General features: G+C 42.5%; 1 protein-coding gene across 1 annotated transcript; it reads right to left on the bottom strand.

Annotated features, from left to right (window-relative positions):
* Window positions 1–20,707: 20,707 nt before the first annotated feature.
* On the bottom strand, window positions 20,708–119,646 carry ablim1b (actin binding LIM protein 1b). Its single transcript, XM_064952776.1, has 9 exons — window positions 119,394–119,646; window positions 91,376–91,501; window positions 86,788–86,971; window positions 86,560–86,669; window positions 71,949–72,075; window positions 58,634–58,727; window positions 30,084–30,171; window positions 29,557–29,615; window positions 20,708–20,818 (listed from the first exon to the last, which is right to left on the bottom strand). The coding sequence occupies exons 1-9, from the start codon at window positions 119,644–119,646 to the stop codon at window positions 20,708–20,710; spliced, it is 1,152 nt and encodes a 383-aa protein (XP_064808848.1).
* Between the last annotated feature and the right edge of the window lie 4,886 nt (window positions 119,647–124,532).

Genomic DNA, 124,532 nt, shown 5'->3' with positions numbered 1-124,532 from the left:
AAGGCTGGTAACTCTAATGAAGTCATCCTCTTCAGCAGAGGTAACTCTGGGTCTTCCTTTCCTGTGGCGGTCCTTATGAGAGCCAGTTTCATCATAGTGCTTGATAGTTTTTGCAACTGCACTTTCAAACTTCTTGAAATTTTCTGGATTGACTGACCTTCATGTCTTAATGTAATGATGGACTGTTGTTTCTCTTTGCTTATTTGAGCTATTCTTGCCATAATATAGACTTATCCATATTTGGTAAAAGACCATCTTCTGTATACCACCCCTATCTTCTCACCACACAACTGATTGGCTCAAACGCATGAAGAAGAAAATGAATTCCACAAATGAGCTTTTAACAAGGCACACCTGTTAATTGAAATGAATTCCAGATGACTATCTTATGAAGCTGGTTGAGAGAATGTCAAGAGTGTGCAAAGCTGCCGTCAAAGCAAAGGGTGGATTTGTTTAACACTTTTTTGGTTACTACATTATTCCTAATGTGTTATTTCATAGTTTTCATGTCTTCACTATTATTCTACAATGTGGAAAATAGTCAAATAAAGAAAGACCGTTGTACACACCTACTCATTCAAACTTTTGACTGGTACTGACTGTAGAACAGTCTTTTCCCCTTTTTAAAATGCACCCTTCCTTGGATATTTTTGATTGGTGTCTGGTAACACTTAGGCCCCAGATAAAGATAAAGGAACCACACTGCAGGTTCTCATACTTTACTCAGTATTGGAGGTTAATATTCTGATTTTAGCCAACCGGATGGGGAGTTCCCCTGGGCATCCCACTGTACAGTGAGTTCCACATTTTGTTGAACCTGCCAAATCATCCAAACAAATTATTTGTTGAAAGGGTGTCACAAAATAGAAGTACTCTGCACTTAAGGAAGCAGTTCTAGTTACTGACACCCTTGAAACTTTTCACAGACACTTATTTGAAGCATATTGATCTGTTTAACAAATTAGTAACTTAACAATTAAAGAACAAACGTTACATTTGAAAGGCTTTAAATAGGTACAGTTCTTTCAGAAGGTATTCACACCCCTTGACATTGTTTTAATGATTAAATGGTGATGTGTCACTGGCCTACATACAAGACTCCATAATGTCAAAGTGCAATACTGTTTTGATAATTTTCTACAAATTAATTAAAAATGAAAAGCTGAAATGTCTTGAGTCAATAATTATTCAACCACTTTGTTATGGCAAGCATATCGAACCTTTATTTTGACAGGGAAGACATAGAGACCTTGGTCTCTTTTATAAATAAGCCCCGTATAATACAATATAAAGTACACATTGAACACTACATACTGTATATTATGTGCAGTATGTAGTGTGATGTCAGGAAAATAACCTCACACTCAAAGTCAACAAAACAAAGGACATGATTGTGGACTTCAGAAAACAGCAAAGGGAGCACCCCCCCCTATCCACATCGACGGGACAGTAGTGGAGAGGGTAGTAAGTTCCTCGGTGTACACATCACAGACAAGCTGAATTGGTCCACCCACACAGACAGCGTTGTGAAGAAGGCGCAGCAGCGACGGCAACTGCTCCGCCCACAACCGTAAGGCTCTCCAGAGGGTAGTGAGGTCTGCACAACACATCACCGTGGGCAAACTACCTGCCCTCCAGGACACCTACACCACCCGATGTCACAGGAAGGCCATAAAGGTAATCAAGGACAACCACCCGAGCCACTGCCTGTTCACCCCGCTATCATCCAGAAAGCGAGGTCAGTACAGGCGCATCAAAGCAGGGACCGAGAGACTGAAAAATCAGCTTCTATCTCAAGGCCATCAGACTGTTAAACAGCCACCACTAACATTGAGTGGCTGCTGCCAACACACTGACTCAACTCCAGCCACTTTAATGATGTAAATTGATGTAAAAATGTATCACTAGCCACTTTAAACAATGCCACTTAATATAATGTTTACATACCCTACATTACTCATCTCATATGTATATACTGTACTCGATACCATCTACTGCATCTTGCCTATGCCGCACTGTACTATCACTCATTCATATATCTTTATGTACATATTCTTCATCCCTTTACACTTTACATCCCTTTACACTGTGTATAAGGTAGTAGTTGTGGAATTGTTAGGTTAGATTAATCGTTGGTTAATACTGCATTGTCGGAACTAGAAGCACAACCATTTCGCTACACTCGCATTAACATCTGCTAACCATGTGTATGTGACAAATTATTTGATTTGATTCAAATACAAACACAAAGCACAAATAAAACATCACAAATCATTCCTCCACAGATAAATTCCCAATCAATACTTTAAATTGGCCAAACGGCACCAGAACATCAATATTAGATAAACATTACACAACAAGTTGGAAATCGCAAAATCAACCATGAGTGGTTTGGAAGGAATCAGTGGCTAACTGCAAGTGTTGCAAATCAATCACTAACCTGCTATTCAGTGGAGTGGGTATGTGGTCCAAGTCTGGGTTTAAGGGTCTCTTTTCCAAGCTTAAAAGGATAAACATTCACATACAACACCATGGGCCAGAAAAGGTTGAATACATTGGCCATGTTGTCAATCGAGCATGACTTCTGACGCCTTCAAAACCACAGCAAACTCACAACTGGGAAATCTGAAAAAAACAAGCTCCGACTGGGAAAATACGTTTTGAACGGTCACTCAACTCGGAATTCCAAGTCGGGAACTCTGGCATGTTTCTAGAGCTCCGACCTGATGATCATTAACGTCATGATTCAACCTTGTTTTTTTCAGAGTTCCCAGTTGTCTTGAAAGCATCATGAATCCAGAAAATGAGTTTGAAAGTAAGTTTGATGACAAAATTTGCCCACAAGATGGACCGCCACACCACCTTTCTGTTCAAGTGAGCACAGAACAACAAAGTGAGTCCAAAAATGTCTTGCATTATGCTGCATAAATTATGTAATATGCCGGGGAGATATGTATACTGTAGCTAAGAAAGTAATACTTAGTGTATGTTGTGTGGTAAGCTGTTAGTAGCCCATGTTCCTCACACAAATAATTTGGTCCCTTTTCCTTTCTTAACTTAGCCTACTGTCCTGACTTGGTGGTGCACATGTAGCCTATAGCCTGTTTTAGAGACATGTAATCATTGAATATTGTAAGAGGTTTCATTGTCTGCTTATATGCCCCCTTAACTTATCCTACAGTCCTGACTTGGTGTTCTGGGAAAATACTGTAAGAACAGCCTGTGTTTTGAATTCTGTCGCTGTACATTTCTAAAGTGCTAAATAAATAGTTATATTGACTACGTTCGTCCTAGCTCGCTCATGACCTTGTACCTAGCTGGTGGGGATTCCGGTGGTGTGTCTCCACCCAGGGAGTGGCGGTGCTGGAAACACTAGCTGGAGTAACCCATGGGGAGGGGGTCACACTCAGACAATCATTGTGGCCCTGGTGGCACAAAATAATCAAAAGGTCTGACTGCACAGAGATGCTTGGGAAAATAGTCACAACGGGGGACCAGTGTGTCTGTGTCTCCAGGTAGGGGTGTATCTAAGCGCCATCAGCTAGGACTTGACATTGGTTAATGAAATCTCCCCATTCTTGCTCAATTTTGCATGCCTTCTCAAACAGCTACAACTGTGTGCATTTGCACATCAAGTCTTCTGTTGAGTTAGGCTCAGGTGGAACAACTGGTGGTTGTTTGTGTGTGTGTGTGTGTGTGTCTGTGTGTGTGTCTGTGTGTGTGTCTGTGTCTGTGTCTGTGTGTGTGTGTGTGTGTGTGTGTGTGTGTGTGTGTGTGTGTGTGTGTGTGTGTGTGTGTGTGTGTGTGTGTGTGTCCCACATCTGTTACTATGGGGTAAGGATGTTTGGGACAATACAGGATGAACCACAATAATTGTTTGCAAAAATAATAATTGCTGGCCGAAAATGTAAATTTTGTAATGTCATTCCTGGTTATAGGTAACATACAATACAATCTACGTTGGAAATTCTTTGGCAGTTGATATACTTCTGTTGTGTAGATGGCACTGTGTGTTATTTTTAAAGGATGGGTCCCAATCTCTCAAAGGCCCTAGGATACAGGTGAACAGGGGTGGTCTGCCAGTCACTAGGAAGACAACCCAACATGGGATGGGGGGAGGTTTTAGCAGGTGGAATAGGGGAGAACAATTGAAGGTTTACTCAGTAGCAGTACAAATAACATGGTACAGCTATATGGACACTCACACACCACGGTACTTTTTAATGGTAAGTTTACAAACACATTATGGTAAATATAATTGAAACGTAAATATTTTGCATTACCGTGTAGTTTACCAATGATGGTGAAGTGGACATGCTTGGTATTCATGTCCCGAAATAAATAAATGATCTAATTAGAGGTTAGATAAGATCTATCAAGAATGCCTAGTTCATCTCAGACTATGCTGCCCTTCAGTCCCTTGACTGTTGGCCCTGACTGAGACATGGATCACCCCAGAGAACACTGCCACTCCAGCTGCTTTTTCTTCAGCTGACTACATTTTCTCTCATAGTCTGAGAGCATCTAGTCGTCGCGGAGGTGGTACGTCTACTCATTTCTCCCTCTCTCACCTGTCCATCTCCTCATTTGAATTCCATGCTGTCACTGTCACTTCTACACTTAAGATTAACATTATTGTTACCCTCTTGACTGACTTTATTGTCCCCTTGGGGACATTTTGTTGCACCGTCATGTACACGTTTAAAGTGGAGTTTAAATAAAACAAATTGACAATACAACTTTCATAACAGTTACATACCGATAAAAAAAGACTAGCCAAAAAAAAAGACCCGAGCTATTTCGGAGGGATATCACACCTGGCATCAACGATTGTCCAGTTCTGTGGACAATCACCAGTTCCTGCTGAGGGGTGCCCTATACCTTCGCCCAGAGGGGAGTAGTTCAAAGTCCAGGTACATGGGGTGGCTTGGGTCTAAAATGATTTTGTGAGCCTTGTGGAGGGCCCTGACCTTAAAGATCTCATCCAGGCCTGTCTGTTTGACTACAAGTGCCTTGCTTGCTGTGGTAATAATCCTTCTCAGCATGTTTCTCTGGCTGACAATGGCATTGCCAAACCAATAAACAATAAAAAAATATATAAAATACTCTCAAAAAAGGATTTGTAAAACAGAGTCAGTATAGTACAGTCTATATTAAAAGAACCCAACTGTTTTAGAAAGTACAGTCTCTGTTGGCTCTTTTTGTAGATCAGGTCTGTACATTTACTGCACTGAAGCTTATTGTCCAAGACGACAACCAGGTATTTATATTCCTCTACAATTTCTATATTCTGGCCTCTGATAGATGTTGCAGAGGCAGGTGTTGTACGCTTCTTGAAGTCTATTCACATCTCTTTGGTCTTGTTGGTATTGAGGACCAAGTGTGATTCGTAACACCACTCTACAAAGTAATCTAGGACCGGGCCATGATGTTCCTCGTCATCATGCAACAGGCTGATCAAGGCAGTGTCATCAGCGAACTTAACGAGGTGTCTGTCAGGATGGGAACTAGTACAACTATTAGTGTACAAGACGTACAGGAGTGGGGTCACAACACATCTCTGAGGAGTTTCGTGGAAATTTCCTCTTCTTACCAAATCATGGGAGCAAACCACACACACAAGTCAGAGTTAGTTATCAAAGTCCATCTTTAATTATATAAGCTCTATCACAACCCTGTGACTCTCAGATAAATTCAGTGTCTATCAGTGAATTCTCTGAGAGTCCCTTCCACATTGCAATAGCATTTTGACTTTCAACAGTTCAGTATCTCTAATGAAAAGTTGAGAGTCCCAACATAATGGCAAATGGGATTATTTATAGCGAAGATCCACAGGATAAGACAGCATCCTTTCTCAAACTCAGAACCATAAACCAATCCTCCATATCAACAGGCATATATCAAATCCATCCTATCTTGACAAGATCACGGAGACATACTGACTGGCACACAGACATTGTGGAGCCAAGAGATACACACTTGACCTCTCTCCGGCCCAAACAACTTAGTATTGACATAGAACAGATACTGCAACCCCGCCACAGTATTATACAAAAATAACATTCTGATGAGAAGTAACTTAGAAACATATGATGAATATAATACATCCTATCTGTGTTACCCAACTAATTCTGATTATTCCCCAACAGGAGAGCCTGTGTTGGTGTTGCGTATGTCCGACACGTGGGGACCTACTTTGATCCGCTGCGACCGTTGGCTCAGGAAGTCCAACAGCCACAAAACCAGCCCACCATCTAAGGAGAAGTCCTGAATGTGTCTCTGTGCCAGAATGTAAGGCTGGATTGTGTTGAAGGCAGAAGAAAAGTCAACAAACAATACGCTGACATGGGATTTGGCACCCTCTAGATGTCTGTAGACCATGTTGAGGAGAGTAAGAATGGCATTGTCATTGTTTTACAAGTCACAAGTAAGTCTCAAGTCTTAGCACTCAAGTCGTCCCAAGTCAAGTCCCAAGTCAAGACAGGCAAGTCCAAGTCAAGTCGCAAGTCAAGACCGTCAAGTCTCAAGCCCCTAACTTGAGTTTCGAGTCCTAAACAAGTCATAATGTGCTCTTCACCAGATGTAATACCATTTCATATTTTTAACAAGAGTAATAGTTAGTATATTACATTTATACAAATCATGGATGCTTTTAAAAATATTTATATATTTATTACTTTCCAAATAAATGTTATATTTCCATGGAAATTTCCATGGAAATACATGGGTAGCCATGAGAAAGATCCCCCTCTCGCTCTGTGACAGCGGGAGATGCGTGGTCGGCTGGGTTGGGTCATGTGGGGTATGTTGCTCTCCTGTAGATGAATTAAGCAGTCGTTCTTCATTCATTATCAATGGAGAAAGCTCAAAACTGCGGAGGACAGCAGAGAGGGGGATGGTGGGATTTGTGTGAAGCATAAATACAGAGGTTGAAGCACTTGCCGTAATCAGCAGGTTAGGAAGAGTACACAACCATTCTAGTAGGCACTCTACCACAAATGTGCTCATTTGATCTTTTCCAGCTCCAAACAGCGTGGTGGCGTGTCAATCTGCAAGTCTAATCTAGGCAAGCAGTGAGGAGGGCACATAACAATAGTCCTTGTTTTTGAAAGAAAAACACATTTTTTGTTCATTAAAATAACATCATTGATCAGAAATACAGTGTAGACATTACTAATGTTGTAAATGGCTATTGTAGCTGTAAACGGCAGATTTTTAATGGAACTTCTATACAGGCATACAGAGGCGCATTATCAGCAACCATCACTCCTGTGTTCCAATGGCACTTTGTGAGCTAGTTTGCGCTGTTCTGTGAAGGGAGTAGTACACAGCGTTGTACGAGATCTTCAATTTCTTGGCAATTTCTCACATGGAATAGCCTCCATTTCTCAGAACAAGAATAGACTGACGAGTTTCAACAGAAAGTTCTTTATTTCTGGCCATTTTGAGCCTGTAATCGAACTCACAAACGCTGATGCTCCAGATACTCAACTAGTCTAAAGAAGGCCAGTTTTATTGCTTCTTTAATCAGGACAAGTTTTCAGCTGTGCTAAAAAAATTCAAAATGGTTTTCTAACGATCAATTAGCCTTTTAAAATTATAAACTTGGATTAGCTAACACAACAGGTTGCTAATAATGGGTCCACACCTTCTTCATACGACGACCGTTGCACGCTGTTGTCGATGGCTCGCTCACTCTGGGCAGAAATGAACCAAACTGATCTCGGAAATCTCAGACCTAGGATAAGAGCAATAGGTTTGTGTATTTTTTTGGCCACTTCGAAAGGGAAGGACATGTTATGGGGGGATAGTGCTCATCAGATGGTGGGATAGTGCTCTTCAGAAAGACAACTCTCCCAACAAATTACAAACTTGGGTAGGCGGGGCCCAAAAATGATCCCCACGGAAACATGACAGAGGTGGACACAATGCAGTCACAGACAGCTAGGCTATGCCAGAACTGGTTTTAAGCTTGTAACACTAACGTCATGGAGCATGCAAACTACTCACTTGCAAAATACTGGGTGTCTCAGGGGGAGTTGGTATATGCAAAAAAACAAATTTCCAATTTAAACTTGTATAATATACACTTGTACATGTGTGAAATAGGACAAATACATGCACCCACCAAATTATTATTATCAGGGGTTCAAGCAGCGGAGCTGGTGAAACCCTTTTTATTTGGGGGAGTTCATTATTAGGAGGCCAAGACACGACGCTGGAATAATTGCTGGGATTTTTATTAGGGGTTTAATTCCTCGAAGGTGCTTGAACCCTATTGTTATTGTAGGGATTATTATTTATTTTTTCCAATCTTTGGAAGGTTTAGCTCTTAAATGGTAAGACATTTACATTTACATTTAAGTCATTTAGCAGACGCTCTTATCCAGAGCGACAAGACCTACAGAGACCACACTTGGTGGGATGGTGTAAGTTGGTGGAATAATACATCTGATAATACATGGTGCAACTTGGCCAAATGGTGGCCCTATAAACAGCATTTGACTTCAAAAGGTCAGCCCCGCCTCCTCGTGTGACCGAGTAGGAATTTGGAACGCAGGTTCCTCTCTAGCCAAGGAACAAATGTACCTCTAGGACTGATGACGTCACCATGATGGATCAACTGCCATTTTGAAAATGGTGTACATTTTCCAACATTTTCCAACAAACATCTCCTCAGAGACTAAACCAATTTCATTGTGTACAGCATCTATAGACCAAGATCATTTCATGTATTGAAGTTGATATCTTAAATGATGTGACTGATGTGCGCTTATGAAGTTGAGTGAGTTCGGACATGACAACTTGTCGTTCTTGGAAGGAATGGAGACCCCTGCTGGCCATGAATCTCAATACTAATCTTATCGGCAGACTCAATAACCTTGGTTTCTCAAATGACTGCCTTGCCTGGTTCACCAACTACTTCTCAGATAAAGTTCAGTGAGTCAAATCAGAGGGCCTGTTGTCCGGACCTCTGGCAGTCTCTATGGGGGTGCCACAGGGTTCAATTCTTGTGCCGACTCTTTTCTCTGTATATATCAATGATGTCGCTCTTGCTGCGGGTGGTTTTCTGATCCACCTCTACGCAGACGACGCCATTCTGCATACATCTGGCCCTTCTTTGGACACTGTGTTAACTAACCTCCAGACGAGCTTCAATGCCATACACAACTCTCCTTCCGTGGCCTCCAACTGTTCTTAAATGCAAGTAAAACTAAATGCATGCTCTTCAACCGATCGCTGCCCACACCTGACTGCCCTTCTAGCATCACCACTCTGGACAGTTCTGACTTAGTATATGTGGACAACTACAAATACCTAGGTGTCTGGTTAGACTGACATTAAGCATCTCCAATCCAAAATGAGATCTAGAATCGGCTTCCTATTTCGCAACATAGCATCATGATGCCAAACATACCTTCATAAAACTGACTATCCTACCGATCCTCGACTTCAGCGATGTCATTTACAAAATAGCCTCCAACAGCAATTTGGATGCAGTCTATCACAGTGCCATCCGTTTTGTCAACAAATCCCCATATACTACCCACCACTCTTGTTGGCTGCCCTTCGCTTCATATTCGTTGCCAAACCCACTGGCTCCAGGTCATCTATAAGTCCTTGCTAGGTAAAGCCCCGCCTTATCTCAGCTCACTGGTCACCATAGCAGCACCCACCTGTAGCACATGCTTCAGCAGGTATATTTCACTGGTCACCCCCAAAGCCAATTCCTACTTTGGCTGCCTTTCCTTACAGTTCTCTGCTGCCAATGACTGGAACAAACTACAAAAATCACTAAAGCTGGAGACAAATATCTCCCTCACTTTAAGCACCAGCTGTCAGAGTAGCTCACAGATCACTGCACCTGTACATAGCCCATCTGTAAATAGCCCATCCAACTACCTCATCCCCATACTGTTATTTATTTCATTTATTTTGCTCCTTTGCACCTCAGTATCTCTACTTGCACACTCATCTTCTGCACATCTATCACTCCAGTGTTTAATTGCTATATTGTAATTATCTTGCCACTATGACCTATTTATTGCCTTACCTCCCTCATCCTACCTCATTTGCACACACTGTATATAGACTTTTTCTATTTTATTATTGACTGTATGTTTTGTTTATTCCATGTGTATCTCTGTGTTGTTGTTTGTGTTGCACTGCTTTGCTTTATCTTGGCCAGGTCGCAGTTGGTCACAGTTGTAAAACTAGCCTACCTGGTTAAATAAAGGTTAAATAATTAAAAAATCTGCTGTGTCAACAGTTTTCATTGTGTAGGGACCAGTACCTTGTCCACCAACTCCATACTGGAGCCATGTCTCCCTGGGCACGGTATAGAACAGAAGCATTAACTCATGCTCTGGAATGCTCTTTAGGTTTTATCACCCAAAAGACATCGTACATCTCCTTTGTCAGTGTTATCTCCCAGAGGCCCATCCTCAGTAGAACATACACACAATAGTTATAAGAATCCTCTATTATGTTGCATAAAACAACCATTTGATGCAATAAAAGTATTATAACATAATCTTGCAATTTTCCACCATAAACCCAATTGGCGTTTCTTCACATGCAATGTCATACCGGAACTCGCAGTAACATAAAAAATACTCGCCATGATCTACTCAAGCTACTGAAACGCGAGAGATAATTACTTCACTTCGATCAAACGAACATATCTTCTCAAATTTCTTTAGTTGGCTGGCCCATATGTCCTCGCTCATTAATTGAATACCGACCGAGTCTGCTCGCTCGTTAAACACGAGAAACAGAAATAATACTTTGCTTTGACCCAACAGCTCTATTTCTCAGAATTCCTAAATTGGCTGGCCCATATGTCCTGGCTCGTAGGCATTCAGTAACTCACCCTACACACGGACCCTTTGTCAGATATACAACACCAGATTCAAACTCTCCGTAGTATCTGGATGAAAAGGATCCACACACCTCACTCTCAACAATAATGCTGCCGACAACACTATTGGTGTATAACGGAATTTGCTACACAATTCATAAAGACAGAAGTCAACAGTAAGGCCTAGTTTTATCTTAGATTCCTCGCACTGGGGCTCCAATATGTTGTATTGAAATCAAAACTAATTTCACACATATATTATTTAGTATATGTAAAGACACCATTAAATTAATTAAGAATAGTCTGATGGGTGACAATATTAGCCTATTACTTGTGAATGATGTATTATCACTTGTGAATGATGCCCAGCGTGTGCAGTAAGGCAAGACCTTTTCAAATCATAGTCACACACATCATGTAGCCTAGTCCATAGGCCAATGTGTTTTGATAAGGTTTGTATCACAACTAAAGTGGCCAAATACCTTCTAAAAATTAAGCACACTAATCAGCTTTACAACCGGTGAAGAGCCTAAGTGGTATAAATAGGTGACACTTGAGTTTCCAGTGTGGGGAAAATCATTTTTCATAATTAATTGGTATGTCATTGAGATAACAGGTCAGAGTGCAGGCACAGCTAGGATTCAAATCCATAGTCTTCTGTATCACCAGCTATGCCTGACACGTCAGCAATGCAGGGTGGCAAGCCTGCTAGAAAGTCCAGGTGAATGGCTGTTTGCAAAGTGAGTTGGTGCTTCGGCTCAGACAAGAATCACCCCATTTGTGGTATCAACCCTACAATTCTGGGATTAAGAGGCTCATGCTCAAACGTCTGAACTTGCCAGGCAGGTCAATTGTAGTACTGACTTGGACCGATTATCGTACCGATATGTTGGTGCAAAAATATGGTGATCAGCAAGACTGCTTTGCATAGCTGCTGTGGTGCAGTCGGTTAGCGCATGGTACTTATACAGCAGTATGCAGTGAAGCAATGCCGAGGTTGTGATTTCGAGCCTCACCAGGAGCAAGTGCTTTTCTTGAACCCTCTGCCTGTCTATTTCTTGTCCAGATAAAGAGCATTTATTCAATCTATTTCATAAGTAATTGGTATGTCATTTAGATAACAGGTCAAAGTGCAGGGACAGCTCTGATTCAAATTTATAGTCTTCTGCATTTACCAACAATGCCTGACACATCAGCAATGCAGGGTGGCAAGCCTGCTCGAAAATCCACGGCTGTTCGCGAACTGAGGCAGAGAAAAATATCACCCAATGTGGGGCTCGAACCCACGACCCTGAGATTAAGAGTCTCATGCTCTACCGACTGAGCTATTCAGGTACCTCAATGGTAATATTGTATTGGTCCGAATATCGTACAGCTTCGTTTGTGCAAAATATGGTGATCAGTGAGAGTGTTGTTTTTTTTGTAACAGTATTTTTATTGTAATTTCACAATTTTCACCCATATTAAGAGATACAACAACAGAGACAAAGCACACACAAAAAAAACAAGAAAAACAGCACCCACGTACACATATCTATGCGCACATATATACACATACATATACATACATATACCCATGCATATACACACATATACGCATACATACGCGCACGCACGCACACACACACATACACACCCATACATACGTACACCATTTTCCTCTTCCCGCTCGGTGCTTCTCTCACCCCATCACCATCATTGCGTCTCTCAATACATACATTTTAAACACACTTACAAACAGAAATTAAACAAAAAAGCTCAGTTTAAACCAAGAGGTTAGGTTCCACACATGGAACGTACAGTGTCGTTCTGAAATACATAGATCCCCGCCATTCTAAGAGAATCCTTGCAGCATAATAGCTGATACCTCAGGTTCTAGGTAATTTAGATAAGGTTCCCATACTTTGTAGAACTGGTCTGTTTTAGAATGCAATGTACGTCAGATATTCCAGAGGCACCCATTCAAATAGTATCTTATGCCAATCTTTAATAGAAGGAACCTTATCACTAATCCAGTGTAAAATAATGATTTTCCTCGCTGCGAAGGTAAGGATGTTGTAAAGCCTCCTTTTACCCACAGAAGTAACATGCCTACTAGGGAGACCTAACAGTAAAGAAACTGGGTCCAATTCTAGATCAACCCCTAGGATCTTTTCAATTTCTTGCAGAACACCCGACCAGTATCTTTGTATTTTGGTACATGACCATAAACAATGTGTTAGGGTGCCTGTATCAGTTTTGCATTTAAGACACTGAGGGGAAGAGGAAGTGGGGCTAAAAGCATGCCTGCGATTTGGGGATATATGCAATCTGTGTATTATTCTTAATTGGATTGCTCTAGTACGATTACATATAGATATTGTTTTTGCATATCTCCAAATGTCCTCCCACATCTCTTCGTCAATATTAACAGACAATTCTTTCTCCCACACTTGTTTCACCCTCTCTGTGATGACAGCAGAAAAGGACCTTAAAGAATCTTAAAACAGACTTACAGACATTTTAATTTGTGGGAAAAAAACATTCTTTCAATGACAGACACATCAGGGTTACCAATTAAGGTGGTGCTCTTCAGAATATAATATCTTACTTGTAGGAAGCGGAACAAGTCCTGCTTTGGGAGTCGATATTTCTCGACCATCTGCTCAAATGACAACAAAATCTTATCAGCAAATAAGTAATTTAGCCTGCGTATGCCCTTATTAAGCCATAAGTTAAAGCCAGCATCCAGCAATCCTGGACTGAAATCTGGGTTGTTAAGAATTGGGGTAAGAGCAGAGGTTAGTTTGGACCTTCCCATGAAGCGTTGAACTGACCTCCATACTTTGAGTGTGTTAAGTGTAACAGGATTATTGCAGTGATCTTCTACAGACTTGAAACTTCTGAAAAATAAAAGATCCTGTATGGGGTAGTTTGAAAGAGAAGTCTCAATGTCTAACCAAATAGAGTAGTCATCATTTGTGATCCAGTCAGAAATATAACAAAGGTGGGCACACCATTGAAAGAGCCTGATATTGGGCAGGTCCAAGCCGCCCATAGAACTTGGCAGCTGCAATATTGCCATCTTAAGTCTTGGCTTGCGTTTACTCCATATAAAGGAACTTAGCCATCCATTTACATCCTTTATTACCTTATTGGAGAGTAATACTGGGATCATTTGGATTGGGTAAAGTAGTCTAGGTAAAATGTTCATTTTCAAGAGGGATATTCTACCCAACCAAGAAATCGGGAGAGAGTTCCAGCGCTCCAGATCCTGTCTTATTGTATCAAACAAGGGAACAAAATTGGCTTTGTACATTTGCTGGAATTTAGGGGTTACAAATATACCCAGATACATGAAACCTGAGGGAGACCATTTAAAAGGGAAGGGGGGAGAAGTGTTAGGTACAGAGTGTAGGCTACCAAGTGGCATAGCCTCTGACTTAGTAAGGTTAATCTTGTAGCCTGAGAATTCACTGAATAATTCAATAATATTAATAAGAGATGTAATTGAAGTCTCGGGACTAGAGATGAATATCAGGACATCATCAGCATACAAGCTTATTTCATGGTGAACATCACCAATGAGCAGCCCCTGTATAGCAGGCGTTACCCTGATGGCCTCGGCCAGTGGTTCCATAACGAGTGCAAAGAGGAGGGGGGATAAAGGACAGCCCTGTCTGGTACCTCTGTGTATAGAGAAGCTATTTGACCTTAGCCCATTAGTAAGGACAGCAGCCTGAGGATCATCATATAAAACTTTCACCCATTTTATAAAGTTGTCCCCCAGACCAAATTTATTGAGAGCAAATAATAGGTAAGACCACTCCACACAATCAAATGCTTTCTCAGCATCTAGGGAGAGCGCAAGACCATCAACAGCACTTTGTTAGTAGGCTTGAATTACATTAAGAAGCCGCCTGACATTGTTACATGACTTACGGCCCTTAATGAAGCCAGTTTGGTCTCCTTTCACAATTAGTGGCAGTGAGTCCTCTAATCTTGTGTCTAGAATTTTAGAAAGCAATTTTCTATCCACATTCAGAAGGGAAATTGGTCTGTACGAGGAACAAGACTCTGGACATTTTCCCTTTTTGAGAATAAGTGAAATGTTGGCTTCTCTCAGCGTTTGAGGGAGTTGGTCATTTGAAAATGAGTGGTTAAACATATCACGTAATGGCTCAAGGATCAGGCCATGGAACTCTTTATAGAACTCACTACAAAACCCGTCTGGTCCTGGGACCTTACCATTTTGCAGATTCTTAATTGCGAACATTATCTCTTCCTTGGTAATAGGGGCATTAACCTGTTACATCTATGGGGGCGCTATTTCATTTTTGGATAAAAAGACGTGCCCGTTTTAAGCGCAATATTTTGTCACAAAAAGATGCTTGACTATGCATATAATTGATGGCTTTAGAAAGAAAACACTCTGACGTTTCCAGAACTGCAAAGATATTGTCAGTGAGTGCCCCAGAACAGATGCTACAGGCAAAACCAAGATGAAACTTCAACCCGGAAATTAGTAGGATTTTTGAGGCTCTGTTTTTCATTGTCTCCTTATATGGCTGTGAATGCGCAAGGAATGAGCCTGCCCGATCTATCGTTTCCCCAAGGTGTCTGCAGCATTGTGACGTATTTGTAGGCATATCATTGGAAGATTGACCATAAGAGACTACATTTGCCAGGTGTCCGCCCGGTGTCCTCCGTCGAAATTGGTGCGTCATCTTCAACTGCACGTCTTTTTCCAAGCGATTCACCGGAGAAAGGAGACTACCACGAACGATATATCAATGAAGAGATATGTGAAAAACACCTTGAGGATTGATTCTAAACAGCGTTTGTCGTGTTTCAGTCGATATTATGGAGTTAATTTGGAAAACAGTTTGCCGTTTTGATGACTGAATTTTCGTGTTTTTTTGGTACCCAAACGTGATGTACAAAACGGAGCGATTTCTCCTACACAAAGAATTTTTCAGGAAAAACTGAACATTTGCTATGTAACTGAGAGTCTCCTCATTGAAAACATCTGAAGTTCTTCAAAGATAAATGATTTTATTTGAATCCTTTTCTGGTTTTTGTGCAAATGTTGCCCGCTAAATGCTACGCTAAATGCTACGCTAGCTATCACAAATGCTTGTTTTGCTATGGTTCAAAAGCATATTTTGAAAGTCTGAGATGACAGTGTTGGCTAAGCTTGAGAGCTAGCACATTCATTTAATTTCATTTGCGATTTTCATAAATAGTTAACGTTACGTTATGCTAATGAGCTTGAGGCTATAACTGGATACAGGTTTCATAGCCAAACGTGAACAAAACGGAGCGATTTGTCCTACACAAATAATATTTTTTTGAAAAACTGAACATTTGCTATCTAACTGAGAGTCTCCTCATTGAAAACATCTGAAGTTCTTCAAAGGTAAATGATTTTATTTGAATGATTTTCTTGTTTTTGTGAAAATGTTGCTGGCTGAATTCTAGGCTTATAGCTATGCTAGCTATCAACACTCTTACACAAATGCTTGTTTAGCTATGGTTGAAAAGCATATTTTGAAAATCTGAGATGACAGTGGTGTTAACAAAAGTCTAAGCTTGAGAGCAAATATATTTATTTAATTTCATTTGCGATTTTCATGAATAGTTAACGTTGCGTTATGCTAATGAGCTTGAGGCTATAAATAGAATCCCGGATCCGGGATTGCTCGACGCAAGAAGTTAAGAAGGGACCTCTGCTCTTCGGAGATAGTAGGGAGCTCAATCTTACCAAAGAAGTTCTCCATTACTTTGGGTGCATCCTTTGGCAGTTCTGAGGCATAAAGGTTTGTATAAAATTTCTTAAATGAGTCACTTATCAATTTATTTTCATATAATTGATTACCATCAGAATCAGTAATAGTAGCAATTGACTGAGAGTCAGCTCTCTTTTTAGCTAGGTATGCCAAGTACTTTCCTGGATTATCGCCATGTTCATATAGCTTTTGCCTGACAAATCTCATTTTCTTTTCAGCGTCCTGTGTAAGGAGAGAGTTAGTCCTTCTCTTTAGTTCATATTTCACCCTCTAACATTTTTTGCTTTTCACGCTTTTTCCGTCTCTTAGTAGCTTTGTATGACATAATCAGACCCCTGGCATACACTTTACAGGTCTCCCAAAGGAGTGAGGGGTTATCTGTTGATTGAGAGTTAATAGAGAAAAAATCTTTAAACTCTGTAATAAAATATGATGTGAATGTATGGTCTTTAAGAGTGGTTGTGTTCAACCTCCAATGTCTTGACCGATTGAATGCCCCGTTGAGTTTTATGTCCAGGATCACCTCAGCATGATCAGATATGACTATGCTTCCTATCCTAGCGGATAAAACAGACTGCAAAGACGTCCTGGGCATAAAAAAAAATCTATTCTAGTCTGACATCCATGAGGTGCAGAGAAAAAAGTGAACTCTGTTGGAAGGATGAAAAGCTCTCCAGACATCCGCATCCCCAGATCATCACAAATAGCTTTAAGTGACTTAGCTTGAGGAGAGAGTGAAGCTATACCGCTGGGAAACTTATCAAATAAGGGGGTTCAACAAGCAGTTAAAATCTCCTCCAACCACTGCAGTGTCCGAGTTCAATTCTGAAAAGTCTAGAAATACCTTAGTGAGGAAATCAGGGGGGTGAGCAGGGGGGAAGTAAATATTCATTATGGAGATGTTCTGCCCCTGTAAAGTACCATTAATTATAACAAAGCGACCAAATGTATCTTTCACACAATTCAAGACCTTAAGTGGAAGGTTATTTTTCACCAGAATTGCTACACCTCTACTTCTGGATGTAAATGATGAGAAAAACACTTGACCAAACCCCCCTTGTTGTAATTTCAGGTGCTCCTTATCATCCAAATGAGTTTCTTGCAACAGGGGTTATGGCTGCCTCTAATGTTCCCATGTACATACACGCAGTCCGTTACCTGCCATTGTATCTTGACCATTCAATATCCAGACTGGATCCTACTGTAAAAGTGGGGTGGTACCTTTTTCCATGTGTTGAACTCTCCTCTATCTCACCGAGCATAAACAAACGATATGAACCCTGAACTCGAACTATACTAAACCCAAAAATGAAACACGTAAAGATCCAAAAGGGGTTTTTCCCACTGGCTAACATGCAGGGGATTTCAACTCTCCAATGTAGACTCTTAAGTCCGCATTGCCGCTCAATAGCCTCATCCTTTATATGTATGGAAAAGAAAATCAATAAAATAATATTGAGGCTCTTCCACCTAAAACCAAGCCTGGGCACCAATATGGATTCACACATATCTCAGCCTGAGCTATAGCGGCTATTACTTTAGCAAGAAAAATAATAAAGATACAAATATTACTGAGCCTAAGTACATGACGACTCACACCACTGTTTCATGATCAGCTTCAACCAAAAATAAACAAAGTTATCCAATGCTGTGGAGGTGCAGCTTAAAGTTATTTACCATTTTCAAGCTAGGAGATTAATGTAAAAATATAAATTTACGAATGCCACGAGAGCTCGCTGAAACACCGTGTTCTCTCAACGATGCCATTTTGTCCCCCAGTGAGAGTGTTGTTAATGGATCCTGTGGTGCAATCGGTTAGTGTATTGTGCTTATACAGCAATATGCAGCAAATTGATGACAAGATTGTGCGTTCAAACTCCACCAGGAGCAAGTATTCTTCTTGAACCCTCTCCCTGTCTATTTCTTGTCCAGAAAAGGAGCATTAATTCAATAGAGTTAGGAGGATGTTTCATAATTAATTGGTATGTCATTGAGATAACAGGTCAGAGTGCAGGCACAGCTAGGATTCAAATCCATAGTCTTCTGTATCACCAGCTATGCCTGACACGTCAGCAATGCAGGGTGGCAAGCCTGCTCGAATGTCTAAGTGAATGGCTGTTTGCAAAGTGAGTTGGTGCTTCGTCGCAGACAAGAATCACCCCATTTGTGCTATCGACCCTACGATTCTGAGATTAAGAGGCTCATGCTCAAACGTCTGAGCTTGCCAGGTTGGTCAATTGTCGTACTGACTTGGACCGAATATCGTACAGCTATGTTTATTCAAAATATGGTGATCAGTGAGCGTGCTTTGCATAGCTGCTGTGGCGCAGGCGGTTAGCGCGTGGTATTTATACATCAGTATGCAGCGACGAAATGCCAAGGTTGTGCGTTCTAGCCTCACCATGAGCAAGTGCTTTTCTTGAAACCTCTGCCTGTCTATTTCTTGTCCAGAAAAGGAGCATTTATTCAGTCTATTTCATAAGTAATTGGTATGTCATTGAGATAACAGGTCAGATGACAGGCACAGCTACAATTCAAGTCCATAGTCTTCTGTATCATCAGCTATGCCTGACACATCAGCAATGCAGGGTGGCAAGTCCGCTCGAAAGTCCAAGCAGATGGCTGTTTGCGAAGTGAGTTGGTGCTTCGGCAAAGAAAATAATCAAACAACGTGGGGATCAACCCACAGCCCTGAGATTAAGAGTCTCATGCTCTACCGACTGAGCTAGCCAGGTACCTCAATGGTAATATTGGTCCGAATATCGTACAGTTCCATTTGTGCAAAATATGGTGATCAGTGAGATTGTTGTTAATGTATCCTGTGGTGCAATCTGTTGCCGTGCTGTACTTACAGCAGTATACAGCAATTAGATGACAAGGTTGTGAGTTTGAGCCTCACCAGGAGCAAGTATTCTTCTTGAAGACTCTCCCTGTCTATTTCTTGTACAGAAAAGGAGCATTTATTCAATACAGTTAGGAGGACGTTTCATAATTAGTAGGTATGTCATTGAGATAACAGGTCAGAGTACTGGCACAGCTACGATTCAAATGCATAGCCTTCTGTATCACCAGCTATGCCTTACACATCAGCAATGCAGGGTGGCAAGCCAGCTGGAAAATCCAAGCGGTTGGCGAAGTGAGTTTGTACTTCGACAGAGTAAATAATCATTCAACGTGGGGCTCGAACCCACAACCCTGAGCTTAAGAGTATCATGCTCTACCGACTGAGCTAGCCAGGTACCTCATCAGTAACATTGAATTGGTCTGAATATCGTACAGCTCCGTTTGTACAAAATATGGTGATCAGTGAGAGTGTTGTTAATGGATCTTGTGGTGCAATCGGTGAGTGTCTTGTGCTTATACAGCAATATGCAGCAAATTGATGAAAGGGTTGTGAGTTCCAGCCTCGCCACGAAGAAGTATTCTTCTTGAACCCTCTGCCTGTCTATTTCTTGTCCAGAAAAGGAGCACTTTTTCAATCCATTTCGGAGGACGATTCATAGGTAATAGGTATGTCATTGAGATAACAGGAATGAGTGCAGGCACAGCTGGGATTCAAATCCATAGTCTTCTGAATCACCAGCTATGCCTGACACGTCAGCAATGCAGTGTGGCAAGCCTGCTTCGAAAGTCCAAGCAGAGGGCTGTTTGCGAAGTGAGTTGGTACTTCGACAGAGAAAATAAGCACCTAACGTGGGGCTCAAACCCACGAACCTGAGATTAAGAGTCTGGTGCTCTTGAGTGTTGTTTTATGACTGAGGGTTCAACTAAAGAGCTACCAAGACTTCAAAAGCCCTACACTACCTAATAACGATATAATAGTATTTAGCCAGAATTGTGATGCTTTTAATACATTTTTTTAATTTACAAAATACATACAGGACAATGACAAGACAACCATAAATAACTCAGGACAGTGTACATGACAATACTCCCAACATAACAAACACATAGATGATACAGCACAATAAGTAGGGAACAACTTGGAGTGATATCAATCAATAATAAAGTAGAAGAATAACACTGTTGTTTCATTGGAGTTCCCAGTCAGTTGTGTAACCTTCAGTTGCATCTCCAGTTAGTAGTGTGCAGAGTTGCTGTAGGTACTCACATAGAATGTGTGACCAGGGGACCCTGAGATGCTGGAGCCAGGTCTTGAGCAGATACTCTCAGATGAGGACCTGGTAGGCTGCTGGCGAAAGAGAGACTGTGTCAGCCACTAACAACTAACTTCCCATAATGGCACAATGACATAGTTACTACATTTGCACACAGAAGGAGCGTCGATGGTGACGATGTCCAGTGCCTTCAGAAAGTATTCAGACCCCTTGACTTTATCCACATTTTGTTATGTTACAGCCCTATTCTAAAATGGTTTAAATAAATACATTTCCTCAGCAATCTACACACAATACCCCATAATGAAAAAGTGAAAACAGGTTTTTAGAAGTTTTTGCAAATGTATGTAATTTATTTTGATATGTATACACCTTATTTCCATAAGTATTCAGATCCTTAGCTATGAAATTGAGCTCAGGTTCATCTTGTTTCCATTGATCATCCTTCAGATGTGTCACGCCCTGACCGTAGAGAGCTGTTTATTCTCTATGTTGGTTAGGTCGGGTATGGTATGGTATGGTTCCCAATCAGAGGCAGCTGTTTATCATTGTCTCTGATTGGGGATCATATTTAGGTAGCCATTTCCCCATTGTGCTTTGTGGGATCTTGTCTATGTATAGTTGCCTGTGAGCATTATTAAAGCTTCACGTTTCGTTTGTTCTCTTTGTTGTTTTGTTCTTTGAAGTTTTCTATTCCAAAATAAAGGATGGAAACATAACACGCTGCATCTTGGTCCACTCCTTGTAACGATCGTGACAGAAGATCCCACCACAAACGGACCAAGCAGCGTGGCCAGGAGGAGCAGGTATCCTGGGCCTGGGACTATATCCAGGAGGTAAAGAGATCCTGGACTTGGGAGGAGATAATGGCAGGAGATGAAAGCCTTCCATGGAAGCAGACGCAAGCAGTGAAGGAAGGACAACGACGGCACTGGGGTTTGCGGCCATGACGGAAGCCCGAGAGGCAGCCTCAAAAAACATTTTTTGGGGGGCACACGAAGTGGTCGGCGAGGCCAAGGGGCGAGTCTGAGAGCGAAGAGGAATATTGGGATAGACTGAGCGAGGAGTATTGTGAGATAGTTGAGGGGAGTGATGAGGTAGAGTGGATGGTTTGGTGTCTGGAGCAAGACAGTCACCATGAGGAGTGTGGGATCAGTCAGGCACCATGTTTTGCGGAGCGCATCCTCAGCCAGTGGGCGTTCTGTGCCAGCTCCTCGCACTTGCCATGCGAAAGTGAGCATCCAGTGAGGACGGGTTGTGCCTGCTCAGCGCTCCTGGTCTCCAGTACGCCTCCTCGGTCCAGGATATCCTTCGCCGGCACTAAGCACTGTGTCGCTAGTGCACCTTCACAGCCCAGTGCGTCCTGTGCCAGCACTCCGCACTTGCCGGGCTAAAGTGAGCATCCATCCAGGACGGTTTGTGCCAGCTCTACGCTCTAGACCTCCAGTGCGCCTCCACAGTCCAGTATGTCCTTTGCCCCCTGCCCGCACTCGCCCTGAGATGCGTGTCATCAGCCTGGTGCCACCTGTATTGGTCCCATGCATCAGGCCTCCAGTCCGCCTCTACAGTCCAGAGATTTCGGCGACAGTTCCCAGTCCAGAGCTTCCGACGACAGTTCCCAGTCCAGAGCTTCCGGCGATGGTCCACAGTCCGGAACCTCCAACGATGGTCCACAGCTCTGCGTTCCAGTGCCTTGTGACGACCCTCCCACTCTGTCTGCCGTATTCTCTCTTTGTTCTTGTTTCCTTATTAGGATGCCGGTGGGCGGAGTTTGGAGGGTCGTCAGCTACACGGGAAACACCTGGGCCCGGTGTGTCCCAGGATAAATACACCACTTCCCCATTCATGGAGGAGACTGTCTCCATGCAGACACCTTTACAGATTTTGTTATGTATCTTGGTGGCCTTTTGGTTGTTTGCTTTGGCACCTTTCAACGCTCTGCATCATCACATTCATGCATACACAACACTCACTTACACTACTGATTACTGATTACACACACCATTGTATATTATACTTAGTTACTTTATTTATTAAATATACATTTTGTTACTTCTTATTTCCACCTCGTCTCCCTTTTGTTACGGGCTTTGAGCCGGTTCGTGACAACCTCCAACGACCGTCTGCAGTCAAGAGCCTCCAGCGACAGTCTGCGGTCCAGAGTCTCCAGCGGGGGTTCCCAGTCCAGAGCCTCCTGCGAGGGTTCCCAGTCCCAGCCTCCGGCGAAGATCTACGGCCCGGAGTCCCCGGCAACGATCTACAGCATGGAGTCTCCGGCGACAATCCATGGTCCGGTTCCTCCGATGACATATCCATGAGCGGAGTGGGTACTTCACCCCGCACCAGAGCCGCCCCCCTGACCATAGAGAGCTGTTTATTCTCTATGTTGGTTAGGTCAGGGTGTGATTATGGGTGGGTTATCTAGGGGAATTGTATATCTATGTTGGCCTAGTATGGTTCCCAATCAGAGGCAGCTGTTTATCGTTGTCTCTGATTGGGGATCATATTTAGGTAGCCATTTCCTCATTGTGCTTTGTGGGATCTTGTCTACTGTATATATAGTTGCCTGTGAGCATTATTATAGCTTTATGTTTCGTTTGTTCGCTTTGTTGTTTTGTTCTTTGAAGTTTTCTATTCCAAAATAAAGGATGGAAACATATCCACGCTGCATCTTGGTCTACTCCTTATGACGGACATGACAAGATGTTTCTTCAACTTGATTAAAGTCCACCTGTGGTAAATTCAATTGTTTTAACATGATTTGGAAAGGCACACACAGGTCTATATGAGGTTGAAAGTGCATGTCAGAGTAAAAACCATGCCGTGAGGTCAAAGGAATTGTCCGTAGGGCTCCGAGACAGGATTGGGTTGTGGCACAGATCTGGGGAAGGGTACCAAAACGTGCCTGCAGCATCTAAGGTCCCCAAGAACAAAGTGGACTCCAACATTCTTAAATGGAAGAAGTTTGGAACCACCAAGACTCTTCCTAGAGCTGACCGCCTGGCCAAACTGAGCAATCGGGGGAGAAGGGCTTTGGTCAGGGAGGTGACCAAGAACCCCATGGTCACTCTGATAGAGCTCTAGAGTTCCTCTGTGGAGATGGGTGAACCTTCCATAAGGACAACCTACTCTGCACTCCACCAATCAGGCCTTTATTGCAGAGTGGCCAGACAGAAGCCACCCCTCAAGAAAAAGAACATGACAGCCCGCATGGAGTTTGCCAAAAGGTACCTAAAGGACTCTCAGACCATGAGAAACAAGATTCTCTGGTCTGATGAAACCAAGATTGAAATATTTGGCCTGAATGCCAAGCATCACGTCTGGAGGAAGCCTGGCACCATCCCTACTGTGAAGCATGGTGGTGGCAGCATCATGCATTGGGTATGTTTTTCTGTGGCAGGGTATGGGAGACTAGTCAGGATCGAGGCAAAGGACCTCGAGTGCTCAGGACCTCAGACTGGGGTGAAGGTTCACCTTCCAACAGGACAATGACCCTAAGCACACAGCCAAGACAAGTGGCTCTAGGAGAAGTCTCTGAATGTCCTTGAGTACTGAATAAAAAAGTACGGAGTAAAGGGCCTGAATTCTTGTGTATATGTGATATTTCAGTTCTATAAACAATTGTTTGCTTTGTCATTATGATGTATTATGTGTAGATTGATGAGGGGCAAAAAACAATTGAATACATTTTTGAATAAAGCTGTAACCTAACAAAATGTGGAAAAAGGTCTGAATACTTTCCGATGACACTGAACAAAAATAGTTACAGTTCATACAGGAAATCAGTCAATTGAAAAAAATATTCGGCCCCAATCTATGGATTTCACATGACTGGGCAGGGGCGCAACCATGGGTGTGCCTGGCTCTCCAGTGGGTGGGCCTATGCCCTCCCAGGCTCACCCATGGTTGCGCCCATGCCCAGTCATGTGAAATCCTCTTCTTCTTTTTTTTCAGCCAATCAGAATTAGTTTTATTCCACACAAGGGCTTTATTTTTATTACAGTCAGAAGGTCCTGGGCTGGCTGGTTACATGTGGTTACACGTCACAACATATGGTTGTGACGTGGGTTGGACGTACTGCCACATTCTCTAAAACCACACATTTTAGAGGCCTTTTTATTGTCCCTAGCAGAAGGTGCACCTGTGTAATGATCATGCTTCTTGATATGCCACACCTGTTAGGTGGGTGGATTATCTTGGCAAAGGAGAAATGCTTACTAGCAGGGATTAAAACAAATTTGTGCACCAAATTTGAGAGAAATAAGCTTTTGTGCGTATGGAACATTTCTGGGATCTTTTATTTCAGCTCATGAAACATGGGACCAACACTTCACATGTTGCGCTTAATTTTAGTTTAGTTTAAATGAGTGTGACAGGAATTGGAGCGCATTCAAACATTTGTGCCCAACACACAAACAAACATTAGCCTTTCCCTTTCCCCAAATGCCCTCTTTCCCTTTAAGAAGGACACCTTAAAGATATATTCTGAAAAGTATCTGTTAACAGTTTGTAAATGCCTTTCAAATTAGGTCATTTTTCAGGTGCAACCAGACCTTTCAGAAATGTCCCTTTGACTTTGAATAGCTTGATCAGTAAGTCTAGCCTGATTACCACTCTCTTTAGCTAACATTCCACTCCTTGCCACTCCTTGTAATTGCTTGTCAGACTGGACTTTTGGAAATCTCAACGTTCAATATGCAGCCGGATTTACGGCACAGTTGTTGATTGGTAGTTGGAAACAACATTAATATTTTCCATGATAATGTCATGGAACATGCGGTGCGTGCAAATATGGTGCAATATTGAATTAGAATTTTAAGAACAACAGCAAACTGTCAGGGTCTAGGTGATGTGGATAAGGCGGAGGACACAGAGATGAGTAATAATAGTAACTTTACTCAGAAATAATCTTCCAACAAGGAGAACAAAAATCCAGAATCACATAAACGAAACAACTGACAACAATAAACACGCACAAAACCATGATGGCTCCAGAGGGTTAAATAGGGAAATAATTCAAACGTAATAGGAACCAGGTGTGTACAGTCAAGAAAAAAACAAATGGAAAAAGAAATGTAGATCGGTGTCGGCTAGAAATCCGGTAAAGTCAACAGCAGCCTGAACAAGGAGAGGCAGCAACTTTGGTGTAAGTCGTGACACAAACAATACCGTTACAATCTGTTGCAGTAATTTCCTTCTGAAAAGGCAGTGTCAATGCAAGATCATCACTTTTAAGAGGATAGCATTATGATGTCCAACACACAGCCGTATACAGAAGAAACTCAACCACTACACTTTTGCCCTAAGGGCAAAAACAGTGAGTCAGTCCTCCATGTTTCTATTTCTGTGTTGTGAATGAACCTGTCGGTGTAGGCTTTTATCTTGGGTACTCAAGCAAATACAAATTAACACTGCAAATCCTCTATTTGGTTTTTGTGTAAAGCAGTGCATAGCAGACTACTGCACATTTACTGTAGGAGCTAAAAAGCTGCAAACATCTGGCCTGCTTAGAGTCTTGCAGCTGTGTTTGGTATAAAAAAAATAATGAGGGGATGGCCTTAATCTGGGCCGCTGCAGCGTTTTAGGATGAGAACCCTAAAAGAGAGGACAATCTGTAACTAGTGCTGATTGTCTAGTGCTGAGTTTCTACTTTTGAGGTTTTGGTTCGATTATGAAAAAATTATTATGATTTTTGATTTTGGTTTCGAATTTAAATGCACTATGCATTATGTGGGTTGAATGCTGTAACAACACAGATTAAAACATAAAAGTTCCATTTACATTTACATTACATTTACATTTAAGTCATTTAGCAGACGCTCTTATCCAGAGCGACTTACAAATGGGTGAATTCACCTTCTGACATCAGTGGAACAGCCACTTTACAATAGTGCATCTAAATCATTTAAGGGGGGGGGGTGAGAAGGATTACTTTATCCTATCCTAGGTATTCCTTGAAGAGGTGGGGTTTCAGGTGTCTCCGGAAGGTGGTGATTGACTCCGCTGTCCTGGCGTCGTGAGGGAGTTTGTTCCACCATTGGGGGGGCAAACTCCCTCACGACGCCAGGACAGCGGCGCCATGATGGTAGTGACTCTGCTTATCACTTATTAACCATCATTTAATAAAATTACTTTACTTTAATAAAATATTTCAGTTGTGAATATTATATTTGTTTAATTTAACTTTATTATTTTATTCCAAGTCATCATCTCAATTCTATAGAGCTGCTGCCTATACTGTCTGACAAAATCACTATTTTAGTAGTTGTTCCAAGTAAATAAGGGATACTTTTAGGACTGCTGAACACAAATACCTAACGAAGCAACTGCTCTCTCATTTTTAACCACTAGATGCGGTTTTCCATTGTGCTCCTAGATTAATTACTGTTGACGGTCATAGAACTCATCATTGTGTTTTGTATCAAAAAGTTTGTTTGCGGGCCGCGTTGGTTTGCGGGCCGCGTTGGTGGCACTGTGTTATCCTCAAAGTGGGCAAAGAATGTGTTTAGCTTGTCTTGAAGCAAGTCGTCAGTGTCCGTGACGTGGCTGGTTTTCCTTTTGTAATCCGTGATCGTCTGTAGACCCTGCCACATACGTCTCATGTCTGAGCCATTGATTTGCGACTCCACTTTGTCTCGATACTGCCGTTTTGCCTGTTTGATTGCCTTGCGGAGGGAATGACTACTCTGTTTGTTTTCTGCCATATTCCCTATCACCTTGCCACGGTTAAATGCGGTGGTTCGTTGCTTTCAGTTTTGCGCGAATGCTGCCATCTATCCACTGTTTCTGGTTAGGGTAGGTTTTAATAGTCACAGTGGGTACAACATCTCCTATACACTTCTTGATAAGCTCGATAACCGTCTCAGTGTTCACGTCAGTATTATTCTCCGAAGCTTCCCGGAACATATCCCAGTCCGCGTGATCAAAACATTCCTGAAGCATGGCTTACGATTGGTCAGACCCGTGTTGAATAGTCCTTAGCATGGGTACTTCCTATAGGAAGGGAGGAGCAAAATGGAGTCATGCTAAGATTTGCCGAAAGGAGGGCGGGGGAAGGCCTTGTATGCATCCCGGAAGTTGGAGTAACAATGGTCCAGTGGTTTTCCAGCGCGAGTGCTACAGTTGATATGCTGATAACATTTAGGTAGCCTTTTTCTCAAATTTGCTTTCTTAAAATCCCCAGCTTCAAAGAATGTGGCCTCAGGATATATGGTTTCCAGTTTGCATAAAGTCCAGTGAAGTTCCTTGACGGCCGTCATGGTATCGGCTTGAGGGGGGATATACACGGCTGTGACAATAACCGAAGAGAATTCTCTTGGGAAGTAATACGGTCTGAATTTGATTGTGAGGTATTCTAGGTCAGGTGAACAAAAGGACTTCCTGTATATTATTACAATTACACAATGAGTTGTTAATCATGAAACATACACCCCCGCCCTTCTTCTTCCCGGAGAGATGTTTATTCCTGTCGGCAGGACCGACTCCGACAGTATATCCCGAGAGAGCCATATTTCCGTAAAACAGAGTACGTTACTATCCCTGATGTCTCTCTGGAAAGAAACCCTTGCCCTGATCTCATCAACTTTGTTATCTAGGGACTGAACATGAGCGAGTAATATACCTGGTAGCAGTGGGTGGTGTGCGCACCTCCTAAGTCTGACTAGAAGACTGCTCCAAATTGCTCTTCTCCGGCGGCATTGTTTTGGGTCTGCCTCTGGAATCAGTTCAAATGCCCTGGGTGATGCGAACAAAGGATCCGCTTCGTGAAAATCGTAGTGCTGGTCGTAGTGCTGGTAAGTTGACGCTGCTCTGATATCCAATAGTTCTTCCCGAGTGTATGTATGTATGTATTTATGTAATAACAGATAAGATCCTGAGCTAACAATGTAAGAAATAATGCATAAAAAACGAAATACTTCAGAGTTTACTAAGAGCCAGAAGCGAGGCAGCCCTCTCTGTCGGGGCCATCCTCTCAGACAGTATATCCTGAGTGAGCCATGTTTCCGTGAAACAGAGTATGTTACAATCCCTGATGTCTCCCTGGAAGGAAATCATCGCCCTGAGCTCGTCAACTTTATTATCTAGAGACTGAACATTAGTGAGTAATATACTTGGAAGCGGTGGGTAGTGTGCGCGCCTCCTGAGTTGGACTAAAAGTCCACTCTGAATACCTCTTCTCCGCCGGCAGTGTTTTGGATCAGCCTCTGGAATCAGTTCAATTGCCCTGCGGGTACAAACAAAAATCTGATTCGGGAAAGTCGTATTCCTGGTCGTAATGCTGGTAATGCTGGGGTGTTACCGCAGCTCTGATATCCAAAAGTTCTTCCCGGATGTTTGTAATAACACAAAAGAATTCTTGGCAAATAATGTACGAAATAATGCAAAATACTGCAAAGTTGCCTAGGAGCAAGAAGCACAGCCATGAAGTTCTATACATATGTCATGGCCATAGAAAACTCTCTATAACACCCATAATGTTCTCTGTCATAACCATTGCAAACTCTCTGCCACGCCCATGACATTCTCTGTCATACCCATAACACTCTCCATTTGATTCACCCTGACTACAGTTGTCATCCAAATGAACAGAGAACTAAATTGTAATTACCATAAGACTTTTACGATCACATTTACCAGAATATTTGCTTATAAATGATTTGTGAAACATGAAGGCCTTATGAACTTTTGTCGAACATCAACTTCACTATCATGAAACAAACTGTTGTCTTGATTCCAAACAGTCTTGACGTGATAAGTGAACAAGAGAATTCAAGCTGGCAGTGTGTTTGACGGAGTTGATCAATTTTACCCTGTATTTCTCTTCAGCTCTGCTATTGTTCTTACAGTCTGGATGCCATACTGTAGATCCTGTGGAGAGAGAAGAAGAGCTCATAAGAGCCTAAATGTGTAGCAGACTTGGGTTCAAATACTATTTGCTTTCGATTAAATACTTTTGCTGTGCTTGATTGAGCTTGCCTGACACAATTACACCAATGTGCAAACTCTGCCAATCAGGCACTCCAGGCAGGCTCAATCAAGAGCTCAAAGTTATAGAAAGAAAATAAATACTAGTTGAACCCAGGTCTGGATGCATAGTTACATATGAAGGGATGCATCTTTAAATCTTGACTTCCTTGAATGTTCATCCCTGATTTCCTCCTTTTCCAGTCATGCTTTTACAAAGTGCATACAACAACATTCTAAATAACCTTGACTCAGTGCATGACTAATTGAAACTTCCACTGAAGTGGAGGTTAGTATTCTCTCCTGTGTGAACATACACAAATGTTTACAGTACTTGATATTCCACTAGATGTACTTGCCCTGGAAACCCACCTTGCAGGTACATTTCCTCTCCTTCTGTGAACATGTGGTTGCATCTGCTGCACCTTGCACAACTGGGATGGTAATGCTTGTCACCTGCCTGGAGAAGGGAGTCAAATGTCACACAGTAGCATGCACTGTAAACCGCAATGTGCTGTCAATACTCAAAACTCTTGAGGAAACCCCTTTCACTTAACAGAGTATAGTTACTTAAAAGGATATTATAGGATATTATAGGATATCGTAGTTATTACACAAACCGATAAAGTCACGGTGACCCTGTAAAGGGTCCAGATTTGAGTTGTATCAGGTTAAAAAGGTTGAGTAATGCCCCCACTAAGCCACACCTCCAATGTAATTTCCCAGTGTGCCTTGCTTTTTCGAGTTAATTGTAGAGTTACCAACCCACGACTGTATTTGTTAATGACAGGTTGTTGAATTTGTTCATTTTCATTCCAGTGGCTTTTACCATGTAAGTTCCTAGGCAATGTTATCATTTTAATAATGAAATACATAGCTTGGTGCCATTCATTACCTGTTGTGTATTTAACCCTCTGTTTCCCCTCATGTCTTTGTCAGAGATTGTTTTATTGCCAGTGTAGTGTGATTGTTGTATAGGTGCGCGTCGGGTCCTCGTACCCATGTTTGTTTGTTTATTTACATTTAGTGTTATGGAGCATATTCCGTGGACTTTATTTAAATACTCCATTTTACACTCCATTTGACTCTCCTGCGCCTGACTTCCCTGCCACCTATTACACCTATGCATGACACTTGGAGACCTTCTGCTGAGGCCTAGCTTTATTCTAATAAAATGGTTTACAGATCACATCCACATCAGGCTTTGAAGTAGGCTTGCAGAATTTCCAGAAAGAAAAAAAATCATGATTAAAGGATTTCCAGAAAACCTAAGAAATTTACCAGAATTTTGCAACTCTACCTGCAACTCAGATTTTTCTGCCTAGCAAAGTAATGTCTGAGTTCTATTGGAATCCAGCCAGGGTTAGGATAGCCAACGTTTGAACATTTTATTCACCCACAACATACATTCATAATAACTACCAGGGTCTGAAACTGTATAGAGACTACCTAATCTAATTAAACCGGAACAACCATTTCAATGATGGGTTCAACCATTCTAACTAAATGATTGGATTAGTTTAAAAAAAGTAATTTATGATGAATCAATTAATTATTCAATGTACATGCAAAAAAACAGACATTAAATTAAAAACAATTCCCAAAAAATCTGCCTGCTAGTAGAGCATGTTGGGAAAAAAGTCAAAAGATCAAATCAACCTCTAGTGGCCTCATGGGTGGAATGTTATTAATATTTTTTTTATAATTTCTTAATTAATAAATATGAAAAATAAATCCGGTTTTGCTATATTTCAGTCTTCTGTGATGTACATAAAGTGTCATATTTGGATACAAACAACTCAAAATAGAATGCATTTGAACTCTATCTGACATGGTACAGGTGTTTCAGTTTTTAAAAGACATGAACCATGTGTGTGAGGTGTATACTGTTGTTTCAAATTAGATTGGTTTAAGACTATCAAGAATCATTCTCTGGGACCCTGATTTATCCCACTGCAGTAAAATTTTAAAGAGCCACTGCCCCTAAAAAGCAACTAATCCCTTTGAAGACAGCCTATGTGGCATTGATATGAGTCAGACACATTCATTATAGTGTCAAAATTGACTACATGGTGTAAATAGGATCATTTCGGTCGTAAATTCTAAAATAGAGCTTGAAACCTCAACAATGAGGGCTCATGAGGGGTGCAGCAGTCTATGGCACTGCATCTAAGTGCTAGAGGCATAACTACAGACTCTGGTTCGAATCCAGGCTGAATCACATCCGGCAGTGATTGGGAGTCCCGTAGGGCGGTGTACGTTTGGCTAGGGTAGGCCGTCATTGTAAATTACAATTTGTTCTTAACTGACTTGCCTAGTTAAATAAAAAATGAGTAAAAGAAGGTTGTGTTTGAATTACAATTATGTGAACAAATCATGCCCCCTTCTGCCAAGCAGTGGTGGTGAGTATAATGAGAGATACTGGAATATTATGACCTTTCTGGTATAATTTAGCTAACGATGTTAGATGACGTTATTGCTGGTTATGTAGGTAGCTATCTTTTGATCAAGCTAGGCAGGCTAGCTAACCGTTGGCTAGCTAATGTTAGCGTATCAAGGTAATTAGCTACCTCATTACAACTTAGTTAAGTCATAGGTCATACAAGTGTATTGTTTATTGTCTAAATAATGCTGGTTATGTAATGTTATCATTTGATAATGCTTGCGAGGAAGGCTAGCTAGGGACAGGCTACAAATCAGATTTCCAAGTAAGTTCGTAAGTCATACAATTGTATTCTGTATTGTCTAGTGAACAACTAAATGAGGAATGCAGCTGTGGTGGTAGCTACAGTGCCTTCCGAAGGTATTCACACAAAAATCCTGGTTGTTTCCTCTTGGTGAAGCGTTATTCTGTAACATGAAAGCTGGGAGTCGGGAAGCAAGTACAGGGAGTGAATAATTTTTATAAATAAACGAACATGGACCAAAACAATAAACACGAATAGCGTATAGACATGAAACAGTGTCAATAACGCCTGAGGAAAGAACCAAGGGGAGTGAGACGTAGGGGAGATAATCAGGAAGGTGATGGAGTACAGGTGAATCTCATGAGGCGCAGGTGCGCATTATGATGGTGGCAGGTGTGCTTAATAATGAGGACTGGCAACGTTGAGTGCTGGAGAGGGGGAGCGGGAGTAAACATGACTGTCATGGCTGGCTGAAGGACTGGACCAAGGTTCAGCATGGTAAGCATACATTTGAACTTTATTTAAAAATGACGCCGACACAACAAAGAAAAAAAAAACTGTGAAGCTTTGGGCTATGTGCCCTGAACAACTACAAAGTTAACTTCCCACAAAACAGGTGGGGGAAAAGCGTACCTAAGTATGGTTCTCATTCAGAGACAACGATAGACAGCTGTCCCTGATTGAGAACCATACCAGGCCAAGACAAAGAAATAAAAAACATAGAAAAAAGGACATAGAATGCCCACCCTAGTCACACCCTGGCCTAACCAAAATAGAGAATAAAAAGCCTCTCTATGGCCAGGGCGTGACAGTATCCCCCCCTCTAAAGGCGCGGACTCCGGCCGCAAAACCTGACTCTAAAGGGGAGGGTCCGGGTGGGCCTTCTTACGGCGGTGGTGTGGGACGTGGACCCAGCTCCACCTCAGTCTGGGCCCCTGCCTCTGCTCTCCTAGCTGCCTCCACCTGTTCCCATGGAAGGTGATCCCTTCCCGCCAGGATCTCCTCCCATGTGTAGACTCCCTTGCCGTCCAGAACGTCCTCCCATGTCCAGGAGTCCACCTTACCATGCTACTTGGTCCGTTGGTGGTGGGAAGTTCTGTCACAGCTGGCTGAAGGACTGGACCAAGGTGCAGCATGGTAAGCGTACATTTCAACTTTATTTAACAATGACTCCGACAAAACGAAGAACAAAAAAAACAACCGTGAAGCTTTGGGCTATGTGCCCTGAACAACTACAAAGTTAACTTCCCACAAAACAGGTGGGGGAAAAGGGTATCTAAGTATGGTTCTCAATCAGAGACAACGATAGACAGCTGTCTAAGTTCCCCCACTTAAAAAGATGAGAGGCCTGTAATTTTCATCATAGGTACACTTCAACTATGACAGACAAAATGAGAAAAAAAATCCAAAAAATCACATTGTAGGATTTATAATGAATTTATTTGCAAATTATGGTGGGAAATAAGTATTTGGTCAATAACAAAAGTTTATCTCAATACTTTGTTTATATAACCTTTGTTGGCAATGGCAGAGGTCAAATGTTTTCTGTAAGTCTTCACAAGGTTTTCACACACTGTTGCTGGTATTTTTGCCCATTACTCCATGCAGATCTCCTCTTGAGCAGTGGTGTTTTGGGGCTGTTGCTGGGCAACATGGACTTTCAACTCTCTCCAAAGATTTTCTATGGGGTTGAGATCTGGAGCCTGGCTAGGCCACTCCAGGACCTTGAAATGCTTCTTACGAAGCCACTCCTTCGTTGCCCGGGCGGTGTGTTTGGGATCATTGTCATGCTGAAAGACCCAGCCACGTTTCATCTTCAATGCCCTTGCTGATGGAAGGTTTTCACTCAAAATCTCACGATACATGGCCCCATTCATTCTTTCCTTTACACGGATCAGTCGTCCTGGTCCCTTTGCAGAAAAACAGCCCCAAAGCATGATGTTTCCACCCCCATGCATCACAGTAGGTATGGTGTTCTTTGGATGCAACTCAGAATTCTCCAAACACGACGAGTTGAGTTTTTACCAGAAAGTTATATTTTGGTTTCATCTGACCATATGACATTCTCCCAATCTTCTTCTGGATCATCCAAATGCTCTCCAGCAAACTTCAGACGGGCCTGAACATGTACTGGCTTAAGCAGGGGGACACATCTGGCACTGCAGAATTTGAGTCCCTGGCGGCATAGTGTGTTACTGATGGTAGGCTTTTTACTTTGGTCCCAGCTCTCTGCAGGTCATTCACTAGGTCCCCCCGTGTGGTTCTGGGATTTTTGCTCACCGTTCTTGTGATCATTTTGACCCCACGGGGTGAGATCTTGCGTGGAGCCCCAGATCAAGGGAGATTATCAGTGGTCTTGTATGTCTTCCATTTCCTAATAATTGCTCCCACAGTTGATTTCTTCAAACCAAGCTGCTTACCTATTGCAGATTCAGTCTTCCCAGCCTGGTGCATGTCTACAATTTTGTTTCTGGTGTCCTTTGACAGCTCTTTGGTCTTGGCCATAGTGTAGTTTGGAGTGTGACTGTTTGAGGTTGTGGACAGGTGTATTTTATACTGATAACAAGTTCAAACAGGTGCCATTAATACAGGTAACGAGTGGAGGACAGAGGAGCCTCTTAAAGAAGAAGTTACAGGTCTGTGAGAGCCAGAAATCTTGCTTGTTTGTAGGTGACCAAATACTTATTTTCCACCATAATTTGCAAATAAATTCATTAAAAATCCTACAATGTGATTTTCTGTAACGGTCAAGGCTGAGACGGTTTACTCTCTCCACCTGCCCATTACCTTCGGGGTGAACTGGGGGCCCGATCAGAAACGATGTCCTCCGGCACCCCGTAGTGCCGGAAGACGTGGGGGAATAATGCCTCCGCAGTCTGTAGGGCTGTTGGGATCCACAATCACCAGAACCGTGGTGTTGCCCTGAGACGGGGGAAGGTCGGTCAGGAAATCTACGGATAGATGTGACCATGGCCATTGTGGAACGGGAAGGGGTTGTAACTTCCCTCTAGGAAGGTGCCTAGGAGCCTTACTCTGGGCGCATACCAAACAGGAGGAGACATAAACATTACATTTACATTTACATTTAAGTCATTTAACAGACGCTCTTATCCAGAGCGACTTACAAATTGGTGAATTCACCTTCTGACATCAGTGGAACAGCCACTTTACAATAGTGCATCTAAATCATTTAAGGGGGGGGGTGAGAAGGATTGCTTTATCCTATCCTAGGTATTCCTTGAAGAGGTGGGGTTTCAGGTGTCTCCGGAAGGTGGTGATTGACTCCGCTGTCCTGGCGGAGTTTGTTCCACCATTGGGGGGCCAGAGCAGCGAACAGTTTTGACTGGGCTGAGCGGGAACTGTACTTCCTCAGTGGTAGGGAGGCGAGCAGGCCAGAGGTGGATGAACGCAGTGCCCTTGTTAACGTCCCTAGCCAAGGTAGGCCACCAATACCTCCCCCGAAGGCTCCCCACTGTCCTCCTCACCCCAGGGTGACCCAGGGTAGGACGTGAGCCCACCGAATCAGTTGGTCCCGAACACCAAGCGGTCCGTACCTCTGCCCCGCCGGACACTGAGGAGGCGCGGGTTCAGCCCGTAACGCCCGCTCGATGTCCGAGTCCACCTCCCATACCACCGGTGCCATCAGCTTTGAGGCCGGAAGGATGGGAGTAGGTTCGGTGGACATATCCTCCGTGTCGTAAAGGCGGGACAGTGCGTCCGCCTTCACGTTCTGGGAGCCCGGTCTATATGATAAAGTGAACCAGAATCGAGTGAAAAACATGGCCCACCTTGCCTGATGCAGGTTCAGTCTCCAAGCTGCCCGAATATACTCCAGATTTTGGTGGTCGGTCCAGATGAGAAAGGGGTGCTTAGCCCCCTCAAGCCAGTGTCTCCACACCTTCAGAGCCCTGACCACCACTAACAACTCCCGGTCCCCCACATAGTTACGCTCCGCTGGGCTGAGCTTACTCGAGAAGAAAGCGCAGGGGCGGAGTTTTGGTGGCGTACCCGAGCGCTGTGATAGCACGGCACCCACCCCAGCCTCGGACGCGTCCACCTCCACTATGAATGCTAGAGAGGGGTCCGGATACGCCAACACGGGTGCATCCGTGAACAGCGCCTTCAACTTGTTGAAAGCTCTGTCCGCTTCTGCTGACCACCGCAACAGCACTGGGTCCCCCTTCAGCAGTGAGGTAATTGGAGCCGCTACCTGGCCAAAACCCCGGATAAACCTCCGGTAGTAGTTGGCAAAACCCAAAAACCGCTGCACCTCTTTTACCGTGGTCGGAGTCGGCCAATTACGCACGGCCTTACTGCGGTCACCCTCCATCTCCACCCCCCAGGTGGATATGTGATAACCCAGAAAGGAGACGGCTCATTTGGAGAAAACACACTTCTCAGCCTTGACGTATAGGTCATGCTCCAGCAGTCTACCAAGCACCTTGCGTACCAGAGACACATGCGCAGTGTGAGTGGCTGAGTAGATCAGAATGTCATTGATATAAACAACCACTCCCTGCCCGTGCAAGTCCCTGAGAATATCGTCTACAAAGGATTGAAAAATGTCTGGAGCATTTTTTAACCCATACGGCATGACGCAGTACTCATAGTGGCCCGATGTGGTACTAAATGTGGTTTTCCACTCGTCTCCCTTCCGAATACGCACCAGGCTATACGCGCTCCTGAGATCCAATTTTGTGAAGAACTGCGCTCCCTGAAAGGATTCCACTGCCGTAGCAATGAGAGGTAGTGGGTAGCTGAACCCCACTGTGATGGCATTTAGACCTCTATAATCAATACACGGACGCAAACCTCCCTCCTTTTTCTTCACAAAAAAGAAACTCGAGGAGATGGGTGAAATGGAGGACCGAATGTACCCCTGTCCCAGAGACTCCGTGATATATGTCTCCATAGCCAACGTCTCCTCTTGGGACAATGGGTACACGTGACTCTTGGGAAGCGCAGCGTTTACCTGGAGATCTATCGCACAATCCCTTCCCGGTCGATGTGGTGGTAATTTAGTCGCCTTCTTTTTACTAAAAGCGATTGCCAAATCGGCATACTCGGGGGGAATGCAGACTGTGGGACCCTGGTCTGGACTTTCCACCGAGGTGGCACCGATGGAAACTCCCAGACACCTTCCAGAACACTCCTCTGACCACCCCTGGAGAACCCCCTGTCACAAAATTTTAGGATTGTGCCGGGCAGCCAGGGAATCCCTAACACCACTGGAAACGCAGGCGAATCAATAATATAGAGACTGATACGCTCCCTATGATTCCCCTGCATTACCATGTCCAGTGGGATCGTGGTCTCTCTGAACACCCCTGACCCTAATGGCCGGCTATCTAGGGAGTGCACGGGAAAGGGAGAATCTATCGGCACAAGCGGAACACCTAATTTAATAGCGAGTCCGCGATCCATAAAGTTCCCAGCTACGCCTGAATCGTCTAGCGCCCTATGCTGGGAAGAGGGGGAAAAAAATAAGGAAAAAAATCAAGACAAACATGTGACCAACAGGGGGTCCCGGTTGAGTTTGGTGCTGATTCACCTGGGGTGATCGAGAAATGTTCCGCCTGCCATCTCAACTCCCAGACGGACCCCCCCAGCACCGATCGGCCGTGTGTCCTCTCCGACCACAGTTGGTGCAGAGGGAGCCTCCTCCTCCGGTACCCCTCGGCAAAGCCCCTCCCAACTCCATCGGAACAGGAGTGGAGGTGCTGGGTGGTGGAACACACAGGACCCTCTCCGAACGCCCACGGGCAGCCAGCAGATTGTCCAGTCGGATGGACATGTCAATTAGCTCATCCAGGGAAAGAGCGGTGTCCCGACACGCTAGCTCCCTGCGGACGTCCTCCCGGAGACTACACCGGTAGTGGTCGATAAGGGCCCTGTCGTTCCACCCGGATCCTGCTGCCAAGGTACGGATCTCGAACGCGTAATCCTGGGCGCTCCTCTTCTCCTGCCGGAGATGGAATAGTCGTTCTCCCGCCGCTCGGCCATCTGGAGGGTGGTCAAACACGGCGCGGAAGCGGCGAGAAAACTCGGGGTAGTGCTCCTTAGCTGAGTCTGGGCCATTCCAAACTGCGTTTGCCCACTCCAGAGCACGACCCGTGAGGCAGGAGATGAGGACATTCACCATCTCCGCTCCAGAGGGAGTGGGTCTGACGGTGGCCAGGTACAGTTCTAGCTGGAGTAAGAACACGTGGCACCCTGCTGCCGCTCCATCATAGACCCTCGGGAGCGTAAGACGGAGGGTGCTGGAGTCGGGAGATGGGGAGTCCTGAGGAGGGGGGCCGAAGGTGGAGAGAGGAGACCGCTTCTCTCCCATCGGTCCATTCTCTCCATCACCAGATCCATCGCCGTTCCGATCCGATGGAGAAAGGTGGTGTGATGTAGAACCCTCTCTTCCATCGATGGGAGGGGAGTGGCTGTTGCTCCTGCTGACTCCATTCCTCAGTGGTGGGGGATTCTGTAACGGTCTGAGTGTAGTGGGTGAGGAGTCAGGCGCAGGAAGCAGAGAGTTTAGGGGAGTGCTATTTTAATGCACAGAGAAACGTCGAACATAAGCCAACCCCCCATGAAAACACAGGGCATAATGAACAAACAAATGCCCCAAACAGGGGGACTTAAACTGTCCAGAAAAACCCACAAAATGGGAAAACACAAAACCCATAGACGTGCACACAAGTACACCAAACAGACGGTCACAATAATTAATCCCGCACAAGGAACCAGGCGGGCCGGCTGACTAATAAAGCCTTACTACCAACTATCTAACTCAAAACAGGTGCACTCAATAAACACATAAGGAGGGGGATGAAATAATCAGTGGCAGCTAGTAGGCCGGCGACGACGACCGCCGAGCGCCACCCGAACGGGAAGGGGAGTCGTGACATTTTCTGGATTTTTTTTCTCATTTTGTCTGTCATAGTTGAAGTGTACCTATAATGAAAATGACAGGCCTCTCTCATCTTTTTAAGTGGTAGAACTTGCACAATTGGTGGCTGACTAAAGACTTTTTTGCCCCACTGTAAGTATGGACAACAATAGAGACAACAATAGACAGCTGTCCCTGATTGAGAACCATACCAGGCCAATACATAGAAATACAAAACATAGAAAAAAGGACATAGTCTTGACCCCCCCATACTGGCCTCGACGAGGTTCATCATGGGTCTGGGCTACTATTCCTCCCTTTCTGTCTCAGGACTACACCCCCACCAGCGGTTGGTGTTGGTATCCGAGGCACAAACGAAAAGGTCGGACCCTATGTACGAGTTGTCAGCGGCCGAGTTGTTATGAGAATGGCTGAACCTTTCAAACAAATCTCCTGGTTTTGTGCTTCAAAACATTCAGTGGCTGTCGAGGGCTGTCAGTCACCACAGCGTCCACGTGTGGCAACCTCTTCACTACCTACGAACTGAGACGAGGATATCTGTCTGTGATATCGCAAAGTGTTTCACCAGCGGGAGACATCGGGTCAGTTGCTGGACTGACACCATTAGTGTCACTGTCAGGAGAGACAGCCCCCCACAAAGTGGAATGTGTATCATCGGAAGCAGAGAATATTCTGCGCATCAATGTTTTTCTTCCTGAGACGGCCGCAAGAGAAGTTCATCTCAACAATCGTATTTCACGACTGCAAGGAGGAGGAACGTTTCTCATTCACTGAGACAAGTGACTCAAAATCATGAAAAGAATGGTCAAACAGGTTTTCTGATGGCATGTGTTGAGATATCGTAATATCTATTTGGATCGGATTCTGCACCAATGGGTTTGTAAACATCTTTTTATCAAGGGGTACTTTTGACAGATACCCCTTGTGAATGACAACTTTGCAGCTAGCGTTAGGGGCAGACAGTGTGTGTCGGAGGGTGAGTGTAGCTGGTGCATGAAGTCAGGCGCAGGAGAGCAAAATGAGTGAGCAAAGTACTTTACTCAAAAATATAGGCACAAGGTAACAAATACACTTGAACAAATACAAACGGTAAATATATTATGCAGGGGTGAAAACAGCACCCGTCGAAAAACCAGCTATCATGTACCGACAATCACGCACAAAAACATGGGGGAAACAGAGGTTTAAATACATGAACATGTAATTGGGGAATGAAAACCAGGTGTGTAGAAAACAAAGACAAAACCAATGGAAAATGAAAGGTGGATCAGCGATGGCTAGAAGACCGGTGACGTCTACTGCCAAACACCGCCCGAACAAGGAGAGGGACCGACTTCGGTGGAACATACATAACATACACAGGGTGAACGAGCAATACGCCCTGGAAGTGTAGTTTCAGCATGACTCTCAATGTGAGAGGCAAGGTAGTCTGAGTGACACCTCGAAGTGTAGTGTCGCATCGTTCCACTTTTAACCAACGTTTAGTTGGTTTCAAAGCCCTTTTGAGATTATCGAATGTTTTAGAGATGAGCAATATTGTCGCACCCGGATCAATTAGCTCATGACAAGTTAAGCAATCCTCCAGGACATAGGAATATTTTCTAGGAATATTTATGTCCGTTGCGTTATGCTAATTAGTGTCAGTCGATGATTACGCTCCCGGACACAGGATGGGGAGTCACTAGAGGTTAAGCAATCCTCCAGGACTGTTTCCAGGCATGGGTGTTTAGATTCCTGTTTAGTGGACATATTCCCCACAAAGTGGAGTGGTCATTTGTAACGACGTGATGTGCCATTTCTGTTCAAGGTGAAAGCAGATCGATTTTTGAGTGGGCTTGGCTTTAACAAAGCGTTTGACCTTTTTCTTCGCTACCTTTGTATCAGAGTCTATAGACAAAGCCTGTGGGCTTGTTCCTTGACCAAGCGGGCCCTTTATAGCATCTAGAAATTTTAATTTTAATGTCCTTGCTATGGGTGTTAATTCCTGCGGAACTGGTGTCCGGTAATTCCCCATCTAGTCCTTGTGACTTATCTTTTACCTTTTTCTTACATTTTTCTTGCTTTAGTTCTTCAAGTAGTGGAACTTCTGGAGAACATTGGTCTAAGTTTTGATTGTCCTTCAACTCTTTGTTACCCTTGTGGTTTGGGAGCAGGAACGTAGCGAACAGGTTGATTGTATCGGTAGTCGTTTCAATGGTGACGTACTTTACAGTTATTTAGACCATGGTGGTTATTGGAATCATGGTTTTGTGGTAGAAACCATTGTTGTGCGTCATCTCTCAACTCACCAATACCTGATAATGCATCCTCTAACTGGAGTGAGTGCTCCTGGTCAAACTTCAAAACCGAGTGTTCAGGGCTCTTAGCGTTGTGAATTTTTGATGCCTCAAAAGCTGTACTTGCAAGCTCTCTGAGTTGTAAGATAGGCAAGCCAACGTGGGCTGCAGGGCCCAAGTAGGTAATGAAGGTGTGATACATGATCAACAGAAACATTTGTTTGAGTGGTAACAGCTCTTCCATTCCTGTTTCAGTGAGTAGGTCAAAGTAAGCTGAACGAAGCCTATGACAGCAAGCTTGTGGGTGTTCATTCCAAGCTTGTGAGCTATAGTGTTTGCGAGTCGCAGAACCACTGCATTCTAATTTCACCTCTGTGGCAAGTTTAGCGTAGTATTTTAGCACGTGTATCTGTTGTAGATGAATGAACCTCATTATGTGTCTATTTGACGTTCACATCAACAGGTAAACCCTGTCAGAAACCGTATCATTCGGGTAGCCATCCAATGAGTCCTCTATGTCAGCTAGGGACGTCTCAGTATCGTTTGGACCGGTGTCAAGGGTGGGGTGTCAACGCGGGCGGAGAGGTTTGTCTTTATCCTTTGGGGAAATTGGGGCTGAAAGGAGAGGAGAAGACAAGCTTTGACGTTGTTGGCCAAGAGACACCATATTACTCAGTGCCGAATGGTCAAGAGGAGAAGACTGAGGGCCACGAGGGAGGCAAGGTCTGAAACCGATCGTCTTTACTCCTTTGAGTACAGGGCTCTGGTTTCTTGGATGGGTAGTCACACTTAAAGCGTGACCATTCTGGACTTCCTCCAGAAGGTACCAAAGGGTGGTATTCTGCTGCATTGCAGAGTCCAATTGAACGCTTAGAGTACTGATTATGGACACGTGAATGTCGCACTTGCTCCTTTCGGTCTCATATTTGCAGATAGAGGTCCTGAGTACGGAGAAAGAGATTCAGTGATGAGATTTCTTCCGCTTGCTTAGAAATCAATATTTCCATCTTCATCACCTGAGTTCAGTAATCATTCATTTGGTCAGCGACTCCAACGAGTTCTGCTGATTTGACATCCAACTTAGTCATTGTGTTCATGAACTGATCGTCTTTGGTGTGCAGCATGTTGAGTAGAACATTGTTACTTTGAGTAGCGTTCAACAAAACTGTATGCATGTTATCAAGTTGAGCGCTCCTGTTTGTAGATAACTCTTCAGATTTATCTAGTTTGGCGTGGACATCATTGTATTAAGTTTTGACTAAATTGAGTTGTTCCTGTAGCATATGATTTTGTTCCTGTCGAAGACGATTTTGTTAAAGAGTTTGTTCATCGTCATAAGTTTTTGCAATTACATTTAATTGGTCAGTTTTCAGGTGCAGTTCCATAGCTAGCAGAATCTTTCCCTTTTCTGCATTTGTCATTGGTTTCCCGGTTCTCTCCACCTGTCCCTTTAGGTCTACTGTTACCTGCTTGTGCTTCAGCTGTGCACTGCAGTATTGGACCGATGGAAATCTTGGATGGCAAGACATCAGGGCTTGACTGGAGAGAAACTTAACGAGGCCTGCACCCGATGGTTGATTTTGGGGAGCTTTGTTCGCAATTTCTGCTGTTTTCCCGCTAACGGCATAATTAGGGTTGGTATCGCTGCTGAGGTCAGAGAATCCATTTATAGGTGGATGTTCACTAATTAGCGGGCAAGTGGCGACTACCCCCCCTGATAGCTTGCACATTATTAGAACATTTGTAAGAAAACATATTTTTCCTGATTTTCCAAAAGTTGGTTTTGGAATATGTTGGGAGCTGCAACGATGATTTTAATATATTTATAGATGTTAATGAACCATCAGTAAAACATGGAAGAGTAATACTTTTATTTTTATGAGCAGTCCAAATAGTAATATAAATATAAACATGCACATGTGAAGTCAAAATCTAAACAATTGTGTCCCATTTCAATCAAATAGGGTGCGATGCCAGGCCATGTGAACAAGATGGGAATCTTATCAGACAAACTGAAATATAGGACAATGGCTGAAGGAATTACTGTAGATAAAATCTGAATTGTAAATCCCACAAAACCTTTACAACAGCTACAGGAAATGATTTGCCTGTGAGATTAATAACTACGTTTTACACAGGAACACACTCTACAAAGATGCCAAGAACAATTCACATTTCAAATGTTATAGAATTAACGTAGGCAGGAGTTAAGTTAAGATATGATTAATTTAGGAAACGGAACAAGTTGATACAATGATAATCAATGGACTCATAGTGGCATATGACATTAGTGTTATCATGACTCATATACATGTATATGTGACATTAGCATTATCACATAGTTTGGAGAAATGTATATTTAAGTAATAAGGTTCGAGGGGGTGTGGTATATGGTCACTATACCACGGCTAAGGGCTGTTCTTGTGTACGACGCAACGCGGAGTGCCTGGATACAGCCCTTCGCCATGGTATATTGGCCATATACCACCAAACCCCGAGGTGCCTTATTGCTATTATAAACTGGTTACCAATGTAATTATTGCAGTAAAAATAAATGTTTTGTCATACCTGTGGTATATGGTCTGACATACCACGGCTGTGAGCCAATCAACATTCAGGGCTCAAACCCCCCAGTTTATAAATATTATTATACAGTGCATTCAGACCTCTTTACTTTTCCCACATTTTGTTACGTTAGTCTTATTCAAACATCAATGAGGAAAAAACATATTTAATCAAACTACACACAATACCCCATATTGACAAAGTGAAAACAGGCTTTTAGAATTTAACAAAAATTAAAAACAGAAATACCTTATTTACGTAAGTATTCAGACCCTTTGCTATGAGACTCGAAATAGAGCTCAGCTGCATCCTGTTTCCATTGATCGTCCTTGAGATGTTTCTACAACTTGGAGTCCACCTGTGGTAAATTCAACTGATTTGACATGATTTGGAAAGGCACACACATATCTATATAAGGTCCCACAGTTTACAGTGCATGAGCAAAAACCAAGCCGTGAGGAATTGTCTGTAGAGCTCCAAGTCAGGATTGTGTCGAGGCACAGATGTGAGGAAGGGTGCCAAAAAAACCTGCAGCATTGAAGGTTCCCAAGAACATAGTGGCCTCCATCATTCTTAAATGGAAGAAGTTTGGAACCACCAAGACTCATCCTAGAGCTGGCTGCCAGGCCAAACTGAGCCATCGGGGGAGAAGGGCACTGGTCAGGGAGGTGACCAAGAAACCGATGGTCACTGACAGAGCGCCAGAGTTCCTCTGTGGAGATGGGAGAACCTTCCAGAAGGACAACCATCTCCGCAGCCCCCCACAAATCAGGCCGTATAGTAGAGTGGCCTGACGGAAGCCACTCCTCAGTAAAAGGCACATGGCAGCTAAAATGCACCTAAAGGACTCTCAGACCATGAGAAACAAGATTCTCTGGTATGATGAAACCAAGATTGAACTCTTTGGCCTGAATGTCAAGCTTCACATCTGGAGGAAACCTGGCACCATTCCTACGGTGAAACATGGAGGGGGCAGCATCATGCTGTGGGGATGTTTTTTCAGCGGCAATGACTGGGAGACTAGTCAGGATTGAGAGAAAGATGAACATAGCAAAGTATAGAGAGATCCTTGATGAAAACCTGCTTCAGAGCGCCCAGGACCTCAGACTGGGTCAAAGGTTCACTTTCCAACTGGACAACGACCCTAAGCAAAAAGCCAAGACAACGCAGGAGTGGCTTTGGGACAAGTCTTTGAGTGGCCCAGCCAGAGCCTGGACTTGAAGCCGATCTAACATCTTTGAAGAGACCTGAAAATAGCTGTGGAGTAATGGTCCCCTTCCAACCTGAGAGCTTGAGAAGATCTGTGGAGAATGGGAGATACTCCCAAAATACAGGTGTGCCAAGCTTGTAACATCATACCCAAGAACACCTGAGGCTGTAATGGCTGCCGAAGGTGCTTCAACAAAGTACTGAGTTTATGGTCATTTCAATTGTTTTATTTTTTAAATAAATTTGCAAAAATGTCTAAAAACAGTTTTTGCTTTGTCATTATGCAGTATTGTGTAGATTGATGAGGGGAAAAAACGATTTCATCAATTTAGAATAAGGCTGTAACATAACAAAATGTGGAAAAAGACAAGGTCTGAATACTTTACAAATCCACTGTACATTACTATTTAATGAACATTCAATCTAATTTGTAGCCAAACTTGAAAAACTGTCTCAAATGACAAATTTAATAGCACAAAAAATACAAGTGATTAGTATTGTTAATTCAAATTAGAAAAAGAGTGGAAAATGAGTGGCATCTTTTGTTTATACAGAAATCCTCAAAACAGTGTCTGGGGACCCTCTGCTAGATTCAATTTTATGTCATTATGCACATGTTGAGGGGCTTCTCATTGATCTCTAACCAGTTCACACTCACGCTAACTTCTCCTGTCTTATGATCTTTGTTTGATACTGAGAAAATAAGAGAAATATAAACAGGACAAAACAGAATGTGTTTTGGATATTAGAATGGCCATGCAGGAAAGGGTTTAACAGTCAATATGAAAAGATAATTCAAGATAATGTTAGCTAGCTAGCTATGGTAGTAGCTTCAGTAGCTACTGACCTGCAAAGTTGTCAATGTAGCTCGACACATACATTTTGAAACCGTCTTCCTTCTTGCTCATAGAGGTAACAGAAGAAGCCTTAACATTCCGATTAACATCATTCACAATCATTTGTGGGAGATCCTGCAGACAGCAGGTGTAAAATGCCATACTGGTAGCTAGCTTGATGTCAATGTTGTTATTGACTTTGCAATGGAAGTTGAGAAGCTGGCTAATCGGAATGCAGAGGTTTTGCCAAAGTGGGCGTAACTATAGACTATTGTTTTACAGGTTGTATCATTATATGTATTATTAATGTTAAGCACTTGTCTACTCCCAGTTCTACTATCTTCAACAATCTTATTGACACTAAGGTTGCCAGTTGAGCTGCCAGTATGTTACTGGCAGTTAGTTGGCAGTGAGTTAGTAGCCATTTGAGTGACTAAAATATCACACATAATTTTGGGGGTATAGAAATGCTCAATATTTTAGAAAAAGCCCTTTCTCTCATGGCTAACTACCATAAAGTTTAAAAAAGACAGGTTGAGTGGGCTAATATTCATGAGCTCGCCTTGACTGACAGGTATTTGAAATGCCTATGTCAAAAGACTTGGATGCAGTGTTGCAGTACAATCATCTTATGCACATTTGGTGATACACAAAGCAACTCAAACAACATTGAAATTGCATCAATAATGTATATATATATATATTTTTTTTTATACATCTACAGTTTGGCATCTCTTGTGACAGACACAGTTATCAGCAGCACTGATGGGTGTGTTGACCTGACAACCGCTTCAGAGTTTAACGACTCCCTCCGTTTTGCTCCATGCTGGCTGAAGACCTAGCTAGCCAGTAACTAGCTGACACCAGACACAGATGAAAGGGGAAACACAAGTATCTTTGCCATAGAGGACTAGTGTAAACGTTTAATTATATTTGCTGACACTCTACAGTCAAATTTTGTCACCAGTAGAGTAGCCATCGAGCTACATAAACCACAACCCTCCACAAACACTCCTTCACTGATGTTGATTACACAGCGGTACTTATTTATATTGGGTAAGAGAATATCATGTTACCATTGGAGTATTAAAATGAGAGTTAGGGTGATGTCACCCTATTCCCTTAATAATCCCACCTCTTGACTCCAAGTATTTGACATTGGGGAGGGGACCAGTAAAGTTATAACAAAACTTTATTAGTGTTAAATCAACAGTAATTTGTCATACTTTGGTCATCATACTTTAATCTGGTTTCATCCAAATATCATCCAAGTTCCTTACTTTTTTTGGGGGGGGACTATTCATGATCTTAAAGTTACAATAACTTACAGACAGCTGCTTCACTGATAAAATAAATAAATATGAAGGCAACAAGTAACATGCAACAAGTAACACTGACATGCTGGAGAAGTTTGGTGTGGGCGAGCAGTTTGCTGATCATCAAATCAAATGTATTTATATAGCCCTTCTTACATCAGCTGATATCTCAAAGTGCTGTACAGAAACCCAGCCTAAAACTCCAAACAGCAAGCAAGGCAGGTGTAGAAGCACTGATGTGTGTGGGGGGGGGGGGGGTTATGGTATGGGCAGGCATAAGCTACGGACAATGAACACAATAGCATTTTATCAATGGCAATTTGAATGCACAGAGATACCGTGACGAGAACCTGAGACCCATTGGTGTACCATTCATCCGCCGCCATCACCTCATGCTTCAGCATGATTATGCTCAGCCCCATGTGGCAAGGATCTACAGTATACACAATTCCCTGAAGCTGACAATGGCCCAGTTATTCCATGGCCTGCATACACGTCACCCATTGAGCATGTTTGGAATGCTCTGGATTGACATGTACGACAGCGTGTTCCATTTCCCAGCAATATCCAGCAACTTCACACAGTCATTGAAGCGGAGAGGGAAAACATTTCACAGGCCACAATCAACAGCTTGATCAACTCTGCATAAGACAAAGAGTGGTAACACCAGATATTAACTGGTTTTCTGATCCACGCCCCTACCTTAAAAAAAAACAAAAAACACATCTGTCACCAATAGATGCATACCTGTATTCCCAGTCATGTGAAATCCATAGATCAGTGCCTAATAAATATATTTCAATTGACAAATAAACTGTAACTATATGAAATATAATAATAATCTTTGAAATTGTTGCACGTTGTATTTTTGTTTGTTCAGTATAAGTAGGTAATGCAAAATTTACAGAAATTTCCAGACAATTAACTTCCATTAAGTTACTGTGAAAAGTACAGTAACCTCTTAAAAGTGCAGCTCTTTAACACTAGAAACGCTATAGTCCAATGGCCACTGACATTTGATAATTTAAAAAAAGCTGTCCTCCTTCCCTGACTTTTCCTAACTGTTTGTATTTTACGCTGCTCATTTGTCAGAATTTTTTAATCACAAACAGAAAAGTATTTAGAGCTTTTTTACCTGTTTTTATTCACACCTACAGTATTCCTAACCTAACCCGCAAGACAATTCACAGTTAGGCATTGGTACCCAGAAGGCGCTAATGCGTCTCCCTCTCCTCACTGAATGAATGACAAATGGACGACTAGGTGATAATTGTGCAACTTTACAATTTAATTTAAATTATGTCTAACTGAATGATAAAGAGGGTGAAGTGGTTGATTTAATTTAGAACAACAATAGTGTAATGATGAGTTTGTGTTATGCCTAGTTATCAGCGTTGATGCTAATGTTAATAATTTGAATGCTCGCCTTGCGGGTTGAAACAATGTATCAACATTCGCCAAATACAACTGGTGTAGACCGTGAAATGCTTACTTACAAGCCCTTAACCAACCATGCAGTTCAATAAATAGTTTCTTGTAAATATTTTCTTAAAACGTACAAAAATGTAATAAAATAAAAAATGAACAAAATAAAATTACATAACAATAACGAGGCTATATACAGGGGGTACTGGTCCTGAGTCAATGTGCGAGGGTACAGGTTAGTTGAGGTAATTTGTAAAGTGACTATGCATAGATAAAACAGTGAGTAGAAGCAGCGTAAAAACAAAAGGATGCCAAGGAACTTGAAACTCTCGACCCACTCCACTTCAGCCCAATGTTAATGGGGGCCTGTTTGGTCCTCCTTTTCCTATAGTCCACAATAAGCTCCTCTGTCTTGCTCACATTGAGGGAGAGGTTGTTGTCCTGGCACCACACTGCCAGGTCTATAAGCTGTCTTATCATTCTCAGTGATCAGGCCTACCACTGTTGTCGTCAGCAAATGTAATGTTTGAGTCTTGTTTGGCCACGCAGTCATGGGTGAACAGGGAGTACAGGAGGGGACAAAGCATGCACCACTGAGGGGCCCCAGTATTGAGGATCAGAGTGGCATATGTGTTGTTACCTACCCTTACCACCTGGGGGCGGTCCTACAGGAAGTCCGGAATTCAGTTGCAGAGGGAGGTTTACTCCCAGGGTCCTTAGCTTAATGATGAGCTTTGTTGGTACTATGGTGTAGAACGCTGAGTTGTAGTCAATGAACAGCATTCTCACATAGGAGTTCCTATTGTCCAGGTGGGAAAGGACAGTGCGGAGTGCGATTGCATCATCTGTTGGGGCGGTATATGAATTGGAGTGGGTCTAGGGTTTCCGGCATGATGCTGTTGATGTGAGCCATGATTAACTTTTGAAAGCAATTGAAAAGTGGGCATAGCGGGATATCTTATAAGCGTCAGGATAAGTGTCCCGTTACTTGAAAGCGGCAGCTCTAGCCTTTAGCTCGATGTGGATTTGACCTGTAATCCATGGCTTCTGGTAGGGATATGTACAGTCGTTGTCGATGCACTTATTGATGAAGCCTGTGACTGAGGGGATATACTCCTCAATGCCACTGGATGAATCTCAGAACATATTCCAGTCTGTGCTAGCAAAACAGTCCTGTAGCGTAGCATCCGTGTCATCTGACCACTTCCGTATTGAGTGAGTCACTGGTACTTTCTGCTTTAGTTTTAATCAAAGCAAAGGGAAAGGTAGACAACAGGAAAAATGATCACTAGAACGAAAGAGGTTTGATGTATGGCTATGAGGCTGCAGCTGTAATTAAACAATATTTATTGGTATTTCCAGGGCCTACAGCATGTTTCATGTCACTGTGTTTCATAACTGACAAACAGCGCTGGCAACACAAATAAATGAGTGGTGTGCTGGCAAATAAAGATGTATTATACATTTGTATATTCTTTAAAAAACATTTTTACACCCGCTCCCAAATATTTGCAAGGGAACAATGCAAGGATACACTTCTCTGACAGAGGAGTAAAAATAACAGTGTGTTTGCCATGGTGAAGAGGAACATTCTTTGTTCAGTTACTGTGACCTTAGCTCTCAGGTATGTAGTTAGGTGAGGTAAAGTTAGGTAAGACATATTGTTCTGTATGTGCGTGACTGTACTGCCCCTAGTCGTTTCAGTGCACAGTACCAGACAGATAGAATCCCAATTGGGACAGCAGCCAAACGGAAAGTTCCTTTGGAGAATGAGAGCAGACTCCTGTGGATAGAGACACACAGGATCGCATCCTGTTCCTGGTAGCTGAGTCTCTGTGGATGATATCTGAGCCTGTGTGGTGGCTGGGTTGTTCTAGTCAGGCCTCCTGGCCTTCATCTACCATGTTTGCTGCAAGACTGGAATGCAGATATAGGGGTGTAGGGGGACTAGGAGAAGAGGAGTCACTGACAATCCATTTAATCTCCTCTCTCGCCGTCGAAACGATTATCATAGTTATTCTGTCGTCTTGTAACTTGGTACCCCATGTATATAGCCAAGCTATCATTGCTCATTGTGTGTTTATCATTGTGTATTTTTATTGTATTTATTTATTTATTATAAGGTTTTTTGTTGTATTCTGTGTTGTTGGGAAGGGCCCGTAAGTAAGCATTTCACTATTAGGTTACACCTGTTGTTTACGAAGCATGTGATTTGACTTGTCAAGTGTCAAAGCTCTTCCCTTTGACCTTAGATTCACACCAGTGTTTCTAACCCAGGGGTAAAACATGATTGTTGAGGTCTGTGTGTTGATGAGCAGGAAACAAACAATGCCAGTAAACTTGCACAGCCGGCCCATCGAAACTACACCTAATATATACCAAAACTAATTTCACACAATAAAAGTTACCCTATGGACAAGATTATATTGACAATAGTCTGATGTGATAATATTATCACATCAAATTGTACATGAGATGGGCGGATCTTGCAATTGACAGATACATGGACATTATTTAATCCTCCTTCAGAGTGACATGCAGGTGAAACATTTTGATTTCAATATAGTATCAGAAAGAGCATATTCTGCGGTTTCTACGACACTTTTCCAAATAACTCTCAAAATTCAAGAGCTGCAGCTATATTTAAAAATGTAAATTTTTCCAAGAATATCCGAGCTGTCCATGCATTTAGCATGTGGATACTCGCGCAGCAGCATTGCACTGGATACTAAGCAAAAGCTAGTAACATAATAAAATAAAAATATGCTATTTTGTCATCAATGGATGATTGGGCGATAGAAACGGATAATGTTGCTTGTGGTTTCAATGAACTGAATGATGAAGAGGATGACTGAATTTAGAACAATAGTGTAATGATGAAGAATTCTGGATGTTATAGGCTAATTATTTTATTATGAAAGGCTGGAAATGGTAGCCTATATAATCTCCCCTCAGAAAGTCAAATCAGATACAGAGTACAACATAGTTCACAATGGCAAGCTGAACCAAATTAATGGACACACTGACAGCATGGCAAATGCTGCAGAATTTAGAGGAGAGGATCAGATATTGAGCTTAAAATCTACATTGCCGATGAAGAGTCTTGATCTGATTCTGATGTTGACTTTGAGCTTCCGCTTCTGATGCGTAAGCCTTGCTGCAGTAAAACCAGAACAGAGCCAACTGAGACCTGCTTTCCCTCGTCCTCAACCACCACAGCTCCCACTCGGGGAAAAGACACAATGTCAAGTCTGCAGGTGCACACCAAACAAGGCCCATGAAATCTATGTGAAGTGCAACCAATTTTTTTCTGGGGCTTGCTCAGACAAGGCCTCGAAGCACTGTGCTGGCCATGGACCCCATGCATAAAGAGAATATGAGATTGATTAATACATGAAGGCACTGATATTAGGGCACAATACAGTGTGCCAATACAATCAAGAAATTACTGTTTTTTTATTTTGTCCTAAATATACAGTGTATTTCCACAAATATTTCTTTATGCAATTCCTACTTTACAATTGTTCATGCACAGGTGCATTTGTTTGGGAATACTGCAAATAATTTAACCTGCGCACCTGGCTGGTTATATTATTATTACATTTTTTGTTTCTACTTTGTCAAAAGAAGCTGTAACTGGACTTTATTAATTACTATAACTCTATTACTAATCAAATCTATAAAAAGGTTGATCAAATGGATAACACTGTAATGTTTTTATTGTAAGGGAAGCGAATACAGGCCATAGACAGACATTTTTTTCTAGGACTTTGAAGAATTACACAAAACACATCCTTGACTCTAACAAAAACTTTATTTTTTATTTTTATTGATATATTTACACATACATTATTTATGAACTATTCATCAAGGGTTAGTAGTTGTATTTGCGCACCTCACATTATTTATGAACTATTCATCAAGGGTTGGTAGTTGTGTTTGCGCACCTCGATAGGCATCTTAGGCATATGCTAACAGGGGGATTCTCAGCAGGAATTTGTATGCTGAAAGACTAGGTGGTTCTATTGTTGTCACACACACTTACAAAGACCTAGCAATTGCTGCATTGACCATATTTAGAGTTACCCAACTTTTGGCAACATAACCAACCACTTAAACTGGTACAACACTTACACTGACGGTTAGTACAAATATACATTATCAAGCCCCCAAATATGTTAATGAGCCCACTGGCACATTTCCCCCACCTACATTTCATTGCGCAGTGTTGATTGTACCTTACATTCCAAATATTGGGAAAAACATTTACAGTGGCTTGCGAAAGTATTCACCCCCTTGGCATTTTTCCTATTTTATCGCCTTACAACCTGGAATTAAAATATATTTTGGGGGGGTTTGTACCATTTGATTTACACAAAATGCCTACCACTTTGAAGATGCAAAATATTTTTTATTGTGAGACAAACAAGAAGAACTTGAGCATGTGTAACTATTCAACCCCCCCCCCAAAAGTCAATACTTTGTACAGCCAGCTTTTGCAGCAATTACAGATGCAAATCTCTTGGGGTATGTCTCTATAAGCTTGGCACATCTAGCCACTGGGATTTCTGCCCATTTGCCCGCTGGTGTACAGCAATCTTTAAGTCATACCACAGATTTTCAATTGGATTGAGGTCTGGCTTTGACTAGGCCATTCCAAGACATTTAAATGTCTCCCCTTAAACCACTCAAGTGTTGCTTTAGCAGTGCGCTGAGAGCTATTTTCCTGCTGGAAGGTGAACCTCTTTCCCAGTTTCAAATGGAAGACTGAAACAGGACTCCCTCAAGAATTTCCCTGTATTTAGCACCATCCATCCATCATTCCTTCAATTCTGACCAGTGTCCCAGACACTGCCGTTGAAAAACATCCCCACAGCATGATGCTGCCACCACCATGCTTTACTGTGGGGATGGTATTCTCGGGGTGATGAGAGGTGTTGTGTTTGCGCCAGACATGGCATTTTCCTTGATGGCCAAAAAGCTCAATTTTAGTTTTATCTCACCAGAGTACCTTCTTCCATATGTTTGGGCAGGTTTCCACATGTTTGCTTATTTTTTTCTTTAAGCAATGGCTTTTTTCTGGCCACTCTTCCGTAAAGCCCTGCTCTGTGGAGTGTATGGCTTAAAGTGGGCCTATGGTCAGATACTCTAATCTCCGCTGTGGAGCTTTGCAGCTCCTTCAGGGTTATCTTTGGTCTCTTTGTTGCCTCTCTGATTAATGCCCTCCTTGCCTGGTCCGTGAGTTTTGGTGGGCAGCCCTCTCTTTGCAGGTTTGTTGTGGTGCCATATTCTTTCAATTTTTTATAATGGATTTAAAATTGGTGCTCCGTGGGATGTTCAAAGTTTCTAATACATTTTTTTATAACCCAACCCTGATTTGTACTTCTCCACAACTTTGTCCCTGACCTGTTTGGAGAGCTCCTTGGTCTTCATGGTGCCGTTTGCTTAGTTGGGCCCCTTGCTTAGTGGTGTTGCAGATTCTGGGGCCTTTCAGAACAGGTGTGTATATATACACACACTGAGCTCATGTGACACTTAAATAAAATTCCATCTGTTTTGAATCTAACCGATGATGTGATTTCTGAAGGTAACTGGTTGCACCAGATCTTATTTAGGGGCTTCATAGCAAAGGGGGTGAATACTTATGCATGCACCACTTTTCCTTTTTTTTCACTTTAATTCACCAATTTGGATTATTTTGTGTATGTCCATTACATGAAATCCAAATAAAAATCAATTTAAATTACAGTTTGTAATGCAACATAATAGGAAAAACGCCAAAGGGGATGAATACTTTTGCAAGGCACTCTACCATTATACTACATTATCATCACATGTACCCTAAATTAATCCGACCATGTGAGTTCCTATGTGTACCTTTGACCTTTTTGTACCCCACAGAACAGCACTGTACCCTAACCATACCCCTAATTTTGAGACTGTGAATATACTGTATGTTGTTAATAAAGATGTACCTGGTGACACTGCTGAAACATTAATTAAAGTTAAAATACCCAAAGCATTTATACTTTACTTCAAGTGTCCCTGAGCACTGCTATTTTTAAATTGGTGTTGTAAAATAATCCGACAATTATTGACTTGATTCTGGGATACTTTTAGCAAACTGAAGAATTATTAAATCTGTGGTCAATCTCTGTCATGCCCACAGGCCTGGTTGCACAGCAGGACATTCAGGTCATTAGCAACCAAGAGGAGTGCAACTCCAAGAAAACAATACATGACCATTTAAAAAAAATATGTCAAAGCAAGCACCAGAAACTAATTTGATTTTAAGTATACACCAGAAAATATGAAAATTAGAATGCAATAGGAAAGCAATATTAAAAAGATGGATTTATCAATAAACTACGCGTCAGATAATATAGCAATGAGTTTGCAGTGCATTCCAGGACTGACTACCTCCTCCCAAAACAATCCCTTTCTCTTGACTACCCTCCTCTCTCTCTTTCCCTTCCTTCTGTCCTATCTTGCGAGCCATGCTAAACTCTCCTTCAATCTCTCCCCCTCCCCATTATTCCGCTCAATTCTAAAGCAACTGGCCAATAGAAATGAGGCGAGTGCAAAGGGAGGTTGGGACATCTGGATCTGGCTCGGAACATACAAAATGTTCAGGGCCTCCAGAGTTGTGTGTTGAGATGTGTTCAGGTCTGTTCACTGGCCAGGTATGTTCATCTAAAGAGAATGGAATTTCAGCTCAATAATGGATAATTGTTATGTATAGCATTCATGCATTCTTTTTTGTTAATAATTATCGATTAGTGCCAAGATTAGATGCAGCAATTTTTTTCAATATAACTTCAAGCCTATGTAAAAACGCAAACTTAATTGGGAGAAAAGACATCATGGTCAGGATGTTTACCCAGTGGGCCACATTTGGCAAGGGACATCATAATGTAATTTTCTGGTTTAAATCTGGTTCTCTGGCTGAAGTGAAGTCAGATAAAAGGTAACCAAGACAGACCCCCCAAAAAACAGTTTAAATATATTTGAAATGTAAAGATTTGAGGCAGCAAATCTCAGTATTGGAGATTTTGGACCTGCAGAGAATGTGTGAGAGGGCAGACCACCCCTCTCTCTAGGGACACACACAAGTCCAGGTTAATAACCCCAAGGCATTCAGTGCCCACAACAACCCTTCACAGCATTTAATCCAGGGTATGTTCACTGGAGCACATCACAGCAAAATGTTTTGCAATGGAAAATGAAAAAGAACACCAGAGTAGACCCTCCTGTTTCAGACTATTTTCTTCCATTTGGTACTATTTATAGAAGATAACCCTACTTGGCAAAACATCAAATACATATTATAGCAAGAACAGCTCAAAAAGGCAAAGAGAAACAACATTCCATCATTACTTTAAGGTCAGTCAATCTGAAAAATGTCAAGAAAGTTTTTTCAAGTGCAGTTGCAAAAACATTAAGCGCTATGATGAACCTGCCTCTCACAAAGACCACCACAGGAAAGGAAGACCCAGAGCTACCCCTGCTGCAGAGGATAAGTTCATTAGAGTTACCAGACTCAGAAATTGCAACCCAAGTAACATAGACATCTCAACATCAACTGTTCAGAGGAGACTGCGTGAATCAGGTCGTCATGGTCGAATTGCTGCAAAGAAACCACTACTAAAGGACACCAATAATAAGAAGAGACTTGACTTGGGCCGTTGTGTAGGAGAAATCGCTCCGTTTTGTTCATCACGTTTGGCTAAGAAAAAACCCCGAAAATTCAGTCATTCCAACGCCAAACTTTTTTCCAAATTAACTCCATAATATCGACAGAAACATGGCAAACGTTGTTTAGAATCAATCCTCAAGGTGTTTTTCACATATCTATACGATGATAAATCATTCGTGGCAGTTGTGTTTCTCCTCTGAAAAAATGGAAACATGCACGCAGCTGGAGGTTACGCAATAATTTCAACGGAGGACACCAAGCGGGCACCTGGTAAATGTAGTCTCTTATGGTCAATCTTCCAATGATATGCCTACAAATATGTCACAATGCTGCAGACACCTTGGGGAAACGATAGAAAGTGTAGGCTCATTCCTGGCGCATTCACAGCCATATAAGGAGACATTGGAACACAGCGCCTTCAGATTCTGGGCCATTTCCTGTTTGAAATTTCATCTTGGTTTCGCCTGTAGCATAAGTTCTGTGGCACTCACAGACAATATCTTTGCAGTTTTAGAAACGTAATAGTGTTTTCTTACCAAAGCTGTCAATTATATGCATAGTCGAGCATCTTTTCGTGACAAAATATCTTGTTTAAAACGGGAACGTTTTTTTATCCAAAAATTAAAAGAGCGCCCCCTATATCGAAGAAGTTAACCCAAGTAAACTGCATTTTGTGTTATCTTTGAGTAATATTACAAATTGTTTGATCTGAAACATTTAAGTGTGACAAATGTGCAAAAAAATAAGAAATCATGAAGGGGACAAATAATTTCACAGCACTGTATATAAAAAAGTACAATACAACATGATCCAGCCTTCTTGGTAAAAAGAGTAGGTGAAAGGATGATCTTTCCTTTGGTCTGATGAGTCAAAATTTGAGATATTTGTTCCAATCGCCATGTCTTTATGAAGCAGAGTAGGTGAATGGATGATCTCTCCATGTGAAGTTCCCACAGTGAAGCATGGAGGAGGAGGTGTGGTGGTGCTTTGCTGGTTGCACTGTCTGTGATTTATTCAGAATTCAAGGCACACTTAACCAGCATGGCTTCCACAGCATTCTGCTGCAATACGCCATCCCATCTGGTTTGCGCTTTAGTGGGACTATCATATGTTTTTCAACAGGACAATGACCCAACACACGTCCACGCTGTGTAAGGGCTATTTGACTAAGAAGGAGAGTGAGGATGCTGCATCACATGACCTGGCCTCCACAATCACCTGACCTCAACCCAATTGAGATGGTTTGGGATGAGTTGGACCACAGAGTGAATGAAAAGCAGCTAACAAGTGCTCAGTATATGTGGGAACTCCTTAAAGACTGTTGTAAAAGCATTCCAGGTGAAGCTGGTTGAGAAAATGTCAAGAGTGTGCAAAGCTGTCATCAAGGCAAAGGGTGGCTGCTATGAATAAATATAACATATATTTTGATTTGTTTAACACTTCTTTTGGTTACCACATGATTCCAAATGTGTTATGTCATAGTTTTGATGTCTTCACTATTATTCTACAGTGTAGAAAGTCAAGAAAAACCATTGAATGAGTAGATTTGTCCAAACTTTTGACTGGTACTGTATGCATTGTGTAATTGTTTATTGATGTGTTTATGCAAGCTCATCTGCAAAAGAGATTGTGGTAGAAACATGACTCCCTGGCTAAATAAATGTTAAATAAAAACCCATTGTTACACAGGGGTCATCAAATCTTTGGCTACATTAGATTAAAGGCTAGGATGACACCTATGGGCATGTTTGAATACTCTTCAACATCATTCCTTCCTCATTTTGTTGAATTAATCACCAATTTGACATGACGCGATGCGTTACTGCTGGGCTGTAAAAAAAATTGAGCATGCCATATACATCCCCGGATGAATGGATGAATCCAATAATATAGAACTTGACTATGCACACTGTTCATTCAAAGCAATGAGCAGCAACGACTGAAGGAACAATGATTTATAATTTCAAGTCATGAGACAGGAGGAGCAAGGGGATGAGGAAATGTTTCTTACTTCCAGAACCTTCCCTGTGATGAACTGATTGCAGGCCTCACACTGGACCCCAAAGTGGATCTGGTAGTCTTTCTCGCAATAGGGGGTGCCATCCCTAAGAGAAAAGAGGGGGGTTGGGGGAACAAGAGAGTCAGACAGGCAGAGAGGGCAAGATCTGAACATTTCTAGTCAAACACTTAGGTATTGGCTGTGATATAAGATGGCGTCTGAGAAGTCAAAACTAATATCTTATGCTTCACGGAGTCGTGGCTGAACGACGACACTATCAACATACAGCTGGCTAGTTATACGCTGTAGCAGCAGGATAGAACAGCGGCGTCTGATAAGACAAAGGGGGGCGGATAATGTATTTTTGTAAATAACAGCCGGTGCATGGCATCTAAGTCTAGAGCTATTGCTCGCCGGAGGTAGAGTATCTCATGATAAGCTGTAGACCACACTATCTACCTAGAGTTTTTATCTGTATTTTTCGTAGCTGTTTACATACCATCACAGACGGAGGCTGGCACTAAGACTGCATTGAATGAGCTGATTCCGCCATAAGCAAACAAGAGAATGCTCACCCAGAGGTGGCGCTGCTAGTATCCGGGAAACTTTCTATAAGCATGTTAAATGTGCAACTAGAGGGGAAAACTCTGGACCACCTTTACTCCACACACAGAGACGCATACAAAGCTCTCCCTCGCTCTCCATTTGGCAAATCTGACCATAATTCTATTCTCCTGATTCCTGCTTACAAGCAAAGATTAATGCAGGAGGCACCAGTGACTCGATCAATAAAAAAGTAGTCAGATGAAGCAAATGCTAAACTACAGGACTGTTTTGTTAGCAGACTGGAATATGTTCAGGGATCCCTCTGATGGTCTTGAGGAGTACACCACATCAGTCACTGGATACATCAATAAGTTCATTGATTACGTCGTTCCCACAGTGACCGTACGTACATACCCCAACCAGAAGCCATGGATTACAGGCACCATTCACACTGAGCTAACGGATAGCTAATGGCTAGAGTTGCTGCTTTCAAGGAGCGGGACTCTAACCCGGAAGCTTATAAGAAATCCCACTATGCCCTCCAACGAACCATCTATCAGGCAAAGAATCAATACAGGACTAAGATCGAATCGTACTACACTGGCTCCGACACTCGTCAGATGTGGCAAACCGTCACAGACTACAAAGGGAAGCAACTCCGAGAGCTGCCCAGTGAAACGAGCCTACCAGACGAGCTAAACTACTTCTACGCTCGCGTCGAGGCAAACACTTAAAATATGCATGAGAGCACCAGTGTTACGCTCTCCGCTGCCGATGTGAGTAAGACCTTTGAACAGGTCAACATCCACAAGACAGATTACCAGGACGTGTACAGTGAGCACGCTCGGACCAACTGGCAAGTGTCTTCACTGACATTTTCAATCTCTCCCTGTCCGAGTCTGTAATACCAACATGTTTCAAGCAGACTACCATAGTCCTTGTGTCCAAGAACACCAAGGTAACCTGCCTAAATAACTACCAACCCATAGCACTCACGTCTGTAGCCATGAAGTATTTTGAAAAGGCTGGTCATGGCTCACATCAACAACATTATCCTAGAAACTCTAGACCAACTTCAATTTGCATACTGCCCCAACAAATCCACAGATGATGGAATTTCTATTGCACTCCACACGGCCCTTTCCCACCTGCACAAAAGACACTTTCAAGTTAAGTGTACTGTTAGCTAGCTAGCTCGCTAGTTAACGTTACATGTATGATCTTATTATTCGTATCTCAGAGCCATTTGCTTTGCTAGTTATAGCCTAATGTTAGCTAGCTAACATTGAACCTGGTTGGTTAACCTCTTTCATTTTTGGATGAAAAACGTTCCCGTTTTAAACAAGATATTTTGTCACAAAAAGATGCTCGACTATGCATATAATTGATAGCTTTGGAAAGAAAACACTCTGAATTTTCCAGAACTGCAAAGATATTGTCTGTGGGTGCCCTAGAACGGGAGCTACAGGCAAAACCAAGATGAAACGGCAACCAGGAAACCAGCAGGATTTTTGAGGCTCCGTTTTCCATTGTCTCCTTATATGGCTGTGAATGCGAGAGGAATGAGCCTGCCCTTTCTGTCGTTTACCCAAGGTGTCTGCAGCATTGTGACGTATTTGTAGGCATATCATTGGAAGATTGACCATAAGAGACTACATTTTCCAGGTGTCCGCCCGGTGTCCTCCGTCGAAATTGGTGTGTCTTTTTCAGCTGCTGGTATTTTTCCATGCGATTCTGAGACGAAAGCAGGCTTCCACGAACTGCATATCAATGAAGAGATATGTGAAAAAACACCTTGAGGATTGATTCTAAACAACGTTTGCCATGTTTCGGTTGATATTATGGAGTTAATTCGGAAAAAGTTTGACGTTTTGGTGACTGAATTTTCGGTTCGTTTCGGTAGCCAAATGTGATGTACAAATGTGATTTCTCCTACACAAAGATTCTTTCAGGAAAAACTGAACATTTGCTATGCAACTGAGAGTCTCCTCATTGAAAACATCCGAAGCTCTTCAAAGGTAAATGATTTTATTTATTTGGTTATCTGGTTTTTGTGAAAATGTTGCGTGCTAAATGCTACTCAAAATGCTAAGCTAGCTTAGCATACTCTTACACAAATTAGTGATTTGCTATGGTTCAAAAGCATATTTTGAAAATCTGAGATGACAGTGTTGTTAAGAAAAGGCTAAGCTTGAGAGCAGGTGCATTATTTTCATTTTATTTGCGATTTCAGTAACCATTAACGTTGCGTTATGCTAATGAGCCTGAGGCTTTATTCACGATCCTGGATCCGGGGTGGGGAGTATCAAGAGGTTAAGTAACTGCAGATTCATGCAGGGTAGTATCGTCATGAGTTGGGATTATGGTTAATTGTTTAGCTAGCATGTCTTAAAAGACTCCACTATGCAAGTATCCATTTCAATATAATGTCACTGCGACAACTGTTGATAGACGTAGCTGGTAAATTCACTCTGGCTATCAAGCCGATTTCAGAGCAAGGGTAAAATAGTCTAACAAGTTATATTTTCAGATATTACACATTTCTAATTTTGATAGAAAGTATTTTTCAAGCTAAAGTGTACTGTTAGCCAGCTAACATTAGCTGGTAGGCTCGCTATGCATGGTAGTAATGTGTATGATCTTGTTATTCGTATCTCAGACCTGTTTGCTTTACTAGTTATAGCCTAATGTTAGCTAGCTAACAGATTCATGCATGGTAGTAATGTTAGTAATGTGGGATTATGGTTAACTTCTTCGATATAGGGGGCGCTCTTTTAATTTTTGGATAAAAAAAGTTCCCGTTTTAAACAAGATATTTTGTCACAAACAGATGCTCGAGTATGCATATAATTGACAGCTTTGGAAAGAAAACACTCTGACGTTTCCAAAACTGCAAAGATATTGTCTGTGAGTGCCACAGAACTTATGCTACAGGCGAAACCAAGATGAAATTTCATACAGGAAATGCCCCAGATTTTGAATGCGCTGTGTTCCAATGTCTCCTTATATGGCTGTAAATGCGCCAGGAATGAGCCTACACTTTCTGTCGTTTCCCCAAGGTGTCTGCAGCATTGTGGCGTATTTGTAGGCATATCATTGGAAGATTGACCATAAGAGACTAAATTTACCAGGTGTCCATTTGGTGTCCTCCGTCGAAATTATTGCGCAATCTCCAGCTGCGTCCACTTTTCCATTTGGTTCAGAGGAGAAAGGCAACTGCCACGAATGATTTATCATCGAATAGATATGTGAAAAACACCTTGAGGATTGATTCTAAACAACATTTGCCATGTTTCTGTCGATATTATGGAGTTAATTTGGAAAAAAGTTTGGCGTTGTAATGACTGAATTTTCGGGGTTTTTTCTTAGCCAAACGTGATGAACAAAACGGAGCGATTTCTCCTACACAAATAATCTTTTTGGAAAAACTGAACATGTGCTATCTAACTGAGAATCTCCTCATTGAAAACATCTGAAGTTCTTCAAAGGTAAATGATTTTATTTGAATGCTTTTCTTGTTTTTGTGAAAAAGTTGCCTGCTGAATGCTAGGCTTAATGCTATAGCTATCAATACTCTTACACAAATGCTTGTGTGGCTATGGTTGAAAAGCATATTTTGAAAATCTGAGATGACAGTGTTGTTAACAAAAGGCTAAGCTTGTGAGCCAATATATTTATTTCATTTCATTTGCGATTTTCATTAATAGTTAACGTTGCGTTATGCTAATGAGCTTGAGGCTATGATTACGCTCCCGGCTACGGGATAGCTCGACGCTAGAGGTTACATACCTAGCAACCTACATGTCCTAGCAAAAGACAAGTAACCATTTCAACAGAATGCCACTGCGACGACTGATGATAGACGTAGCTGGTAAATTCGCTCTGGCTATCTACTCCGATTTCAGAGCACTCTCGTCTGAGTGTGCCAGAGCGCAGAATAACTGAAAAATTTACGAACGCTCAACACCTGTTGAATATGACCAGTGTCAGTTGGCAAAAAAGTGTAAATTGTAGCAAGCAAGCTGGCCAACGCTAGCCAATTAGCTTGGGTGCTTGACTGCTGTTAACGCTTGGATCAACCCTTAAAGACATGGGTGGTGCTAAAACGTGAGGGTGTGAATGATGCTGAATGGGTGTAGACAAAGAGGAGCTCTCCCGTAGGTACCAAAACATTCAAAAGGCCACTTTTGAGGTTACAAGTTTCTCAACTTTCAAAGCAGAATTTCTTCCCTATTGTTCCTCAAATGCAGGGTATGATATACCAGTCTGTAGCTCTGTGTTTGTACTTTTATCAAATGTAAAAAAACTCAATTTTCAAATGTTGCTGCATAAGACCGAATCAATGCGCTCAGTCACATATCTGCATTGGATGCGTCTCAAAATCGTCTGTCGCATCCGAACAGGCCGACAAAACTATTATGACCCCTCTATGGAAAGATGAGACTTGCTCTTAGAGTACAGATTATTGTATGGGATTTACAAATATTTGAGATAGATCATTTCACTTTTGTTTAAAACTTTGAGTAACTGCATTTATTGGTTTCTTTTCATTTGGATAAGAGATGAAAAAGCAATGAATTGCAGGTTATTTGTTACTTTCAAAAAAGGAAATTACAGATTTTAAGGTTGTGTCATTTGATTTGGGGTGGGGAATTCTTGGGGGGAAAAAATGGTGTCCCTAGCAATTTCCCTCTAAGCTGTGCTCGTGCGCACAGTTCCCAGGGCCTGCTGCACATAATAAATATCAGCGCACGCAGAAAAGCAACATCACTCAACTTTCTAGAGTTCTCTCGTTAGTTAATACTATCAACGTTTCCCTTTACTGTGGGAACTGTGATTGAATAATACTGCGTTGATTCACTTTCAATGTAACAGACCGTAACAAAACTAACTATGCAAGAGGGGCCACAGTGTTTCCTGACCCCTCCTATCTCAGCCTCCAGTATTTAGGCTGCAGTAGTTTATGTGTCGGGGGGCTAGGGTCAGTTTGTTATATCTGGAGTACTTCTCCTGTCCTATTCGGTGTCCTAATGTGAATTTAAGTGTGTTCTCTCTAATTCTCTCTTTCTCTCTTTCTTTCTCTCTCTCGGAGGACCTGAGCCCTAGGACCATGCCTCAGGACTACTTGACATGATGACTCCTTGCTGTCCCCAGTCCACCTGGCCGTGCTGCTGCTCCAGTTTCAACTGTTCTGCCTTATTATTATTGGACCATGCTGGTCATTTATGAACATTTGAACATCTTGGCCATGTTCTGTTATAATCTCCACCCGTCACAGCCAGAAGAAGACTGGCCACCTCACATAGCCTGGTTCCTCACTAGGTTTCTTCCTAGGTTTTGGCCTTTCTCGGGAGTTTTTCCTAGCCACCGTGCTTCTACACCTGCATTGCTTGCTGATTGGGGTTTTAGGCTGGGTTTCTGTACAGCACTTTGAGATATCAGCTGATGTATGAAGGGCTATATAAATACATTTGATTTGATTTGAAGAGATTTTGTTGTGTGCAGAATGCATCATAATAGGATTTTATTACATTGACAGGGATGACTCAGGCCCCTACTCTACACAGACGGGTGTGCCATAACCAATCAGAGCTGCAGTAGGCCTATATGCAAATAGACCATTGCCATATATGGATCTGTACCATTCCCTTTGAACTGGACTGTGTTTACAACATGAGCAGTCGTGAATTTGCTTGTTTTGAGACCAAAGCGAGAGCTACATGTAGTGACGTGTGTACATTCGTTCATATTCTTTGCTAGATAGTGAGTTATTAGCACAGTTATGAATCATTTGTAGTCAGCAATGGGGGAGTGATTGCTTCCTACAAAAGCACAAAACGTGTGCATTTCTAGACATCTTTTAAAAGTGAGTCAGATAGAGGGACAGTGTTGTATTTTGAGACAGGCTTGAATAAGCGAAGTAGGCAATAAGAAGAGGGTAGCATAATTTGTCATATTCTCTGTAATAATGGTATGGGAATAATGGTAGTGGTTTCTTGCATTAACTTCTTGAAACTCCCCATCCCGGATCCGGGTTTGTGACTAAAGCCTCAGGCTCATTAGCATAACGCAACGTTAACGATTTCTGAAAATCGCAAATAAAATGGAAATAATGCGTCTGCTCTCAAGCTTAGCCTTTTCTTAACAACACTGTCATCTCAGATTTTCAAAATATGCTTTTGAACCATAGAAATTGACTAATTTGTGTAAGAGTATGCAAAGCTAGCATAGCATTTTGAGTAGCATTTAGCACGCAACATTTTCACAAAAACCAGATAACCAAATAAATAAAATCATTTACCTTTGAAGAGCTTCTGATGTTTTCAATGAGGAGACTCTCAGTTACATACCAAATGCGCAGTTTTTCCTGAAAGCGTCTGTGTGTAGGAGAAATTGTTCCGTTTTCTACATTGCGTCTGGCTACCGAAACGAACCGAAAATTCAGTCACCTACAACGTAAAACTTTTTCCGGATTAACTACATAATATCGACCGAAACATGGCAAACGTTGTTTGGAATCAATCCTCAAGGTGTTTTTTCACATATCTCTTCATTGATATGCAGTTCGTGGAAGCTTGCTTTCCTCTCTGTATCCCATGGAAAAATACTGGCAGGTGACTTTTGCGCACCAATTTCGGCGCAGGACACCGGGCGGACACCTGGTAAATGTGGTCTCTTATGGTCAATCTTCCAATGATCTGCCTACAAATACGTCACAATGCTGCAGACACCTTGGGGAAACGACAGAAAGGGCAGGCTCATTCCTCTCGCATTCACAGCCATATAAGGAGACAATGGAAAACAGAGCCTCAAAAATCCTTGTCATTTCCTGGATGCCATCTCATCTTGGTTTTGCCTGAAGCTCATGTTCTAGGGCACGCACAGAGAATATCTTGGTATTTCTGGACACGTCAGAGTGTTTTCTTTCGAATGCTATCAATTATATGCATAATCGAGCATCTTTTTGTGACAAAATATCTTGTTTAAAACGGGAACGTTTTTCATCCAAAAATGAAATAGCGCCCCCATAGATGTAAGAGGTTAAACAACATTTTCAGTAATCTCTTTGTCTGAAGGACAAGTGGATAAACAGGTTATGCCAAGCCCTCCATAGTTTTTTCAGAAGTCTCATGGAAAGTAAGCCTACGTTGAACACCACACATTGGCTGCTACTGTAGGCTGAACGATGGAACAGCTATTTCCATGTTAAATGTTACGGGATGCATTTTCTCCATTGTTTTGATGGTAGACCACTCTGGCAGGTCTACATTATGATCAAATAGCCACTATAACCTACTTGACCACTGTTAACTAAATTAAAGCGGGTACAGCCTCAGTGTTCAAAGTAAATGCGCAGGAATTTGCACATATCTCACAACGTTCAAGTTTGTGCTCAGCAGAACTGAAATTTGCTCAGTGACGAAACAACTTAGAGGGAACATTGGTCCCAAGGAATTCTGGTGGAAAAAAAGTGGTGAAGGGGCAGCCAGTGGAAAATATGGAGCATAGGGGTTGGTAATGTTCTCTAGTTGCACCATGATTGGCTCAGTGTTCTGTCACACATGTGGGCACTAAGTCACCGCAAATCTATGGCTAGAGCTTGAAAATTCAAGCCCTTTGTGTGCTGCCATAGAGTTCCATTAGAAGTGCCCATCCAAGGAGGCTCAAGGTAATTGGGCACAGATAAAATTACATCAAATCACGCTATATCTACCGTATATTGACATAATTGGACTGATCATGTCAACATCATACTTTTAAAATCTTAGCTAGCAGTCATCATGAAGCAAATAGACAATCTACTGGCAAATCCTTTTCAATCCTTATCATATGAAGAGAGAAATTATGAAGAGAAATGGTATATCAAATTATCGGTGCTCATCGGCCATTGGACATTAACATTACACAACAAGTTGGAAACCGCAAATTCAACAATGAGTGGTTTGGAAGGAATCAGTGGCTAACTGTAAGTCTTGCAAAGCAATCAGTAGCCAGCAATTCAGAGGAGTGGGTGTGTGGTCCAAGCCTGGATTTAAGTGTCTCTTTTCCAAGCTTAAAATGATAAACATTCAACATTGGCCATGCTGTCAATCCAGTATGACTTCTGCCATACTGGAAACTCAGAACTCCCAGGCTTCAGTGAGTTCAAGACAACTGCGAACTAAGAGAAAAAAGCTCAGACAGGGAAAAAACGTTTTGAATGCCCATCCAACTCGGAATTCCAAGTTGGGAACTCGGGCCTCTTTCTAGCGCTCCGACGTGAAGATCACAGACATCATGATTCAACCTTGTTTTTTTCCAGAGTCCCCAGTTGTCTTGAAAGCGCCATGAATCCAGAGAATGCCAGACTTTGATGATAAAGTTTTATGACAAAAATATGCCCACGAAGGACCAAATAAAATAAAAATGTATTGGTCACATACACATGGTGAGCAGATGTTAATGCAAGTCTAGCGAAATGTTTGTGCTTCTAGTTCTTACAGAGCAGTAATATCTAACAAATTCACAATGACTACCTTATACACACACATGTAAATGGATGGAATAAGAATATGTACATATAAATACACTGCTCAAAAAATAAAAGGAACACTTAAACAACACAATGTAACTTCAAGTCAATCACACTTCTGTGAAATCAAACTGTCCACTTAGGAAGCAACACTGATTGACAATAAATTGCACATGCTGTTGTGCAAATGGAATAGACAACAGGTGGAAATTATAGGCAATTAGCAAGACACCTCCAATAAAGGAGTGGTTCTGCAGGTGGGGACCACAGACCACTTCTCAGTTCCTATGCTTCCTGGCTGATGTTTTGGTCACTTTTGAATGCTGGCGGTGCTTTCACTCTAGTGGTAGCATGAGACGGAGTCTACAACCCACACAAGTGGCTCAGGTAGTGCAGCTCATCCAGGATGGCACATCAATGCGAGCTGTGGCAAGGTTTGCTGTGTCTGTCAGCGTAGTGTCCAGAGCATGGAGGCGCTACCAGGAGACAGGCCAGTACATCAAGAGACGTGGAGGAGGCCGTAGGAGGGCAACAACCCAGCAGCAGGACCGCTACCTCTGCATTTGTGCAAGGAGGAGCAGGAGGAGCACTGCCAGAGCCCTGCAAAATGACCTCCAGCAGGCCACAAATGTGCATGAGGGTGGTATGAGGGCCCGACGTCCACAGGTGGGGGCTGTGCTTACAGCCCAACACCATGCGGGACATTTTTCATTTGCCAGAGAACACCAAGATTGGCAAATTCGCCAATGGCGCCCTGTGCTCTTCACAGATGAAAGCAGGTTCACACTGAGCACATGTGACAGACGTGACAGTCTGGAGTCAGTCATGGTGGGTCAGTCATGGTGTGGGGTGGCATTTCTTTGAGGGACCGCACAGCCCTCCATGTGCTCGCCAGAGGTAGCCTGACTGCCATTAGGTACCAAGATGAGATCCTCAGACCCTTTGTGAGACCATATGCTGGTGCGGTTGGCCCTGGGTTCCTCCTAATGCAATACAATGCTAGACCTCATGTGGCTGGAGTGTGTCAGCAGCTCCTGCAAGAGGAAGGCATTGATGCTATGGACTGGCCCGCCCATTCCCCAGACCTGAATCCAATTGAGCACATCTGGGACATCATGTCTCGCTACATCCACCAACGCCACGTTGCACCACAGACTGTCCAGGAGTTGGCGGATGCTTTAGTCCAGGTCTGGGAGGAGATCCCGCAGGAGACCATCCGCCACCTCATCAGGAGCATGCCCAGGCGTTGTAGGGAGGTCATACAGGCACGTGGAGGCCACACACACTACTGAGCCTCCTTTTGACTTGTTTAAAGGACATTACATCAAAGTTGGGTCAGACTGTAGTGTGGTTTTGCACTTTATTTTTGAGTGTGACTCCAAATCCAGACCTCCATGGGTTGATAAATTTGATTTCCATTGATAATTTTTGTGTGATTTTGTTGTCAGCACATTCAACTATGTAAAGAAAAAAAGTATATTTCATTCATTCAGATCTAGGATGTGTTATTTTAGTGTTCCCTTTATTTTTTTGAGCAGTGTATATTGATGCGCGATAGCCGTGAAGCATAGGAAAGATGCAAAAGATACAAAATACAGTATACAGTTGAAGTCGGAAGTTTACATACACCTTAGCCAAATACGTTTAAACTCAGTTTCACAATTCCTGACATTTAATTCAGGTCACGTTTTACTGTGGATAAAGATACTTTTGTACCCGTTTCCACCAGCATCTTCACAAGGTCCTTTGCTGTTGTCCTGGGATTGTTTTGCACTTTTCGCACCAAAGTACATTCATCTCTAGGAGACAGAAGGCGTCTCCTTCCTGAGCGGTATGATGGCTGCGTGGTCTTGTGGTGTTTATACTTGCATACTATTGTTTGTACAGATGAACATGATACCTTCAGGCATTTGGAAATTGCTCCCAATGATGAACAAGACTTGTGGAGGTCTACAATTGTTTTTCTGAGGTCTTGGCTGATTTCTTTTGATTTTCCCATGATGTCAAGCAAAGAGGCACAGAGTTTGAAGGTAGGCCTTGATATACAAGTACACCTCCAATTTACTCAAATGATTTCAATCAGAAGCTTCTAAAGCCATGACATAATTTTCTGGAATGTTCCATGCTGTTTAAAGGCACAGTCAACTTAGTGAATGTCTTCTGACTCACTGGAATTGTCATACAGTGAATTATAAATGAAATTATCTGTCTGTAAACAATTGTTGGAAAAATGACGGTGGTTGAAAAATGAGTTTTAATTACTCCAACCTAAGTGTATGTAAACTTCCGACTTCAACTGTAACTGTAAATCATGCAAATATAACTTGTGTGTGTAAGCAGTATATAAGAGAACGAATGGGACTGCCCTGGTGAAGCTCACTTCAGCCTGGACTTTATGCATCTGAGTTTCACTGTGACCATTTTAGCTTGTTGTTATTAGGGGGCAGTATTTTCATTTTTGGAAAAATAACATTCCCAAAGTAAATGGGATATTTTGTCAGGACAAGATGCTAGAATATGCATATAATTGATAGACAACACTCTAACGTTTCCAAAACTGTAACAATATTGTCTGTGAGTATAACAGAACTGATATTGCAGGCTAAAGCCTGAGAAAAATCCAATCCGGGAGTGCCACATGTTTTGAAAGCTCTGCGTTCCAATGCGTCCCTATTGAGCAGTGAATGGGCTATCAACCAGATTACTTTTTCTACGTATTCCCCAAGGTGTCTACAGCATTGTGACATAGTTTTACGCATTTATGTTGAAGAATACCCGTAAGCGGCTACATTGTGTAAGTGGTCACCTGATGGCTCTCAGAGTGAATCTTGCGCAAAATAAAGAGGTAGCCATTTTTCCAATCGGACCTACTGAATAACCAATTGTCCCGGTGGATATATTATCGAATAGATATTTGAAAAACACCTTGAGGATTGATTATAAACAACGTTTGCCATGTTTCTGTCGATATTATGGAGCTAATTTGGAATATTTTTTGGCGTTTCCGTGACGGCAAGTTCCGTTCGATTTCTCAGCCAAATGTGAAGAACAAACGGAGCTATTTTGCCTACAAAAATAATATTTTGGAAAAAAGGGAACATTGGCAATCTAACTGGGAGTCTCGTGAGTGAAAACATCCGAAGCTCTTCAAAGGTAAACGATTTCATTTGATTGCTTTTCTGATTTTCGTGACCAAGATACCTGCTGCCAGCTGGACATAGCTGAACATAATGCTATGCTAGGCTATTGATAAACTTACACAAATGCTTGTCTTGCTTTGGCTGTAAAGCATATTTTGAAAATCTGAGATGACAGGGTGATTAACAAAAGGCTAAGCTGTGTCTCAATATATTTCACTTGTGATTTTCATGAATAGGAATATTTTCTAGGAATATTTATGTCCGTTGTGTTATGCTAATTAGTGTCAGTCGATGATTACGCTCCTGGACCCGGGATGGGGTGTCACTAGAGGTTAAAGAGTTATTCATTTAAGATTGACTTCGAGTGTCTCGTGTAGAATTTCCACAAGAATTTGGCGTCACAAACTGCATGACTGATTCTGCCTGCCGAGCTTTCTCGTGAGGGTCTGCAAGAAAAACCAGAAATTTCCAGAATGAAGGGTTTGAAAGTGTCTATGGTTGTATGCATTGATTGTTTACTTACTCATTTGATAGTTTAAGCAATAACAAAATTAATAAAATGTTATGATAATTATCAGAGTGAGTGATAAGAGGAGGAAATGTAGTGGAACATTTGTTTGTGCTTTTCTAGAAAACAATTTCTGTGTTCATGCAAGTGACTGATTGAATGTGCCTGAGAGGAATCCTCACTATCAGTATCTGCAATTTGGCAGTACGCCCAGAACCTTGTTTTGAGAATAAAAGGGATATCTCAGTTTCAAGGTCTCAGCTTGGAGAGAATAAGCTTTGTGGGGTATCGTTGGGGCACATGCATGAACCAAACATTAACGATTAATTCATTATGAATATTTTAATTCATGCAAATATAACTTGTCTGTGTAAGCAGTATAGTAGAGATAACGGGACTGCCCTGGTGATGCTCACTTCAGACCGGTGTTGTGACCTTAACACAATTCCATACATCTTAGTAGAACACCCCCTCTTTGTGCCCCAATATTTGAAATTTCACCTATTATAAGGTTGTAATTTCATATACCCAATCAGCTTACTATTTAGAAGGGAAGCACAGGTTTTTGGACACAGCGAGATTAAGATTGGCTTGAGTGTGTTGCAGTTGATGATTACTCACTTGCTGATGTACTCCCCGCTCAGCACTTTGCCACAGGCCTTGCACTTGAAGCAGCCAAGGTGCCACTGTCTTTCCAGAGCCAATAGGGCCTGGCCATTCTTAATGTCCCTACCACAGCCTGCACAGTCTGAAACACACAAACACACTTTTAGCATGATGATCAGAAAGACAGAGCAGACATGGCATACACAAAAGCGCACACACACCTATGATTTATCTTTCAAATTAAACCATTAGGAGGCGACGTGAGCTAATAGAAAACTCCTCATTCATTTGTACAAGGGCACAAAGTGATTTTTGTTTTCAATATAACATTCAATACATGAGGCTCCAGGTTTTTTTACCATAAAATACTGATTATATAAATACATGAAGGTAATTGTAACGATGTCTGCTGACAGTCGTCAAGCAAGTTCAGGGACTGATTGTTAATAAATAAATGCAACATAATACAAAACACGAAAAATAAAGCCTGGGGAAGGAACCAAAATGTGATCAGGGAAGTGATGGAGTCCAGGTGAGTCTGATGATGCGCAGGTGCGCGTAATCATGGTGACAGGTGTGTGTCCTAATGAGCAGCTTGGTGATCTAGAGTTCGGAGAGGAAGCACACGTGACAGTAATAACAACATAGAAGAAACATCCCTTTTCCAGGACCATCTCTTTCACAGATAATTAATAAAAATCTAAATTACTTCACAAATCTTTATTGTAAAGGGTTTAAACACTTTTCCCATGCTTGTTCAATGAACCATAAACAATTAATGAACATGCACCTGTGGAAGGTCATTAAGACACTAACAGCTTGCAGTCAGTAGGCAATTAAGGTCACAGTTATGAAGACTTAGGACACTAAAGATGCCTTTCCACTGACTCTGAAAAAACACCAAAAGAAAGATGCCCAGGGTCCCTGCTCATCTGCGTGAACATGCCTTAGGAATGCTGCAAGGAGGCATGAGGACTGCAGATGTGGCCAGGACAAAAAATTGCAATGTCCATACTGTGAGATGCCTAAGACAGCACTACAGGGAGACAGGATGGACAGCTGATCGTCCTCACAGTGGCAGGTGTAACAACAACACCTGCACAGGATCGGTACATCCGAACATCACATCTGTGGGGCAGGTACAGGAGGGCAACAACAACTGCCCGTGTTACACCAGGAATGCGCAATCCCTCCATCAGTGGTCAGACTGTCCGCAATAGACTGAGAGAGGCTGGACTAAGGGTTTGTAGGCCTGTTGTAAGACAGGTCCTCACCAGACATCACCGGCAACAACGTCACCTATGGGCACAAACCCACAGTCGCTGGACCAGACAGGACTGGCACAAAGTGCTCTTTGCTGACGAGTCGTGGTTTTGTCTCACCAGGGGTGATGGTCGGATTCGCGTTTATCGTTGAAGGAATGAGTGTTACACCGAGGCCTGTACTCTGGAGCAGGATCGATTTGGAGGTGGATGGTTTGGGGCGATGTGTCACATCATCATTGGATGATTGTCAGTGCAGGCAATCTTGTTGTCAGTGCAGGCAATCTCAACGCTGCACGTTACAAGGGAGACATCCTCCTCCCACATGTGGTACCCTTCCTGGAGGCTCATCCTCACATGCCACCTGCCATACTGCTCGTTCTGTGTGTGATTTCCTGCAATACAGGAATGTCAGTGTACTGCCATGGCCAGCGAAGAGCCCGGATCTCAATCCCATTGAGCATGTTTGGGACCTGTTGGATCAGAGGGTGAGGGCTAGGACCATTCCCTCCAGAAATGCCCGGGAATTTGCAGGTGCCTTCGTGGAAGAGTAGAGTAACATCTCACAGCAAGTGGAACATCTGGTGCAATCCATGAGAAGGAGATGCACTGCAGTGTTTAATGCAACTGGTGGCCACACAAGATAGACTGTTACTTCTGATTTTGACCCCCCTCCTTTGTTCAGGGACACATTATTTCATTTCTGTTAGTCATATGTCTGTGGAACTTGTTCAGTTTATGTCTCAGTTGTTAAATCTCGCTATGTTCATACAAATATTTACACATGTTAATTAAGTTTGCTGAAAATAAATGCAGTTGACAGTGAGAGGACCTTTCTTTTTGGCTGAGTTTAGAAGCATAAGAATTTCGCTACACTCGCAATAACATCTGATAACCATGTGTATGTGACCAATAGAATTTGATTTGATCTCTCGTGACCACAAGGGAGAGATGTATATTGTTTTGAAAAGAGATGCTTGTCAGCTAATCTAACAGCTAATTTTTTATGATGGCAGCCATGTTTATATTTGACAAGCAAAAACTCCCTGATCCCTGAATGCCATTCACTATAAAATGCAAATAAAAAAAGTCAAAGATGGCTGCACCCATTGCCTGAAAAATCTGAATATAGTTTGGCCACTTTTCAGCATATTACAAATCTTCAACGTACCTGTTACAGTGTATACAAGAACCGGAGCACATGACTTAATAAGACATTTACAGTTTTTGACAAATCACAAAGCAAATAAAATGTTATCACCTCACAGATCATCACCCCAAATACAAGTCTACTTCCTAGCCTTACCGTAGCATGAAACCTAAACAGGGTTGCCAGATTTGGATGTAACCATTTTAGTGGGGTTTGTGGGGGGGTGCATTTCATTTGAGGAGAATTTCAAGTCCATGGGGGGGGGTAGAAATGGAGGAAGGTATCGTTGATATATATATATATATATATATATATATATATATATATATATATATATATGATATATTACTATGAAGGGATTTATCAATAAATGGGGGCAAACACAGGGGAAGTTTATTCGCTAAATAAAAATGAAACCACTGGAATGGGGGGACTGAGCTGGAAAACCTGAGTAACAATAGTTACAATCTAAGTCAGTCGAGTGAAACAGCCCTTCACCTCATTTTTGTTATAAACATCTTTGGATGTTTACGTGACAACCAGAATACATTGTATGTTGTCAACAACCATGGGGTCACACATCATAATCAGTTCAACCTTCCAAAAAGTATTTTACACACATTATATGTGTCCATTACAATCCATGAAACAATCACAATGCATGATTTGTCACCAGTCCTTGAAAATGTGATTAAACAGTAAATACATTATGCCTTACGCACACATACGGTGTGCTAAAGTAGAAACAACAACATTATATACAGAAACTATAATGATAATGTAAAAAGGCACTTACTTTGATAAGAATGGGGAGGCAGGGAAGCCTAGTGGTTAGAGCGTTGGACTAGTAACCAGAAGGTTGCAAGTTCAAAAATCCCCAAGCTGACAAGGTACAAATCTGTCGTTCTGCCCCTGAACAGGCAGTTAACCCACTGTTCCTAGGCCGTCATTGAAAATAAGAATTTGTTCTTAACTGACTTGCCTAGTAAAAAAATAATAAAAAAAATGCACCCATATGCAAAGTTATTGATAGTAAGGAAAACAACAATGAAGGCAATGCGGGCACCAGATGGAAAATGTGCCAGGGGGAAAAAGTTCTGCATACTTGATCTGGGGAAACACTGGGGAAGTGCTTGGGCTCTAGTCAAAGAGAGAAATTTGTCCAGCTCAGTAAAGCTCAGTATAAAATAAATTGTGCGTAGTAGTGAAATGGGCTACTTCTATGTGAATTAATGAGGAGGAGGAACACACCTCAATTCAAACTGTTGTTAAAAAAGAATTTGAAATTGACTAGTTGAAATATAGCCTATTGATAATTAGCAGGCAGAATGCCTTGGTTTTGAGGGCAGTGTGGGTTAAATGTCCTGTTGCGTAACAATCACATTTTGGAAGAGTGAATGCATTCTGCCATCACATACATAAAAAAAACTCATGCTGGGGCGACCGATAGAGATATTTGGAACTCACACATGTAAAGGTTAAACATTCACAAGGCTGCGGGGCCAGACGGATTACCAGGACGCATACTCAAAGCATGCACTGACCAGCTGGCAAGTGTTTTCATTGATATTTTCAAACTCTCCCTGAACCTACATTTCAAGCAGACCAACATAGTCCCTGTGCCCATGTGCTAAACAGAGTGACTAAGGTAGTGTAGTAATAACAAATATTTAAATACTAAAAGTGGTGCAAATAGTAGCCTACAATAAGGAAAATCTCCAGGTAAAAATACACTTTATCTAGTCCTTGTCCTATATTCTAATCTGACTCTAGTGTAGGTCACGCTGTTCTTCACACTACCATTTCTGGTAAATGCACTATTTCAAATAAAATATATGTTTATTTGTCACATGATAGAGTAGGTGTAAAAGGTACAGTGAAATGGTTATTTGCATATTTGCATTGTAGCAATATCAAAATTAGAAAGTGTCCAGATACAAATATTTTATAATAAATAGATGATGCTTACCCAGACACACTTGTCTAAATTGATTGGTCATGTGAAAGAAATGTTATAACCACCCACCAGCCACATCTATCGAAGTGGATGGGTCACTATTGTCTAGACATGTTCATGAAATGCTATATGAGATGGCTGTAATCCCCCAGAGAGGATATAGCCACCCCACAGCCACATCTAGCTAAGTGAATGGGTCTCTACAGAAGCTGTAAATGGCACAGTGAAATGCTATATGAGATGGCTGTAATCCCCCCAGATAGTAGATTTGCTGTGGAATAATGTGCTCAGTAGAAATAAAAATAATGGGGTGCAAAGGAGCAAAATAAATCAATAAATACAGTAGGGGAAGAGGCAGATGTTTGGGCTAAATTATAGATGGGCTATGTACAGGTGCAGTAATCTGTGAACTGCTCTGACAGCTGGTGCTTAAAGCTAGGTAGGGAGATAACTGTTTCCAGTTTCAGAGATTTTTGTAGTTTGTTCCAGTCATTGGCAGCAGAGAACTGGAAGGAGAGGTGGCCGAAGGAGGAATTGGTTTTGGGGGTGACCAGAGAGATATACCTGCTGGAGCGCGTGCTACAGGTGGGTGCTGCTATGGTGACCAGCGAGCTGAGATAAGGGGGAACTTTACCTAGCAGGGTCTTGTAGATGACCTGGAGCCAGTGGGTTTAGCTACAAGTATGAAGCGAGGGCCAGCCGATGAGAGCGTGCAGGTCGCAGTGGTGGGTAGAATATGGGGCTTTGGTGACAAAACGGATGGCACTGTGATATATTATATCTAATTTATGGAGAATTAGAGGATATTTTGTAGATGACGTCGCCGAAGTCGAGGATCGGTAGGATGGTCAGTTTTACGAGGGCATGTTTGACAGCATGAGTGAAGGATGCTTTGCTACGAAATAGGAAGCCAATTCTAGATTTAACTTTGGATTGGAGATGTTTGATGTGAGTCTGGAAGGAGAGTTTACAGTCTAACCAGAGACCTAGGTATTTGTAGTTGTCCACATATTCTAAGTCAGAACTGTCCAGAGTAGTGTTGCTGGACAGGCGGGCAGGTGCAGGCAGTGATCGGTTGAAAAGCATGCATTTAGTTTTACTTGTATTTAAGAGCAGTTGGAGGCCACGGAAGTAGAGCTGTATGGCATTGAAGCTCGTCTGGAGGGTTAAAACCTCTCTGTGATATGTGGGACAGTAGCGTCCAATTTGGCCAAAAGCCAGAGAAAATGCAGAGCGCCAAATTCAAATAATTTCCTATAAAATCAAACTTTCATGAAATCACACATGTAAGATACCAATTTAAAGCTACACACATTGTGAATCCAGCCAACATGTCAGATTTCAAAAAGGCTTTTCGGTGAAAGCAAACGATGCTATTATCTGAGGATAGCCTGTTAAGGCTCGGGACAATACTGCCCCCTTTGGATGAATTGCGTGCCCATAGTAAACTGAAAAAAAATCTGTCCAAAATTGCTAATATATATATATAATAATAATTATTGAATAGAAACACTCTAAAGCTTCTAAAACCGTTTGAATTATGTCTGTATGTATAGCAGAACTCACAGGGCAGCCAATCTCCCAAACTAGTTTTGGAAAACATGAAAGTTGGGCCAACTTTGACATCATCGCCCCCACCCTTCCCAACCAGCTATGGATCTGGGAACAGTTTCTATGTCTTCCGCGAGATGTCCTCTATCAGTAGAGCATTTAATTGTGCAAATCCCGCGAGCTTTGACCCTTTGGTAGGCAAAATAGCGAGTGTCGCGAGAAAATACATGCGCTTTCAGGCGCGCGTTGAGCACAGAGCTCCCTTTGTTCCAACTTGCATGAGAAGAAGTCAGATTGTCCGTTTGAATTGAGAATTGTTTTGTATGTTAATAACATCCTAAAGCTTGATTCTGCACTTAGTTTGACCAGTTTAGTCGACATATAATATGTAATTTTGAAGTTTTGATGTGCAACTGTTCGGGACCAGAAGTAATTTTGGATGCATTTCAGCTGAAGCTGTTAGCATATGCTAATACAAAGACACACGACTTGAAACCAAACGATGTATTGGGTAAGTATGACTCCTTCCACTACATTCTGATCGAAGACCATCAAAGGTAAGGGAATATTTATGTTCCGGAGAAATATTGCTTATGTCTGAGCGCCGTCTCAGATTATTGAATAGTGAACGATTTCTGTAACGTTAAAAAGAAATGTGACAAAGCGATTGCATTAAGAAGCAGTGTATCTTTCTAACTATATGTAGAACATGTATATTTAGTCAAAGTTTATGATGTGTATTGCTGTTATCTGGCGTTATCTGGCGGAGCTATCTATAATTTCTCCGGACATTTTTTAGCATTTTCTGATCATGGCGTCAATGTAAACGGAGATTTATGGTTATAAATTGCATATTATTGAAAAAAACATACATGTACTGTGTAACATGTCCTATTACTGTCATCTGATGAAGATTTTCAAAAGGTTAGTGAATTACTTTTCTTTTAATCCCGCGTTTGTGATTGCATCTTTTTTTCGACAAAATGGCTACAAATCGTTTGTGTCTTTGTGGTGGTTTTTCACCGTAAAACATTTTAGAAATCTGACTCGCAGGGTAGATGAACAAGGTGTTTATCTTTCATTTGAGCTATTGTACTTGTTAATGTGTGGAGGTTAAATATTTCTAAGATTATTCTTGCATTCTGTGCGCCACTTTTTGAGTTGAGCGGGGGGGGGGGGGGGGGTGCCCTTGGGGAACGTGTAGCATGAACACGATAGCACCTCCGTAAACAAAAGAGAGAAAACAAACAAAAACAAAAAACAAAAATAAAAATATAAATCATGCCTTACCTTTGACGAGCTTCTTCTGTTGGCACTCCAATATGTCCCATAAACATCACAAATGGTCCTTTGTTCGATTAATTCCGTCCATATATATCCAAAATGTCCATTCATTTGGCGTGTTTGATCCAGATAAACACCTGTTCCAACTTGCTTGACGTGTCTACAAAATATCTCAAAAGTCTGTAAATTGTAGGTATTTCTTAAAGTAAGTAATCGATAAAATTGAAGACGGGGTGATCTGTGTTCAATACAGGAAGAAAACAAACTGATGCCTGCTTTCTGGTCATGCGCCTCTATCAAACAGTACACATGAAGTAACCCTCATTCAAGATGGCCGTACTTCTTCATTACACAAAGGAATAACCTCAACCAATTTCTAAAGACTGGTGACATCCAGTGGAACTGCCCAGAAGCTAAGATATGCATATTATTAGTCGATTTGGATAGAAAACACTCTGAAGTTTCTAAAACTGTTTGAATGATGTCTGTGAGTATAACATAACTTATTTGGCAGGCAAAACCCTGAGGACAAACCATTAAGGATAGTTTTTTTTTAGGTCACTCTCTTTTCAATGGGTTTTCATTGGGAATCCAGATTTCTAAGGGACTTGCTTGCAGTTCCTATCACTTCCACTGGATGTCAAGTCCTTAGAAATTGGTTGAGGTTTTTCCTTTGAGAAATGAAGAAGCAGCACTGTTCAGAACGAGGGTAGAGAGAAGTATATTCTTTGTTAGAGGCGCCTGACCTGAAAGCTCGCTACACTTTGTTTTCCTCCGGTTCTGAACGCAGTTTATCCCGTCTTAAATTTTATAGATTGTTTAAAAATACCTAAAGTTGTAATAGGAAAGTTGTTTGAAATGTTTGGACAAAGATTACAGGTCATTTAGGAGATATTTTGTAGTCATGTTGCGCGAGTTGGAACCGGTGTTTTCCTGGATCAAACGCGGAAACTAAATGAACATTTTGGATGTATATCGACCATTTGTGATGTTTATGGGACATATTGGAGTGCCAACAGAAGAAGCTTGTCAAAGGTAAGGGATTAATTATATCTTTATTTCTGCGTTATGTGTCGTGCCTGGCGGGTTTAAATATGATTGTCTGTGTTTGTTTTCTGGGGTGCTGTCCTCAGATAATAGCATTGTTTGCTGGATTAACAACAAGTGTAGCTTTAATTTGGTGTATTGCATGTGTGATTTCATGAAAGTTTAATTTTTATAGTAATTTATTTGAATTTGGCGCTCTGCATTTTCACTGATGTTGGCCAGATGGGTCCCACATATCCCAGAGAAGTTTTAATGGTCTGTGGGATGTTCAAAGTTTCGGATATTTTTTTATAACCCAACCCTGATATCTACTTCTACACAACTTTGTCCCTGACCTGTTTGGAGAGCTCCTTGGTCTTCATGGTGCCACTTGCCTGGTGGTGCCCCTTGCTTAGTGGTGTTGCAGACTCTGGGGCCTTTCAGAACAGGAGTATATTTTTACTGAGATCATGTGACAGATCATGTGGCACTTAGATTGCACACGGGTGGACTTTATTTAACTAATTACGTGACTTCTGAAGGTAATTGGTTGCACCAGATCTTATTTAGGGGCTTCATAGCAAAGGGGTGAATACATTTGCACACACCACTTTTCCGTTTAAATTTTTAGAATAGTTAACACAATATATTTTTAATTTCACGTCACCAATTTGGACTATTTTGTGTATGTCCATTACATGGAATCCAAATAAAAATCTATTTAAGTTACAGGTTGTAATGCAACACAATAGGAAAAATGCCAAGGGGGATGAATACTTTTGCAAGGCACTGTACTACAGTCTTTGTCGATAGAAATTCAGTCGCATTTTTGCCAAATTTGCTTTGTTACAATAATTGCGCCCTCGGGATATGTGGTTTCCAGTTTGCATAAAGTGCAGTTAAGTTCTTTGAGGGCCGTTGTGGTATCGGCTTGAGGGGAAATATACACGGCTGTGACTTTTACCGATGAGAATACTCCTGGGAGGTTATATGGTAGGCATTTGATTGTGAGGTATTCTAGGTCGGGTGCACAAAAGGACTTGAGTTCCCGTATGTTATCACAATCACACCATGAGTAGTTCATCATGAAACAAACACCGACGCCCTTCTACTTCCCAGAGAGATATTTATTCTTGTCTGCGTGATGAACTGAGAACCCAACTGGCTGTACGGACTCAGACAGTATATACCAAGAGAGCCACGTTTCCATGAAACAATTCCTGATGTCTCTCTGGAAGGAAATGCACGCCCTGAGCTCGTCTGCCTTATTATCCAGACACTGAACATTAGCGAGTAATATACTCGGAAGCGGTGGGTGGTGTGTGCCCCTCCTGAGTCTGACTTGAAGTCCATCCCAAGTACCTCCTCCACAGGTGGTGTTTTGGGTCAGCCTCTGGAATCAGTTCATTTGCCCTGTGGGGTACGAACAAAGGATTCGATATGGGAAAGTCCTATTCCTGGTTGTAATGCTGGTGAGTTACCGTCACTCTGATATCCAACAGTTCATCCTGGCTGTATGTAGAAACACCCCAAAACTTCTGTAAGAAATAACACATAAAAAAGTAAATATGGCAAAGTTTCCTAAGAGCTAGGAGCAAGGCAGCCCTATCTGCCCAGTGCCATTTTCAGCATGATCATTACACAGGTGCACCTTGTGCGGGGGACAATAAAAGGCCACTCTAAAATGTTCAGTTTGTCACACAACAAAATGCCACAGATGTCTCAAGTTTCGAGGGAGCATGTAATTGGCATGCTGACTGTAGGAATATCCACCAGAGATGTCGCCAGATAATTGAATGTTGAATGAATTTCTCTACCATATGCCGCCTCCAACGCCATTTTAGAGCATTTGGCAGATACGCCATCTGGCCTCCATAACCATAGAGCACAAGTAACCACGCCAGCCAGGACCTCCACATCCGGCTTCTTCACCTAAGACCAGCCACCCAGACATCTGGTGAAACCATGGGTTTGTACAACCAAATAATTTTTGCACATGCTGTCAGATACTGTCCCAGGGAAGGTCATCTGCATACTCGTCCTCACCAGCGTCTTGACCTGACTGGAGTTCGACATCGTAATTGACTTCAGTGGACAAATGTTCACCTTCTATGGCCACTGGCATGCCAGAGAAGTGTGCACTTCAGGGAAGAATCTCAGTTTCTACTGTACCGGCCAGATGGCCAGCATATTTGGGATGCTCTGGATCGCCGTATACGACAGTGTGTTCCAGTTCCCGCCAATACCCAGCAAATTCGCACAACCATTAGCCTTTATGGGATTGGTACCACCCCCGCAGGACGGTTGAGTTAATGTAGGCTAATGTGATTAGCATGAGGTTGTAAGTAAAATAAAATCCCAGGACATAGACATATCTGATATGGGCAGAAGCTTAAATTCCTGTTAATCTAACTACACGTTCCAATTTAAATCAAATCATCAAATCAAATCAAATTTTATTTGTCACATACACATGGTTAGCAGATGTTAATGCAAGTGTAGCGAAATGCTTGTGCTTCTAGTTCCGACAATGCAGTAATAACCAACAAGTAATCTAACTAACACTTTGCAATGGTTCATTGGATCAGTCTAAAATGTTGCACATCTAGTGGCCAACATCAAAATTGCACCTGGGCTGGAAAAATACATGATGGCCTTTCTCTTGCATTTAACAGATGATTGTAGTAACAAAAATGTTTATTTTCTTTGTATTATCTTTTACCAGATCTAATGAGTTTTTTTTCTCCCACATTAATTTCACATTTCCACAAACTCCAAAGTGTTTCCTTTCAAATCGTATAAAAAATATGCATATCCTTGCTTCAGGTCCTGAGCAATTATATTTGGGTATGTCATTTTAGTTGAAACTTGAAAAAAGGGTCTGATACTTAGAGAAGTGGGACAACATTCCACAGGACAGAATAAACTGCCTGATCAACCTATGCTAAGGAGATGTGTCATGCTGCATGAGGCAAATGGTGGCCACACCAGATACTGACTGGTTTTCTAATCCATACCCGTACCTTTTTTTAAGGTATCTGAATCCAACAAATGCATGTCTGTATTCCCAGTCATCTGAAATCCATAGATTAGAGCCAAATTAGTTTGTTTCGAATTACTGATTTTCTTGAACTGTAACTCAGTAAAATCTTTGAAATTGTTACATGTTGGGTTTATCTTTTTGTTCTGTGTAATTACTAATAATTCCTCTTTATTCTGTACTTTCAGAAACCACACACATAAATACACTGAACATCTTTATTGCCGAAGATTGTGGCCAGCTTTTGTATGCTAGTAACATACTGTTTGAACCTATATGTAATGGTTGTTAATTTAATTGAAGTAGTAGTGGGGCGGCAGCGTAGCCTAGTGGTTAGAGCGTTGGACTAGTAACCGGAAGGTTGCAAGTTCAAATCCCTGAGCTGACAAGGTACAAATCTGTCGTTCTGCCCCTGAACAGGCAGTTAACCCACTGTTCCTAGGCTGTCATTGAAAATAAGAATTTGTTCTTAACTGACTTGCCTAGTTAAATAAAGGTTAAATTAGTAGTGGTTGAAGCAAACTAACTAGTTTTACTAGAAGAAAGAAAAACAGCAAGAAAAGACTGACAACTGTCATTTCATTATAAATATACATAACCCATATTTCAATATTCATATTGAAATTGAACAACCAAAACTGCACTCCCACCCTCCAAGTAATCCTCCAGCAGCTCTGTCATGAGGTTATTTTTGTACTTTCAGTAGGTAATCATCCCAGCTATGGGGAAAGGGAGTGGGGAGAATGAGGAAGTGGGAGGGGGTATGTGGGTGAGCTATTGTCAATATAATTGCATATTGGAACTTCATGTCCAATTTTAAAATAAAATAAAAATCTAGTTCAGTAATATTTTCACCTGTAAGATGACTTTGAAGTATGTGGCCTTTGAGAAATGAATGCCGATCAGATGGAAAAATATCTTCTTATACCACTTTGTAGTTTTCTCAGCGCATTCCACAAAACTGTTCATCATGTTCACCTTATTCACTACCCCCATTTTGAGGTTACAGTACACAGTCTGCTTTGATCAGTCTGCGAGCCGTCCCTCACTCTTGGCTCTCTCTTCTCTTGTAGCTCCAAGGCAAATTGATTGGTCTCCTCTAATATGTCTCCCACCAGCTCCTCTGTCAGAAACAGCTTGAATCACTCTGCCTCAGAGGGAGATGGCAAGGGGCTTTGCACTCCAGACTGATACTCAGCAGGGCCGGAGGGGTGAAATGGCTGGTTGCCTTCCAGCTACCGCAGACCTGCCGTACTTCACCCACTGTTGGTCTGCCTCCATTACCACCATAATCTCCAGAATGACCGGGGACTTCATCGGTGGGAAAGGGGTTAAAAATATTATTGTCATATAATCTTACTTAATTGACCATGTATAGCAGGTTAAAATTTGGCCATAGAATCAATGACCAAAAAATATGTATTTTCACGTTTCATTCAGCACCTAAAACGCAACGGATTTTAAACCTCTTGGATATAGGGGGCGCTATTGTAATTTTTGGATGAAAAACGTTCCCGTTTTAAACAAGATATTTTTTCATGAAAAGATGCTCGACTATGCATATAATTGACAGCTTTGGAAAGGAAACACTCGGACGTTTCCAAAACTGCAAAGATATTGTCTGTGAGTGCCACAGAACTGATGTTACAGGCGAAACCCAGATAAAAATCCAATCAGGAAGTGCCACATTTTTCAAAACCGCCTCATGCCAATGACTCCTTATATGGCTGTGAATGAGCTACGAATGAGCTTACATTTTCCACGCATTCCCCAAGGTGTCTACAGCATTGTGACGTCTTTTTAGGCATTTCCAATGGTCACATGGTGTCTCCCGGAGAGAATCTTGCGTAAAATACTGAGGTAGCCATTTTTCCAATCGCTTCTTATGAGAAACCAATTGCTTCGACGGATATATTATCGAATACATATGTTAAAAACACCTTGAGGATGGATCCTAAACAATGTTTGCCATGTTTCTGTCGATATTATGGAGCAAATTTGGAAAAAAGTTTGCCGTTATAGTTGAAGTATTTTTCGGTCGATTTCTCAGCCAAGCAGGATGAACAAACGGAAGCTTTTTCGCCTACAAAAATATAATTTTTGGAAAAAAGGAACATTTGCTATCTCACTGGGAGTCACTTGAGTGAAAGCATCTGCAGTTCTTCAAAGGTAAATTATTTAATTTGGTTGCTTTTCTTATTTTCGTGAAAATGTTGCCTGGTGCCAGCAGAGCCTAGCGTAGCATTATGCCATGATAAACTTACACAAATGCTTGTCTAGTGTTGGCTGTAACACATATTTTGAAAATCTGAGATGACAGTGTTGTTAACAAGAGGCTAAGCTTGTGTTTGAATATATTTATTTCATTTCATTTGCGATTTTCATGAATAGGAAAAGTTGCTTTTTGGAAATGTGCTTGAGGCTATGATTACGCTCCCGGATACGGGATTGCTAGTCGCAAGAAGTTTTAATGCCTGGAAAATACATATTTTCAAAGTCTGGAAACTACATACTTTTGACGTACGTATAAGGCGTCTATTCAACATCCATATAAAACAGATTATTTTTCAACATAATTTTCCTTACTTGGGTGCATCCATTGTTGTTCCATTTGTCCAGTGAACTATGGACACCTCTCCCACTCTGTCTGGGCAGGGTGACAGGAAGCGGTCTAGGATAGACTAATGTTAGAGAGGTTATACACTCTTCGATAAAAAAAGGTATGAAGTAAGGTTCTTTGGCTTGTCTCCTCTATGATGGGTCCTGCCTAGAACCAACTATAAATGGTTATACCAAAACCCTTTTTTATCATCTAAAGGTTCTTCCTAGAACTCTCTTTGAAGGGTTCTTCCTAGAACCATCTATGAATTATTCCACCAGCCTTATTAACCTTTAAAATGAAACTCTTTATGACATTACATAAATCATATGGACTTTCTTTGAGGGCCTAGTTATAGCCTAACACAGTGGTCGGAAACTCCTGGTTTACAAGTCACATTATGCTGGCTTGCAAAGTGATGTGTAATTCCTATTGGAATCCAGCTAGAGTGAAGATATCCAACAATTGGATTTTAAAAATGTTATTTCGGCTTTATTTAACTAGGCAAGTCTGTTAGGAACAAATTGTTATTTACAATGACGGAAAGGGAGGGTTGATAAATGAGACAACCTAAATCATGTTAACAGAAACAATCATCCCACGAGAAAAAAAAACTCACCACAGCCGGATGAAATTTATGACACCTGTGGTAAGGGATCCTCAAAAATGATTTGGACACCCCTCACTCACCCACACACACACATGCACATATGGACACACACAGATGCACGCATGCACGAACACCACACACACTTACTGCTGGAGCTGCTGATGTCTTTGGGGGTAGGGCACATAGGGTGGATGCAGTGTTGACAGAGACAGTCTTTCCCATTAAAGGTGACACGATCTCCAGTAGGAAATGGTCGTCTGAGAGTGAGAGAGAGAGAGTGAGAGAAGAGATACATCTACAGTATGTGTATGTGTGTGTCTGTGTCTGTGTCTGTGTATGTATATGCATGTGCATGTGGTAGCACAATGATCTTACTTGCAGATTGTGCAGACGAAACAGGCCGGATGGTACGTCTTGCCGAGAGCAGTGACCACCTCTCCCTCTACAAAGCTCCCACAGCCATTGCAGCATGTGCCATGGAGCCGCTGGTAGTCCAACGTGCACAGGTAGTCCCCGTTCTTCATGAAGAAACCTCCCTGAGCCAAGTCGCACCCGCACACTGAACACACAAACACAACATGTATTCGCTTAGCATACATGCTAAAATTAGAAAAGTTATCTCAGAATCCATCTTCATCAAAATTTAGCCTTAATTTCTTCACAAAATAAAACATTTAATTTCTTCCCACATAAAATGGCTGTAGGTAGCATTATGCTGCAATTAATTAGTAATCTCAGACAACAAAAATGTCAAAAGACTCCAGCCACCCTAGTCATAGACTGTTCTTTCTGCTATCGCACGGCAAGCGGTACCGGAGCGCCAAGTCTAAGTCCAAGAGGCTTCTAATCAGCTTCTTCCCCCAAGCCAAAAGACTCATGAATAGCTAATCCAATGACTACCCAGACTATTTGGAATCCCCCACCCCCTTTCCGCTGCTGCTACTCTCTGTTATTATCTATGCATAGTCACTTTAATAACTCTACCCACATGTAAATAATACCTCAATTACCCCGACACCGGTGCCCCCACACATTGAACTGCCATTGTTGAAGTCAGAAGTTTACATACACCTTAGCCAAATACATTTAAACTCAGTTTTTCACAATTCCTGACATTTAATCCGGTTAAAAATTCCCTGTCTTAGGTCAGTTAGGATCACCACTTTATTTAAGAATGTGCATGGTCTGAATAATAGTAGAAAGAATAATTTATTTCAGCTTTTATTTCTTTCATCACATTCCCAGTCGTTCAGAAGTTTACATACACTCAATTAGTATTTGGTAGCATTGCCTTTAAATTGTTTAACTTGGGTCAAACATTTCAGGTAGCCTTCCACAAGCTTCCCACAATACGTTGGGTGAATTTTGGCCCATTCCTCCTGTCGGAACTGGTGTAACTGAGTCAGGTTTGTAGGCCTCCTTGCTCGCACAAGCTTTTTCAGACATTTCTCCAAAAAGTATGATCTTTGTCCCCATGTGCAGTTGCAAACCGTAGTCTGGCTTTTTTATGGCAGTTTTGGAGCAGTGGCTTCTTCTTTGCTGAGCGGCCTTTCAGGTTATGTTGATATAGGACTCGTTTTTCTGTGGATACAGATAATTTTGTATCTGTTTCCTCCAGCTTCTTCACAAGGTATTTTGCTCTTGTTCTGGGATTGATTTGCACTTTTCGCACCAAAGTACGTTCATCTCTAGGAGACAGAACGCATCTCCTTCCTGAGCGGTCCCGTGGTGTTAATACTTGCATACTATTGTTTGTACAAATGGATGTGGTACTGGCTAGGCCACTCCAGGACCTTAAAGATGCTTCTTACGGAGCCACTCCTTAGTTGCCCTGGCTGTGTGTTTCGGGTCATTGTCATGCTCGAAGAGCCAGCCACAGTCCACACAGGTGTACTTAATTTAACTAATGATGTGACTTCTGAAGGTAATTGGTTACACCAGATCTTATTTAGGGCCTTCATAGCAAAGGAGGTGAATATATATGCATGCACCACTTTTCCGTTTACATTTTTTTGAAACAAGTTATTTTTTAAATTTCACTTCACCAATTTGGACTATTTTATGTATGTCCATTATATGATATCCAAATTAATATCAATTTAAATTACAGGTTGTAATGCAACAAAATAGGAAAAACATAAAGGGGATGAACAATTTTGCAATGCACTGTAACAAGTAATTTGTGAAACCATGATGTGATGTATTACAGGATTGGATGTTGCCATTTCAATGTTTTTGAATTCCTTTGTGTATCAGCAAATTTGCTTGAGATAATCTCACTGCAACTGCTCACTGTGTCCATGTTGAATAACATAGGAATTTTCAAAGAACCACCAGTCACGGTTAGCTCCCCGCCCACTTACTCTATCTTTTCAGACTTCCAGGTAGTTTGACATTTCAGGAAAGGTAATTGTTTTCAAATGTTGATAATTTATACACAATTTTCCCACAATGCACCATAATTTACAGTATGCTGCAGTAATATGTTTCAGAGTATTTTACTGTTGATAATACCCAAAATGATCAAATGAATTACAGTTTTCCGTTACAGTGTACAATTGGATGCACTAGTGCCTCTCTGGAAGTTCAGGGTAAATTACTTGTTCACAGAGGAATGGACATATTTTTTTGTGTGGAAGGAGGTGTCGTCAGCCATTAGTGGAAATTGCTAATGCAGGTCACACCAACCACTGGTATTATGATAGAGGGATTATGGCAGGCTTCCCAGAGCCTTGGAGGTCGAGGGCCCAGACGGACACAAATAGACTTTGCCTCTGTGGATTTAGACAGGCATGCACACGAAACACACATACACACACAGAGAGAGACAGATTTCTGGAGGTGAAATGCTAGCCATCTTCATATATGCTCCAACAGTACTGTCTAAATTCCTGAATCTGCCCACAAGAATGGGACTTTAAAACCTAAAAGCTAACATATGGAATTGTTTTACGATGGTTATGTCATGGATCATTTAGCTATTTGATTTTGAATTGTAGGACCCGTTTATGTATGAAAAAATATAGAACAGTTATTTGATAACATGTTGCATTTGATCTTTACTACTATAGCCCATAGAAACACATTAATAAATGGCAAGAAAGTTAAAAATAAATCATACGGAATGTGGTTTTGAAGTGTCTATATTATATCTGGAAGATATAAGAAAGCTCAGGGAATATTAATGATTTTGTTATGTTTTCTTTGGACACTTTTTTAAATTTTTGTTGCCACTAAACTATCTTCCTTCATGTCCCGTGAAATGTAGAGCAAAACGGAGAACACCTGCCGAGTTCGTGAGAGTGTCCTCTTTCCTGAGTGGTGTAATATTAGCCGTTCGGATGCTACTGACGTTTTGTTTTTAGATGACCAGTTTTCGGTATGTATCATGGTATGACAAACACTGCTGTTGCTCGGCACAGGTGCGTCAATAGACCCTTAGGATTTGTTTATGAGGTTGCCATGAAAATGGACAGACAAAGCTTTATGAGCGTAGTCTGGCATATGCAGTCTTTCCAAAATCTTTCACAAATGTAAGAAAAAATGTGAACATGAAATGTATTTGGTAGTTTTTCATTCAATATATGAAATTCAACAAGACAAGCACTGAGCTCTTTTTTGTAAGCAGTAAGGAGGATTTGTAGAGCAAGACAAGGTTTTGTTAGTATAAAGGTGGTTTCAGCAATGTTCTTGGTCTAATACTAATTGTAATTTCTATGGATACCAGAGGAGTGAGTTAGTTGCAGACTAAATACTTCTCTATCACAGGCAAATATCATCGTATTTCTGTCAAGATCCTGTAAAGCAATCACTTCGAAATGTGTGAAGACAGTGGAGTGTGGTTAGTGCTTCATAGGGGGTTTCCATGGGAAGCAGCTCAATTTGATTAAAAAAGAGAGGAGAATGATAGAACATTCTTATTCTTTTGGATGCTGAATATCTGCTTGACTTGTGAGTATATTGAGGTAGTTGTACTTACAAGTTGGGCAGCTAGTTATGGATCTCAGTCTTTGGTAAAGGTGGTTCATATCAAATCAAATGTTGTTGGTCACATACACATATTTAGCAGATGTTATTGCTTGTGTTCCTACCTCCACCAGTGCAGTAGTATCTAACAATTCACACACATCTAAAAGTCAAATAATGGAATAAAAAAATATATAAATATATAATTATTAGGACGAGCAATGTCTTAGTGGCATTGTTTGATGCTGCTACTGTGCGCATTTTACAGCTGTTAGCACAAGACAAATTATTATAGTTTATAAGAAGTGAACATTTGATATTGTGTCATACTATTGATTGACAATTGACTAAACTGATGAATTTGTATTACTTTGATTATTATTACTGAAAAAAACATTATATATGTTAGCCTTTCCTTCAATGTCCTCTCTCAGCCCACAATACAAACTAACAAGAAGTCCTCTAGAGTTAACCCTGGCTTGAGGGGCGATAATGTCACTATGGGATTACAAGTTCTGAATGTTTCGTCTTCAATTTTCTGTGAATAAAAATATATTATAAAGAAAATAGTAAGTGGGATCATTTGGAATGAAAATTCCATAGTTCCAGTTCTGGGTGAGAATAGCACGTGACCTATCTCAAGTAAGGAAATGTATACCCTTCGAGACCAGGTGAAAGGTGCCATGTAAATGCAATTCATTACCATTCAATGAATCATTCAAGGGCACACTACTCACTCAAGACAGTAACCACAAAGTGACAAAAATTGCAAGAGTTCCAACCATCCTCCACATCTTACCTTTTCTGAAGACTTCCCTGTGCATTGGACCAAAGGGCATGCACCGCAAATTCCTCAAAGTTGACAAGGAAAAGAGACTGGGAATAATAGTGAGATTTGGGTCCGGGGACAGATGCACACATATGTGTGCGCACAGACAAACATGTACGTGCGAGCGCACACACACACACACACACACACACATATATACATGCTCACCCTTGCAGGTAAAGCACTTGATGTGGAAGTGCTTGGACTGGACCCGCAGCACCTCTCCCTTGCATGGCTCCCCACATTTGTAGCATTGGATGCACAGCTTCTCTGCAGGGTCCTGAACATGGGCCACTGGAGGAGAGAACAGACAGGCATGAGCACGGCCACCTAAAATGTATTTAAATCACTGTGTTCAAAACGGGGTGCGTGTACACACAGCAAACATGCGGGTGTTAAAAGTATTGTGAGTGTTATATCCGATTATTGATTCTAGTGGGTTTACCACCAGTGGGATTGAATTTGACACCAACTGCAGTGAATAAATGAAGTTTTATTTCAATCACAGTGGAATCAACACTGCGTGGTGTTGTTACTTGACTGTGTTGAGTTCATTTCCGTTAAATATGTGTACGAAATATATTTTTTAAATATCTGCTAGATTTATGACAACCATGTTTCTTATTTATTTTTGGTCTGTCCTTTTTGCCATGTATGATGTTTCTATAGGCTTTAGTAGTAAAGGCCAAAATCAACATTTTATCAAATACATTTTTTTATACCAAACAAGGTCCTAAAAATTCAAAATCAAACAGTTAGATGATCCATAGTTTGACCATCTTAAAACAATTCCATACCCCAAGTCCCCGAACATCTTTGACTCTCGTCACCTGCGACAATAAAGACTGCTTCCGGGTGAAAGGATTTTTGCTGGCTAATAATCTTGTACAGTTCACTGAGTGCCATCTTGGTGTTTGCTGTGATAATAACACATGAGTTTCCTCAGCGTATAGTGGAGTTGGTGTTTTAATATCAGAAACTCCAGGTTGGGTGAACAGGAGCTTGCGATGTTTTCAACTTCCGTACATCAGGAATTGTTTGAGGAAACATACCCCTCCCCATAGACTCTTATTAGACATTGCCATCTGATCCATTCAAAATATGGAGAAGCCGTCTGGTTGAATAGTAGAGTGTAGTGTATTGTCCGTAAGCCACATCTCAGCAAAAACAAAGACACTGCATTCCCTGATGTCCCTCTGCAATTGTTCACAACGTTTATTTTCCAGCGATTGGATATTAGCCATCAGGATACTAGGATGAGGAGGCAGTGTAGCCTATATTTTCAGCCTAGCTCGGATTCCCCCTTTCCATCCTCTTCTTCATCGCCAGATTAATAGCGACTCTTGCATTGCTTGCCTGCTGTGGGAGTGATAAGCATATATTTAATTTAAATGTAACCTTTATTTAACTAGGCAAGTCAGTTAAGGACAAATTCTTATTTACAATGACGGCCTACACCGGCCAAACCCGGACGACACTGGGCCAATTTTGCGCCGTCCTTTCGGACTCCCAATCATGGCCGGTTGTGATACAGCATGGGTTCTCAGTATATTAAGGATCGGACACTTAAAAAAAAGAAATCAGCTAAAATGACGTACCCAAATCTAACTGCCTGTAGCTCAGGACCTGAAGCAAGAATATGCATATTCATGATACCATTTTAAAGGAAACACATGGACGTTTCTGGAAATGTGAAATTAATCTAGGAGAATATAATACATTAGATCTGGTAAATGCAATAGAAAAGCCATTATATGACTTAGGAGTCTAGACACCATTTAGATTTTGGTCACTAGATGGCAGCAGTGTATGTGCACAGTTTTAGACTGATCCAATGAACCATTGTATTACTGTATCAAGTCCGCCCAAATGTGCCTTGGTTTGGTTTATTGATACTTTTAAGTACATAACTGTGCACTCTCCTCAAACAACAGCATGGTATTATTTCACTGTAAAAGCTACTGAAAGTACAGTCAGATTAACAAGAATTTAAGCTTTCTGCCCATATAAGATATGTCTATGTCTTGGGAAATGTTCTTCTTACTTACAACGTCATGCTAATCACTTTAGCACACTTTAGCTCAACCGTCACGCGGGGGAGACACCATTTCTGTAAAGGATATCATGCAGACATGAATAATGAACTCGCTGGGAAGTAGAAAGACAGAGGTGTATGTTTTATGATTAACCACTCATGGTGTGATTGTTATAACATACAGAGACTCAAGTCCTTTTGTCCCCCAACCTAGAATACCTCACAATCAAATGCAGACCATATTACTTCCCAAGAGAATTCTCTTCGGTTATAGTCACAGCCGTGTATATTCCCCCTCAAGCTGACACCACGACAGTCCTCAAAAGGACTTCAAGGGACTTTATGCAAACTGGAAACCACATATTATTGTAGCTGGGGATTTTAACAAAGCAAACTTGAGGAAAACGCTACCGAAGTTCTGCAAACACATTGACTGCAGCACTCGCTCTGAGAAAACATTAGACCACTGCTACTCAGCTGCTACTCAGAAATGCTTACAATGCCCTCCCCTGCCTTCCCTTCAACAAATCTGATCACGACTCCATTTTGCTCCTCCCTTCATATAGGCCGAATCTAAAACAGGAAATACCCATGCTGAGGACGATTCAATGCTGGTCTGACCAATCAGAATCGATGCTTCAAGATTGTTTTGATCGTGTAGACTGGGATACATCTTCTGCACATCTATCACTCCAATGTTTAATTGCTGTACTGTTATTATTTCACCACTATGGCCTATTTATTGCCTTACCTCCCTTATCCTACCTTCTTTGCACACACTGTATACTTTTCTATTGTATTATTGACCATATGTTTGTTTATTCCATGTGTAACTCTGTTGTTGTTTGTGTCGCACTGCTTTGCTTTATCTTGGCCAGGTCACAGGTGTAAATGAGAACTTGTTCTCAACTAGCCTACGTGGTTAAATAAAGGTGGGAAAAAAAGTACAATTATATATTCCGGGTAGACTCACAGAAAAACATTGACGAATACGGTGACTAAGTTTATCAGGAAGTGTATTGGAGATGTTGTACCCACTGTGACTATTAAAACCTACCCTAACCAGAAACCGTGGATAGATGGCAGCGTTCACGCAAAACTGAAACCACCGCATTTAACCATGTCATGGTGACTGGGAATATGGCCAAATACAAACAGTGTAGTTATACCCTCTGTAAGGAAATTAAACAGGCAAAATATTAATTTTGAGACAAAGTGGAGTCACAATTCAATGGCTCAGACACAAAAGTCACGTCGTGGACAACGACATCTTGCTTCCGGACAAGCTAAACACCTTCACCTGCTTTGAGGATAACACAATGCTACCGGAGTGGCCTGCTTCCAAGAACTGTGGGCTCTCCTCCTCCGTGGCCGACGTGAGTAAAACATTTAAACGTGTTAACCCTCACAAGGCTGCCGAACCAGATGACATCCCTAGCCGCGTCCCCAGAACATGTGCAGACCAGCTGGCTAGAGTGTTAATGGACGTATTCAAACTCTTCCTATCCCAGTCTGCTGTCCCCACTTGTTGCCCCAAGATGTCCACCATTGTTTCTGTACCCAAGAAGCAAAGGTAACTGAACTAAATGACTATTACCCCTTAGCACTTCTGTCATCATAAATTGCTTTGTGGCTAGTGTTGTGGAAATTCAGTACTGAGAGAGATTTGGCCATTTCTTCAAACAATCATCTTATTTAATATTTATTAATTATTGCAATAATGAGACTGGTCGACCCGCCCACCCTTGAGTGTTGTACCGAGTAACCTAACCTTTACGCAAATGCAGAGTACTATATATAGCTGACACCAACAAGTCATGGTTGGTTAAACAGCCCCGTCATGCAGACCAAGGAGCATCAGAGGCCACTGTGGCTTTGTCCTATCGTTATCTGCAGGGGGGTTGTTGTCTTAACACTACCCTGACTTAGTTTCCCAGATGCGAGGATGATTTGAGACAATGAGGGATTGTTTTACTCCTAAACTATCAATAGTAAAACACATTATTTTCTATGTAATGCTGTCTTTAACCCATTTGTCTGCTCAAGCCATCTCCAGTGAAGCCCATGTAAACACAGACACTAGCAGGACAGAAATGTCTTACTATTAGTTAAATATGAATTGTTAACCATTAAAATCTCTCTTGGGTAGGGGGCAGTATTTTAAAGTGTGGATGACAAACATGCCCAAAGTAAACTGCCTGTTACTCAGGCACAGAAGCTAGGATAAGCATATCCATGGTACTATTGGATAGAAAACACTCTGTTTCTAAAACTGTTAAAATAATGTCTGTGAGTATAACATAACTGATATGGCAGGCGAAAACCCAAGGAAAATCCCTTCAGGAAGTGGGACTCTTTTGAAGCGAATTGTTTTCCATTGAATGCCTATTGACTCTGTTATAGGTTAGGGCCCAGATTGCAGTTCTTATGGCTTCAACAGTCTTTAGACATGCTTTCAGGTTTGTATTTTGAAAAACGATGAGTAAAAATACCTTTTGGTCAGAGGACAGGGGAAGAATGCAGAGCTGCTTTGCGAGCGTGAACGATAACACGCCGTTCGTTGTTTTTCCTTTCTATTGAAAACGCTATTGTCCAGTTGAAATATTATTGATTATTTAAACAATAGACAACCTGAGGATTAATTATAAACATCTTTTGACATGTTTCAACGAACTTTACCGGTTCTATTAGCACGTATTCGTCTGCATTTTTGACCTCCCTGGAGACAGTGGATTACTGAACAAAACGCCCCAACAAAACAGAGTTTTTGGGACATAAAGAGGGATTTTATCGAACAAAATGAACATTTATTGTGTAACAGGGAGTCTTGTTATATGAAGATCATAAAAGGTGAGTGATAAAGTTATCGCTATTTCTGACTTGTGACTCCTCTACTCGTCTGGAAAATGTTTGTATGCTTTTGTAAGCTGGGGGCTATCCTCAGATAATCGCATGGTATGCTTTCGCCATAAAGCCTTTTTGAAATCTGACACAGCGGCTGGATTAACAAGAAGTTAATCTTTGAACCGATGTATAACACTTGTATATTTTATGAATGTTTATTATGAGTATTTCTGTATTTTGAATTTGGAGCTCTGCAATTTCAATGGACGTTGGCCAGATAGGACGCTACCGTCCCACCTGCCCATAAGAGGTTTTAACATCAAATACACAAGGTAAATATGTAATTTTTCTATCACAGTTATTAAGGATCATATCACCTCTACCTTACACCATAGACCCACTTAAATTTACATGTCTTTTTATTCTCAATGCTGCCTGCAGCATGATATATTTTGCCTGTGCGCATAAATGACAGACAGTTGTTGGTCGGTGCAAGTATCTGGAGTCATCAGAGGAGCGTATAATAATCCTACTGTAGAATTCATTTCAGGCAGCAGATCAAATGAATGTCTACAATGAATGAGTCACTCAGAAAAACAAATCATGACCTTTGTCAGTAAAAAGATTTGTTAAAATTAAAGAATTGTTCACGAATTGCACATCACGACAAGCCAGCATATTGTGATTTGATTTGGCCAAAGAACCAGGATCATCAGACCAAAATGTTGGGGGGAAACTATACCATAACTGAAGGCCTTACGACATGTATAATCTAAATCGTTTGCGTTTATTTCAAAAACATGGATTACACAGTCATTTGGTGAAGGTTTCAGAAACAGAGAAGTATCACTGCAAATACCATGTCTCTGTCATTAACAAAAACAGTCAAGGGTGGGTATCTCTTATTTTCACTTGAAAGGAATGCTGGGAAATGTGCAAATAAGGCTCTACCTACAATGTTAAAATAACACTCCCAAAAAAGACCACTAAGTGTTAATTTAAGTTGCTATTTGCAACACCCAAGACGTTAGTTTGTCAACACTTTGAAAAGTGTTACTTTAACACATACAATATACACTACTGATAAAAAGTTTGGGGTCACTTAGAAATGTCTTTGTTTTTGAAAGAATATCACATTTTTTGTCCATTAAAATAACATAAAATTGATCAGAAATACAGTGTAGACATTGTTAATGTTGTAAATGACTATTGTAGCTGGAAACAGCATTTCTTTAATGGAATATCTGAACTGTATAGGTGTAGAGGCCTATTGTCAGCAACCATCACTACTGTTCCAATGGAACGTTGTGTTAGCTAATCCAAGTTTATAATTTTAAAAGACTAATTGATCATTAGAAAAACCTTTTGCAATTATGTTAGCACAGCTGAAAACTTGTCCTGATTAAAGAAGCAATAAAACTAGCCTTCTTTAGACTAGTTGAGTATCTGGAGCATCATCATTTGTGGGTTCGATTACGGGCTCAAAATGGCCAGAAACAAAGAACTTTCTGCTGAAACTTGTCAGTCTATTCTTGTTCTGAGAAATGAAGAATATTCCATGCGAGAAATTGGCAAGAAATTGAAGATCTCGTACAACGCTGTGCACTACTCCCTTCACAGAACAGCACAAACTGGCGCTAACCAGAATAGAAAGAGGAGTGAGAGGCCCCGGTGCACAACTGAGCAAGAGGACAAGTACATTAGAGTGTCTTGTTTGAGAAACAGACGCCTCACATGTCCTCAACTGGCAGCTTCATTAAATAGTACCCACAAAACACCAGTCTCAAATTCAACAGTGAAGAGGCGACTCCGGGATGCTGGCCTTCTAAGCCAGGAGAAGTTGACTGAAAGTAAGCTAACTGTAACTGTAACAAAAGACACGCTAATACAGTGCCTTCAGAAAGTATTCACACCCCTTGACTTTTTTCCAAATATTGTTGTGTTATAAAGTAAGATTAAACTGGATTTAATTGTCTTTTCTACACAAATTACTCTATAATGACAAAGTGGAGGAAAAAGTCTAAGGCTTTCCACTAGATGTTGGAACATTGCTGTGGGGACTTGCTTCCATTCAGCCACAAGAGAGCATTAGTGAGGTTGGGCACTGATGTTGGGCGATTAGGCCTGGCTCACAGTCGACTTTCCAATTCATACCCAAGGTGTTCGATGGGGTTAAGTTCAGGGCTCTATGCAGGCCCGTCATGTTCTTCCACACTGATCTCAACAAACCATTTCTGTATGGACCTTGCTTGTCATGCTGAAACAGGAAAGGGCCTCCCAAAAACTGTTGCCACAAAGTTGGAAACACAGAATCATCTAGAATGTCATTGTATGCTGTAGCGTTAATATTTCCCTTTATTGGAACTAAGGGGCCTTGGCCGAACCATGAAAACAGCCCCAGACCATTGTTCCTCTTCCACCAAACTTTACAGTTCGCACTATGCATTCGGGCAGGTAGTGTCCTCCTGGCATCCCCAAACCCTTTTTTGCTGCTGCTAGGCCATGGAAACCCATTTCAAGAAGCTCCCAACGAACAGTTATAGTGCTGATGTTGCTTCCAGAGACCATTTGGAACTCGGTTGTAAGTGTTGCAATCAAGGACAGATGATTTTTATGCGCTACGCACTTCAGCACTCAGGGATCCCGTTCTGTGAGCTTATGTGGCCTACCACACTTGTGTGGCCTACCATAAGCAGCTGAGCTATTGTTGCTCCTAGACATTTCCTCTTCACAATGTCAGCACATACAGTTGACCGGGGCAGCTCTAGCAGAGCAGAAATTTGACAAACTGATTTGTTGGAAAGGTGACATCCTATGACGGTGCCATATTGAAAGTCACTGAGCCATTTTACTGCCAATATTTGTCTATGGAGATTGCATGGCTGTGTGCGTGATTGTTTTCACCTGTCAGCAACATGTGTGGCTGAAATAGCCGAATCCACTAATTTGAAGGAGTGTCCACATACTTTTGTATATACAGTGTAAGTATTCAAACCCGTGAGTAAATACATGTTAGAATCACCTTTGGCAGAGATTACAGATGTGAATCTTTCTGGGTAACTCTCTAAGAGCTTTCCACACCTGGATTGTGCAACATTTGCCCAATTATTATTTTCAAAATTCTCCAAGCTCTGTCAAATTGGTTGTTGATCATTGCTAGACAACCATTTTCAGGTCTTGCCATAGATTTTCAAGCAGATTTAAGTCAAAACTCTGCCAATCTGTCTTCTTGGTAAGCAACTCCAATGTAGATTTTTCTGTCCTGCTGAAAGGTGAATTCATCTCCCAATGTCTAGTGGAAAGCAGACTAAACCACATTTGTCTCTAGGATTTTGTCTGTGCTTAGCTCCATCCCGTAAATGTTTTATTCTGAAAAACTTCCCAGTCCTTAGCGATTACAAGCATACCCATAACATGATGCAGCCACCACAATGCTTGAAAATATGGAGAGTGGTACTGAGTAATGTGTTGTATTGGGTTTACCCTAAACATAACACTTTGTGTTCAGGACAAATAGTGAAATGATGTTGATCCATCCTCAGTTTTCTCCTATCACAGTCATTTAACTGTGTAACTGATTTAAAATCACCATTAACCTCATGGTTAAATCCCAGGGCGGTTTCCTTCCTATCCGGCAACTGAGTTAATAAATCCTGTTAAGGATAGGGATAATACTGCCCCCTTTGGATGAATTGCGTGCCCATAGTAAACTGCATAAAAATCTGTCCTAAATTGCTAATATATGCATATAAGAATAATAATTGGATAGAAAACACTCTGAAGCTTCTAAAACCGTTTGAATTATGTCTGTGAGTATAACAGAACTCACAGGGCAGGCAATCTTCCAAACTAGTTTTGGAATCCTGAAAGTTGGGGCAACTTTGACATCATCGCCCCCTCCCTTCCCAACCAGTTATGGATCTGGAAACACTTTCTATGTCTTCCACTAGATGTCCTCATTCAGTAGAGCGTTTAATTGTGCAAGTGAACTTTGACCCAATGAGGCGAAAAACAGTGGGTGTCGCGAGGATTTCCACATGTGTTAGGGCACGCTTTGGACACAGAGCTTCCTCTGTTCCAGCTTGCCTGAGATGAACTAGGATTGTCCGGTTGGAATGCCAAACGTTTTGTACGTTTATAACATCATAAAGCTTGATTCTGCACTTAGTTTGACCAGTTTAGTCCACCTATAATATGTAATTTGGAACTTTTGATGCGCAATTATTCTGGACCAGAAGTCATTCTTTGGGCATTTGAGCTGAAAGTGGTAGCATATGCTACTACATGGACACTAGAATTGAAACAAAACAATGTATTGGGTAAGTATGACTCCTTCCACTACATTCTGATCGAAGACCATCAAAGGTAAAGGAATATTTATGTTGTAATTTTGTATTTCTGTTGACTCCAACATAGCGGAGAAATATTGTTTACGTCTGAGCGCCGTCTCAGATTATTGCATAGTGAACGAATTCCGTAACGTAAAAAAAAATGTGACACAGCGGTTGTATTAAGAACCAGTGTATCTTTCTAACTATATGTAGAACATGTATCTTTGGTCAAAGTTTATGATGTGTATTTCTGTTATCTGGCGTAGCTTTCTATAATTTCTCCGGACATTTTGGAGAATTTTCTGAACATGGCGTCAATGTAAAATGAGATTTATGGATATAAATTGCATATTATTTTCCAGGTATACAGCTTATTTCCTGCATTTATACACTTTTTGTCATGGGATGCAGAAAACATTGAGCTGTTTTATAGCTAATTCTCTTGCATTTCTATACATTTCGCCATGTCTAATGTGTATTCATGTGATATTTGAGTGACAAACATTACAACAAAATCTATAGGCTAAAAAACCTAGCTAAAAAACGTTAGCTGATATTGTCTAGTTCAGTGGTTCCCAAACTAGGAGTCGCCACCTGTCACGTTAGTCATAATGAGGCGCAGCGTGCATAGAATTCCACATGTTTAATAATTAATAAACTCACCAAACAAAAACAGAAGAAAAACTAAATGTGAAGTGTTGGGCTGCTCACAGGCAGCTACACAAAAACAAGATCCCACAAAACACAAAGGGAAAATGGCTGCCTAAATATGACCCCCAATCAGAGACAATGATAAACAGATGCCTCTGATTGGGAACCATACCAGGCCAAAATAGAAAAATAAATCACCTAGATGACCCACCCTAGTCACACCCGGACTCCGACCGCAAAACCTGACTCAATAGGGGAGGGTCCGGGTGAGGGGCAGTAAGGGGAGCAGTACCTACTCCGCTTGTGGATACGTCATGATCGTCGCCGGATGCTCCGGACCATGGATCGTCGCTGGGGACACCGGACCGTGGGTCGTAGCCAACTGGGTTGTGAAGGTGCACTGGAGACCTGGTGTGTATAGCCGGCATCAATTGTTCCAGAACTTTAACACACTTCTCAGGACGAGTACGGGGAGCTGACTCAAGTGGCACCAAACTGGCAACACATTCCTTCATTTCAAATCCGTGCATCCTCCACCAACTCAACAACTCTCCCATTTCTATCTCCTCCAAATTCTCCTTCTTCTCCCAGACTGGCTCTGGTTCACTTTTCTGCACCGCCGACTGCTCCATGTGCCCCCCCCATTTTTTTATTGGGGTTTCTGTGGCCTACCTCCCCGACTTTGTTGCTTTTTTTTTTTTTTTTTTTTTTTTTGCTGCCTCCATGGCAGGCTCTTCTCTACTGCTATTATGTCGTCCCAAGTCCAGGATGTTCTCTCCATAATCTCCTCCACAGACCAGGATGCCATTATCTCCCGGGCACGCTGCTTGGTCCGTTGTTGGTGGGATCTTCTGTCTACACACCAGTAGCTTCACGTTTCGTTTGTGCTTGTTTGTTTTGTTTGGTGAGTCTCTATTAATTAAAATATGTGGAACTCTAGGCACGCTGTGCCTTGGTCCAATCATTATGACGAACACGACACCACCCCATTATGGGGTCGCCTGATATAAACATGGGGTCTCAGAAGACTTTGCAAAATCCCACCAAACCCTCCCCCAAAATGATATATAATATACTCAAAACTGTTGTTGGCTTAGCTACATTTACAAGCTATTCCTCTCAACTATACAATCATACTTTATATCTATCTAGCAAGCTAGTCATCCAGCAAAGCATTTTTATATTTTGATGACTTTTTTTGTCACTTTTGGAGCACATGCTTTTGTCACTATGGTAGTTCCCTACAATGGCAAAGTGTACCTTTTCTTAGTACATGGTTTTGTATCTGTGGACTACATGTAAGTAAGGTAATATCTGAGATATAAACTGAGGTACAATAATGTACCTACAACTAAAGGTTCAAAGGATGACCTTTACAGGGTATCACCCCAAGCCAAGTGGTTGCACCCCATTAAGAACACATCTAAATCTTTATTGTGTAGGTACAACACACTCAATGAGCTAATCGTCTTTAAGTAAACATGTACTTCAAGTTGTCATATGGGACACATGGATACATACACACGTGTACAGAGTACAGTCACACACAAACGCATGCAAGCAAGCAGACACACACAGGTTTCTTAAACGAAGATAAAAATGTAAAGACATTGTACATTTTTCCCAGGAAGGATTGTTGTTTGGTACTCGAAAAGTAGCAATTTCTGCAGAATGGCTGCAACTTTATACCAAATGCTTCAGAAAGGGTTTTAAATATAGTGGACCAATAATCTGCCAGATAAGGACAGGACAAGAATATGTGGGTCAAGTCAGCCAAGGAGCCTTGACACCTGTCACATGTATCATCAAAATTTGGGTCGAATTTGGACAATCTGGCCTTGCTGAAATGGATATGGTGAAGTACCTTAAACTGTATGCTTAAACTGTAATGCTTAGCCGGGCACAAGAGGAGCTTCAATTTACAGTAAGTAAGGCAGTATTCCAGACTCTCCTCTCAGATTGGATTTTATTGAGTGATGGGATATTTTTTATTTATTTCACCTTTATTTTAACCAGGTAGTTTAGTTGAGAACAAGTTGTAATTTACAACTGCGACCTGGCAAAGATAAAGCAAATCAGTTCAACAAATACAACAGCTCAGAGTTACACATGGAATTAACAAAACATACAGTCAATAATACAGTACAAAAAGTCTATATACAGTGTGTGCAAATAAGGTAGGATAAGGGAGGTAAGGCAATACATAGGCCATGGTGGCGAAATAATTACAATATAGCAATTAAAGTTTGGAATGGTAGAAAGTGCAGAAGATGAATGTGCAAGTAGAGATACTGGGGTGCAATTGAGCAAGATAAATAAATAAATACAGTATGGGGATGAGGTAGTTGGATGGGCTATTTACAGATGGGCTATGTACAGGTGCAGTGATCTGTGAGCTGCTCTGACAGCTGGTGCTTAAAGCTAGTGAGGGAGATATGAGTTTCCAGCTTCAGAGATTTTTGCAGTTCGTTCCAGTCATTGGCAGCAGAGAACTGGAAGTAACCAGTGAGATATACCTGCTGGAGTGCATGCTATAGGTGGGTGCTGCTTTGGTGACTAGTGAGCTGAGATAAGGCAGGGCTTTACCTAGCAGAGACTTGTAGACGACCTGGAGCCAGTGGGTTTGGCGACGAGTATGAAGCAAGGGCCAGCCAACGAGAGCGTACAGGTCGCAGTGGTGGGTAGTATATGGGGCTTTGGTGACAAAACGGATGGCACTGTGATATACTATATCCAATTTGTTGATTAGAGTGTTGGAGGCTATTTTGTAAATGACATCACTGAAATCGAGGATCGGTAGGATGGTCAGTTTTGACGAGGGTATGTTTGGTAGCATGAGTGAAGGATGCTTTGTTGCATAATAGGAAGCCGATTCTAGATTTCATTTTGGATTGGAGATGCTTAATGTGAGTCTGGAAGGAGAGTTTACAGACTAACCAGACACCCAGGTATTTGTAGTTGTCAGAACTGTCCAGAGTAGTGATGCTGGAAGGGCGGGCAGCGATCGGTTGAATAGCATGCATTTAGTTTTAGTTGCATTTAAGAGCAGTTGGAGGCCATGGAAGGAGAGTTGTATGGCTTTGAAGCTCATCTGGAGATGAATAATGAAGACAGAGCTTAACACAGTGTCCAAAGAAGGACATAGAAATAAAGTTATCATCATGGAGGGAAGACGAGGTACATGTGATATTGTTCCCCAAATATTTAAAGCCAGCCTTGGACATACGAAATGGAATAGTATCCCATGGAATTTGTAATGCTAATGAATTAATAGGAAAACGTATTTTTAACAACCTCAGGTACCCACATTTCAGGGTCTGAGTTAAAAGCAAGTCATCTGCATACACGGAAACTTTGTGTTTGAGTCCCCATCTGTAGATACCATGTGTTGTCTTTAGCATAATAGAGAGGGGTTCTAGTGCCAGGGCAAATAACAGAGGGGACATTGGACATCCCTGTGTAATAGTATAACTTTAGTCCGTCCCCTCGCCCCTACCCGGGCTTGAACCAGGGACCCTCTGCACACATAGACAACTGACACCCACGAAGCATCGTTACGCATCGCTCCGCAAAAGCAGCGGCCCTTGCAAGGGGAACAACTATTTCAGGTCTCAGAGCGAGTGACGTCACCGATTGAAACGCTATTAGCGCGCAACACCACTAACTAGCTAGTCATTTCACATCGGTTACACCTAGCATGTGGCCCTTGATAATGGGAAATACTGTGAACAAAGTTTGAAGCCTTGGGTGATGAATACAACAGTTGTACCCAGGAAATTAAATTTGCACCAAAGCCACATTTTCCCAGTACAGAGAATAAATATTCCCATTCTACCTTGACATTAAGCAGACGGCAAATATTAGAAAAGGAGTGGCGACCCTTAGTAAATCCTGTCTGATCCATTGATTCTCTTCGAGAGGCATGCAAATTCGCTAATATTTTTCACCTGCATTTAAAAGGGAGATCAGACTGTATGAGCCACACTCAGATGCATCTTTGCCGGGTTTTAACAAAAATGTAGACGCCTCTGTCAGGGTTTGGGGTAAAACGCCCAGGTCCAGGGAAGTTTCAAACATTTCAATCGGGAGGGGGGCTAGTGTGGCAGAAAACGTATTGTATAAATTTGATTGGGTAGCCATCTGCGCTAGGAGATTTCACACTTTGCATTGCTGTAATTGAATTAATAATCTCCTCTAGCTTCAAAGGTCTCCTCTCTATATTACTGGTAGGAGTTTCCAAATTGTCAAGGAAGTCATTCATAATTTAATTGTCTTCAGGTGATTCAGATGTGTAAAGATCACATTTTTTTTGGGGGGGGGGGCGACATATTATTGATTTCAGTGGGACTAACTTAAGACACCCGAGGTGTTGTGAATTTGAGGGATCAGCTGTGCGGCAGATTTTCACTTGAGTTGATGAGCTAGAAGTCGACCAGCTTTTTCTCCATGTTCGTAAACAAAACCGCATGCACGGAGTAGCTGCTGCTCAGAATTATTTGTGGATATTAAATTGTACTAAGTTTGAAGACTCAGCCTTTCTTTGTAAAGATCTGGTGATGGAGAGGTGGAGTACTGTTGGTCTAATTCCAGAATTGAGTTGATCAGCAGTTGTTGTTATATTTGGTTGTTTATATAGGAGAGGAATAGAAAATTATTTTTCCTATAAGAACAACTTTAAGTGTTTCCCAAAGTGTAGATGTAGAGATCAAATCTGTTTTAATTGTCTCAACAAAGACCTTCAATTCCATTCGAAATAATGGTGCAGAATGAATTGTTTAAAAGTAAAGATCCCCATACAGGGTGATCTGTATAGTTCAATGAGAATGAGAAGTCGCGTGACAGAGGAGCATGATCACTAATAACAATAGAGTATTCTACTTTCTTAACAGAGGGGAGAAGGGCTTTATCTACAAAAAAGTAGTCTATTGTAGAATAGGAGTTGTGCACGTGAAAATAAATATAATTATTTGTTACGGTGAAAAAGGAATCTCCATGGATCTACACATCCTGGGTGGATCACACAATTCAAGTCACCCCCAAAAATGTAATGGTGTGAGTTGACATTGGGCAGCAAAGAAATAAGTTTGTTAATGAAATTAAAATCACCCCAATTGGGAACATAAACATTTACAAGCAAAACAGAGGTGTGAAATAGAGAACCAGACACCACAACAAAACGCCCCTGTGAATCCAAGATTGTGTCAGCAGCGGTAAATTGTACTTTCTTATGAAACACTGAAAAAGGCTTGCTTCCAACCAGGTCAAAACATCTGACCCATATTACCGGCACAACATTTTTTTTTTATCTTTCTGTAGCGGATTACCAGGACCTCATTTTACATTCATAAACCATGTAGTGGGCCATTCTAAAACTACTTGCGCGGCAAAGTAGTTCACCATCTGTTTACATTTGTTCAAAGATGTTATTTAATTGGCTAAGTAGCTAGCTAACAACCTGGCAATTTTACCAGTATATTCAAACATGTGGGGGGGCACAGAAAAAAAGGGATTGCTTCTTCAGGAGATCTACGTATGACCATAGATAGCAATGAGTGAATGACAGATCTCTTGCCCGTCATCATCACAAACATGACATTTTTAAAGAGAGAGTACAATAGGGAAAATAATGCTTTTACACAATGTAGAAACCTAAAATTCCACAAATCACTTAGTAATTTCAATCACAGGTATTCATGTCAAAATTTTAGCTTGTATAATAAAAAAATGTATTTACAGTGTTAGATATCTAACCCACAACATGTGCTTCAAAAGTAGCTAGAATTAATATTGGCCCAATCTAGGCTGTTTCTCAATCCATTTTAAAATTCTTATTTTCTGGTGCTCCTAAATTTCATGTGGTGATCCTAACTTTTGTAAATTGGCAGCACCGTTTTACCAAATATCATTTGTTGTTTTGAGCCCTGGTCACCGGTGACGCAATTCCAATTTCTTAATCGTCCGCTAAAGCTGATTAATAACCTTGTTTTACATACTGTTCTTCATTTTATACAAAAAAACAGTTGTAGACATTAAACTGGTACAAAATACAAATCAAATCAAATTTTATTTGTCACATACACATGGTTAGCAGATGTTAATGCGAGTGTAGCGAAATGCTTGTGCTTCTAGTTCTGACAATGCAGTAATAACCAACAAGTAATCTAACTAACAATTCCTAAGCACGGCATCATGGCTGGAACACAGAAGTCCGACCAGTGGAGGTGGGCTGCAGAGGTTTTGTGGCAACATCTACAACCAGACTGCTTAGAGACCTGGGAATTAAGATCCAGAGCCAGCGTTCGGCAATCAAAGCTGTATCAGAGGCGGCAGAAGGCAGCAGTCAGTGGCTCTGGATGAAGAGGAAAGACCCCAGCTGGGCCCCGAAGTGAGAGGGCCAGGAGGTATGCGGTCAACAATGCTTGACTCAGGGAGGAGGACGCCCCTGCCATGCATAGTCCCATGGGATGTTGGCTATCAACAACAAGGCAACTCCTATGACTAATTGGGAATGGGACGCAAGCGTAGGATTGATCACCCTGTCGCTGGCCGCCTTTGGGGAGGGTGTATAGTGTGTATAGTGTGAAAGGCCGAAACACCCTAGGAACCAAAGGTACACTACTGACGATGCGCTCCCCAAATTTCACCACGTTCACTGTTTATTAACTCTTGGAAGTGCTTGCACAACGGATAGTAACATCTCATCCTGTGTTCTTGGAATCTGAATATCTGGACTTGTCCAGTGACTGTTGAGAAAGATCAGCTGACAACAGGGGAAAGTCCTTGTGGCGGCACGGAGAGACGGCTGACAGGAGGGAATAGACCCCACTGGGACAGTCATGGGGTAGCTTCCCATTTCTGTAGTTTCCCATGCTTCGCAGTATGTTGGAAACACCCGCTTTAGCTACAGAAAGTCAACATACGAGAATACCCCTAGAGTCTGCGAGAGTGGGGGCGGAAGATGACTCATTGGCTGACAACATGGTAACGACTGGACTGGAAACGACTACGAGTAATGAGAGCACAGCACAAGAGAACACCACAGCAACTGTCACAAGTTCTGCTGCAACAGTGGGCCACAAACAGATGCAGGTATGTGTCTGTGGTTGGAGGAAAGTTACATCACACCATGGGCTGAGGATCCACCAGGGGAAAAAGGGGTGTTTGGGTAAAGGGAGACAGAGAACTCGCATTGATTACTTTCTGCGAAAGCGATCAAATCAGTCGAATGAAGCACAGCAACTGGACGCAAACCATAGTTTGCAGTGCATCAGTACCACTGTCATGGAGGACATAAACTCAAGCACCGAAGTAGCAACTGAGGTGGAACCAACAACAGGAGTGGAACTCACCCAGCCTCCCAGACCTGCAGTCGAGAGGAGACTACCAGGGCACAGACCGTATGTGAAGTGGCCTGGCGCCAGTGACAAGAAGTTGTGGGAAACAGTGAATACTGACCTTACTTTGACCCTCGAGAGACTTCGAGGCACAGTGGAGAAGAAGTTGGAGAGGATGGGGGACATCATCTATGAGTACGGGACAGAAAGATTTGGAGTGGAAGAGGCAAAAGGCGGGAGAAAGGTTCCAACCCCACCAGTTTCCAGGAGGCAACAAGAAATCAAGCGCCTCGTTCAAGAAAGGCGGCAGCTTAAGAAACAGTGGAAGAAGGCCTCGGAAGTGGAAAAGGAGGGCATAGAGGCACTTCAGGCTGACATCAAAACCCGGTTGGCATCCCTCCGTAGAGCAGAGAACCTACGGAAACGCAGAAGGAAGAAAGAACAAACCTCCTGGAAACTGGTGGGGTTGGAACCTTTCTCCCGCCTACGGAGCTGTGAGGGGAACGGCACCGCAGTACCTCCAGGCTCTGATCAGGCCCTACACCCAAACAAGGGCACTGCGTTCATCCACCTCTGGCCTGCTCGCCTCCCTACCACTGAGGAAGTACAGTTCCCGCTCAGCTCAGTCAAAACTGTTCGCTGCTCTGGCCCCCCAATGGTGGAACAAACTCCCTCACGACGCCAGGACAGCGGAGTCAATCACCACCTTCCGGAGACACCTGAAACCCCACCTCTTCAAGGAATACCTAGGATAGGATAAGTAATCCTTCTCACCCCCCCCTCCCCCTTAATGATTTAGATGCACTATTGTAAAGTGGCTGTTCCACTGGATGTCAGAAGGTGAATTCACCAATTTGTAAGTCGCTCTGGACAAGAGCGTCTGCTAAATGACTTAAATGTTAAATGCAAACTAGAACTCGATTCTACAAAGATCCTTTCAAGTTCCTTAAAAGTCTCTTCACAAAGGAAAAAAGTGGAGCTCTAAAAACAACAAAGAAAGACCTAGAGGAGCACCTGAGAACAACAAACGTTGACTCAAAGCGACATGAACATCTGGCCATCCCATCAGATATCCCACCCATTGAACCCCCGGAACATCATATTGAGATCAGCCCTCCGACATGGAAAGAGGTGGAAAACACAGTTCGACGGGCAAGAACAGCATCAGCCCCAGGGCCAAATGGAGTCCCGTACAAAGTGTATAAGAACGCACCAGACGTCCTGAGGTTCCTCTGGAGGCTTATGAGAACAGCTTGGCAGAAGAAGATAATACCCAAAGTGTGGCATAGGGCAGGCGGGGTCCTGATCCCTAAGGAGAAGGATGCAGTGAACATCAGCCAATTCCGCCCAATCTCCTTATTGAATGTCGAGGGTAAAATCTTCTTTAGGGTCATTGCCCAGAGGATGGCCGAGTACCTGCAAAGGAATGCGTACGTCGATACATCTGTACAGAAGGCAGGAATATCAGGGTTCTCTGGCTGCTTGGAACATTCCAGCATGATCTGGCACCAGATCCAAATGGCCAAGGTGGAGAAAAGGGACCTCCATGTAGTCTTCCTCGACCTCGCCAATGCATTTGGCTCTGTGCCCCATGAACTCCTGTGGTCTGCCTTCAGATTTTTCCACATACCGGACACCATCACAAACCTGGTGAAGTCGTACTTCCAGGATCTGCAATTCTGCTTCACCACCTCAGAGTTCACCACCTCATGGCAGTGCCTGAATGTAGGTATAATGGCGGGATGTACCATTTCTCCGTTGGCATTCACAATGGCAATGGAGGTTATCATCAGATCCTCAAAATGGGTTGCTGGTGGACAGCGAGTCGACTCTGGTTTCCGCCTCCCTCCACTCAGAGCCTACATGGACGACATTACAACATTGACCACCACTGTCCCATGCACCAGGAGACTGCTCAGAAAACTCGATGAGAACATCAGCTGGGCCCGTATGAAGATTAAACCATCCAAGTCACGCAGCATCTCGATTGTGAAGGGAGTACTCTCTGACCTGAAATTCTTCATCGGAGATGACCAAATCCCAACAGTGTCTGAGCAGTCGTTAAAAACCTTTGGAAGGTGGTATGATGCAAGCCTGAAGGACAAAGACCAGGTGCAACAGCTGCGCAAAGACATCAGTAGTAGCCTACAGTCCATCGACAACACCCAGCTACCTGGAAAGTTAAAGGCCTGGTGTCTGCAGTTTGGTCTCCTACCCCGGGTGTTGTGGCCCTTAGCACTGTATGAGGTTCCAATCTCAACAGTGGAGAAGATGGAAAGAGGAGTCACAGGCTACTTAAAGAAGTGGCTCGGAGTTCCACGATGCCTTACCACCATAGGCCTCTATGGAGATGGTGTCCTCAAGCTGCCACTCACCAGTCTAACAGAGGAATTCAAGTGTGCAAAAACCAGGCTCCAGATGACACCGAATGAATCTCGAGACCCAGTGGTGAGCAACAACGCGCCGACCTTGGCAACTGGGCGCAAATGGAGGCCAGGAAAAGCAGTCCAGGAGGCAACAGCAGCCCTCAGACATGCTGACATTGTGGGTCATGTTCAGCAAGGAAGAGGAGGCCTTGGGCTAACTAGCCGTGCTGCTTGGAGTAAGGCCACTGCACCAGAGCGGCGGAAGATGGTAGTGCAGGAAGTACGCCATCAGAAGGAGGCTGCAAGGAGGGCCAAGGCAGTCTCTCTTGCCAAACAGGGACAGTGGACTCGATGGGACAGTGTGGAGAAGAGGAAGATCAGCTGGAAGGATCTGTGGGCCATGGAAGCGAGGCGGTTGAGCTTTTCAATCAGAGCAACATATGACGTCCTTCCAACACCAGTTAATCTTCACCAATGGTATGGTGAAGATCCGGACTGTGCCCTCTGTTCCATGCCAGCCAACCTCAGGCACATTCTCACAGGGTGTAAAACAAGCCTCACCCAAGGACGCTACACTTGGCGTCACAACCAAGTCCTTAAAAACCTTGCGTCCGCCCAGCATCACACTCCTTACGGACAAACTTTGTCCGCGAAGGGGTTAAACCACCGAAGAGCGGCTCTACACCATTAGAGCGAGACCAGCTGCGCTTGGCCCGCAACTGGAAAATGCTAGCTGACATTGGCCGGCAACTTGTGTTTCCTCCGGAGATCGCAACCACCACCCTAAGACCTGACATGGTGCTCTGGTCCCGTTCACTCAATAAGGTCTTCATCATTGAGCTCACAGTACCCTGGGAAAACTCAGTAGATGAGGCTTATGAGCGAAAACATCTGCACTATGCTGATCTAGCTGCCGAAGCACGGCATCATGGCTGGAACACAGAAGTCCGACCAGTGGAGGTGGGCTGCAGAGGTTTTGTGGCAACATCTACAACCAGACTGCTTAGAGACCTGGGAATTAAGGGCCAGAGCCAGCGTTCGGCAATCAAAGCTGTATCAGAGGCGGCAGAAGGCAGCAGTCAGTGGCTCTGGATGAAGAGGAAAGACCCCAGCTGGGCCCCGAAGTGAGAGGGCCAGGAGGTATGCGGTCAACAATGCTTGACTCAGGGAGGAGGACGCCCCTGCCATGCATAGTCCCATGGGATGTTGGCTATCAACAACAAGGCAACTCCTATGACTAATTGGGAATGGGACGCAAGCGTAGGATTGATCACCCTGTCGCTGGCCGCCTTTGGGGAGGGTGTATAGTGTGAAAGGCCGAAACACCCTAGGAACCAAAGGTACACTACTGACGATGCGCTCCCCAAATTTCACCACGTTCACTGTTTATTAACTCTTGGAAGTGCTTGCACAACGGATAGTAACATCTCATCCTGTGTTCTTGGAATCTAAACTACTGTCTTATACACAGTGTAAGGGGATAAAGAATATGTACATAAGGATATATGAATGAGTGATGGTATAGAGCAGCATAGGCAAGATACAGTAGATGGTATCGAGTACAGTATATACATATGAGATGAGTATGTAAACAAAGTGGCATAGTTAAAGTGGCTAGTGATACATGTATTACATAAGGATGCAGTCGATGATATAGAGTACAGTATATACGTATGCATATGAGATGAATAATGTAGTGTAAGTAACATTATATAAGGTAGCATTGTTTAAAGTGGCTAGTGATATATTTACATCATTTCCCATCAATTCCCATTATTAAAGTTGCTGGAGTTGAGTCAGTGTCAGTGTGTTGGCAGCAGCCACTCAATATTAGTGGTGGCTGTTTAACTGTCTGATGGCCTTGAGATAGAAGCTGTTTTTCAGTCTCTCGGTCCCAGCTTTGATGCACCTGTACTGACCTCGCCTTCTGGATGATAGCGGGGTGAACAGGCAGTGGCTCGGGTGGTTGATGTCCTTGATGATCTTTATGGCCTTCCTGTAACATCGGGTGGTGTAGGTGTCCTGGAGGGCAGGTAGTTTGCCCACGGTGATGCGTTGTGCAGACCTCACTACCCTCTGGAGAGCCTTACGGTTGAGGGCGGAGCAGTTGCCGTACCAGGCGGTGATACAGCCCGCCAGGATGCTCTCGATTGTGCATCTGTAGAAGTTTGTGAGTGCTTTTGGTGACAAGCCGAATTTCTTCAGCCTCCTGAGGTTGAAGAGGCGCTGCTGCGCCTTCTTCACGATGCTGTCTGTGTGAGTGGACCAATTCAGTTTGTCTGTGATGTGTATGCCGAGGAACTTAAAACTTGCTACTCTCTCCACTACTGTTCCATCGATGTGGATAGAGGGTGTTCCCTCTGCTGTTTCCTGAAGTCCACAATCATCTCCTTAGTTTTGTTGACTTTGAGTGTGAGGTTATTTTCCTGACACCACACAACGAGGGCCCTCACCTCCTCCCTGTAGGCCGTCTCGTCACTGTTGGTAATCAAGCCTACCACTGTTGTGTCGTCCACAAACTTGATAATTGAGTTGGAGGCGTGCGTGGCCACGCAGTCGTGGGTGAACAGGGAGTACAGGAGAGGGCTCAGAATGCACCCTTGTGGGGCCCCAGTGTTGAGGATCAGCGGGGAGGAGATGTTGTTACCTACCCTCACCACCTGGGGGTGGCCCGTCAGGAAGTCCAGTACCCAGTTGCACAGGGCGGGGTCGAGACCCAGGGTCTCGAGCTTGATGATGAGCTTGGAGGGTACTATGGTGTTGAATGCCGAGCTGAAGTCGATGAACAGCATTCTCACATAGGTATTCCTCTTGTCCAGATGGGTTAGGGCAGTGTGCAGTGTGGTTGAGATTGCATCGTCTGTGGACCTATTTGGGCGGTAAGCAAATTGGAGTGGGTCTAGGGTGTCAGGTAGGGTGGAGGTGATATGGTCCTTGACTAGTCTCTCAAAGCACTTCATGATGACGGAAGTGAGTGCTATGGGGCGGTAGTCGTTTAGCTCAGTTACCTTAGCTTTCTTGGGAACAGGAACAATGGTGGCCCTCTTGAAGCATGTGGGAACAGCAGACTGGTATAGGGATTGATTGAATACGTCCGTAAACACACCAGCCAGCTGGTCTGCGCATGCTCTGAGGGCGCGGCTGGGGATGCCGTCTGGGCCTGCAGCCTTGCGAGGGTTAACACGTTTAAATGTTTTACTCACCTCGGAGTCAGCTTGGTCGGACCAGCGTTGGACAGACCTCAGCGTGGGAGCTTCTTGTTTTAGTTTTTGTCTGTAGGCAGGTATCAGCAAAATGGAGTCGTGGTCAGCTTTTCCGAAAGGGGGGCGGGGCAGGGCCTTATATGCGTCGCGGAAGTTAGAGTAACAGTGATCCAAGGTTTTTCCACCCCTGGTTGCGCAATCGATATGCTGATAAAATTTAGGGAGTCTTGTTTTCAGATTAGCCTTGTTAAAATCCCCAGCAACAATGAATGCAGCCTCCGGATAAATGGTTTCCAGTTTGCAAAGAGTTAAATAAAGTTTGTTCAGAGCCATCGATGTGTCTGCTTGGGGGGGATATATACGGCTGTGATTATAATCGAAGAGAATTCTCTTGGTAGATAATGCGGTCTACATTTGATTGTGAGGAATTCTAAATCAGGTGAACAGAAGGATTTGAGTTCCTGTATGTTTCTTTCATCGCACCATGCCTCGTTAGCCATAAGGCATACGCCCCCACCCCTCTTCTTACCAGAAAGGTGTTTGTTTCTGTCGGCGTGATGCGTGGAGAAACCCGTTGGCTGCACCGCTTTGGATAGCGTCTCTCCAGTGAGCCATGTTTCCGTGAAGCACAGAACGTTACATTCTCTGATGTCCCTCTGGAATGCTACCCTTGCTCGGATTTCATCAACCTTGTTGTCAAGAGACTGGACATTGGCAAGAAGAATGCTAGGGAGTGGTGCACGGTGTGCCCGTCTCCGGAGTCTGACCAGAAGACCGCCTCGTTTCCCTCTTTTTCGGGGTCGTTTTTTTGGGTCGCTGCATGCGATCCATTCCGTTGTCCTGTTTGTAAGGCAGAACACAAGATCCGCGTCGCGAAAAATATATTATTGGTCGTACTGATGGTGAGTTGACGCTGATCTTATATACAGTAGTTCTTCTCGACTGTATGTAATGAAACCTAAGATGACCTGGGGTACTAATGTAAGAAACAACACGTAAAAAAAACAAAAAACTGCATAGTTTCCTAGGAACGCGAAGCGAGGCGGCCATCTCTGTCGGCGCCGGAAGTACAGAAAAAGTATACAGTGCCTTGCAAAAGTATTCATCCCCCTTGGTTTTTTCCCCGTTTTGTTGCATTACAACCTGTAATTTGAAAGGATTTTTATTTGGATTTCATACAATGGACATACAGAAAATAGTCCAAATTGGTGAGGTGAAATGAAAAACATAACTTCTTTCAAAAAATGTCAACTGATAAATTGGTGCGTGCATTCACACCCTTTGCTTTGAAGCCCCTAAATAAGATCTGGTGCAACCAATTACCTTCAGAAGTCACATAAGTACACTGCTCAAAGATATAAAGAGAACACTAAAATAACACATCCAAGATCTGAATGAATGAAATATTCCTATTAAATACTTATTTCTTTACATAGTTGAATGTGCTGACAACAAAATCACACAAAAATTATCAATGGAAATCTAATTTATCAACCCATGGAGGTCTGGATTTGGAGTCACACTCCAAATTAAAGTGGAAACTCACACTCCTTGCTGATCCAACTTTGATGTAATGTCCTTAAAACAAGTCGAAATGAGGCTCAGTCGTTTGTGTGGCCTCCCTACAACGCCTAGGTATGCTCCTGATGAGGAGGCGGATGGTCTCCTAAGGGATCTCCTCCCAGACCTGGACTAAAGCATCCGCAAACTCCTGGACAGTCTGTGGTGCAACGTGGCGTTGGTGGATGGAGCGAGACATGTCACGTTCTGACCATCGTTCTTTTGTGTTTTCCTTGTTTTAGTGTTGGTCAGGATGTGAGCTGGGTGGGCATTCTATGTTGTGTGTCTGGTTTGTCTATTTCTATGTTTGGCCTGATATGGTTCTCAATCAGAGGCAGGTGGTAGTCATTGTCTCTGATTGGGAACCATATTTAGGTAGCCTGTTTTGTGTTGGGTTTTGTGGGTGATTGTTCCTGTCTTTGTGTTTGTGGCACCAGATAGGACTGTTTCGGTTTTTTTCATGTTTCTTGTTTTGTAGATTGTTGTATTTTCATCTTTATTAAATATGTACAAAACTAACCACGCTGCATTTTGGTCCGCCTCTCTTTCACCAGAAGAAAACCGTTACAAGACATGATGTCCCAGATGTGCTCAATTGGATTCAGGTCTGGGGAACGGGCGGGCCAGTCCATAGCATCGATGCCTTCCTCTTGCAAGAACTGCTGACACACTCCAGCCACATGATGCCTAGCATTGTCTTGCATTAGGAGGAACCCAGGGCCAACCACACCAGCATATGGTCTCACAAGGGGTCTGAGGATCTCAGATCTACCTAATGGCAGTCAGGCTACCTCTGGCGAGCACATGGAGGGCTGTGCGGCCCCCCAAAGAAATGCCCCCCCCCCCACACCATGACTGACCCACCGCCAAACCGGTCATTCTGGAGGATGTTGCAGGGAGCAGAACGTTCTCCACGGCGTCTCCAGACTCTGTCACGTCTGTCACATGTACTCAGTGTGAACCTGCTTTCATCTGTGAAGAGCACAGGGCGCCAGTGGTGAATTTGCCAATCTTGGTGTTCTCTGGCAAATGCCAAACGTCCTGCACAGTGTTGGGCTGTAAGCACAACCCCCACCTGTGGATGTCGGGCCCTCATACCACCCTCATGGAGTCTATTTCTGACCGTTTGAGCAGACACATGCACTTTTGTAGCCTGCTGGAGGTCATTTTGCAGGGCTCTGGCAGTGCTACTCCTGCTCCTCCTTGCACAAAGGCGGAGGTGGCGGTCCCGCTGCTGGGTTGTTGCCCTCCTACGGCCTCCTCCACGTCTCCTGATGTACTGGCCTGTCTCCTGGTAGCACCTCCATTCTCTGGACACTACGCTGATAGACACAGCAAACCTTCTTGCCACAGCTCGCATTGATGTGTCATCCTGGGTGAGCTGCACTACCTGAGCCACTTGTGTGGGTTGTAGACTCCGTCTCATGCTACCATTAGAGTGAAAGCACCGCCAGCATTCAAAAGTGACCAAAACATCAGCCAGGAAGCATAGGAACTGAGAAGTGGTCTGTGGTCACCACCTGCAGAACCACTCCTTTATTGGGGGTGTCTTTCTAATTGCCTATCATTTCCACCTGTTGTCTATTCCATTTGCACAACAGCATGTGAAATGTATTGTCAATCAGTGTTGCTTCCTAAGTGGACAGTTTGATTTCACAAAAGTGTGATTGAAGTTACATTGTGTTGTTTAAGTGTTCCCTTTATTTTTTTGAGCAGTGTAGTTAGATTGCACACAGGTGGATTCTATTTAAGGGTTACATGATCTGTCACATGATCTCATTATATATACACCTGTTCTGAAAGGCCCCAAGCAACACCACTAAGCAAGGGGTAACACCAAGCAAGCGGCACCATGAAGACCAAGGAGCTCTCCAAACAGATCAGGGTTGGGTTCTAAAAAAATATTAGAAACTTTGACCATCCCACGGAGCACCATTAAATCCATGATCAAAAATGGAAAGAATATGGCACCACAACAAACCTGCAAAGAGAGGGCCGCCCACCAAAACTCACAGACCAGGCAAGGAGGGCATTAATCAGAGAGGCAACAAAGAGACCAAAGATAACCCTGAAGGAGCTGCAAAGCTCCACAGTGGAGATTGGTGTATCTGTCCATAGGACCACTTTAATCCATACACTCCACAGAGCTGGGCATTTACGGAAGAGTGGCCAGAAAAAAAGCCATTGTTTAAAGAAAAAAATAAGCAAACACGTTTGGTGTTCGCCAAAGGGCATTTGGGAGACTTCCCAAACATATGGAAGAACGTGCTCTGGTCAGATGAGACTAAAATTGATCCTTTTGGCCATCAAGGAAAACGCTATGTCGGGCGCAAACCCAACACCTCTAATCACCCCAGGAATTCCATCCCCACAGTGACGCATGATGGTGGCAGCATCATGCTGTGGAATCAGAATGTGGAATTCAGAATTGAAGGAATGATGGATGGTGCTAAATAGAAAGAAATTCTTGAGGGAAACCTGTTTCAGTCTTCCAGAGATTTGAGACTCTGGACAGAGTTTCACCTTCCAGCAGGACAATGACCCTAAGCATACTGCTAAAGCAACACTTGAGTGGTTTAGGGGGAAACATTTACATGTCTTGGAATGGCCTAGTCAAAGTCCAGTTCTCAATCCAATTGAGAATCTGTGGTATAACTTAAAGATTGCTGTACACAAGCGGAACCCATCCAACTTGACGGAGCTGGAGAAGTTTTGCCTTGAAGAATGGGCAAAAATCCCAGTGGCTAGAGGTGACAAGTCTATAGAGACATACCCCAAGAGACTTGCAGCTGTAATTGCTGCAAATGGTGGCTCTACGATCTATTGACATTGGGGCGGTGAATAGTTATGCACGTTCAAGTTTTCAGTTTTTTTTCTCCACCCAAAATATTTGAATCTTTAAAGTGTTAGGCATGTTGTGTAAATCAAATGATTCAAACCCCCACAAAATCTAATTTAATTCCAGGTTGTAAGGCAATAAAATAGGAAAAATGCCAAGGGGGGTGAATACTTTCGCAAGCCACTGTATTCTATTCTCTAGAGCCCACAACACTGACTCCTCAGACTAACATGTCTGCACATTGAATGGAGCTCAAATTGAGAAGTCCCCACATATAATTACATTGGCATTTGTATTTTGACTGATGGATACTCCTGTAGTCGAAACTCATTGCAGTTGAGCTTCCTGATGTTTAAAACGGTATACTATAGACTTATCTGCTCCTTGTAAATATTACCTGTAAATAGTTTACTAAAGTTCTCTGCATCGCACTGGCCACCTACTTGTTTTCTTTTTTAGATTTATATTAGAAATAGTCAGTTCAACATATCCACAATAAAATGTATTCCCATTCTCTATCTTCTCTCTTCCACGCTCCAGTCTACCCATTATTTTCCTCTAGCCTCAATACCCCCTCTACTCTTATTTCCCACTTCCTTCCCTCTTACACTATTCAAGAAGGTCTTAATAGGAGTTATTTCTCAATGTTTTCTCCCCTTCTATTACCTTCCACTGTTCCGATCTCTTTTCTTCACAAATTTCTCTCTACCACTCCACTAGGGCTGCCAACTCAGACCAAACTCAATCTGGGAGATTGAAGGTAATGTTGTTATTAGGTGACTCCCTTTACAGATTTGAAAACTGACACTATTTATATGCATCTTCTTAGGGTTAGGGCCAGGTTAGGGTTAGTGGATAGTTTATAGAACATTTTGTTGAAAGTTGAACAAGTTCAACTAACCAAATAAAGTGTTACCAAATTGTGCTAAAACTTTTGACATTACAGCAATTATTTTCAAAGACAATCTAACTCCAGGCCAAATCGGAATGGTGGTAACACTAGGCAGATGAGCAATCCCTTACCTGGTCCAATTGATCCCATGTCTGGCGGCATGCCTACCATCCGCTCACACAGGATATAGTCGTTGGGGTTCAGGAAGGGAAGCTGCTCCATCATCGATTGTTTCGGAATCAGGTAGAGAACCTCAGCAATCTGACCATCCTCAATGATCGACATGCGCCTAACCGAATTCTTGCGCTTTGCCCTGTCCATCACCACCATATCCTCGCCCCGGCTGGAGCCACAGATCTTGCCCAGGCTGCTGAGGTTTGGCATGTCGATACTAACAAAGGTCTCTGCCCAGCAACGAGGGTTGCAAACTGACTGAAAATTAGAAACCATGCAGAAGGACTGCAAGAACCAGAGGAACACTAGGACGGCCGTATGGCAAAGCAGAACACAGGAACGGTAGGGCGGCCGAACAGTTAGAGCAGCGAAAACCGCAAACACCCTTTGACCCGTCTCAAGGAATTAAGCTGACCTCTAAGACTTTGCAACAATGTATGTGTGTGTGTGTTTGTGTTGTCCGTCAAGCACTGCAAGACTAACTCCTACTCACTCCCTTAAGAAGATTAAGAGGGATGTATTTTTAGTGTTTATCTGCATGGAAGGTATAACAGTGGAGCCGTGACGCAGTAAGTCAAGTCAAATGGCTGGTACAGTCATTCTATCATCCTGCATTTCCCCCTCATCCAATTTCATGCCCCTGAGGCATATCAAAACAAGAGCAGCATGCATCTATGGTAATCTCCTGTGATTGGGGGAATCTTTAAGAAGATTATGAACTTCAGCCTTGTTTTTTTTACCATCACATGTATTACAGCTAAAATGAATCTCTTTATAGCTAAAGCCACAGTTAAGCTTGATCACAGGTCAATGCATTTTCCTATCCATTCTCTATTCTTGAATTGAATGGGATATAATCTAGGGACAAGCAGAGAAGTGAATAATTTATCGTTGGAGGGAGAGGGGACTTGGTGGTGTAATTCCATGTAACTACTTAGGTTACATTTGATCGGGAGCAGTATCTACAATCAAAACCCTGTTTCAATGTTGTTGCTGCAGATTTGAGTCCAAATCTTTTTTGATTGGTTAAAGTTGTCACTGGCCAGGTCGTCATTGTAAATAAGAATTTGTTCTTAATTGACTTGCCTGGATAAATAAAGGTTAAATAAAAAAATAAAAATAAAGTAATGAAGCTAGTTCTTTGACAAGGACATTATGCCCTCTAAGGCTGGGACAGGGAGGTTTCCACATTTACCCTGGCACCCAAGAGGCTGAGATTGGTCTTAAATACATAGAAAACTACAAGCGTTGTATTTGGTTGAAAACATTCTGTAAGACAATAAACCTCAACTGGAGTTGTGTATAAAGGGTGTGACCGTTGAGGAAGCTAAACTCCTAGGTATAACATTAGATGGTCAATTCATATCGAAAAAGTTGTTGTGAAGATGGGGAGGGGTATGTCTGCTATAAAAAGATGTTCTGTGTTTTTGAGACAAAAACCAACTGTAGTAGTTGTTCCTGCTCCGGTCTCGTCCGATCTTGATTACTGTCTGGTAATATGGTCAAGTAGAGAAAAGAAATACCTACTGTACAGTAGCAAAGCGGAAGCTGGCTAAAAACAGAGCAGCACGCCTTGCCCTTACCTGCATAAACAGAATTAACATAACATGCATACCAGTCTTTCCTGGTTGAGGGTTGACAAGAGATTAACTGCCTCTCTTCTAGTTTTTAATGAAAATTATTACTCCAAGGAAAATTCCAGATTGTTTGCATAATCAAATAACATTCAGCTCAGACATCTATACATATGCCAACAGCGGTATCTTCACAGTCCAAGTCCAAAACGAATTCACAGCAACACACATCATTATACAGAGCCATGATTGCACGCATGGAAATCCCTTCCGTACCCAATTACTCAAGCGAACAGCAAAATTACCTTAAAAACAAATATTAAACAACATCTCATGGAACGTTGGGCACTGTGAGGGGAGTTGTGTTGTTGTAATATTTGTTGTTGTTGTTGTATTGTTTGTATATCCGTGTATTTTACACGTGTGACTGTCCTTGTCTATCAGCGTGTCAGTGTTCTGTTACTTGTCATGTTTTGTGTTTTTTGTACAGCCCATGAAGAATAGTTGATGCCTCTTCAAAAGCTAATGGGGATCAACACAAACAAATAAAAATGTATTATAACAAATAACACACAAACATACATGCCCCTTCCCTGAGCTATTTCATATATACTGTATCTCTCGCTCTCTCACGTCTGGGAGTGCAACTTTCTATATTAATTCCTATGAGGGAAGTGCAGAGAGCAGTGATCTCACAGCACTTATGTAAGCCATTTCCTCAGATCAAAGGTAACCTTATCCGGAGGTCAACATTGGTTGCATACTGAGGTTGCAGCCAACATGTTTTTTATTACTGTGCAGTACAGTGACTTCAGAAAGTATTCATACCATTTGACTTATGCCACATTTTGCCTGAACTCAAAATGAATGATTTTTTTTAAATTCTCACTCATCTACACACAATACCCCATAGTGAAAATGCATTGAAAATTAAATACAGAAATATCTCATTTACATATGTATCCACCGCTCTAAGTCAACACATGTTAGAATCACCTTTGGCAGTGATTACAGCTGTGAGTCTTTCTGGATAAGTGTCTAAGAGCTTTGCACACCTGGAGAGTACAATATTTGCCCATTATTCTTTTCAAAATATGTCAAGCTCTGTTAAATTGGTTGTTGATCATTGCTAGTTATAAAACTGTAACTCGGCCACTCAGGAACATTCATTGTCTTCTTTATAAGCAACTCCAATGTAGATTTGGCCTTGTGTTTTAGGTTATTGACCTGCTGAAGGGTGAATTAATCTCCCAGTGTAACGGCATTCAGAGGTGGAAGAAGGATTGGACCAAAACGCAGCGTGGTAAGTGTTCATAATGATTTATTCAAAACGAACTGAACACCGAAATACAAAACAATCAACAATGTGAACAAAACGAAAACCGAAACAGTACCGTGTGGCCCAAACACTCACACAGAAACAAACACCCACAAACCAAAAGTGAAACCCAGGCTACCTAAATATGATTCTCAATTAGAGACAACTAGCGACACCTGCCTCTGATTGAGAACCATACTAGGCCGAACACAAAAACCAACATAGAAAAACAAACATAGACTGCCCACCCCAACTCACGCCCTGACTAAAACAAATAATAAAAATAAGAACTATGGTCAGAACGTGACAGTACACACCCCAAAGTTGCGGACTCCGGCCGCAAAACCTGAAGCTAAGAGGGGAGGGTCTGGCTGGGCGTCTGTCCGTGGTGGCGGCTCTGGTGCGGGACGTGGACCCCACTTCACCACAGTTTTTGTCCGCCTCCTCAACCGCCCCCGTGGCCTCTTACGACCGGCGACCCTTGCTGCAGACCTCCGACTGGGGACCCTGGCCATGGGTCCCGAGATTCCGGCAGCGCCGGTCAGGCGGGAGACTCCGGCAGCTCCGGAGTGAAGGACGATTCTGGCAATGCCTGGCTGACTTTCGGCTCCTGGCTGACTGACGGCTCTGGCGGCTCCTGGCTGACTGACGGCTCTGGCGGCTCCTGGCTGGCTGACGGCTCAGGAGGCTCCTGGCTGGCTGACGGCTCTGGCGGCTGCTGGCTGGCTGACGGCTCTGGCGGCTCCTGGCTGACTGGCGGCTCTGGCGGCTCCTGGAAGACTGGCGGCTCTGGCGGCTCCTGGCTGACTGGCGGCTCTGGCGGCTCAGGACAGACTGGCGGCTCAGGACAGACTGGCGGCTCTGGCGGCTCAGGACAGATGGGAGACTCTGGCAGCTCAGGACAGGCGGGAGCACCTGTAGGGAGAAGACGGAGAGACAGCCTGGTGCGGGGGGCTGCCACCGGAGGAGTGGTGCGTGGAGGTGGCACCGGATAGACCGGACCGTGCAGGTGCACTGGAGCTCTTGAGCACCGAGCCTGCCCAACCTTACCTGGTTGAATGCTCCCCGAAGCCAGGCCAGTGCAGCGAGTTGGAATAGCCCGCACTTGGCTGTGCTGGCAAACCGGGGACACCATGCGTAAGGCTGGTGCTATGTACGCCGGCACGAGGAGACGCACTGGAGACCAGATGCGTAGAGCCGGCTTCATGGCACCTGGCTCGATGCCCACACTAGCCCGGCCGATACGAGGAGCTGGAATGTGCCGTACCGGGCTATGCACATGCACCGGGAACACCGTGCACTCCACCGCATAACACGTTGCCTGCCCGGTCCCTCTCGCTCTCCGGTAAGCACGGGAAGTTGGCGCAGGTCTCCTACCTGACTTCGCCACACTCCCCGTGTTCCCCCCAAAACATTTTTGTGGCTGCCTCTCGGGCTTCCAGTCGCGCTGCCGTGCTGCGTCCAGCTCTGCTTTGGGACAGCGATATTCTCCTGGCTGTGCCCAGGGTCCTTTGCCGTCCAGAATCTCCTCCCAAGTCCAGTTCTCCAAATATCGATGCCTCTCCTGCTGCTGCTCGTTACCACGCTGCTTGGTCCTTTGGTGATGGGTGTTTCTGTAACGGCATTCAGAGGTGGAAGAAGGATCGGACCAAAGCGCAGCGTGGTAAGTGTTCATTAGGATTTATTCAAAACGAACTGCACACTGAAAAAAACAATAAACGATGTGAACAAAACGAAAACCGAAACAGTACCGTGTGGCCCAAACACTCACATGGAAACAAACACCAACAAACCAAAAGTGAAACCCAGGCTACCTAAGCATGATTCTCAATCAGAGACAACTAACGACACCTGCCTCTGATTGAGAACCATACGAGGCCGAACACAAAAACCAGCATAGAAAAACAAACAGACTGCCCACCCCAACTCATGCCCTGACCATACTAAAACAAAGCATAAAATAACAGAACTATGCTCAGAACGTGACACCCAGTGTCTGGTGGAAAGCAGACTGAAGCAGGTTTCCTCTTAGATTTTGCCTGTGCTTAGTTCCATTCTGTTTTTTTTTCATCCATAAAAACTCCACAGTCCTTAACGATCACAAGCATACACACAACATGATGCATCCACTACTATGCTTGAAAATATGGAGAGGTGTACTCTGTAATGTGTTGCCTCGAACAAAACACGTTTTGTATTCAGGA

This window comes from Oncorhynchus masou, chromosome 31 (assembly GCF_036934945.1).
Source record: "Oncorhynchus masou masou isolate Uvic2021 chromosome 31, UVic_Omas_1.1, whole genome shotgun sequence".
Classification (NCBI taxonomy): domain Eukaryota; kingdom Metazoa; phylum Chordata; class Actinopteri; order Salmoniformes; family Salmonidae; genus Oncorhynchus; species Oncorhynchus masou.
The sequence above is the reverse complement of the archived record's forward strand: the minus strand, read 5'-3'. Positions and strand labels throughout refer to the sequence as shown.

Coding starts and splice junctions, on each gene's coding strand:
- ablim1b (XM_064952776.1), bottom strand. CDS start 119,646: ATGCCAAACCTCAGCAGCCTGGGCAAGATCTGTGGCTCCAGCCGGGGC. Junction 86,972..91,375: donor CAAGTGCTTTACCTGCAAGG/GTGAGCATGTAT, acceptor TTGTGTGTTCAG/TGTGCGGGTGCGACTTGGCT. Junction 86,670..86,787: donor TTCGTCTGCACAATCTGCAA/GTAAGATCATTG, acceptor TCTCACTCTCAG/ACGACCATTTCCTACTGGAG.